Source organism: Aplidium turbinatum, chromosome 17 (genome assembly GCF_918807975.1).
Source record: "Aplidium turbinatum chromosome 17, kaAplTurb1.1, whole genome shotgun sequence".
Classification (NCBI taxonomy): domain Eukaryota; kingdom Metazoa; phylum Chordata; class Ascidiacea; order Aplousobranchia; family Polyclinidae; genus Aplidium; species Aplidium turbinatum.
This window is the reverse complement of record NC_137488.1, coordinates 2,794,378-2,916,273: the sequence shown is the minus strand read 5'-3', so window position 1 is coordinate 2,916,273 and position 121,896 is coordinate 2,794,378. Positions and strand designations below refer to the sequence as shown.

The window sequence follows — 121,896 nt, the reverse complement described above, 5'->3', positions numbered from 1 at the left end:
TCTGACTGCCGGGCGCGAGAATTTAGCCCGCAGGAAAGAAGCTCTGGTAGACCACGCTTGGTTGCCGGAAAAATAAAAGAGCTTAGAGGCCTGTAGTATGGAGGCAATACAATATGGTAACGAAGTGAAATGCTTGCTGCTCTCTGGAGAGTACTAAGATCATTCCTTGTAGGGCTCCTACATTCAAAATTTTGTAAAATTTCAAAAATTAAATTGAATTAGACAACTTTTGTTATTAACTTATTATTAAAAAGCAGATTTAATCTTAAACCCAAATTTTTAACAGTAACTTGTGCAGAAAGCTAGATTTTACATTATTGTCAAGTATAAGTAAGGTGTCTGAAACAAAAGTAGTACGGTACATTGGGTTGAAAAAGATAAAGGTAAGGCAATCCGACCATTCTCTTACTACGGTAGGCTACATGTACGGTAGTACCATAAGTTTATAATGTTTACTTCTTTTGACCTCAAAGTTGATATCTATCCCCATTCATAATTTTGAATCTTCAAAACTAAGGTGCCCTTTTTCTTTATGAACCATTAAAGTTGTTCATGGATAATCGCATATTTTAACATAAATATTTGGTTGTCGGTTCTGTATTTTTTACTCAAATTGACAAAGTGTTCCAGTCATTTTGGTCATGAATTATCTTCCAGGTTTGGCATGATAACTCGTAATTGCTTGCCATTGGGTGAAGCAGCTATTGCACATAAAAATAAGCTTAAAATATAATGCTTCTCAACATAGCCTATCGAAAAAGCATTAAAGTAGGCAACTAAGAAAGTAAGCAATGTTGCATATTTTTGTGGTTATGCACCCCAATACATCGTAAAACAATGAAAACCAATACGTCCTATATTTTCTGATAAAAAACATCTTTTCGAACTTCTTTACTTTAACCATTACAGGTAATCACAGCATTCTGAAAGATAATCACAGCATTCTGAGAGCACAAGTATGGCAATATTGCTCTTTCGACTATGGCATCAAATTAAAATCGTGAATCTTTTCTGACACTGCGTGTTTTGAAGTCACGCATCAATAATTCGATTTAGATTTTTTATCGACTTCTTTTGTTGATCAATTTGATGATGATCACGTGATTTTGTTACAGCCAAAGCTCAGTGCATGGTTGTTTGAAAATACAGCAAGTTTATTTGGTGGGAAATATTGTCCACTCAGTCGCGCACTAGAGGGATATTTTGGCAGTGAGTTTGTGGTTATGTGAGTTCGAAGTTTTGGATTGGTGAAGCTGCACTTTGGTTTGGTTTCTGATTCGCAATCATGTCGGGAAAGTATCAAAAACCCAATGATTATGATAGTAATTCTGAACCAAACGAAGGTCGTCTACGCATAGAGTTGCGCAAGCTGACAAATTCGGAAGGTTGGGTTTCCACTCCACGGGAGTCCAGGTAAGCCAATGTGTGCATGTGGCCAAGTCATTGTGTGCTCATTCATGCGTTTCAAATGTATCATGTTTTTTGACAGTTGACACTTGTAATGGTGGCGAACGTGCGATCATTGAAGTGTTCAGCTGTTGACATGATCGACTTCTTCAATAGACATGTTTTGATTTTGAGAGTTAAGTGCATTTGGTAGGAGTGGTTTTGGTGACTGGGTTGGTAGGCCTATACAACTTGGACACACAAAATTCAAGTGCACTAGGAAAAATTACATTGGTAGTGTAGCCGTAGCATATGGCAGTGGCCGAGTAGTTAGCGCATTGGGCTTGCAGTCGAGAGCTTGCATATGTTCGAATCCAGCCACCCGCACTTGCTGTTGTTTCTCTGGGCAAGAAACTTTACGATAATTGCCTCTACCCAGTGATCGATTTTGAGTAATGGGTAGTACCAAATTTAAGTCATAAGTAGAGTAGACAACCGGAAACAGACATTGCTGTCGGCTGCAGCGTGGGTCAGGTGTACGTCGGAAGGCGTACACCGATGCATAGCGCTCAAGTCCGCTTTCCTGCAATGCAGGATAAAGATATGAAAAACAAAAACAAGCATATGTATTAAGTTGTAGTTTGTACTGCAGTTCCACTTTGTATGGTTGTACCTTTCAAGGCTGTGGTAATAGTGTATTTTTGTAATTGTATGTATGCTTTTAAATTTGATGTCTGAAACAAGCTTAAGAAAAAATTAAAAAAAATGCAGAGGCTATATTTACCATATATTGTAAATATAGATTCTGAGGCTATATACACTTGTTCACTCGAGCATGATGTTTTACCTCATAATGCTCTCAGGCGTGCTGTTTATGTCAGCTTCCTATCTTTTTGCAAAACATCAAGCCGCACATGCATATTGCATAATAAATGTATGAAAGCGCCAGCAATAAATTAACAAAACAAATTGCAAAACTAGAATCCTCAAATTATAGCTAGAGATATAAAATAGAGCATGGAACGGCTATATTTACGCCCTACGGCACCGTAGACATAGCCACTTCCTAAAAAAATAGTTGCAACTGATTGTGCCAATTAATAGTTACAGCTGAACCGACAACTGTGGATAAACATTCTTTTGCTTGCAGGTATTACAATTTCTGTGTCTTAAGATACCAGGTTACATTGCTAAAAAAACTGCATCTTAGATTGTAATGGTTTTACAAAATCTACAAGACTTATTTTTTGCTATATAATTGGGCCATACATACACTAGACAGGCCATTTAAGTACATTTAATTTGTTGAGCCCTATAAGAGCTTAATAAAACAGTTAATAGCATACTCATTACTCAACTAATGATATCTGTATTTTTCTTTTGCAGTTGCAACAGCAGCAGAGCTTCTACTCCATTGTCTCATGATATCAGTGTTCCGCGGCGTGGGCGACCACCCAAAAAATTGGGCTCCACAAAAAAGAATGGGTCAAAAAACAGCAATATTTCTGAAAAATCAAAGCCTGTACAAAAGCCAAAGAAGTTTAAAATGGTTTTGGAAAAAGATGATGATTATGAAGTTGATTATTTAACTCCCGATGAGGTAGATTAAGCAAATCAAAATTAAAAGAAAATGATGTTTTATTGTAAATCTTATTACTAGTTACTACCTTTTATATATATTGTTTTTACTTGAGTGATTATGGCTACAGCAAAAAGGAACTCTTCCGGACTAAAGTCCAGAGGTGTCTGAGCAATGCAGTTTGCTGCACATGGGATGTTGGTATGATTTTGCTATTGAGTTTACATGTTTGCTTTTTTTCATTAACTAAAGGCAGGCAGTAGTGGATCTAGAAAATGGTTTGGTTGATGGTAGGGTGCACCAGAGTTTTGACCAAGCAAAAATTGTAAGAGACAGTGTAAAAGTTTACACCCATAAATGCAAATCAAGAAGCAGATGGTTTTGCCTGCAAACAATTTAGACAGATTGATCAATGATCAGTGATAACATTTTGCATATTTTGTGGATCATTGGTGGTCATTTGTTTAAGACACGCGTCACACAATGTGAATTTGACCAAATTCATTAAATTGAAGTTAAGTTTCAAATTATTTTTTCATGACAGCTGAAGGATTTCCATAACTTTTTGAAGTGAAAATTTGTATGTTTACAGTGTTGCAATGCATGTGTTTCACTGAAATGTTTTTGTATGACATATTATACTTTTATGGCAGTAAAGGCCAATGTGTTTGAATAAATATTAATTTGAAAGTTTTGGTTTGTAATTGAGCTCAAGAAAGTTTAGGCTTTGTCCTAATGTTACCAGCAGAATGAGGGTTTGATCATTACACAGTTTCGAATCTTATTTCACTTTATTAATTTTGCAGGCAGACAGCTCAACCTCGTCTGTGGAAAAAGGTGATCTTTCAGATAGGTCGATTTCAGATAACAGCTATTTCCTTGAAGATGATGTCTCCTCTGTGGATGGTGATTATACTATTGTTGTAGTTGTAGGCTAGTTGTACTGTTGTTGTAGTTGTAACACATTCTAAGGACTGCACTCCATTCATCGGCATGTAATGGATGGAATAATTCCCTGACAACATTTCAACAAACCGAAATCTTCACTCTGTCAATTGGTTACTGGCTCTGCGTCAAAAGCTTCTACAATGGGGTGGGTCGATTTTCACACAAAATAGTCGGATTGTCGCATAAATCGGTATTTAGGTGAGGCTTGCCATAGTAAATAAAGTGTCAAAATTTCAATGTGATGGTGTGCTCCTAACCACTTACTCCAGGTGGTATGGAAAATTACAATTTTCTACTTTACAGTAAATTGTACTCAATAGGCAGGCTACAGTGAAAACGAAACACAATTGAAATTTAATGAGTTAAAACCACACCTGGATGTTAAACTAAACAACACAGTCTTTTTTTGATTCAAATATAGGCCGCTGCTTCCTTGCATCGACAGTTTTGAGGCTGACCTCAGCAACTACATGAATCATTCTTTCAACGGCTTGAGTCTGTGGTGTTGGTGTGTATGATGACTTTACTGGGACTGACTTTATTGCATCCCAAAGTTCATCCTCACTCTTAGATGATAATAATGGTGGTTCAGTAACGTCAATCTGTGTCCAGTCGATCATACCAAAATAATCCATTGCATTAAGATTAAGTTGATCAGCAGGGCTATGGAATCTTCGTACCATTGTAGATGAAATAGCCCTGAGATGAAAGCTTTCGTGCTTTCAGAATTCTCTATTTCAGAACAGCTATCTCACGAATGACAGATCTATTGTCATGACACATGGCATATAGCAAGTTTTCGGGGTGAGCTTTATTTTGCTGGGTCAATTTGTCGATGGCAGACTGCACTTTCACTGGCTCAAGTCCATGACTGAGTTGTATCATATGGAAAAGTACTGCTGGAGCATCGCTGATATCTGTGGCCATCTTAGTGGCAAACAATACAGACCCATCCCATATACAGTTGCAATGAATCGTGTCAAAGTCTTAACTGCTTCTGGTGGATGGGTTTGACTAACATAATACAGACAAAATCGGTTAATCGAATCACCTATTTGCCAGACGTTTTGATACGATTATACGATTGATTCGTTTAACCAATTTACTAAAAAAAAAGGTTTATTGTGAATGGGCGTTACTGTTGGAAAGATGTCTGTGCTGACTAGGCTGCAACGCACATTACAACTGATGCTTCCTACAACTGTTTACAATTCTGGTTAAACTTTAAAGAGTTTACTAGTTCTGTGATTACATAACACTATGCTGTATCTTCCAGCCAGCAAAACTGGTCCTTTTTACATTGATTTATCATCTGCAGACGTTGAAACAATGTAAAAAAGACCAGCTTTGCTGACATGGCTGAGCAGGTATGATCAAAGCATTTTTCTACAAACTGCGGCAATCGGACTTCTTTTAATCTCACCGATCTCTGTGACGTCACAACGCGAACTTTGACGTTGACGTTTTTGATTCAAGCGTACTTTTTAGCTCGTACCAGCTGTGTAGTTTTGAGTATGGAACGTGGCCTACGAAAATAGTGGTATGATAGAAAAACACCGCTCACACACATTGTTTTGAAATCGCAAAGTTTTTTTTTCAAGTCTTTTGCGCTGTCTGGTAAAATAATTAATTTGCAATGTTTTTCAACTGAACGAAACTGCACAAATGAAATTATGCACTGCATTTCACAACAGTAGGCTACTTTTTTTCAGCAATTTAAAAAAAATTCTCCAAAGTTTTCTGGTAAAAACTTTTGGACATGCTTTCCAACACTTCCCTCTTAAGTCGAAATAATTTGTCCATGTCCATTCCTTGGAAGGCCAGTCGCCGACGGATGACATCAAAAGCATTTAAACTTCTTTAGTGTGATTATTCCTTTTGTGTGCTTTTCTGTTTTAATGAAGCCCACCTGTGCGAAAATTGGTTCTTTGTAGTGCGATGTCTAGCACATAAGATTATGGCCTGGGATTACAGACACTTGTCTTTGTTTTGAGCGCATGCCTCTGTCTCACCTTTGCTTCATTTCGCCTTTGAACATTGCAGACAATAATGCGAAGCAAAAAAGAGACATTCTCTTTTCGTTAACGGGTATAATTATACGATTAAATGAATGAAGCATGCAAACTAGAAGCAAATCCTGATGCTTTTATCCGACGTATTCTTTTAAGCGGTATGCGCTTAAAGTGCAACTGCACGATTGAATTAACATTGGCTAGAATCCATTGCCAACACATCCGGAACCTGTTGAAAAACCCACTTCCTTACAACCGGGGCCCACAACCGAGAAACCGACCCTTTTCCCACGCTCTCTAGCGCTTCTCTCTCACGCTACCTGGAAGTAGCAAACTCGTCAACGCCACCTAGCGATATGACGTCAGTTGGAGTCGAGCTTAGTGGAGACCAAACTAGCCGAGATAGGCTTGGCTGCTAGTCAATTCGCAAATTGATCAGGCATCCATAATGCAGACGCATCTTTCAGCCAGCATCATACAAATTTAGTTGTTCATGCCTGTGTGCCAGGAGTGGTTTGTGAAGCCCATCGCCGAAGGCTAGTTTCGCAGATTACAACAGCCAAACTTGGTTATATCGAAAACATTTTGTATTGTATTGTAGGACATAGTACAGCCGACTATCATGCGATAACGCTTTAGCATTCATTGGGACTGTCTTCGGCAGTGTTGACATCTAGGTTTTTTAAAAAATAATCTAGATGAAGCTAAAAAAAAAGACCAGAATAAACCAAATTGAAGCAGAAATAAACTAAAAGAAAAAACCAACATACCGGTACAATACTGATGACAAATCGCATTACGACACACAAATCGAAAACAAACCAAGCCAAAAAACACACCAAATCGAAAAAAATAAACCAAACGGTTGCAAATAAACCAGATTTGGTTTTAAAAAGACCAAGTGGTAACACTGGTTTTCGTAACCCAGCATAGTCTCCATCGTCGCTGGGGTAGCCTACTCTCTGCGGATGAAAGAGGCAATGCAGGATGGCAGCCTGACTCTGTTCGACTTGCCTAGAACTTCTCCATCCAACAGCCACTCCAGCACGTGCCTATAAGCGACCAGCCTGAATTGCCTGGGATATATAACAGCTTCGTTTAATAATGAATGGAACAATTACGCAACCAGCTCTTTAAAGGCTGTTGAACAGTAAACCAGCTCAAGTAAACTCATTTGACAACTTTCCATCGCGTCCTCTGGGCTTGCCATCTTTTTCCCAATTCTTCCTATCAACCCTGAAGAAGGTTTGTTGGACTGCTGGATTGACCATTGCATGGAAGTCGTCCAACACAGTGATGCAAAAGGTGCTCTCCGCCATGCCGTTAAGCACCCTTACACACTGCTCGATTTCATGGTTTGAATGTCACATAACATTGGTTAAGACGTAGGCTACCGTACTACCTTGGATGGGCCTATGACAGCTTTGGTCTGTCCCTTAACCAACAATTTCAATGGATAAGTCAACAGACATGGCTTATTTTTTTCAAAATTGAGATTGCAAAGAGCCTATACTACCTGCTTTCACATAAAAAAAGCACGTGTAACAACATTGAAGGAGCGAAAAAAAAAAACCTTCCTCTAGGACAGTGGTCGGCAACCTGCTGCTCCGGAGGCGCATGCGCTTCTTTAGCTCCTCTGAAGTGGCTCCCTCCAGATTTGACATTATTTGGTATAGCCAATGCGTTCGACTGTGATAATGAAAAAATAAAACGTCATCAAAACGTTGTTTACTAGTTGTGCAAGATGATGTAGCAATGAGCCAACTCTGATCGAATGATACTCTGTCAGAAAATAATATACTTTTTTTTTACAATTTTTGTTATTCAAGTTTTGACTTTATCAGGTCAGTTTACAGCTTTTGGCGTGAACACTGAACAGCATACCCTTTTTTATCAGTAGCCATGCACAAATAAAAAAGAAAAGTTTTAGGCGAAAACAGAGATGTTACTCAGCATAGACAATTGGACATAAACATAAACTTTGTACTCAATGTAAATGATGTTGGCATATCTGCATGCTTAATAGGCTATGTGGGAAAAAATCCCAAAATAAATGACTTCTAAAGGCACTGTCAGAACAGCCATAGAGCATTAATTTTGCTGCACGTTATCCCATTTTGGAGATTAGTTAAAGTAGGCAGTATTGGAACTTATGCAAAGATCGGAGCAGAGTAAGGAAGCTTTCAAAAAAAGAATTGTTCGGTAGCAAAGAAACTGTGGTCTGATCTACTTGAAACACATATATTACGTTTTGTGGCTCTCACTAGTCAGCTGGTCATATCTGCCAAAATATGTAACAGAATCGCTCTTTTGTTAAAAAAAGGTTGCCGACCACTGCTCTAGAACAAACGCAAATGAAGGACTTGCAAAAGCGATTGTCGCTTCAGTCTGACTCCAACTGACGTCATAATCCGCGTGTTGCGCAATGCAATCCGCCATTGTAGGAACGTGGCCAAAAATACAAGCTCGTGGAAAACCAGAGTTTTGATAATTTTTATTGAGATAAATATAGCCTTAAAAAGTAAGGGCGAGGTTGGTATTTACAGATTGAAACATGCTCTTTCAGATAAAGTGCGGTCAAAGTCATCGTGCAGTTGCACTTTAACCGATATTTTTACTTAACATCAGATTGGATTTGGTTTGGGATTTCAGGTTTTGATTCAAATAAACGATTGATACGTTTAAGCAGTATACTATCAACCAATTTTGTCTGTAGCGGCACATTCGATTTGCTCCTGTGAATGATTATATTTCCCAGGATCTCTGTAAGAGTGTTTCAGAGCATTCCCTTGAACTGATTGCGTGGCAGATTTCCAAAAGGTACATCTGGTCTGTGCTTAGACCCTTTGAATTGTCCAATTTTGGCAAATGGGGAGTTTCAATTTTATCAAACAATGCGATCTCCAAGGCTATAAGGTTTGACCACAGAATATCGCCAATTTCACCAAAGAATGTTTCTGGACCAGATGTCTTTCCAGATAATCCAAATAGATACCGCAATGGTAACTCACTGATGGGCAGCATAGGCCAACATATATTCCACTGTCATACTGGATAATGAATATGATCTTCCATTCTTTACGATTCCCAGTGTTCATTGCTGTCCCGTCACAATCTGTTATTCGAATTCCATCCATGTTCATATTCTCGTTAATCATACATTTTAAAATGTTAACTGAACTTGGTGTTGTGACATAAGAGATGTAGATGTCACCAGGTTGTGTCAGTAAAACGTAATGGTATTCTTTTATTTTTCTCCTGTGGTGGTAGTCATCAACGGAATGGCCCGTTTCGGTGAGTCCAATTCGGTGGGTCCGATCTCTTAACGGGAAATTTTTTCAATTTTTTTTTTAAATTATCGGGTACCGTAGCCTAATTATCATTGCCGTTTTAGGGTTAGGGGTTAGAGGTTAGGAACTCACCGAATCGGACTCACCGAATAGTAGCAGACCCGTCATCAAAGACATATGATTCATCCTTTCTCCCATCGAAATAGAGCGATATTAAATTATTGACCACATGTTGGGTTGGCATCAATCCAGTGCGCCTCTTGACTCGGTTATGTCTCCCTTTCCATGGGTCAGTAATGATGTCTGTAGAGAAGTCTTTTTCTAACACATCCTGCAAAGTAGCAGTGGCAATAGCAGCAAGTGTTTCGTCAAAAATCGTCTTTCGATCAGCTTCCTTTGCAACACAAGGGATTGGGATTCTATTGTAGGCACTACCTGTTGAGACACTCTTCGTAAAACTAGGATCATTATTGGATGAATAAGATAAAGAGTCAGTTTCACAAAGTTTTTTGTGGCGTGTTGAACTGCACAACTATAGAAGTTTGCTCACTGTGCAGGATTGCCGGATTGGGCGAAAAAATGAGGTAAAATGACAAAAAAATTTGCAACTTTTCGCCCAATCTGGCAACCCTGTTGTAAGAACAGAGGGTCATTGGGGTAATGGGTTGCTGTGCACAAAACGATTTTAAACTTTGAGGAAATGTTTAGAAGGTAAAGTCGCACCTAAGTTCAAATTTATATGATAAATGAAGAAATCGACCCACCCTATTCTACAAGTATGCATAGTGCATAGGCGTCGATTTTTTCTTAGAAGAGAGGAATTCTGGGTGGGTGATAGTTTTCATATAGATTTCATTGAATGTGTATGTTCACAAATTCGCAATGGTTAAAGTCTTTCTCACAAAGGCTGTGTTTAGCGTTGCTGCAGCAATTAAGCTTTAATAGCACTGCTTTCTTCATCAATGTCATCTCTACGTTCATTCGTGCTGGACGTGGCTTCTTCAGCGTTATCATCTCGACGCCTTTTGGAAGCTGGTTTTAAGAATGCGCGAATAGATGTTTGACTTTGCTTCATATTTAACTTTTCAATAATGAAATGACACATCGCGCGGTGCCCCAATTTATACCCAGCAACAAGTTTGTGAGGAAAGATTTGTAAAAAGCGGTTGTTTCAGTACGTCTTTAGTTTGTATCGGTTATTTTATTGTCATGTTCATTATGATGTCATATTCATATTCCCTTACGCTGACCCGGAACTGAAGTTTGATTGTGACGTAACGAAAGTGAGACCATTCGGAGACAAGATCAAACGTGGCTTTCTCATCAGGAATTGCCAGCGTGTGGCAGTTGCCATAGCAACAACAATTCAGTGAGTACCGAAAATGGTTTGCAGATGCTGATTTTTGTTTCTAACCACAACGATATTCAATATGTAAACAGAGGAAACGTACGACATGTCCTTTACCTTTTAGAAGAGAGGAGTGCGGTAAATGTGCGCATCCGATTTAGCATTTCAAGTACAGACACACTTGTCAGCGCAATTTCGATTACCACAAAAAGCTAGGACACGTGGATTCTAATTGTCTTGGCTTTTTGCTCTAGACAGGTTTTCAACTTGCGACGTCCCAAGAGAGACAGAGAGATGAGTTCGGCGGTTTTTCAGCATATTGGCTTGATATCAAATCGTGCCTAAACGCCTTTTTTCAATGCAGCGTTGTTGCGGAATTACTTTGTTCTGTCCGATACCTAGCGAGAGACATACCAAAGCGTAAAACAAGAAGTTGTGCTGCAGTTGGTTGGATAATTCAGCGTTTAACAAAAACGGAAATAATTGTAACGAACACTTCATAAGTGTCATGAAAACAGGGTGGGCGAAACATATTTTGCCCTCGTTTCATCGCTCGTTTCATTGCCTGGCGCCCACCCTATTTCCACGTTTATGCAAGTATGCGAAACTACCAGGAATAACCTATTAAGGCTTTGTCAGTCCGAGGATAAAGATTAAAGACCAACCAACAGTATCACTTCAATTTCACTTAGAAACAGCATTTGATAAAAAAAAGAAGTAGAGTTTACTTTCGCTGTACTGCGCTTCCTTTGGCAGACTGAATATGCAAGAAAACCTTTCTATGCACAGCATTCACCTACTGAACTACAAACGAATCAGCACAACTTGTAGCCTACAGACATTGACAGCACAAAGCCACTACAATGTAGGCTAAGGATGCTACAAAGAAGTTGTAATTCCCAAACATCATAATATGCTAAAAAATGGCCCTTAATGATATAACAAAACCAATCATGCATAAAAAATTTTATCAGCAACAATGATCCTATCTAACCATTTGAAGACAGATAAAATATGCATATGAGAAATAGCTCGTGGCACCCCAGAGTATTGTAAATTGCACCCCGGTTGGAAACCACTGGTTTAGATGGCTGGATTGTTCTATCTCTATTGCCAAAATTAAGAAAGAAATTGCGCTTTAGCATGGCACTAAACTTTGTTTCTGTATTAAAAACTTGTTATTCCCAGCTCTGTATGCGATGCAGAGCGATATTTTTCCATGTTGCGTAGGTTGAAAATGTATCTGCGATCTTCACAAACACAGTGCTGCGTTTAATGGCTGGAGATTAAAGTGCAGGTCTTGATGCTCCTGGCAGCTATGGACGTCAAGAAGTCGTTAAATGGCCTCAGAAACTACCGTGCCAGTAGGCCATGTTTGGTCACTGGCTTCCACAAGCCAACATTTGGTATTTTCAACTTCTTTTTCCACTCGCATTTGCAACCTTTTTTCACAAGCAAGACAAGAAAGAAGAAATATTGTTGAAAAATGCTGATGTCAATGTATATGTATAAAAACGTCAATGTATAAATTTAGAACACTACAGGTAGCTCTTGAAAAGCAGCGCATTTCAATACAACTGCAAATATATTTTATTGCCTTGTTTGCATTGTTCTTACCTGAGTGAACGCAAAAACATGATATTAAGCAGTTCTAATGCATATTGGTCTGTTCTGTTGGTATAAAAATAACGAAATCCAGTCTTATGGGTGCGAAGTGGCTGAATGGAGAGCAGTTCTTAAATGCGTAGCTCAAGCGCACTTCCCAAGGGCCGATCCAGCACTGCTTCATCTTGTGGCATGTGATTGAAATCGAGTACACAACCAATAACCATTGCCAATTGAGCTTACAGTTAGTATCCATTTAGCATTAACAAACTAGAACAGAGGTTGAGACATTAACGTCTACTTCATCACTAAACCCGTAGTTCCTTGAAAAATATGTTAATTATTTTACATAAAGCAAGTACATGTGCATTTTTACCTGTACCGTATTTCATTTTCTTAGTATTCCATAATTTATTGTAGATCCATCTTCACCATTATGGATGGATGACGACGAGGAAGAAGAGGAAGTTGTGACTTTATTAAATCTTCCTGCTTCTTCTGAAGATCTTCTCATTCCCAATAAACACATTTTAGAAGCTCTTGCAGTTTATGAGGTTGGTCTGCTTTTTTCAGATATATATCTATTCCCTGCATATTAACACAGAAATAAACTTTATAGTATACGAATTTGTTGCAGTGCAGTGCATAGGCGCCGACTTTTCAAAAAACCTTGGGGGGCGAGAAAAGTGATGACGTCATAACCATCACGCTATTCTCAATAAAAATAGTCTTTGATTAAGCTTACTGTCATGTTTATATTGACACCTAGGTCGCAAACAGTATTTATTAGAACCGCTGCTTGAAACGATTAGTTTTACGCACGCAGTAAGCCTAGTCGTAAAAATTTTGATATTGTTAGCTGATAATTGGAACAGTTGGAAAACAAGCTGGTTAATTTCCTTTTCGTGCGAGTGAATAACAACGATCAAGACAGTGAAGTTATCTAAATAAAACGCAAAAAATCATGATCTCAAGCAGAGTGAAAACCGGCTATCAGTTTTATTAACCTCGTTTCGCTCGTTTTGCTAATTAAGTTCCTTCAAAGCGTTAACAACGGCCAAGTGTTTTCTCTTCTGTCTTTTATCGAATACCGTATAAATACTCGAGTATAGGTGGAGATGTTCGCAAGTGATTTTCACCTCAAAAAGACAGGTTCAACTTGTACATGGGACAAACTGTTGTCTTCAGCTCGGCAGTTTTCAAAATGAACGCATTTTTGCTGCGGCAAAATCATTGCCGACGTAGATTACGGAGTGTGAAATGGCGTCGGCCGAAATAAAAGTTTCACATACGTTCATTTGCAGTAATTTAAACTTAATTTTCAAATTTAATGATTTCTTGTCAATTCTGAACTTTACACACTTCTTGAGCAATATTTAAAGCTCACGAGACAAAACAGCAGAAAGACCTGTTTTAAGAGATCATTTTTTTTATTTTTGCGTGTAGGATATAATCGTTCTAATTACCGCTACGTAACATTCCATGATCGTTGAAGTCGATGTCAAACCTTAGCGGCCGCATAAAACAATGATGTCAGGTTGACTAGATGATAATAGCGGTAAAAGACGTTGTTAATAAATGCAGGCAATATACCAAGACCATTAAACACCTTTTCTTGTATCGGTTTTTGATTTAATTCTCACACATTGCGAACAAAACAATGCGTTCTGTTCAATCATATTGATCTCACAGCGGGAAGACATCGTTGAAAATAGCGCGTCTAATTTAGCTGGTTTTCTTAATATTGCAGTGAATAGTTACGTGACTATTCCAACAGCGTAAGTTACTCTACCATGTATATACTTTGAAATTTTCATACGGTATGAGAAAGCCATGTGATCAACTGCTGTTTTGCGGGCAAGAGCAAAGTAGGCTATTTTTCGCTTTCGGCATTCTTTACGTCCGTTTATTTAAATGATCTAAATCTCTTTCGCGAAGTGTTTTATCTTTGAAACACCACTTGTAATAACCATTTTTGCTGCCTCTCAACCATAAATTTACGGGGGGCGCGGCCCCCCCGGAAGTCGGCGCGTATGGTGCAGTGTATCAACACTTCATTGACCTCCTCTCTGCATTTAAAACAATTGAGTAGGCTGGTATGCGGTCTCAATACGCATTAAGTCTCCCGATTTGTAATTTCAACAATACTTTTTATACGATGACAGGAATTGTTTAGAATTATAGATTAAGTTTTAAGCATGTTGTTTACACTTCATGAATTTCTTCCAAAATATACGTTGTATTTTTTTTACAATCGGTAGGTTCTTCGTCATTTTCGCAATACCCTTCGCTTATCACCATTTCTATTTGAAGACTTCTGTGCCGCATTGGCTGCGAATGAAACGTCAGTATTAATGAACGAGGTGTGTAATTGTATATTTTATTGTATCTTAAGTTTTGCAACAATTCCAGATTGCAATTTTGCATTTTTGTAATGTACTAAGGATAATATTTAAACTATCACTTCACTCAAAATTGAGATCTTAAAGCCTTTCTCAATTGCATTGCTCGGTTTTGATTATTATTAAATTATCCTGGTTTTCAAACTATTTAAAAGAAAAAGATCAGTATATGTTCTTTTTTTGTTCAATCTGCGTTGCCATCTTCCAACCAGTTCTACTGAAAAGCTGATCACTGAGCTGTGTTATTAACATGTTATGTTGCAAACTTTAGTGCCACATCACCTTGCTCAAGATGCTATTGAAGGAGGAGGACAGTGTTGGTGCCGTGTTTGCCCCTCTCGACCAAAAGGACGCTTGCAATGCTTCACTTTATTTCATAGACTATTTAACGTGGCCAGAAGTGCTGAGAGCCTATCTGGAAAGTTCACCTCAGTATAACTCCGTTGTGCCTATTTTAGAGGAAACAGATTATCCCAATGTTGAAGTGCCCAAAAAAATTAAAGTAAGTCCCAAAATTTACCTTTACAACACTTCGTGTGCATATTTTATTTTCACGTATTTTTTTCTTCTGAAAAGTATTTTCTTTGCTGGATGCGATTGTTGTTTGGCAGACATTCACAAAACGCCAATGACGTTTTTTGTGACGGTGTCGGGTGACATTCAATACTAAGTCCGTTTACGCTGTAAAGGTTGGTAGCCACTTTAACAAGTCGAAATTCTGCCACTGAAATTGATTAGAATGAAACCGCCAACCAATCACAAGCTACGGTTTAAAGTGCAACTGCACGATTGAATTAACATTGGCTAGAATCCATTGCCAAAACATCCGATACGGGTTGAAAAACTCACTTCCTCACAATTGAGGCCCACAGCCAAGAAACCGACCTTTTTCCCACGCTCTCTAGCGCTTCTCTCTCACGCTACCTGGAAGTGGCAAGCTCGTCTACGCCACCTGTGATACGACGTCACTTGTAGTCGAACTTAGTGGAGACTAAACTAGACGAGATAGGCTTGGTTGCTAGTGAATGCGCAAATGTATAAGGCATCTATAATGAAAACGCATCTTTCAGCCAGCATATTATACAAATTTAGTTATTGATGCCTGTGTGCCAGGGGTGGTCTACGATGCCCATCGCCGAGGGCTAGTTTCTTAGATTGGAACAGGCAAACTTGATTATATCGAAAAGATTTTGTATTGTACAATAATGAGCTGATAACGCTTCAACATTCATTAGGGCAGATAGGATTGTTTTGCTTCAGCTCTTGGAACTTTGCTATGTTCTATCTAAGATATTTACCTTTCGTAGTTATTGAATGTACTAGATAGGCTATCCGGTAGCCTATGTAAAAATGATTTTGTCTGGTGATTGAAACTTTTTGCATGTTACCATGTTCCGTATAATCAAACAAAAAGCGTTCATTTTGATCATAATATCAAGTAATGTTGTTCCTATATCTTTAGTTTATAATTTACCTTTCATTAAAATCACCTTTTATTGCCTCTTACTGTTTCCTGTGAGGTAGGCCAGGGGTATGCAACCTTTATTACAGGAGGGCCAGATATAAATAACTGGGTAAAACCGCGGCCGCACGTTTATTTAACATATGATTTCTAGTAGTTGCAGGCACAAAAAAGTAGTCTATTTGTTATTGATGTTATTCTTATGGCATTATTAAGGGACCTTATCTCTTTGCAGAAATAATAAGTTAAGACTTAAGACGCATAAATTTCTGAAGAAAACTGCTATTCAAATTTATTGTCACACCGTTTTTAAACGAGTTTAGTGAGAAGTTTGCAGCTGGCTTCTTTTCCCGACGGCCTTTTCCAAATTTACTTTAATGGAAGTGCTCGCAATTCGAAGTCTATTTTCCAGGTAGGCTATTTGTTTATCAGAACCGATCGATGGGAGATTTCATGACGCCCATTTTAGAAAAAAAAATTTGTTTGCACAAATACGTTGAGCCAAAAAGAGCCATTTTTGAAGCAATGGATTTTTTTCAAATGTGGAAAGTCATCTTGGTTGAGATGTTTTCGGTAAAAATCGCCAAGATTCATTTCTAAATACTTTGCTTTCAAATCCGTTTTCTCTTGAAGATCAATCAGTTCAAGTTGGATATCAACTGGTGCTTTGTCAATGTCTGTGTCGAATGGCGAAGAGAATATACCAAACAAATATTCATGAGATTTGAAGTCCTTGAAACGAGCCAAAAATTCATACAATTTTTTTAATTTAGTGTCTTCTCAGGATGCATTCCATAGTCTCTCAAAGTTGGAAAGTAGAAAAGATTTCCTATCTGTATGTGAGCTTTCCAAAGTCGTAATTTGTTAATAAAGCCTTTTATGTGACTATAAATTTTTACGTTCCAAATAAATAATTAAACACAATGGATTTGCGGTGGCCGGTGGGAGATTTCTAAAATGGTTAGGAGAAGGTGCGAAATCTATAATAATCCACTCCACGAATTGTTCACACGTACCAGACTAAACTAAATTATAAACACGTTTTGCGGGCCGCACACAATTTAAAATTGGCACATCCTTGCGGGCCGCACACCCCTGATGTAGGCCTATACCATCTTGATAAGCATTCAGACACATAACAGACGGATATAGCGATATTGCCAGGTATCATCTCAGAAAATCCTTAATATAACAAAAACGGTCAGACCAGTGCAAGTAAGAAGTTTATTATTGAAATCTACGTAAAACTTCAGTCTAGAAACACTTGTCAAACCTTACTGACTCAGGCAGTCAAATAAATCGACCTGGCTTCTGGTCTACAGGGCGAATACAACGAAAGAACTTGCAAAACCGATAGTCGCTGCGAGGTCTGACTACAAGTGACGTCATAATCCGCGTGTTGCGCAATGCAATCCGCCATGGCAGAAACGTGGCCAAAAATACAAGCGCGTGGAAAATCATAGTTTTGATAATTTTTATTGAGCTAAATATAGCCTTAAAATGTAAGGGCAAAGTTGGTATTTATAGATTGAAACATGCTCTTTCAGATAAAGTGCGGTCAAAGTTATCGTGCAGTTGCACTTTAAGTGACGTAAAAAATGGCGAAAAGAAGATGATAGAAAGCAAATTAAGTGATGGATTTTTTGTCAGCTGGTTGGTTTAGGGGTTAGGGTTAGGGCTAGAAAGTAGTCATTTCATTGACGCGGGTTCGATTCCCACTACTGCTATTGCTCTTTTTCTTCTGTAATTACCAAATAAACTTCAAAACAAGCATTAACTCTCTGGATGAGTGCGAGAAGGATCGCAATTGGACGGTAGCCTCTTATAACATGTTCTGATTGGTTAGCGGTTGCATTCTAATCAATTTCAGTGGCAGAATTTCGACTTGTTAAAGTGGCTACCGTAAAGGTTCATCAGATGTACGTGGTAATAGCGATTTGGCAAATCTATTTCATAGTACTAGTGTGAATGACATGCAATAAATAATGTTGAAATGCTGTCCTTGCGCTATGTTAAAACTGCAGTTATTCGTTCATTCATGAGGACCGGGGCCGTCATATATAATGCTATGAAGTTCAAAATCAAGGCATAAACATAAAAATTCCATTTTTAATTGTTCACCTTCATCAGTGACATCTCATGTCGATTTCTCGACTGTCGGGCGTAGCAAGAATTGACGTTGATATTTTTTTTCGTTTTTCAGGTTCTAAAAATGCTGACCGACTTATTCTTATCAACGTCGAAGATTCGTGACGAACTTATGATGGATGGAACGATACGTTATGACGACCATTGCCGTGCTTGTCATCGGTTGGGCGATCTTCTTTGCTGTGAAACTTGTCCGGCTGTGTACCATCTTGCCTGTTGCAATCCTCCATTAAAAGAGGTTGGTACTGAGCCTATCCATTTACTGATCAAAACGTATTTATGTTTTTGATCATTGAACCATCCAGAATCCGGTTTACATCAGTGACTTTAGAAGAATTTTTGTTCAGTTGCCGCTCCGACAAAGCAATGTGTATATGAAGGTGTATACGAAGGTGCATGTTCCCAGGATTTTACAATGTTTTTGCTGTGGGTTTGTATAATGTATTATATGTACTTGCTATTAATGGCAGGCAATAAATATTTAATGTCATGCTCACTGACTCTCAACCAAAATTCAGCATGGAATTGAACTCCAAAATATTTCAATTTGATCATAATAGTGATAGTGGTATGATGGAGTGATGATTCATAGCATGGTGACATATATAGATCTATTCTCTATAGTTTAGAGTTTGTGTAAATTAGCAGTGACATGGAACTTAGGAAGGATTATCAACCTCTTATGTCAGAAAATAGATGAAAGTTTTCTGCTGTACTTACACTAACAGCTTCAGCTAGCTATATTCATTTCTCCTTTAGCTATACGAAACTGCATCACGTTTCAGAAGCAATATTATGTATGTTTTAGGAATCTTGTGTTGAAACCAGTGAAGGGAGCAGTTATGCATTAAAAACGTTTATTTGGTTTATCAACTACAGGTGCCTGAGGACGAATGGCAGTGTGAGATATGTGTCGCTCACAAGTTAAACGGTGTAAGTGATTGTGAATCCGAATCAGAAATGGCTGGTCAGTATTTACGCCACGATCCGGTTGGTGTGGACAGGCATGGAAGGAAGTACTGGTTTCTTGTTCGCCGTTTGTTTGTGTAAGTACTCTGGTTGGTGTTCTATTTAAAGCATTGTTAATCAGAATTATAGAGCCGCGCATGAATCTTGGTGTATTGATATCTTTTCAAGCTTTTATTTATTGGAATCTTGATCCTCGGTCGGAGAAGGCTACTTTTGAAGTTAGTTCTGTGTACTAGGGTGAGGCTGATACCCTTATAACTCCCAATTTTTCTGGCCCTTTTAACAAATGTTCTATATCATATAAACAGTAAAAATCCAAACTTTCAGAAAAATTGGTTGACCCCTTGGGGTGCCAGTTTCATGTTCAAATTCCTGCAGTGGCATGCTATGCATTGCATACCCTCTAGCTTTGTATAGCAAAATCTAAAGAAATTGCCATTTTTAGCAATGTTAATCAATTTTGGATCTACTCAACAGGCCAAGAATATGATCGTGAGGTAATGGTCATACCGCTTGTAAATACATGAGAATTGGAGGCATTGCTTCGAGGGAGGCTACCTACCATCAGCATGGCAGAACAACAAGGCAGCAACATACGCTATATATCGCCGCTTTAATTCAAGACTGACTTAAGTCCACTTTTCATGATTTTGACTTTTTTGCATTTTTTTGCTAATTGGACATAAGCCCATGTTATGAGCAATTTGCTAAGCTGTACCTGCCTTAAAACCAGAGATACTGTAGGCTTATGTCCACACATTTTTCCAAGTTTTAATAATTTATAGACTTATGTCCATGCATGGACATAAGATAAATTTTTTTATAAAACATTTGGACTTAAGATATTTTTGTGGACTTATGTCCAAAAACTATCAGTGTAATTTTGGTTGTAAGTCCATTACCAATTACTGGCAACTAGTTAAGCTTGCATTGTATCAACATCATAATAACAATCACTTTTCCTTGCAACAAAACTACAGCAGTTGGCCTGCACTTCAACTGGCAGCATGGCAAGTACGGTTTAATTGAACAGTCGTATGCACATTGTATCTATGCGTTCGGGGATTTAAGTAACTTTCAGATTGTACACCTGTACGTAACATACGAACAGAAACCACACAGTCTTGCCATGATCTCTTAGGTAATAGATATTTTATACCAATACAGCATCAGAAAAGGTTGTTGGCTATACCTCCTAGCAGGGAAAACGTTCTTTCATGACAGTATGATACATGAATGAATCAGTCATTTGTTTGTAACATCTTTAACATTTTTTGACAATCATTTCTACTTATAACCTACCCCTACCTATGGTCATGGTATTTACAGCAGCCTATACCTGAATTATGTTGATGATTGCAAATATAATAATGTGTTGTTTTTAAATAGGTTGTAGTATTTTAGAGTATGGTAAGATAATAACTTAGGGCAGTGAAAATGGAAATAGCAGAAAGCTCAAAAGGTGCAGGTACGAGAAGTTGGATGTCAAGCACAGATAAAATAAAAGCGAATGATTGCATATTTGTTCAAGCTGATTTATTCAACAAAAGTGATGTAGGACCAAAGTATACAGATGGCTTAATGTACAAAGAAAAGTCTCTCCTCAAAGGAATTGTGTTGAGTGTATATAGTAACACACTGAGGGTAAAATTTCTGATAGATAATGATGTTACATCCATCAACAAAGAAAATGCTATAACAGAACAAAGACTTGGTGATCAACAACAAAAATTTATTCTTCCAAAAACAAGCGATATTGATGATGATTCAGATATGGATCCTGCTTTTGTGCCACCTTCAAAGCCCCATAATCATGCTGTTACTGATGTGGAAGTTACTGCCAATGTCAACACAGAAGAAGAGGAAGTGTTTCTTTGTGAAAGTGGACAACATTTATTTAAAGCTATGATAGATGAAAGAGATTGTGGTACAGTTCACGGCGTACAAGTTCAGTCTTTTGAAAGGCGATATTTTATTACAGAAGTGCTAAGTGATGCATATTTGTGGGAATGTTTTGATGAAGATGTACACTGCAAGGGAAGTGCAATACTTTGGAATGAAAGTGCTGTTTCAAAGGGTGATTTGAAGTATGGAGTTGAAGGAAGACCTCCGACTCCATTGGAGAAAAGAAAGCGCAAACGGAATGAAGCAGAGTCGGAGAAGAACGTTTTAAAAAAGAAGAGACAAGCAGGAGAGCAATACACTTATAAATCAAAATGTGGTCAAGATTTCGTGAAATCTGCTAGAGCAGTAAAGCAACCATGCTCTGGAATCTGTAAAAAGAAATGTGCAGAAAACATTACAGAAGAAGAAAGAAAGCTAATCCATGACGAATTTTGGGAATTATCTAATATAGGCATAAAACGCACATTTTTAAGTAAATTAATTAATGTGTCAAAAAAGAAGAGAGAAAGGAAGCGTAAGAACCCGAAAGGAAAGAGACGTAACCGACAGTTCACAAGAACCTACTCCTTGATTAAACCCAACAGCTCAGGCACAAGTACATCAGTACCAGTATGTCAAAGTTTCTTTCTTAATACACTTGATATTTCAGAAAAGATGGTGAGAACAGTTATCCAGAAAACATCAAAGAGTGGAGCTATTGAAGGAGACTTGCGTGGTCAAACATCAGATCACAACAAGATAGAAGAAAGCAGAATCAACACTATAAAGCAGCATATTCTGATGTTCAAAACTGTTGAATCCCATTACATCAGAAAAGAATCAAATTGTGAATACTTGCCAGAACACTTAAATATTGCAGAGATGCATAGAATGTATGTTGAATGGTGCAGTGAACGTAAGTTTCAACCAGAAAACTATTCCACGTATTACCAAGTATTAACCCAACAATTCAATCTGAAATTTCACAAACCGAAGAAGGATCAATGTGATAGCTGTGTTACTTTTGATAATACTCCAGAACATCTTGTTACCGATCAAATGAAGGCTGATCAACAAAAACACCTTGCTGAAAAGCAACTTGCAAGAGAGCATAAAGAAAAAATGAAGAAGGAAGCTTCTAACGATGCATCTGTTCTTACTGCAGGATTCGATTTCCAGAAAACATTGCTTTCACCTCATGGAAAAGCATCTTCATTTTATTACAGTTTAAGGTTGAAAAATTACAACTTTACTGTGACTAATTTGAACTCTATGCAAACTACTTGCTTTTTGTGGAACGAATGTCATGCAAGAAAAGGTTCTTGTGAAGTAGCATCATGTCTTCTAAGTTTTTTATCAAAAGCAAACACCAATGGTGCAAAGAAAATTCACTTGTTTTGTGATCGATGCTGTGGCCAGAACAGTAACCGTATGGTTTATATCATGCTGGCTATTGCTCTCGAGATTTATGGCTTTGATGAAATCACCTTGAACTTTTTGGTATCTGGGCATAGCCAAAACGAAAATGATACAGCCCATTCAATCATAGAACGTGCTGCAAGCAAAATGACCATTTACACTACTGCACAATGGGAAACTTTGATTATGACTGCCTTCAAAAAGCATCAACCAATTGTTGAATGTCTGCAACATAGTGATGTGATTGATTTCAAAAGCAAGGATTTCACTCAGTTTTCGAAAATGATGAAAGCCAATGTCAATGATGGCAATGGAGAAAGAATCTACTGGTCCAAAATTATGCAACTAAAAATCACCAAAGCAGAGCCAACAACATTTTTTATAAAATACAGCTACAGTGAAAGCACATTCAGAAAACTAGACTTAATTGTTCGAAAATCCAGAAAGACGAAGCTGAGCACTACCACTATGCCAAGGTTATATAAATCTTTTCCTGGCACTTCAATGGATAAGAAGAATGATTTGAAAAAACTCTGCCTCAGAGGCTTAATTCCAATTCAACATCACGACTTCTTTCGAAATCTTCCGGTCACTCCCAACAAAGCCAGTATTGAAGTATAATTTCATAAACTAGGCTCAGAAATAAGTGATAGCGCTTCTTTGCAGACACTTTTGATTTAAAGACTTTATGCATATTGATGATTAAAGAAGTTATGCATAAAGTTATGCATATTGATAACGCATCATTCTGTTATGTCCAGTGAACTTGTCAATGTCATTATGCAGTATGGTGGTATATATAAGTTGTGCCAGTTAATAAGTGAAGTGAATGAAAGCGCATTGAATTTAGCAAATATGAAAAAAATTGAGGAAATTTAATAAGGAGATTGTGCTGGTGAATTGTAATGAGTTGGCAATAGTGGTAATTAATGAAGTGCAGTGGATTTAATAAACAAATTAAGTGCAGTAGTTACTATGTGCAATAGTTGAGTTAACAGTGGTAGTTGTTTAAGTACGGTACATTAAATTCAATTACAGTGACTACAGGTTGAATTGCACTAACTGTAGTCTGTATGAAATGGCAACATGTTAATTGAACAGAGAAAGATAATTCAGCACAACTAGTCAACTACACAGCAGTTTTACTCTCTTTTGGGAAAATGTTGCAAATTCACAGTTAGTGTGAGAGTTTGCTAAGAAGAAGAAGAGTTTTTTGGAAGAGTTTGTGTCAGTGTGATTGAATAATTAAATTTGTGATAAAGAAATTTTGAACATGAAAGTTTGAGTAAAAATTATGTTATTTTGCTGTATGCTATGATACTTTACCTCTAAAAGTGATTCATCAAATGAAAATGAATGATGCTGCACTGGTATTAAACAATTCATTCGTGTTTTTCAGCATGTAGGTATCTTAACCTTAAGGATAAATAAGACTTATGTCCATTTACATAAAAATTAATCAAAAATATTTCGGAGCAAGAAAGACTTAAGTCCAACAACATACAAAAAAAAAATGATGGCACCACCTAGTGGCAAATTCTTCGGTGATTTTTGTGGACCAACATATTGCCTATCACTGGTAAATAGTAAGTCTCTGTGTGCACATCCATGTCAAAGAAATTTGTTCAGTTGTACAGGCAAATGCAGTTATTTGCAATTATCTCAAAACGCTAAAAATGGACTTAAGTCAGTTTTGAATTCAAGCGGCGATATAAGGCTAATGCTAATGTACTAATGTGGTCAACGATTTGCTGTAGGTTCTCAATTCATTTCAGTTCAGCCTACAGAAACATAGAACATGGATCTATGTACTATGACGATACTATGAACTATGTACTACATTGTACAGAGGTGCATGCAGTGCAGTGGTGTATTGCTTTCACTGATGAAATACAAGCATTGCATCCAGGTGGAACATGAAATAAAAGAGAAGCTGTCAAAAAAGTTGCTAATCAAATGGTGAGATCATATTCACTTGCAAACATAAACGCAATTACACAAAAGATGGATGGAAAAATTGTTAATTTATACGACAAAGATTTTAAAAAGTTGCAAAAGATAAAGCCACTGATCGTGATCACAATACAGCAATAATAAATTTTCAGAATGTTTTAAGCAAAACTTTGCCAATTTGGCTTAAAAACATATTCAAGTTGCTTAAGGAAGAAGAAGATGTCAAATTTTTAGAAATTATGATGACAAACAGGATTGCCACATTTGCAGGTCGAGACATGGTAACAATAGAAAAAAGAAAAGAAAAATGGAACCGAGCAGCACTCTGTAGAATTAGCTAAAAAGGAAGAAAACAGGAAAAAGATAGACAATTCATAGACACAACACTTGATGAAACAGCAGACTTTTCATCTGATAATGACTCAGGAACTGAAGCTATTTTGCCAACATCTTACAAAAGGTGTCATTGTCAAAGATGGCACAATGATTCGGGTGCCTTATGATATCCTCAAATACCCTTCGATAGTTGGGTGTTGTTTGAGGAACAAAATTAGCGCTGTGGCCGCTTCCATAATGATAAGGGAATTTATCACTGTGTGTGGTGGAGATGTGTCAAAGGTGAACCTTAATTATACACAGGCACTGAGGTATCGCACCAAAACAGCTAAAGAAACCGCCAGTGCCATTAAAGAAAAGTGGCTATCCCTACATTGGGATAGAAAGCTGATGTCCAGCCTCAATTTAAAGGTCATTGATGAAAGGCTGCTACATGTCCTTGTTTCTGGTCCGAGTGGCGTTAAACTACTAGGAACGCCTAAGTTGCCTGCTAGCTCATCAGAACCTATGGGAAAGTTGATCAGTACCGTACTGCAACAGAAAAGCTATATACTTGATGATTGGAACTGCAAAGCATCGGTGGGAGCTATGGTGTTGATACCACCAGCTCCAATATTGGCCACATTACAGCTGGCTGTATTGCCATCCAAAATCAGTTAAAGAAATCGTTATTTTGGCATGAATGCAGACATAACGCAGGTGAGCTAATTGTTGGCCGGGTGTTTAATAACCTGCAAATAGTGGAAAACGGTCAACTCGTGGAAAACGGTCAACGGATATCAATTTTCTTAATGCCATCAAAATCTCCTGATGTTATGATATTTTAAAGATTCAAAGAAAACTTCAACAGCCTGTCGTATAGTAGTTTAGACAAAATTTCATTTTCCTATATCGATGATGCTCACCCTGAACTTGAAATATACAAATAAGAGCTGATCATAGTAATGAAAGCTATCTTACATTCCAAGAAAACACCAAGAGATGATTACAAAGAGTTGATTGAGCTCACAGCCTTCTACCTACAAGCAGACATCTCCGATGTACCGGTACACAAAAAGTTCAGGTTCTTGAGCTGTGGGGCAATGCATGAAGCCAAATGGAATTCTTGCCCTTCCAAAGAGTCACACTATTTGTACCCCAAAACAAATGCAGAAAATTCAACGTTTTGTAAAATTTGTTGTGTTTTTTCATGTTCAGTGGTGGATAGAATTTGGTTCCTCTGCTGATGCTGCTTACAATAACATCAAGCTTCTGAAAAAATCCTCCTTTATAAAGAAATTGCAGAGTCAGCTTCATTTGCCTTCAAAAAACTTCTTTAGTATCTGACAGCAGAATCTTTCCTGTGAACTTGTTCAGTGACAAAGTAAATGAAAGTGACAAGCAAAGCTACAAAACTGCTGTCTTTTGAAAAAACATCAAAACCCTTAAAAAGATACAGCACTGGGTTTGGAAAACCACAGTTTCCTGATATTTGCACTTTCACCTATTCAATTACAATCAAGGATTGGTTCAAACGAGACTCTTGGTTTTTCTTTGAAGTGTTGAACATTAACACAGAGTTTTTGTATAAGCCTGTCTGCTCGTGGAAAACAGTCAACGGATATCAATTTTCTTAATGCCAAAGATGTTATCAAATCTCTGCTCAGTCTGCTGGTTACCAATGATTGTGCAGAAAGAGGTGTTACTCACAAGTGATTTTATCAGTGGATGTAGGCTGGAAGAAAACTTTCAAAATGTGCTGCAAGTTGTGGAACATGAGCGGAACCAAATCTCCTTCTCTAACCAAAGAAAACGACACAAATTGACTTCATAAATCATTCTTATTTTATCCTTGGGTCTTTTCAACAATATCAAACTGTAAAAAATGGTATGGACAATGAAGTTCCTTTTGGCAAAACAAATTTTTGATTGTATTAGAAACGCACTTTATGTGGGGTTTTAACAAAAACGACATTTTTTTCAACTTTTCAGATCAAAACTGGCACCCTTAAATGGTCATTTTTCACATCTTTTCTTTCAAATAGTGAGTAAAGAGAGGCTGTAGAACATCTATACACAGGGCCGAATGACTAGCTCAAGTTTTTAATTTTTAAGGGGCACCAGCCTCACCCTACTGTATACGTGTATAGACTTTTAATACTGACTAAAGCTTGACCGCCGAGGTTGACTGCGCGTCCAAACTTAATCTGTCGTCTTCGAAAACAAAAGCGTGCAGCTGACCTCCTGTGTTGTTCCTAATGCTGCGAGGAACGCGATTAACTACGGGAAGCCAGACTTACACTTGAGTTTGCCAGACTTTTTTGATCAATAAAGATTTCTCAGCAGACGTTTCCATTAAGGTTAAAAAGCAACAATTGAATTAGTGGCATCTTCATGCTTATTTTATTGTGCAAGAAAACAATTTTTATATTTTTGTTTGTGTAAAAATTGAATTGCTACCATGACAAATGCAATTACTACCGTATTCAAAAAACCAATTAATTTTAGTAAGAAATAACTAAGTCACGCATCATTCATGTAATGCGACATTCGGCCTTGCGGCCAAGGGATGGCGTCATTCGTGTTCGTGTCATTTGGACCTCGGCGTGTAGTCGTGTATCCCTCTTGGCAACTGTCCGTTGTGGGCTCATTTGCGTCATTAAAAACGTTTGACTCAGTTTATTACAAAGTGTGTTTGAAGAATGTAGAAGACCACACTTAAAAATGTGATCCTTCAGTTCTATTATTAAATTTATGGTTCATAATTCATGCATTCATTCAAGCCATAATTCATGCATATTTGCATATGAATCTTTTGCTTGACTGTGATACAAGGAAAGAGCCTGGGTCCACGAAGATGCAAACTCTTCAACATGCAGATATAATACTTTCTATTTGAACACAGGGAGGCACCGGATGACGTTCGGTATTATACAACTTATGAAGAGTTTAAACACGTCCTTTCTAAACTTGACCACGAAAGATATGAAATGGTCTTGTGTGAGGTAAGATGAGTTTGTTTAATTCACGAATGGCGATATTTCTTTTAGTGTCCCATATTTTGCATGTACACTAGTCTTTGTAGCAACCTATGTTATTGCAGTTTAAAACTTGTTATTCCGTAAAAGCTTGCATTGATGTGGATTGGGCAGGGCTCGTGTATCGTAATTTGGTCAATTGCATGCCAGCTGACCTGTAGTGTTATATTGAACAGCTTGGTTGTATTACTTTCTGTTGGTCTATAGATATTTTCAACAAGGTGATACGCCATGAAACAGTTAAGATGTTTATATTCATATGAAAAGCTTTGAGTTTGATGAGATGCCTGTTTTTAAAAAGATCAAAGTGTCATTCCATCTCTTGAGCAACAAAGTCATGAAAAATTCGATTAATTCATCAATTCACTGACGTTACAATTTATATTATGACGTAAGGGGTTTTGGCGCTGTGATGGTGGAATGACACTTTGATGCCGAGTTGCCACATTGGCGTTTTTATTCAACTAAAAAAGGTATGTGACAACTGCGTCCAACTAATTCTAATCTAGTTTAATTTCTACTCTAATTTGTGAAAACTTGGGTAGCTCTAATTCTAATCCTAGTCTAATTTGTAAAAGCCTAAATTACTCTAATTATAATTCTAATCTAATTTTGAAAGACTACAATAATTTTAGTTGTCCAAGTCTGCCCACTAGTGGTCTGCCCACCGATTCTTTGTTTCCTTGTAGCGATTGCCTTCACTTCTTTTCTCGATCTCGTTCTGTTCATTGTGTCATCTGAATTTGTCTGCTTCATTCTTCAACTGTTTTTTCCATCTTCTTTTTGGACGTCCCCGTTTTTTCTTCCCATCTACCTTCAAAGTCAATGCCTTTTGAAGAAAGCTTCCTTCCTCTCTCTTAGTCTTTAGTACATGTCTATACCAGGCTGCTGGGGACTAGGGGCCATTTTTTGTTTTTGCTCCGTCATACGAAATTTGGAGTGTAAGTTTTCCAGCTGGATGTCCTTTCTGAGTGACGCTAACCACGGCCTTGCCTTTACCTAAAAAGGTATTTCCTGCAAGGCAGCAAGATGTCTAACAAGTTTCAGACTGCCACTGGCAGTCTGCCAGTCGAGGTTTTTGCCCGTGAGGTGGTACGTGGATCCACTTGGAAAGTCTCTGTGTTGATCACACACCAAGCTAACGAGTTCCTGAGACCCATGGTTAAAAATCCATGACGACTGCCCAAGTGCCCAACGTACAACTACAAAGGTGCTACTTGTACCACATAAGATACATAAGATGGCATAACTTCTCGAAGTCACATTGTACATGTCCCTCATATATTATCTGATATCTAAACTCCAAGAACATGCTAGGGTTTAAAGCAATGAAAATACGTTGATAGTTGTTGAAAAACATCACTATTCTTGTATCTTGTTTCAACAACGACTCGTCACTAACTCACTAGCCTTCATTTAGGCTAACAACGGCCTTCATTTATGGATGAAAAGAAGTTAGAAAGATCGTTTTAGTGTGGAGATAACTCTGTTAGCTTATCACTTGATACATTGCAGGCTTTGAAAGATGTTCTGGAAGAATTTCCTCGCCAATCTAAGATCACGGAAGAGTTAACAAACGAATCACGTTGGAAAGACGAGGGAAAAACTCGCATAGAAATTATGAAAGGTATTTATCTGGTTAATTTCAAGAATATAGTATAATGGAACGATCTTTGCGTTGTGCATTATAAATCTATTTACATTTGACATGTAGTCAAAGTCTTTGAACTTCGTTCATATTGGCTCTGTGGTTGAAGTTTATTGCGTATTTCCAAGTATATACTATATTAGTTAAAGCTAGTGTTTTTGATGGATCTTTTTGCTTTATCATAATAACCATCCATCTCTTTATGTTTACAGAAAAGACCAAAGCTCTCATTGAAGAAGAAAAACGGATTGCTGAGGAAAAACAGATTGAAGAAGAAAAACGGATTACTGAGGAAAAACAGATTGAAGAAGAAAAACGGATCGCTGAGGAAAGGCAGATTGCAGAAGAAAAACGGATCGCTGAGGAAAAACAAATTGAAGAAGTTAAATGTATTGCTGAGGAAAAACAGGTTGAAGAAAGGAAATGGATTGCTGAGGAAAAACAGGTTGCTGAAGAAGACTGCAAAGACACAGTGATGGATGCTGTGCGGTCTGTGGTTGAATGCATCAGCGTTCCAGTTGAGAAACATGAAGCTGGCAAGATGGTGCATGACAATAAAGGTGATCTAGACACTAAAAGTAAATCTTCTCCAAGTAAAGAGGTTGAAATCATGGAAGTTGAGGAGAAGAGTATACTATCAAGTGAGGCCCGTGCGCAAGATAGTGCAACGAAAGATGATGTTATTCTGATGGATTTCAAAACCGAGCCGTCTGGTGAACATTTAATGGAAAGTGAACCTGGTACAAGTATCAAAGCTGAAATTACGAATGATGTTGAACCAATGAAGACGAATGAAAACCGTAAGTTTTAATTCACTCACATTTCTGTTTGTTCAACATTTGCGAGAGCTGCTTTGCATTTCACCATTTCCGTGCAGCAATACTGTTCTGTTTTTAGCGTAAGTGGGTGCGCTTTCGCTACTCGACTAGTTGATGAAAAGTGTCTCGCTAGTGCTACTCCGGCTAACATTAGCGAGCGCTTTCGCTACTTTTTGTCTTGAGGCTAATGGTAATTCTTTTGCACACTCGTCATTGCACAATGCGCATGACTTGGGAATTGTCTTCCGAAAGCTCGTGATAAACTGCTACTACCATAGCGCACGCGCAGCATCAGGTTAAAACAGGTCGTTTGTATAGCCTACATTGTGAAGTAAGCAACGATCATGCTGCTAAAAGCGAAACTCAATCTATTTTATGAAATAATTGAGTTTTGGTTCCATAGAATCATAAGCTATAAAGTCAATAACTACGCATTGGCGGTAAAAACATGTGAAGACAAATATACTTTCTTACGAAATTTGAATTTGGAAAAGTCATTTCATCTTTTGACTCTTGCTTTAGAATCGTCTTCAACTCTTTCATCCACGAAAGATCCAGAGAAGTCTCAAAATGTTGCAGACAGGACAACCGCTGTAGCAACTGAGACGATTGTTTCGATGAGCCAATCAGCGACAACCACGTCACAGACAACGGGCAGTGCTACCAGTGCGTCGACAAGTCAATCAAACGTTCCACTGTTACCCAAGAACACCTTGATTCCCCTAAGTTTGAAAGTTCCTTTAACAAGATGCGATGCTCTGTTGAACTCTAACAATCTCAGCAAGCCTCAGCCTTCCTCATCGGTAAGATTAGATGAAGTAGTTATGCTTATTGTTTAGAAAGAGGCGAAGAGTGCTTTGTTGCGTTCATTGTATCCTTGAATTTACGATTGATATTTTACTTTGCATTTAAAGTCACTTTCAACATTGCAAGCCCTCAAATATTTTCGATTAATAAACTCTTCGGCTTCAGATATTCAAAATCGGACAAAAAGTGCAGCTGAAATCTGGAGCTACAGCAGCCCCGCTCGCAAACATTAAACATTTGTACGTCCTATCAAAGGATGGTGTGCGCACGCCGCTAACCATCGACTCTGGTGGTAAACTGGTCGCTGGTTCCAATCAGAAACTGATCATGATCAACCCTGGTCAACAGGCAAACAAGGTAAAGATTGTGATTCAATTTATGGATAACACGTTTTCACATGTTGTGTTACGATAAAACTTGCAAAGGATATCAACTATACCATACTTCCTACACCGTTCAACTTAGAGCAAATCTCAGTAGAAATTCAAACTAATACGGCAAGCAAGGTGCCATTATGAACTTGCTGCTTGTTAGATGTCCATTCGCAGTGAAAGACAACCCGACAACTTATAGTAGACAAGCAAATCTCCTTTAAAAAAGTCTCATAAATATTTTCACTTAAAATTTATTTTCAATTCAGCAACCAATCAATTTTTTAGCAACTAAACTTGATTTTCCAGTGAAAACAATTGAAATAGAAAAAAGGAAATCGCTTGAAAACTAGGAATTACTGCAGTAGATTTTCTTGTAAATTAAACAATTCATACTTTTTGGAGAAAAAATTGAAATGAAAATTTAAAGCTGCAAATATTCGTGAATTTGGCTTTGTTTCAGTTTGTCAAATTTAAGAACAATAATGATCTAGTTATCCTGGTTTGGTTGTTGTTTCCCGTCAATTTTAAATACTGTAGTTGGCAGTTGCCATAGACAACGAAACCGCTTCCTACCTTAAGCACATGATGAAATTGCGTATTTCCTTATAAACAGAAGTTAATTTTTGATCAAGGTATCTGCTGTGTCTTCTCAACCGCAAAGTAAGTTGTCTCGTGAGCTGCGTCGACTACAGTTCACTGGGGCAGGACCTAAGATGCAGAAAATGGTTACTCTTCCTGGGATGAAGGTTCAACCTTCCATGGAGTCATCTCTCTCCCAGCCCACATCCACAGGTTTTTATTTATTGTCATTCGTGTCACTAATTGGTGTGTCTTCAGTCTTATGATATGCGGTTGCATTTTCATTTTAAGCTTTTTATACTACTTTTTAAATATTAACTAAACTATTTGTTTTTAATGATGGGGGAATGACATAGCTGGATAAAGCTCGTTTTGTAGGAATCATACGATCCTATTCCAACTCTGGCTTAAGCTGGTTGTTGAAACCACTGCCCAAACCACTTTTTATGTGAATTGTGAGCCTGTTTGAAGCCATTATTGCGTGTTCGATCTTAATATTAGCATGATTGTATTGTGAGGACATTTCCCCATGAAGCCACTTCCGTTTTATACTTGATTAATTTGACAGCGTCTGATGTAGTAGTGGTAGTAGTAAGCCAGTTTTAATCTGGTGATGTCCCTGTTACCGAGGATGACCGGATCCACTTTCACATGCCGCAATCGCCTTCACACTTTGCCTCCACATCGATCTGTCTAACCCATCCTCTCTTGTCAAGCCGACCTTGTTGTTTTCCTCGTTAACTTGCCTTTCTATGTTTTCTTGGGTGTTATTTCTTGCGACCCTCCCTTTGCAACTCCAGTGCTTTTGTCAAAACATCAACTTTGTCTTTATCTCAAAACATGCCCAATTGCCCATACCATCTCACTCCACTCACCTTCGCCAACTTATCAACATTCTCATTCAACCCAAGCAAGTTCATAATTTTCTCGGTATTACTTTTGTCCGTCAGCTTCACACCACATTGCAATTTTCTTTTTCTTGATTTGCATTTAGGTTAAACCAATATTGCGTTACTTACCTACTAACAGGTTAGTTGACGTTTTTCTAGTTTAACAAACATGAGCTAGCAGTGACAGGCAACTTACGAGGCTATTTACTGATATATCAAGGCTGTTATTTTGCAGCCATAATATTTTTATTATCTTCCAGCCTCGGATGCTCACCAACCGACCGGTGGTGCTGGGTCTGCTGCTACATCCCAGCCGGTCGTGGTTAAACCTCCGAAAGATCCTTTCAGGTAAATATCTTATGATTTGTTGAAAAATTAATGTGATTGCTTTTATAAGTATTATTAATTTATATTAATTTAATTTATATTCTTGTGACACTTCTACGTTCTGCTGACATGCATTGATTTCTATAATGATTGCGATGTTATCCAGATGGTTTGCAACATTTTGCTTGTTCTACGGTTGTTCCTTTGTTTTTCAACAATATAATTCCCATTTCTGAAATTCTTATTACAATTTCTTTGAATTAAGCTTTAAAAATATGAATTATTTTGCATCTAGATGTTATAAATATGTTAGCTGGTCCATTCTGAAAATTCAGTCAGGATGACACAGGTTCTACAAATGTGTCAAATCGACAAGAAAAGACATTCTTGGTAGTGTTCACTTCCTTTTTGTTTTTATGTACCAATTGAGGTTGACAACAGTGGATTTCTCTTAGGTACAGACAGATGACGATATATTAATAAAAGAAATTAACAATTTTTGGAAACGTGTCACCTAATATTTCGTATGAGATAAAAGCAACAATCGAATTTTCATTGTTTAAGTCTCTTTCATGGTTTGCTTCCCTACCAGCAAAAGATCTATGCAAAAACCAATATCCGGTTTTGGTAAAGCAAAGGATGGCACAGTCATTATTAATTGATTTCATTTCTCATCTTTGCTTAGGTTGGGTGAAGACGACGGTTACAAGCAATATAAGAATTACTTTGTTGAAAATACTCTTGCTCTCAACAAATACCAACACAAAGAAGATAAAGACAAGGACAGGCATGTTGGTTACAAGTTTTCAATGGGTGGACCAGTGGAATTCGAATGGCCAGGGTCTCTTTGTGGGACAAGAGTGAGTTGTCAAAATGCTTTTCATGTTATTATTCTATAGCAGCGCTCATCAACTAGGATTGTTGTGCCACATCAGCTACAAAAGTGCATGAGCGTGAAAGGTACATAGAGCTTATCAGAACAGTAGCAGGTGTGAATGTAAGGCTTGCAAGCATGCACCATTTCTACCGTTGACAGGGTTGTCGGTATTTTACCTGACCCAAAAAAACCCCACTTAAAAAAACCCATAAAAAACCCAGAGCATCATATTTGTCCAATTTTTATCAGAAAATTGAAAAAATGAACCAAAGTACTACAAGGTACTTAAAACAAACTTCAAATTAGGACTTAAGGATGTGATTGTGAAGGAAATTTCCAAGGATAAATTGAAAACACAGTGGATATTTCTGTGCAAAAATCAAGCAATGCCACTTTGTACTACACTAAAACTCATTTATGCAAGAAGGCCTCATACTTAAACTGCCCTAGTGTATTATTTTATTGAGTTATGCATGCCACCATGTACTGTAAGTGAGAGGCGCTTCATTGGTAAAAAGTAGTATTTGAGGTGAAATAAGCATGAATCTACCTTTTTTGCATCTTTTGTAAATAAAACCCCCAAAAAAAACATGCGGGTTGGGCTGGGTTTTTTTTTTTCGGTCATTTATCGGTCATTGACCGATTTTTTAGCAAAATGTCCGAAAAAAATATAGTCAATTCGGTCAAAATGTCCGAAAAAATATATAGTCAATTGACTATATATGACTAAAAATTAGGGATGTGCCGATTGCAAAATTTTTGCCGATGCCGATTCTTCAATATTTGCCGATGCCGATTCCGATTCTTTGGTTAAATGATGATTAAAGCTGCTTTTAGTTGGTGCTATACAAGTGGTTGCGATTTTGTTACAAGTTGCTGCCTTTGAAATGTCTAAAAGCGTTCACTTTGTCGCCTGCTCTAGACAGCGTGATTTTTTACGGTAGTTCTTCATTGCTTGCGCGCTACAAAGTGGTGATAGACACGCGTTTTATTTGTCGCGGAAATCAGTTAAAAGAGACAAATTGCCATCGCTTACAGAGTGCAAAATCAATGTAGCTTAATGCAGTGTGCAAAATATTATCTTGTACGGTTTGTAGTATTTTTCTCGCAGAATTTAAGAAGGTGCCAGAAACAAGAAGAAAAAAAGACTAGAGTGTAAAAGAAAATGAACGCAGCGGTATTGAATATACAAAAACCTTTAAAAAAGTAACACACCAGCCTTGCATTCAAAGTGCATCAATAGGCGAAAAAAGAAAAACATCTTGTGAAGAAATTAGTATTGTTTTCGAACACCGAGTTGCAGCCAATCTTTTTGCTTAGCAAACACGTGAAAAAAGATTACCGGGTAACTGGTTTAATTACGTTTGCGCAATCACACGATTGTTTGTTGAACGCATTAAGCGTAACAGGCCTATACTTAAAATTTACTTCTCTCTGCTTAGTATATTAACATTAAGCAACTTTCAGTGACTACGAATTTTACAACGATTAAACAATAATTACAAAGAACATTTCTGCTTTTTAATATTCAAAATTAAAGGCACGTAAATTAAAATGCAATGACATCAACTTTTCTCCAGTTGCTGGAGTAAGTCTGTTCCGTTGAGGCGTAAAAATATTGCCACCTGTGCTAAAAATTCGCTCGCTTTTGATCGAAGATGGTGGTGACGTCATAATTTAGACTACCGCTCTCTGAATGCTCGTTGACGCTGATGCGGTTGTTCAAAGAAGCCGTTCTTTGATCGGTATTTCCACGCGCTCGCGCTACTTTTGATTAGGAAACTTTGATAAAGAATCGGCAATTTCTTTCGATGCCGATTCCGATACCTACCGATGCCGATTAATTGGCACATCCTTACTAAAAATGACCGAAATAAATAAAAAATGACCGAATTTTTTCAAGTCATTTCGGACAAATGACCGAAAAGTCTCAGCGAAAAAAAAAACCCAGGGGTTGGGCTTTTTTAAAAAAACCCGGGTTTTTCTCAACCCTGATCGTTGAGTGCATGAATCGGAAGATTGTCTTACTAAGACAAGAGTGCTCAAAAAACCTGTCAGTTGTTGCATCAGTCATGATATAACAAGGCAAGGGTGCATATGATAGCAGCGTCTGTTTTGTCGGGCATATGAAAGTAAAGAATGTTGAAAAGCACTGCTGTATAGCAATAATAAGTTGCAAAATTAGTTATTATTCTCTTTTGTAGCATTCACTGATCTAATTTTATGGTTTTGCAATTGTCCAGAGATACCTCTCTTTTCTGTAGTAGTTTGTCATGGTTGTTTTTATTTTGTTTGTTATTGCCACTGAAATAGCATGAAAAGCATGCTGGTTGGCTACTTCTGTCCAGTTTAAAGTCCTGAATTCCTCAATCCTCATGTTTGAGAATTGTGCGGTTTGGTGTATTTGAGATGTTACAAATGAACACAAACAATAGTGAGATATTTAGCTAGCAGGCTGCAATGATGAGACGCATAATGGCTAAGAGACGTTCATGTCTATGACAAGCAAATATAATCTTCTCTCTGATGCGGCAGATAACGGTACTTCACTTCACTCGGGTAGTGGCACTTGCAGTAGTGCCTCTCTTTTAAAGATATGTAGTTTTGACGCGCAATCCCCACGTTGTGACGTATTTTCCAGGATGAAATTGTACACACTCTTCGCTCTGCTTTGTTTCTATTGGAGCAAGAGATGCCACTTTGCTTTATGCATTCAAAATGGGAACAATATCGTAAGATGTGGGGCCATATGCTCATAAAGAATGACTCGACGAAAGCTTTTTCCGTTGTTCTCGGTATACTGGAGATGGCGATACGAAACAATGCCAAACGAACGGTGTGGAGAGAAGGTTTCGGCCAAGTTAGGTTGGTGACAAATAAATTAAAAACTTGCGCAGCATTTTAACGACCAACACTTAGCATTTATGTTGCTAATATTTTAATCCAAGCTTCGTGTTTGACTTGTAATAATCACCGCCTTCCTGTTTGTTGTTTTTTTTACGTAGCTATTATTCCAACTAAAACAAACATGATTTGTGAACTAACTCACTTTTCTACTGCGATTATAGCAATATACCAGTGAGTAGTTTGAATATGGCTTTGAGAAGTTTGCTTGTTTCTAAGGGAAAATATTTTTGTGTTATATTTTTCTGCCTTTTGTTGGCCACAAGACTTACTTAATCACTCTTTATGGGGCAGAATGCGGCGACTGACGATGCCTGAAAAGGAGTCCTATGAAAAGAAGAGAAAGCACAGGATTAAAGTGGAAGAAGATGTCGCCAACCGCAACGCCGTATGGTGCAAGTACCCTCTTCCTGCCAAGAGCAACTTGGTAAGTTTTTATATCAATTGCACCATGTCTTTTGCGTTATTTATGTTTCACCTATTCTCCTAACAGTTTTGTCGACCCAAAGTAACACTGCCACGAAAATTGTTTTTAAATCTTGTATTAATTTCTGAAAGTTGTGGAGTTGTAAATACCACAATGCTTATTGAAATGATCTCGTGTTCATCTGCTCATCTATGTACCAAGTTAACCTTGCAAGATCATATTCCAACTCAAAACTTTACTCAGGTGCTAAAAATCCGGGGTGAAGAATATCGCGTCACTGGTTACGGGGGCTGGGTGTGGTACTCGAGCACCTTCCGGTCGAGGGAGCGGAGACCAGGGGTGAAGCCCGTCACATTCTTTAAGTCCACCGCGACAGAAGCAACGAAAACTAACGATCCTACCAAAGAAGACAAAACGGAAGCAAAAGACACTGAAAGTGTCTCCTCAGAACCCCCCTACGATGCTGATGCTTTGGCAAAAGAGACGCAGACGCTCGTGTCGGCTTGTGACGTCATAAACGTGTCGAGGCATCTGCTAGTTCGAAGTGTTGTCTACAACAAACGCTGGTCCTCGTCCAAGATCGACAAATTGCTGCGCTGGAGGTGAGTGGTGTTTTGCAGCGATAAAACAACTTTCTAGAAATTTATCTTTTTGAATCTGTGCCATAAAAATTATGAGAATTGAGAAAATTGTCGGTATTGTTGGACAGAGATACAGCCAAGAAGCTAGAAATGCTACATTAAAGCAACGCTGAACACGAAGTCATTAGAGGGGTGCTTGATGGTTCCAGAGCCAACGAATTTTATTACGACCCTCCAGTCCTGTTGCTGACTTTAATTGGTTTATTTATATTCATCCTTTACTTGCTCTGGAGAGGTGTTCTTGTAACTATGTTTGGCATGGGAACCTCGTGGTTGTTTGCTTTACAAAATCAGGGTCTGGCGCAACGCCACATGATAGAAACATGCTATGTTTTCTATCATGTGTTGTTTTTATCGAATTTGTTCTATTTCATTACTTCCTGTTGCTATGATGACAAGTTTGTAGCGCAATTATCAGATGACAAGCTGATAGATACTCTATCCCTCTGAGCGACAGGTTGCAATGACTTTTTAGAGCAGAGGTGACGAACCCGCGGGCCGCATGCGGCCCGTCAAAGAATTTTGTGCGGCCCGCAAAACAATTTGACAATCGCTCATGCATTAAAGACAAAAGACATCTCAAAGCTGTTTTATGCCTTTACTGGTATGCCTTTCCTTTGCTATTTTCTTGCCCTAAGCACTAACATTCAGGGTTAAAGTTAGAAAATAGGAAAGCTAGGTAAAGTTGTGACAACACTATTCACCAACTTCACCTTGTATTTTTGGTCGATTCCAATCTATGAATCTCCTTCAATGTTACTACTTCTGCACCCTATGAGCTCCTACTTGAACTCATAAAACTACAGAGTGACACGCTATAAGCGATGTATGTGAACAAACCGTTGCTTGAATTTTATCGTGTTAGGTGAGTCCCATACTTGATCCAAGCATCGGGGGATGAGAAGATATGGTTCTCATTAGGGTCGGCCGCTTTTCCTTCAGTAACTACGCCCACCCAATTTATTACACCCTGAGTAGAGGTAAACGGTGTTTTTCAACAACCAGCTTAAGCCGGGAGTCGAACCAGGATTGCATGATTGAAAAGCGAGTGCCTTATCTGCAGCGCCATCTCACCACCACTTTATCGTGTATGTTTTTCAAAAGAAGAGTTTTCAAACGTGAGAGCTCACGCTCTCAAATGGTCATCTGTTTTCAGCACGTACATATGCGAACAGTTCTTTTCTAAAATGCACTTTACAAAGAGTCGTTACAGGTCGAGGCTGACAGATGAAAATCTTAGTATGCAGTGGAGAGTTGCCACATCGTCTGTTCGACCTAATATTGAACGCTTAGCCAAGCAAAAAAACTTTCCAAAATCCCACCAAGCAAAAAAAATTCAATGATTCAATGTTATTTTTTAATACTTTATGCTTCAACGCTCCATTAGATAGCTTCAGCTGTATGATTCGCATGGGCTTTTGTTTGTTGTTTGAAAAAGAAATTTCATTAACTGATTTGTTGTTTAGGAGCATAATGGTAGAAACATTTAGCCAACTTGATCAAAAAAGATAGAGCCAGAAAAGGAAGAAATCATACTCATATGAAAGCAAACGCTTCAAAAATTAAACTGTCGTCATTATCAATGCAAGTAGGCCTACTGTTGCTCTATCCTTTTTGCTCAAGTTGGTTTATTTTTATTTTTTACTGTTGTATGTTTCGATTCTGCGTAAGATAATTTCAACTGTGTGGGTTTTATTACTTTCATCTGCCGTTTGTTACTTTTCATGAATAATATCTTGAGTCGCTTCTAAAAGATTTCATAGTAGGTTACGATTAAAAAGTTGTGTGGCTCGTTAACTCATGTGTAATTGACAAAGTGGCCCGCGACCGCAAAAAGGTTCGTCACCCCTGTTTTAGAGCAATGCTGTTGTCTTATCTTTACTTGTGCCTGGTGGTTAAAAATTATATTAAGTGGATGCAATGCAAGGAAACCAATCTTTATGGCCACCTTGAAGCACGCCGTAAAGTGTCTTGCTAAAAGCACAATAATTGTATCCTCTCGATTGATGTCAACCGAAGTCACAATTGTGTGTTCTCGATTGATGTCAACCGACGTCACAATTATGTGCTCTCGATTGATGTCAACCGACGTCACAATTGTGTGCTCTCGATTGATGTCAACCGACGTCACAATTGTGTGCTCTCGATTGATGTCAACCGACGTCACAATTGTGTGCTCTCGATTGATGTCAACCGACGTCCTATCGATCGTTCCTCGTTGTCCTTTAGTTTGTAAAATTAGGGTCTGGCACAACCCCACGCCAAGAAATCAAGACTTCAATTGTAGCAACTACTGAGTTTGATATCCGCTGATTCCATACCTCTATCCTTTTTAGTGTTGTGGTTAAGTTTTCTTCTTTGTATATTGGAATGCAATAATGTAGTTTAATACAAATAATTTGTTACAGTGAAAATTGTGATGTGATATTTGCTTGGGAAGTTGTATTTTTTGTAATCTAATACAATTTATTTTGTAGAATATTGCAAGAAAAGGAAAGACTGAAGAAAAATGTAGAAAAATCACAAAATGCAAAAGTTTTAGCCAGCGAAAGTGGCACTTCAAATACATCGAACAAAACTGATGTCGCTCCCACAGGAAAAACTGACACCGTTGCTTCTGCTAATAATACCCTAACTGTCTCAACACCAGAAAATAAAGTAACAAAGGAAAGTTCTGTATCGCAAAATGAAAAGGATGTCACAAGAGAAAGTTCTATATCGCAAAGTGAAACAGATGCCATAAATATTACCACAACAGCATCTTCTGATGGGGTAAGGAAGGTAGTCGCCGAACGTGAAGAGGCAACAACGCTGGAGGAGCCAAGGATTTCCGAAGAGAGAAATATATTGCCTGGGCAAATGGAAAAAGATGCCACAAGTTCAGATACTAAAGATGTCCCTCAAGATGGAAAGAAATTAAAAGAATCATCAACTCCAGAGGAAGAGATGAAAGCAGAAACAAACATACCTTCCTCCAGTGACAAACTTAGTGTGAGCACACATAAAGTCGTCGATACTACCACTCCACGATTTTCTGGTGGCGTTGATGAAGATGAGAAATGCGATGATGATGTCACTATTGATTCTGGTGATAAAGACGATGTTTCAATCAATAAATCAAACTATGTTGAGAAGGCATCAAGTAGTGGTGATGTTATAGCATCAATAACACCAGTATCAAGTCAAAAAGATCACATCGAAGTTGACAATAACACTCTTGATGCGATGTTTAATTCACCAAATGCCATGGACATTGATGTTAGTGTAGAAGCACCAAAGAAAGTTATCACATCACAGCCATCTGAAAACGTTATTTGCAATGGAGATGTATGCGTGAACACTGTTGTTGAGGAAATAATGTCGAGCATAACTACGACCATTACAGAAGAAGCAGCAACTTCAATTGCTTCACTTCCTGATCGCAAGTCAGAAATGACAACCACGACCACTACAACAATACAAACAACTACAACAACTGTTTCGTCAACTACATCGACATCGGTTGGTGCCGCTAACAGTTTTCAAGAATCCAAACAAAGTGAAGACATTGACATCACTGATAGCGTTCCTTTGACGTCACACCCCACCGACAGTGAGACACTCTCAGCCGATACAATATCAGACAAACTTGAAACTCATTCCTTCGACAGCGTCAGCAAGTCATCTGCAGTGGAGTTTGATCATTCCGCAGCCGTGGTCACCAGCACTTCTTCAACTTATAGAATATCTCGTCGCTTCTGTAGTAACCGGAAGAGTGGGGTTACTCGCAGCCATACGTCTTCAACTGAGATCCAGTCGTCTTTGGCGAAGACGTGGAAACTCGTCAAATCTCCAGCTGATTCAAATAAGAAGAGCACTGGCGAAGTGAAGGTGAAATTTAGTGGCTTTCATTTTTGAAACTTGTTGTCTATTTTGTGTTATACTTGCAGTTTTGATGGTTATGTTATGTTCACCGTTTTAAAGTGAACATGAGTAAGATAAAGATCTTGTACTCGGTTCCTGAGCCTCTGGCAATGAGGAGGTAAAAGGCATGGCACTAAATCTTTGCCACTAGTGAAAGTAGCCAGTTCTTTTGTCCGCCGTTTCAGCTACTCCTCTCATCCAATGTGTTGAACCCTGGGCAGAGGTGAGCGTTACTTTTCAACATCCAGGTAAGCCAGCAGTCGAACCAGTTTCGCATTATTGAAAAGCCGGTGTCTTATCCGCTGCGCCGCTCCACTGCTAAAATATGTGTAAAGGACTAACAACCGTACAATTGCCGGCACTTGCTATTCGCACTGGCTGTATGAATGTTATGAAATAAATGCTTGTCACGTTATACGCATTCAAGTGTATACTAGCTAGTAGCAAACAGATCTTTCTAATGAATTTCTTTCAATCCCTTTTTGACGCCTTGTTTGTCTGTATACGTAGATGCCTCTTCCTTGGAAGTTTTCTACAGGAAAGGAAAAACGAAAAAGCATATTCAGGTAACTTTGTATTTCGTTGACTGGAAAGGTAAATTTGTTATGAAGTGTTAAAAAAGCCCATGGGGTTGGACGTTGGTTGGTTTATGACGGCGCACACCGGCACGAAGAAGGTGATGTTACTGGAAAGTATCAACCTGTGTTTTCTTTAAACATTTCACCTGATTGTGACCGTTGTTAAAGATCTGCGTGTTAGCATTTGCTGCATTGTTACAAATGTCTTTTTAAGTTAGTTTTGTTGCATAATATTGGTCTGTTGCAATGATGACAAATTTGTAGCGCAATTATCAGATGATAAACTGATAGATACTCTATCCCTCTGAGCAACAGGTCACTTAGACACGATCATAACAAAGTATTTTTAACAGTTGTTACGGTTATTCGTAACACTCATTGCGTTTGTCAAAATATTTGTACCTAAACCAACGGTATACCCAGCACAGAGAAACAAAACTTGTTAATATTAGCACGTTACTAAGGTTGCTTGTAGTTGAACGACTTTTAAAGGAACTGTTCCACAGGCTTCCGCGTGCATGCGTCAGGTACATGGCCACTAGAGGGGGTTTGGCCTGGTATCCTCTTGGTTTTCGTCATATTCTGAAATCCCCGTCCTCCCTGGGTGAGTGGTGATATTAACAATAGCAAGTTTTTATTATGGTGTAGTAATATATGTTTTTTGTTGTTGGTATAACTTAATTAACATTGACAGATAAATGCCCAAATTATTCAATGTCATATGGCCATGGTGCGGTGTTGGTCATGTAGACTAGACAGTAAAGCAATTTTAGTAGAAAACCCTTTTCTAATTGTTTGTTAGTTTTGCCATGCTATGTTTTCTAGCGTTGATTTTATAGAATTGATTCTATTTCAATACTTCCTGTTGCTATGATGACAAATTTGTAGCGCAATTATCAGATGACAAGCTGATAGATACTCTATCCCTCTGAGCAACAGGTTGCAATGACTTTTTCATGTTGATTTGCAACGTGATTGCAAAGCGGATGTTGCAAAAATACTTCTTTTTTATTGGTTTCTTGTTCATTCTAGAGCTGTTCTGGCCTTACCGGTGTGTCCGACCCACCATAGGGACGTCATGGCGCTACAGACTACAAAACGCGACCACGTTGGCTAGTATAGCTCACCTGCTGAGAGTGCTTTGGCATTCAATTCGATGGGATGACATTGTCACTAGGCCCTCCACCGAGTAAGTTCATCATCATCATAATCCATCGTCGGTTTGTTCCCCACTAGTGGGGGTGGCCGATTGTTTCCGCGCAGCAATTGTTTTTATCCCTTTCTCCATTTCACCCTGTCCCTTGCATCTTCCTCCTTCAGTCCGACTCAAGTTCTCATTGTAATTCTTATTTCACAATAAACTATACATCGTGTTTACCACGAAAGTCAAACAAGGTTTATAACATCAAAACTTTTTTCAAGTTTGAAAAAGTGGGAATTATTTTATTGAAGGCAATATTTAGCATCATAGAAATGTGGTAAACATTTCTAAAAAAATTTGAAATAAATGTGACTGCATAAATCTGTTGCTATGATGACAAATTTGTAGCGCAATTATCAGATGATAAACTGATAGATACTCTATCCCTCTGAGCAACAGGTCACTATGCAACCATTATGTTTTAAAAGGAACAATGATGTGTGACTAAAATAGTGTGACCACTGACAACTCTCCCACTATCTTACACTACATGAATCTATCATCAGCGGGTTCTCCGCCAGCGCATTTTTTGTTGCCAACCTCCTCAGTAAGCCGACTCCTTGCATTGCAGTGACGTTATACACACTGTGCACAACGAGGACGACATTGTGAGCATCGAGCTTCTTAAGAGGCGGAATATCGGAGTGTCCGGCTTGCGGTCGGAGTATTTCGTCAGGAGGATCGTGATGCCAACATCGGACTATGATGAGGAAGTACCGAAAAGTGTGTATCTTGTTTTGCTGTAGCTGTTAAGGATGTTTTCCTGGTTGATACGAAAACTGTGGGGTGCATAATTAATTAATTATATTGTTTGGTTGGAATATGCTGATTGAGATATCCATCGACAATTAATTCACAACAATTACAACTTTACCAAAGTATGTTTTAGTGATTGAGGGTCAGATTGTAATGTAACTACCTTGGTTGAGATCACAAAATGTAGTAACATGATGGTGACGTCATACGGCAATGGTGTAGAGTTGGTTATGTGGACAGTATTTTCGTATTGTTGCAGCATTGTCAGTTTTACCATGCTATGTTTTCAAGTGTTGATTGTATAAAATTGATTCTATTTTATTACTTTCTGTTGCTATGATGACAAGTTTGTAGCGCAATTATCAGATGACAAGCTGATAGATACTCTATCCCTCTGAGCAACAGGTTGCAATGACTTTTTAAATCAATGTTATTGTCGTATCCTGACTTGGGTCTTGTGGTTAACAAATTATATTAAGTGGATGCAATTCAAGGAAACCAATCTTTATGACCACCTTGAAGCACGCCGTAAAGTGTCTTGCCAAAAGCACAATTGTGTGCTCTTGATCCAGCCACGTTAAAACGGTCTTTTACTTTGCACCAACCGTTGGTCATTTATTATTTTGTTGCAATCAGGCGAAACCTACACTCCGTCATCCCGTTCTGGTCTACGCGTTAGAGGGCGCCAGATGAACTTACGTGAACGGATGAAGAAGGAATCGACTGTGGTCGAACCGAAAGTAGAAACCTTGTGGCTTCCGGAAGACAAGATCCAGCTATGGCAGATCCGCCAGTTTGACACAATGTAAGTTGGTTGGCCGCCTACGGGCCGTGGTTGCGTGGAAAATCTTTCAACTAAAGTTTTTTAACGAGGAAAAATGAGGCTAGTTTTGAGTCATCAAGAAAGTTTGAGCGTTATACAATATTGTTGACTGTTGTGAAACAAAACCACATAGATTCGGAGTGTTCGAAGTCCGACAAACTTATTCCATTTAAACTGATTCTATTTCATTGCTTCCTGTTGCTATGATGACAAGTTTGTAGCGCAACTATCAGATGAATGATAGATACTCTATCCCTCTGAGCAACATGCCTGATGGAACCATTGAGCTGTAATGAAAGCTTTTGTTCAACTGTGCAAACAACTGTTTTGTTTCAAATGTTTGCTGTAAAATTAACATATAATGACTAAAATTGACTATAGAGGAGTAGTAAGTGCATTTGAAAAAAAAATGAATTAATCTTTTGATTGATGTTTGTCAAGTGCAATTACAAAGCAATTCCATGCTGCAAATTTCATTTACTTATGCAACAATATCTTCCATCCAGGATAAGAAACCAGCAGAAGGCGGCTGCAAAGAAAGAAGCAGAGGCTGCAAAAGCAAAGGCGGTCGGTCCAACTCCAGTGAAGAAGCAACTGTCGATTCGTGAGGCGCTGAACAATTTGAACGCTGAGAAGCCAACGCCCAGCCCAGTGGGAACGGCAAAACATGTAAGTGGACCTGCCGACTTGTTCCGTTTATGTAGGACCTACAATTATTGTAAGTAGAGCCAGGCCTTAAAACTCGTATTTTTTTCCGGCAGCCATCGTGGCCTACCAAGAGCTCCTTCTCGGCGGCCAAATCTGCTTGCTTGGAGGCCAAAATACAAATAACGATAGCACAAGTAAATAGAATTAAACTTGCAACAGTGTTGAAATGACCACTTAGCGTTGTTGAAGTCTGGGAGGCGTCTTGCAATAGAATCGTTGTACCACGCAATAACTGCATTATCGGGATTGTCACTGTCACATGCTATTGCGGGACCATCTAACGACACTAAATTGTTGCAACTTCTCGCAGCTCAGTAGATTGTTTCAACTGCATACCGCCTTTCATAAACCCTGACCATTTATTCCGTCATGATGCTGGGTTTTGTTTTTCGCTGAGACTTTTCGGTCATTTGTTCGAAATGACTTGAAAAAATTCGGTTATTTTTGATTTATTTCGGTCATTTTTTCTGATGAAAATATTTCCTTTCAAGTAGCTGATACAAACCAAAATTTGCACTTCCTGACTAGCTACAACATTAAATTTCGCTGAGAAACGTTGTCGTGTTTTATCAGAGAAAAGGTAGAACAGACAAACGTTTCTTCAACGTTCATCAGCGAAACTCAACCTTGCAACACCCGACCGCAGACATCTTTTATTGCACCGAATTGACTATATATTTTTTTTCCGACAATTTGCTAAAAAAATCGGTCAATGACCGATAAATGACCGAAAAAAATACCCAGTTATTATGTCACCATTGGAGGTGTGAAGTCACTAACTCACAGCTGGAACATTTCTCAACTATGAAGACACGTGTTTTCCCCTCCGATTTCAACTAACCTAGTTCTCCTTTTTAACAACGATTCAATGTCCGACAACGTTGAATCGATATAAAAACGACAATATTGCCAGCCGATGTAAATTAGCACTTCGGATTAACACTTTGTTAAAATAAACGTCGGGAATTGCAAACAAGACTTACAGCGCTGGTGATCGCAGCTGGATATATTCCATTTATATATATACAATAACAAATGTTCCCGCGCAATACAACAGTGGTGATTATGACGCGCTGACCTAATTCTGCGTCACTCTTTGATACTACATATTTTCGACATTTAATCCACGATCATTCTATTGCTAAATTAAATAATTGGCTAGAAGAAACCGGCGGCCAAACTTGGCCGACTGAGAAGGTAGCACCGGCGGTCATTCAAGCACTACTTAGCGGCCATGGCCGCGATGGCCGCCGGCTGCTTTAAGGCTTGTAGAGCTGAACGTGGAATGTTTTGTGTGTTGTTGTCTGCAAGAGGGGAGCATCTCTTCAACGTCATGGTCCTTCAGTAACTGTATCCAGCAAGTCTGTTTGGTGCGTCTGTAAAAAACTTAGAGGAATCATTAATTGTCCAACTTTGGTCAGTAGGATGTTTCATTTTTTCAAGATTTTTGAAATCAAAGCCCTGGGTGAAATCGGATTTTAGTCACATAACAGCCAATCCAAAATATTTTTTCGATCGGACGACTTTCAGCGAGTGCGCAGCCCCCCAAAGTTTAAAAAATTGAAGCGTGGAAAAATTTGTACGAATTATGCAATATCTCGGTAACAGAAGGAGATAGGAAGGCGTGTAAGGTGTCAACTTGTGTGGGGTAGCCACTAGCCAACTTCCTGTCTGCGCTTAACACAGTTTACTACCCCATCTGCAACGCAAAAAAAAGTTAATTGCAAAAGGCTGTTTTTTTCATATTTTTGAAGTTTTGTTCCCAGTTCTGCAGAAGCAAAACGCTTCCAGTAACTACTTTTCAATTTTTCAAACTTTTGGGCTGCGCACCCTCTAAAAGTCGTCCGATCGAAAAGATATTTTGGATCGGTTGTATGTGATCGAAATCCGATCTGATTAGACCCCAAGTACTTTTGATTTCGAAAAAAATAAAACATCCTGTTACAAGTTACACAGTCAATAATTAAAATTCCACCACTCTTTAGACGAAGCCAAAATGTTTTACTTCTGATTATTATCCATTGTTCACATGAAATTCTTGGAAAACTTTAAAACTTTCCAATCATATTGTAACTGGCTAACGATGTCGCGACCACTCCTCAGGTGACGATCAGCCCTGCGTTGCTTCAGCAAGCCGCAGCTCTCCACCGCTCACAGGGAACATACGGGGCTAATGTTGCCGTTTCCAAAATTATATCAGTCAATAGTGCCCAACAAAAAGTAAGTTTGTTTTCTAACTTTATTTGATCGCTTTATTCGGCAGCATGTCACCTGTCAATCCGATGCCATCTGCGGTGCTTACCATTTGGTCCAACAGTATTCTGAGTGAAAATTTTGTAAACCTTCCCTTAAAACTATGAATTTTAATGCTTCGACTTTACCACTTTTTCTAAAAGGAGTGCATTCATGCCCCAAGCGGTCGGTGAACTACTTGTATTTTATTTGCACCTGATGTAATTTCTTTAGACTTGTCAGTATTTGTAGTCTTTCGGCAATGCTTGTTATTTTTGTTTCATGTCCTTCAGGTCTATTTCACTTAACACTGGTCTCAAGTATTTCAAGTTATTTTCTCGCTTTGATTGACTGTGTACAATTTGATTATTATCTTCCTGTTGCGATGATGACAAGTTTGTAGCGCAATTATCAGATGATAAACTGATAGACACTCTATCCCTCTGAGCGACAGTCAAGATAGACCTTTTCTTAGTTCCTGCCATACAATGGATTTATCGTTTCCATACGTCATAGATGCAGTGGTTAAATATCTTTGTTCCATGCAGATACTAACCAGCGGCACTTTCCCGATAAAGCTTAGCGAAGGCGCCACGGTCAGCCCATCAGGTTCGTGTACCCGCCTCGCTGGTTGACTGTTGTTATTTCGTATTGTGTGTTTATTTGGTGTGATTTTAACTCTTATTCAACATTAAAAGCATGATGTTTTCATACTGCATGTACAAGTACAAAGCAATTCAGCATACCTCGTCATTGTGGCTGTGTCCTTGGCAATACACTTAAAGACATGCCGTCAATTGCGGAGTGGCACCTCTTCGGCTGTAGGTTATAGCCCTTGATATCTCTCGGAGAAATGCCTACGGCCCTTGAAGCTATGGCCTGATGAGCTGTATAATGTAAACGATTTGTTTGCATCGGCAGGCCAATTCCAAACTATCACTCTCAAGTCTCCCAACGTCGCATCTCCTCAGTTCGTTTCTTTGAAGCCCAGTACTCCTGGTACTACGCCCACCCCCTCCCCTGCCGCTACAGGCGCCATAGTACAGACATCGGGCGGGCAGACCTTCTACCGCACCGCCCCAGCAGCTAACCAGTTCGTTGTTCAAGGTAGCAGAGTGCTACCGAGGAAGATTTTGGTCAAATCAGGTTTCTTCAGATTTTCATAGTTTTTGTTTGATGAAATCATAAAAAATAAGTATTTACTTTATTCAATTGTTTGTTTTTAATACTTTCAAACTACTGCATTTAATTTAATTTTTAAAAATGCGAAAATAGTAACAACAATATTTTACACATCATTTTGAATTGTTTCAACTCCATTTTATTATTATTATTATTATGACTGCTCAATGCTCATCCACATCAATATTGGAACTGGCAAATTCAATCCACAACACTTTTCATTAGGCTGTCATTTATTACTACACGTGGCTTCTTTTTTTAGTTTTTTTGCTGTTTGTTTTTTGTGTTTTGTGGCCGTGCTAACTACAGACATATAGCCTACTACATGATTTACTATTCAGGCACGTTTTAAACCTTCCAAGGTATTGCCACCTTCTCCCGTTCATTGACGTGCTGGTAGTGGTAGGTCTATAATATCGACTATTGTAGTTACTTTTTTTTTTTTTTTCGTCCCGGATTCGTTAATGACGAAAAATAAAATGAGTGAATGGACGATGCTGTTTGCCATGCAGGTGTCATGACTCCAGCCGTCAGTGATCAAGCCGTGAAGAAACGCCATCCCACCATCAAGTGAGTCTGAGAACCTCAGCTAGGCAAACTGTCTGCATGAGACTGATGTGTGATTGATGTCAGTATGACATAGGTACACTGCCAATATAACAGCATCACTTTACCACCTTCCGTATTAATAAAAGAATGTAATTGGAGCTGTTTTTCTAGCAACGTGCCATCAAGTGAGACCAGTAGACGTCCTACTGGTAGTTGTTTGTGCCGGCTGCTGGTTTAGTGCTTTGTGGTTACTTACCAACAATTCTCAGTTGAACTGTAAAAGTTGCATTTCCCACTAATTGGTCACTTTTTGCATTGATTCTACGTCTTCAGGTTTGCAGGCACGACTCATTTGAGGAAAGTTTCAGCTGAAGAAATTGTTGATATGTTGAAAGTTTATGTAAAAAAACGACTGATGGGGTCGGCTAGATCTATACATTAGTAGGTTTGCACTCACGGAATGTAAGATTGTTTTTTTAAAGATGTTTGAACTTATCCAGGCTAGGCGCTCCCATTCCCCAGCCCAAGTTGATACAACAACCTGTGCAGACGGTTTTACTACCTCAGCCCGCTGCTGCTCAGTCTACACCAGCGGCGCCCACTCCACAAGTATGTTTGTTTAAACTAATAGCACGTTAAGATTCTCGTATTTCGTTACTGTCTTTGTACAACCTTTCAGACTGCTTAAAACACTACTATTTTGAGGGATCTTTCAACTGAAATAAATTGCTCATATATTTGAAGTTCCAAATAACATTAAAATGCGTCATGTCTTTAATTCTGAACAGCCCTCCAGCCAGCCGCTCCCTCCCAAGGCCGCCACAAGCATGCAGGTGAAGTTGTCCGCTTCGCAACTAGGAGAGCTTATGAAGGTTGGAATGGGATCAGTGGTCAAAGTGCATGTCACATTAGCAGACGGCAAACCAGGTATTACCAAACAATTTCAATTGTTACTCAATAAATATGTATTCTCGCTGATATTTATCTTTGTTGCCAGTCAAAGTGTACATTGTGCAATGTTGATAGGCACATTTGTGTTTGAATAGCCACTCACTGCTTAAATAGTAATTGAGTTATTTTACCGAATCTGTGACCAAACAATTGCCTTTGAGGCGATAAAAAATCACCGCCCCAAATTGTGTGCAGTTGGGTACACTTGAACTAGGCTATCCCGGTAGTGTGTGCTGTCTGCATTGCTCTGCTGGAACGTGCTGTATCTTATTATTTCAATGTGCAAATGATAAGAACAATGTTTTGTTAGAAATTTTGTCTTATTTTAATGGTCGCTTTTGAATTGAAATCGAACACTGGATGCATTCGTTTAGGAATGGGGCAACTCCAGATGATCCCCCCAGGGTCCCAAGTCACCCCGGCCCAGGGCCAACAGCTGATGCAATGCAAAGTTGGCAACGATGTGAGACGGTTCCTCCTCACTGCCCTCTCCGATGATGGAAAAAGTAGGTTGCCAACATTTCAACAATGTGCCGCTTGAAATTGTTGATTATAGATATTTTTCTTCTGCAAATGTTAAATATATCTAGTATTTCTTGGTTTCGGGGCATCATTGCTCCTGCTCTTTAGATGCTGGAAACTGGCAGTTTTATATCTCGTGTTTCAATACAATTGTACATTAGGGTGTTTCATTTTTTCACCATTTTTGAAATTCAAAATGCCTGGGGTCCCATCTGGTGGTATTTGGGGTAAAAAGTTTACACCCCAAATATTTTTCAATTATGACGTCATATTAAGGTGGTCCACGAGGTTTAAAATTTTTAGGCCTCAAACTCTCGAAATTTGGCCGTATCTCCGGAATCATAGATCGACTCATCATAGATCGACAAAATTAGTATCAAAATGCGCATAAGGGTCGATTTCCTATACCCGATGTAGAGAATATTAAGGTCTATGTGCTTCAGAAAAAAAGTTACTTCAAAAAATCTGATTTTCGGTCTATTTTCGCCTGATGAACAGAGATCAGGTGATCAAGATAAGAAGTTTTGCTGTATTTTTCTACTCTTGGAAGCTGTTATTGCGTAATAATGGTCCTTGTTCGTTTTGCAAGAGATGAAATGGTAATTTGAAGGTATTACTATTATAAGTTAATGTAACCGTTGAGGAAGAGGTATGCTGCTCACCTGCTTTAGATTAAGTGTCATTATTGCATTAAGGTCAGGTATTAGTAAGTCGATGCAAAACTTCAAGGAATTCGAGAGAAATGTGCTTCCCCTTAATTCAGATATAGTCAGTCACTATTTTTGCTTGAGAAAGAAAGTAGCCGAAGCTAATCCTAAGTTTTTGAAGAAAATACCCCATTTCAAAGATTTGAAAGATGAACTGCTGAAAGATGTAGTTGGCATGTGGAACAAAGCTGGTCTTCCAGTGCTTAGCAAACAGAGAAACCTAGCACTTCTGGCATACAATCTGCCAAAGCATCGGCACTACTATGTTTGAAACAGAGAAAGAGAAATGAAGTAGTTAGATGTCTACACAGTAGCGAAAGCGACTCTGATGATGATATGAATTGAGAAGATGACAAGGAATACGAGCCTCTGAAACCAGCTGTTAAGGAAAAGTGTACAAGAAAGTACATTCTTTTTCAATAAATGATAGAAGTTGTGTACTTGCTGGTCGTAGGAGAACTTCGGTACGCCAGCAGTCAGATCTTATGAGGTCGGTTCTTGGTAAAGATCAAGTGGCTGCAATGCTGCATCACCTTTGATGCTGCATCACCTAAGTATACCGCCAATGACAAAAAACGGAAGAAAAATCTCTGATGGAAAGTGAGAACCTTGTCAACTCAGCTTCTGCCATGCAGTTATGTTATGATGGGCGCATTGTCGATAAAATATATCGATACGTTTTCTTGGGCCAACTTGTTGATGATAATGACATGAAGCACGAAAGTGTGCTTGCTGTTAAATCTTTTCCCAAAAGTGTGTTGGTCACTGCAGAACTGATTTTTGGCACCATCATCCAGGAGGTCTGCAGAGTTCTGCAGAGGTCTGCATTGTCAATAAAATATATCGATACGTTTTCTTGGGCCAACTTGTTGATGATAATGACATGAAGCACGAAAGTGTGCTTGCTGTTAAATCTTTTCCCAAAAGTGTGTTGGTCACTGCAGAACTGATTTTTGGCACCATCATCCAGGAGGTCTGCAGAGTTCACCTATCCCAAGTACAGTATATTCAGTCATGGCTGATACGACTGCTCTCAACACAGGAAAAAAGTCCGGAGTCAATACTCGATTCGTCAATTATGTTAATGATAAAGTTGGTTATGGTATTCATACCCTTTAATGCATGTTCCACATAAACGAAATATATCTTTCCCATGTCATTTCTTTTGTGGACGGCGCCAAGAAGAGTCCCGGAGCAATGCAAGACGGGGCTTTGCTTAACCAGATAGCAAGACTAGACAAGCCCAGTACTGAAACCTTAACACCAACTATTCTTACGCAATAACAGCTTCCAAGAGTAGAAAAATACAGAAAAACTTTCATCTTGATCACCTGATCTCTGTTCATCAGGCGAAAATAGACCGAAAATCAGATTTTTTTAAATAACTTTTTTTATGGAGGCAGATAGACCTTAATATTCTCTACATCAGGTATAAGAAACCGACCCTTCTGCGCATTTTGATACTAATTTTGTCGATCTATGATAGCGGTTCTGGAGATACGACCAAATTTCGAGATTTTGAGGCCCAAAAATATCAAACCTCGTGGACCACCTCAATATGACGTCATAATTGAAAAAAAATTGGAGTGTAAACTTTTTTCCCCCAAATACCACCAGATGGGACCCCGGGCATTTTAAATTTCAAAATGGTAAAAAAATGAAACACCCTAATGTACAATACATGCACTCTTGAGCAACACCGAGGTGCGGAGCTTTGACTGGCAAACATTTGTTATCTAGTGCTTAGTTTCTTTCCACCAGTGCCTTGTGGACTACTAGTGTTGCTTAAGTGTGTCCATTGTAGTTCGTTTAAACTTATTCAAGCTATCAAAGGTCCTTTGATCATCACAGCATCAGCACATCCTTTTGCTGAACATCCTCCTGCTGATAATGAGGTAACTTTGAAGACACCTAGTCTGCGTCATCGCTTGGAGCAGCTGCAGCATCGGACGCAGGACTTTGTCAAGCAACCTGGTGGCAACAACATCCACAGACTGATGACTGATAAAGATCCTCTATGGGGCGGAAGGTTACTAATTACTTCTGTAGATCAACTATACTGGGTCCAAATGTAACGGGAGCTTGTTAAATCTGAGCCGTAGTTGATCTGTTGCGATGATGACAAGTTAGTAGCGCAATTATCAGATGATAAGCTGATAGACACTCTATCCCTCTGAGCGACAGGTCACTAAGGCAACGTAACTGAGTTCAAAAACCTTTGTTATTCCAAGAATGTGAAGCTTTTGTTTTCAGTCTTTGCAGAACCAACTCGGCATATTAACATTTACATATTTTTCTGTTGAACGACTTTGTTCTTGTGTTGGTTCGGTGCTGTGGATGGATCTTTTTTGCATCTTTGTTACATGCATGCATTTCGTTTGCCGCAGAACCAGCCAAACCAGTGAGAAGCCACATCTTGTTGAAAAGTCCACCAAGAAAGATCCGTCAGACAAACCAACCAAGAAGAGGGTTTACCACGGCAACGAATCAAGAGAGGAAAGGCAAAGGTGAGTTGAGCAACACGTTCTTTTGGTCATGTTTTGACTTTTGCTGGTCTGTTGTCTGACTCGCAATTTATTTGTGATCATGTTTGTTTGTTTTAGATTCAGTTTGTTCATTTATTCTCATCCGGCTGTTACCATATGCCGAATGAAAAATTTTCTGTTTGGAGTTCACCCGCTGAATTAAATAATCAACACTATATGTCCCTTTCAGGAGGACTGTTGTGCAGCAAATTCTTAAGTCGATGCTAGATCGTATTGAGAGAAAGGAGGAGCTGGAAGCTCGGAGGAAGAAGAAAGAAGAGAAAGAGGAAATGCAGAAGAAGAAGAAAGAAAGCATGGATGTGGTAGGAGATTATATTTGAAGTCCTGTTATGCGCCAACCATGACCGGTACACTGCACAGACTCCTCAGAGCTTCATATAGAGTTGTCGATCCCAACCGTTATGCTTGTCACACGGATCTATTTATGACTCATCATTTCTTTTAGTTGAGATCGCAGCAACGGTTGCATCACCGGCTCCTTCACGCCTTGATACGTCATGAGGAGCACGTTAAGCAGGAGATCAGGAAGAGGAAGACGATAACGGAAAAGTACTTGACGAAGATTGTAGAGGTGTGTACTTAGCTTTCTTAGTACAATAAGTCTATGGACTCCTCACTTTGCTTCTGTGTTTCGATAACTTTACTATAGAAACTAACAAAACAAGCCTCACTAATATTTTTTGAATCGCTTTAATTTTTTTATTTTTAAAGTACATTTCTAAACATCAGTCGACATCCTCATTGTGTAGTGGAAGTTACCCTTACGTTTTTTTTTTCAGAACGAACTCTATGAAGATCGTTTGAAGATGAGGAGGAGAAAAGTCATTCCATCTGTCGTTGATACTTCTCCCGTCAAGCAACCGAAGAAGAGCAACTTAATGACCACCAGTAGCGCGATCAGCAGCATCCTGACAGAGAGCAACAAAAAGTCGCCACAGAAGAAGAACCAGCAGCAACAAAGGTCCGCTAGAAAGAGGAGCCACTCTCAAGAGGATGAGGATATTCGTGAAAATCCAGCTAAAAAGAAGAAAAAGATGATAAACAGATCCACACAACTTTATTGCATTTGCAAAACCCCTTACGATGATACCAGGTAGTTAGACTGAGTTAAGTAGCCTGGCTTATGAGTGGTGCTAGGTTCCTCTTATTGTGCATGTACGAGATCATGGAGTGAAACAGTGAATGCAACGATTGTAATATCAACGAAACTTCCATGCTTCTTCGGGACGTTTGTTATCAATTTTGTATGGGATTTCATTTGCAATTGCCACATCCTCGTTTCAGCTTTTCATTGAGTAACCATCGTAACTTATCCACTGCCATGATGTAGAGATTGTAATACAGGTTTTTTTCTATTGTGCTGCTACCATGAGTAATTTTTTTATAACTAGAATCTCTCCGATTAATTTCACTATATCCATTAAGACATGCGCCATTGTGCATCTTTTACTCTAAGGTTCTACATCGGATGCGATCTGTGTATGAATTGGTTCCACGGAAATTGTGTTGGCATCTCAGAGAGGAAAGCAAAGTCCATGGAGACCTGGGTGTGCCGTGACTGCGACAAGGAGCAGTCAACTCCACAACAGGAACTCTACTGCCTCTGCAAGACACCGTATGATGACACGCAGTAAGTGTCCTATCAGTTGGCTTGCTTAAACTTCTAGATCGTCTGCGTGTACAGTTGGTGGTTTACCACTTGTGTTAATATACTCACAATGTGTTGAACTTTCTTTAAGTTCCACAAATGTAAGACCCGAATATATGCTTTTAATGACACTGATGCATTAAATGTCATTGCAAGTAACACTCTGTGCCAGACCTTCTTGTGGTCTGTTACAATTTTTCATCTTGCAACAGAAATTCTGCGCGAGCTTGTTTGCTTCCCTGTGAAATTAAGAGGAGTTGTGCTCGTGTTGGTATAGCAGGTACTACTATTATTTTTCTATTCAGCAACTCGCTAAGTTACTTTCTCCTGCAGGTTTTACATTGGTTGCGACGTGTGTCAGGACTGGTACCATGGCCACTGTGTGGGCATCAGCCAGGATGCAGCGTCCTCCATAGACACCTACACCTGCCCAAAGTGCAAGAACGAAGCCAGGGACGCGTCATTCGAGGAAAGCTTGTCCAGTAAAGAAATCAATGACTTGACCAAGATAATAAAGCAATTACAGGTCCGTGCTTGAGTTGACGGTTTTCAAAAGGGCTGTGGAGTCGGAGGGATCTTGGCTGGTCATGAGTCGGATTCGTTCAGTTATAAACCGGGGAGTTGGTCGAATATTTTTCGCCTGGCTTCACAGCCCAGGTTTTCAACGAAACATGATGCAATCTGTTGTGGCAAACGTATCCCAAGTGTGCTGTGTTGCTTGAGAACTGTTCGGTTGAGCAAGAAAGCTCTTCTAGTTATTATGATCAGCGGTTTATGCAATCATATGCACTTGTCATCAATAAACATTAAAGTTAATTTTGTGTCCGCAGATCCACAAGATGGCTTGGCCGTTCCTGGAGCCAGTTCGTGAAGCAGACGCCCCTGGTTATTATAAAGTCGTCAAGAGACCCATGGGTATGGTTTGAACTTATTGTGTTTTAGCCACTTCCATTGATGTTGGCCAAGTAGTTTTCATATTTCAATGTAGCATAAACCCTGAGGTGGGAAACTTGGTCCATTGGTCCAACCTACCCTGAAATAAGATTAGAGAAATTCTTTTAATGTATTTCTTGGATTGTGAGTTCAGATTACTACAGAGATACGTGACACATGATCAGCGTGTTCTGGCTCCCATTAGTTATTTACAACAGGGCTTCTTAAATTGGGTCGCGACCCCAAACAGTCGAATAAAAAATTATTCATAGCACAATAAAAAATATTAAAAAGCCCTAACTTACAGGATTGACTCGTTGGTTTGTGCTAATGAAACTAAAATGTCTTTATCTATACTGGTTCTGGTATTAACCACCTTATTGCTGATGCAGATCTTCAAACCGTGTTGAAACGTTTAAACTGCCGCTACTACATGAAGCTGTCAGAGCTGGTTGGTGATGTGTCTCTGATCTTTGACAATTGCCGCCAGTACAACGGAGCCGATTCCAAGATAGTGCGTTGTGCCGAGATCGTTGAGACAGTTTTCGTTGGAAAGATACGCGATATGCGCGGCAGATAAAACTCTGTTGGAACAAAGGTCGTTCAAAGCGGCGTGAAACGGAAATGTGGTCGTAACGTGGCCGAGATGACGTCATAGTGATGTCGAACGATCCTGGAAGGGCATATTGTTAATGTCTTGATGCTAGGTGATAAGCAAACCAGCATGTGTTGCCTGTAAACAGTTCCATTGATTGTGTTGATTCTTTCATTCGACTCGGATTTTAGTGGATTTCTGCCGTTTGCAAATTAAGTACTCACCTAACTGCTGCGCCACCTAGTTGTAGGTTGTGATAGTTATAGCGATCTCTTGGAGGCGCAGATATTGTTTTGTAAATTTTAATGATGTATTTTAGAATGTGGAAAGAAACGATTGTTTGTACAAATCTCCTTGACCTGATTCACGGTTTTATTACCTTGGGTAACGAAACCCGCCGTCGAAGGAACCGGAAAGATAAGTGCAGTATCACAGCTAGGAATTTGTTAGGGGAAGAGTTTTTTTTGCTTGTTTATATTTTAAACGAAACGTTTTTCGTTTGAGCTAGGAATTCTAGATCACGGAGGTGCGAAACTACATCCGCCGTACCAGAGAAGTTACGTTTATTTCTGGTTTCAGTCCATCCGCCGTACCACCTCAGGTTACAAAGACGCCAGAGAGCAAACCAGTCTTTGGTATCATCCATTGGGGGAGGCCGATTCTTTTCTTGCAGGCTAGCGTTTTTCTTGTCTATTCTTCAGTCCGACTTTGTCTGCTTCATTCTTCACCTGTTTTTTTCCCTGGGTTACACCTGTTCGGAAAGCTTTCAAGCATGCCTATTAGGCTAAGGTGTCCCACTTTAGGCGACCTTTCAGGAAAATTAGGTTCGGGTCAAATTCTGACTGGATTTTCGTCACTGACTTAAAAAATGACGTTATTTTTTCATTATGACAGCTGCATAGTCGAGTGGCGAGAGCCCTAGAACGGCAATCGAAAGGTCGCCGGTTCGACACCGCTCAAGAGCATGCGGCTGTGTCTTTGGCAGGACACTTTAAGCTTAAGGCATGCCTGAAGGTGGACACGAAGATTGGCTTCCTTCCCGTACACCTAATCTAAATCTTCAACCACCGGGTGTAAGCCTGGATACGACAAACAAACCCCCCCCTAAAAAAGACATGCCTGAAGGAGTGAAGGTGGACACAAAGATTGGCTTCCTTGCCTTCCCATCCACTTAATCTAAATCTTCAACCACTGGGTATAACCCTGCTTACCCTGGATACGACAAACAAAACAACGTCATCTTGATGTGCCAGCTAGCCGATTTTTGCTACTTTCACCTTATCACGAATATGGCTAGAGCAGGGGTGGGCAACGTGCGGGTCGCATGCGGCCCTTTATCTTCTTCCAGCTAATTTTCCCCATTAAGGCTATTTTCATCTCAATTTGCATAATGGATAAAAATAACTGCTTTTTCATGGATGAAAATAACTGCTCGCAACAACATGTGCTGCCCCCACATGCACAATATTTTCTGGACAAATTAACTAATTTATTAAATTCATTACATGAATGTTGGCCTAATTCTTTATAAAAACAAAGGAAGAGTGTGTTCTTTGTGGAAAGTTTTTAAACTTTCTCGACTTTGCAGTTTAATCAGTTCAGGTTAGAATTCGGGTGGCGCTTTATCACACTGAAATGAAAATTGGTCACTAAATAATTTTAATTAAATTTCAATCTTTTTGAAGTCAGAAAATCCAACTGTAAATTCTTCAAGAAAATCTTCACATAACTTAGAATACTTCTCATGCGGTAGCCTACTTTACAGAACGGTCTTGAGCTTTTTCAGATAGGGAACGTTCAACTATTACGTAACGCTTTTTTTCCGAATTTTTGACCCCCTCCTCCCCCATGTAACGCCAACGTAACGCTTTTTTCAATCCCTCCTCCCCCATGTAACGCTTTTTCACTACGAATTCAGCACAAAAAACTACCATTCCGTACGCGAAAGCGTTACGTAACGTTTTGCTTGAACCCCCTCCCCTCCGACGTGACGCTAACGTAACGCTTTGCATAAACCCCCCCTCCCCCTCGAAGGCGTTACGTAATATTTGAACGTTCCCTTAGACTACGAAAATATACAATTGCGCCAGCTTCAGTTGTGCTATGAAAAGTTTTAATTTCCTGGTACTGGTAGCTACTTATTCGCTCGAACATTGAAGTACACACAACTGACCTTTCCCTTGTAAGTGCAAATTGAACTCAGCTAGCATTTCTATGATGTCAACTAAGAAAGACAAATCATTCAACCATTCTTCATTTTCTATCAAGTTGACATTTTGTTTCTTTTTCTCCATGAACTGTTTTATTTCGGGTAGGCTACCGTCACAATAATTGAAATCTTTTTAAGGTGGCTGCTCTACTGAGCCATCGGACTTTAGAAAAGTACACAACGTTTTCGTATTTACTGCCAACTTCGTCCGAGTATGCTTTGAATTCTCGATGATTCAAAGCCCGCGGTCTGATTTAAAGTTCAACTTCCACTAGGCTACCCAAGTACCGGTAGTAAACGCGTGCTTCAATTTTTCGAGTCTTATAGTTAGGCCTATAGCTTATAATCCTGTTGCTCCCATACTATACTGAAGAACCCTGTGTTCTACGTAGCAAGCGATTTCACCTATTGAGATCTCTCGCCAAACCCGAACAGCTAAGATAAGACGATGTGGCTTTCTTAGGCAATTGGGTCGCTAATCTTCTCGTCTGCAGGTGCCAAACGAAATGCTCTCAAGTGATTTCTATTAAAATATCCAACGTCTCCACTCAAATAGACAATGTACTTCCAATAGACAAATTCGAGACAAGCAACGTTGGTCACAGCGGTAAACCATAATCTCTTCGTGGGAAAATTGTAACATAAGATTCCCGAATCCGTTCGTCTGTATGTATCGACCGAGAAAGAAACACTTCTTGAAACGTCTATTCTTAAAGTGTATTCCTGTAAAATTAGCCCGCGGCTATCGAAATGACTGGTGCAATGCCTTACACCTCTAAAAAACTGTCACTACGATACAGATTACTTGGATAAAAGACGGAGAATTTGTCCAGCTAGCAAGCACCAAATAAACCAGTTAAATGTGCGACCGACTTCCAACAAACAACTTCGAGAATGAATCAGAAAAATTTGTGATAACTCAAAGGCACGAGAGCAGTTCGTGACGCAATATTTCATGTCCAAACAGGTCTCAAACTGAAACAGGTTTAAACCGGTCTGACACGAGTCTTACCGACGATGGTGCAATTTTGGCTCATGTTTTAGGAATTTCCATGACGTAATATTCAGTAGACCCGAACGGTTTCTACATGACGTTTGACCAGGCGAACAACCGTCTGTAACATAGCGGCCCCTAGTTATGACAGTCTGACATGGCATAACTAAAAAAGAATTGACGACAATTGTGAGCCAATGAATAAAAACACATGATACACAAATTGTTTGAATCACTCACGTTTAAGTTAATACGCAAATACAAAGGGCCTGCAAAGAATGAACAGCAATAAGAATAAACACGACGATACATGAAATTGGTACCATAGGTAGTAGGTACACGCAAAAAATGACGCTATATACCATGGTTGCGATAATAACCGACTGTTCTGGGCTCAGACAAGTGTCGGCCACCGCAGACAAAACCAGGCTCAAACCCTAACACTTAGGTGTTCTTTACAGGGGCGAGGCACGAAATATCCCTCAACACACAGTCTACTTTCACTTTCCCCGTACTCTCATCATAGTTGCAGACGGCAACTTTAGCTCTACGAACCACAGGCTTCCCTTTCCTAATTTGTGGAACTACCTCATGCACCCTCCCAAGTTGATACTTCCCACGTTTACCAATGTCCTGGAGAGAACCTACCACTACAAGTTGACCAGGCTCCAAATTCTCGGCCATTTTTAGCCATTTTTTCCGGCCCTGAAGACCTGGCAAGTAAAAATTGATCCATTTACTCCAAAACTGCTGAGAAAGTGACAAATTGAACCGATAATCCCTTCTTAATTGGTCACGATCATGTGGTTGCCCAACAGCACAGTATGGGTCTAAGTATGGGGTCAAAAGTGAGGCAGGGGTGATGACAGTAAAATCCCTAGGGTCGTCACTCAAAGGTACCAAAGGGCGTTCGTTCACGATCCGAACGGCACTACTGGTGTACGTAAGCAGTTCAATAAAACTGGGCTTACGAATTGAAGAGTCCAAAATGTGAAAAAATGCGATTTTAAATTGTTTAACCATTGCCTCCCAGGCGCCACCTTGCGCCGGAGCATACGGAGGTATAAATTCCCAGTTTATCTCTCTCTGTCTCAGGGCATTGTGAAATTCAGCTGATTCTATCAACTCGGGTAACTTCTTAGATGCTGCCTGAAAGGTACTTCCATTGTCGGAATAGATAGCATTAACCTGCCCACGTAAATCTGTAAACCTTGTAAAGGCAAGTAAAAAATCACTCAGCGACAATGACGTAACCAGCTCAACATGAATAGCGCGAGATGCCATACATGTGAACAAGAGTCCCCAAGCTTTTTTGTGACTTCTACCTTCAACGAAAGTTAAAGGTCCAAGATAATCTAAGCCGCAATCAAAAAAGGGTTTCCTATGCGCAGTTGTGCGAGACAAAGGTAAATCAGACATGAGCTGCCTTATAGGTCGAGCTTTCTCAATCGCGCATACACCACAGTCATTAAGATACCTCTTCACGGAGGCATTACCATTAGCGATCCAAAACTTCTGTCGCGTAGACAACAAAGTGTGCTGTACTCCACAGTGCGCATTTCCATTATGATGCGACAGTACAACAAGCCTAGTGAAGGGGTGCTTCGAAGGCAAAACAATCGGATGCTTTGCTTCAAGAGAGATCTCGGGAGAATTGCTTAAGCGCCCTTCAATGCGGATTACACCAGCGTCATCTACACAACGTCTGTACTTTTTAAGTGAACGTAATTCTTTCAACTGTTCCTTCTCACGTTGCGAAGCGCCAACACTACCTCGCTTTATCACTTCCTCAAGGGCATCCGGCGATCGTTTGGTCATTAAATGTACCACATCGCCATACACGCTCTTCTCAACAAACTTCACAGCCAACTCTGAAGCACTGTTAAGATAAGATGCATCCAGTTTTGGCTTCACAAAGCTACGCTTTCTCGTTTTACAGCACAAAAATTCAACAAAAGCAACCAAATAAGCGATTCTTTTTTTCATAACATACAAAGAAGGTGCGGCCTCGATCAATCTGTGAAGACCACCCTGTCCAACGTCAAGCGACTCCTCTTCGTCACGAAGATATAGGCTATGGACAGGTACTGGAGTGGCATTTTCTACAGATGGAATTTCCTCACACTGGTAGAGAAGACTAGAACCATTTGACTAGAAGACTAGAACATTTCACGAATAATTGTTTTGTTTAGATGAATTAAGATATTTTCCTGAAGAGGGCAGAAAGTTTTGCCGAAAACGTTCGAAATTATGTATCTATTTCATTTCTGTATTAATTTTGAATTATGCAATTCAATGTTATTAAGTTGTTATCGATTGTCTGTCTATTTAACCACAACTCTCGAAATTCTTTCTTTGTAATAAGATTTGGCCTTGTGCCAACATCAGCTGGGTTCATATCGGTAGGGCAAAAACGCCAATCCTGGGCTCCAGACAACAATAAAATATGCTCAACTCGACGCGTAATAAACTTATTCAAACGTAAATCAGGATTTTTAACCCACTGCAACACAGTACGAGAATCACACCAAAAATACTTAAGGCAGTCTGGCATCTTCAATGCCTCGTAGGCCTGCTTCACGAGTCTGGCTGTATTCAAAGCGGCAATAAGCTCTTTCCTAGCTATCGGCCAAGAAAACTGATTTTTTACAACAATGGTAGATTTACCCAGAACGAAAGACACACTCGGAACTCCGTTAACCAGTCTACGTAAGTAAACAACAGAAGAGAAAGCTTGATTCGAAGCATCACTAAACCCATGCAATTGATATGAAACAATATCATCCGGACTGCACACACCAGAGTTTGCAAAATACCATCTCGGTAACGAAAAATCCTTAAGCAGGTCCAAAGAGCGAAGCCACGACTCCCACTCTTTAACAAAGCTATCAGGGACCTCGGTATCCCAATCAAACTTGTCTATCGCCAATTGCTGAAGTATAAGGCGTGCTTTTAGAAAAAATGGCGCTCCAAAGCCTAGCGGATCAAAATTTTGTCCAAGCTGACTGAGCATACTTCGGCGCGTGTGTTTAGCTAAGGGCTTTAAGGAACATGCGATACGCATCTCGTCAGACTCGGTTTGCCACACACAACCCAATGTCTTCGCTGATGGCAAAGTCATATTTTCAGTCTGAAAGTCAATGTCACGAATCAAAGGTGAAAGCATCTCATTATCCAAATTTGACAAGACAATCATAGCCTCCTTGTTAGCACTCCACTTACCAAGTTTAAACCCACGGCTATCAAACAAAGCAATTGATTCATGAGTGATTTGCTGAGCTTCCTCTAAGCTATCAGCCGAAAATATAAAATCATCCATGTACATATTATTTGCAATATTGCAGAGAGTCAATTCACCAGCACTGCTGGGATTCTGCTCGATCATTTTCTTTATAGCCAAGCAAGCGATATACGGGCTACTCTTTATTCCCCAAGGGTGTACACAAAAACGAAATGGTACCATCCTACCATTTTCAAGGTCATCATCTTCAAACCACAATATACGAAACAAATCCCTTTGCGACTCAGGTAACTTTATTTGAAAGAAGCATTTAATCACATCAGCCATGAGACCAAATCTACCAAGCCGAAATCTAGCCAAGACATCTACCAGAGGGTTTAACAAGTCAGGACCCGAAAACATTACATCATTAACACAAGTTCCTCGAAATTCAGACTTGCCATCGTAAACAATGCGCTTTTTTAATTGTGACGTAACAAAGTATGGTAAATACCATTCAAATCCCTTGACATTTCCTGCTTCACCAGTACGCTCAATATAGCCATTTGATTTAAGATCTTTCATGGTGTCAGTAAGGAAATCACGAAGTTCAGGTTGTTTTAAAGCTTTCTTTCTTAAAGCAGCAGCTCTATCTGACGCCAACACAAAATTGTTAGGTAGATCAATATCTTCCTTCAACGGAACAGGTATCTCAAATCAACCATCTTTCAACTCAATATTCGGTTCAACAAGTTCTCTAGCCAACTTATCATTGCGAGACAATTCACAGGTTTCATTTTGCAACGTCAAATCCTGAATGACTTTATTCAGGTCTGCTATTTCCATATCACGAGACTCAATTTTACGCTGAAAGCCAGAGATGACATCCGACTCTGAAGACGTCTGCACTCTGCACACTTTAGCAACGCTTTCATCTAAGGGTGACTTACCACCACAAGCCAACCAACCGAGAGGAGTGAGCAAAGCATGTGGTTCACTACGATTTTCACCAACACGCTCTTTTTTTGCACACATCAAATAAGCGTTGTCGTTGCCAATCAGTACATCTACAGTACTACAATCATTCAAATGAAACATATTCACGTCATGAAAATGACGGAAACCATTTAAATCTTGTTTATGCGGTAAAGTTTTAACATCGTCAGCCCAAGCTGGGTTAACCACCGAAGTTATATCACAAAACAGTTCATCTGTCTCTAACGACTGGATGTTGAGTTTGACAAGGTCAGCACAAGTAGCTTTCTGACCAGCCAGGGTATCCATTTTAAACGACGCTTTATCGTACGGTTTAAGATCAAGTTCACACACCAAATCACTCGAAACAAACGTCAACTGCGAACCAGGATCATGCTGACAATACACCAACTTCGATTTGCCAGTCATTGGATTCAAAACACTAGCAGCAGTAACGCGGTTAAAGGCTGCTTTAACATTTCCAATCTTAACATTACGCACAGGAACTCTGGCACGAGCATCATCTTTCCCAACAGAATCCAGAGAATCACGTGACGTCACATAAAAATCATGCAGAAGAAAATAGTGTTTCCTATCGTTGTTAGGCCCACACTTACGACAGTTATTTGCATGAACGCAATCCCTAACCATATGCTGGCGCAAACAATTCAAGCATTTGCCAGCTTTCACAATGACATCTCTCCGATCTTTAGGTGTCAAGCGCAAAAATTCTTTACAATTAGACAAAAAATGATATTCAACTTGACCACGTGACGAACAACAAATACATGCCGGTAGGTTTTTACGTCTGGCTTCACCACCGCGCGGTGCGCCAACAACAGTCGAGTACTGCGAACTCCCTGACATCACATCATCATGGGGTTTTACGGACGTCTGCCTAACCGGACATGAAGGCAATTTTCCTTTGCCAAACTTTTTAAATTGCTGCGACTCACCAGAATCGCCCATTAGCATAATGCTAAAATCAGTCGACTTACGCGTTTCCTCCCGTACTACAAATTCAAACAAACTCTGAAAGGTAGGCTCATCAGTGCCACCATACTGATCACCTAAAAAGTCAAGATAACGCTGCTTAGCGTCAAACGGGAGTCGCTTAGCCAAATCCAAAACAAAACGTCCTTCTAATTTATCACGCTGACCATAAGTTTGCGCATAAAGCAAACACTGCGATAATTCATCTTTAAACTCTTTCAGATCACTGGAAGAGGTCGAAGTCAATTTGCTACCATAGCGATACTTTCTAATTTCTGGTTCTGCGAAAAGACCTCCACGAACCCCAAAACGCTGGGACAAGCGAGCTAACGACATTTCTATCCTGTCTTCCTCTGACAAGCCAGGAGTGTCAGAAACCAAATTAGCAATCGTTTGCGCAGCTGTCCTAACACAAGCTGCTTGTAACAAAGTCAAACGAGTCCCCTTAAAGGGCGAAGCTGCCATTAAGGCCGTAACACGATTTTTAAAGAAGATAAATGGCATATTATTACCATCGTAACCAATCAAGGCCGCCTTATCGAAAAACGTCCTACTATTTTGGTATTCAAAAAAGCAATCCTGCTGTTGAGAACTCGATTTAGCGGGAGAAGACAAGCTATATCCCTTAAGGGGCTGAGTGGGCTCAGTCACATGCACAGCCCGATCACGATCCTCACACACGTTAAAATCAGGAGACGCGATACGCCTCTCACAACCACCCAAATTACGTGTAGCTGGGCGATCCACAACTAGCGGCGCAGAAAACTTTGAAGGGGGCAAAGCATTACTGCTAATGGCGGCCCCGTGACATGTACGCTCTGGGGGAGGAGTTCGGTTGTAATTCGCAGACCTTGGCTCTACAGCATTCGGAAGACCCTTAGCCGCGGCCCCGAGACCTCCTGAAACAGCTGGAAAACGTGTGGATTGCCCTGGTCCACTCACAGGTTGAACGGGCGTTTGGAAAAGGTTATGTAAATTAAACTGCGATTGATGTTCATTTCTGGAATGCCTAGAAGAGCTCTTCCTAGAGCTACGCCGAGAGCCCGCCTCTGATCGATATTCAGCTAAAACTACCTCTTTACGTTGTTCAGCCCTCAACTGAGCGTCTTTGAGTGCGAACTCAGCAGCTCTCGCTTCGGCTCTCGCGGCGGCCTCAGCTGCTCTCGCTTCGGCCTCAGCTCTCGCGGCAGCCTCAGCTCGAATGGCCTCAGCTCTCGCGATGGCCTCAGCAGCTCTTGCTTCGGCCTCAGCTTGGATCTGGAGCTCGTCTTAGCTGTAGGTTAATTTGTGCAACTATCCGAGACGAACTCTTAGACATCCTAGTGCTTACATTTGAGGCGCTATCCTCAGGATGTATGTCAGCATCCAACATATCTGAGAACTCACTTTCTTTTTGTTCAAAGTTATTTTTTAACGAGTTAAATTCGGGATCTACCCTATCACGAAGTTCTGCCAAGATTGCAGAGTTAAAGATTGTAGTCAAAAGAGCATGGAAATGCCGTAGTTCCTCTTCTAAAGTAGATAAGTTAGATCGAAAAATTAACAGTTCCTGCTTATCACTCAAAAAACCTAGGGCTACAGAAAGTTCCCCAATTTGAGTCAAAATATCCCGTCTAAGATGCCGGGCCTCTCGAACTGACTTAGCCTCATCGTTATTGGGTCCCTCCCCAGAATGGCCTGCCCGACCGCAAAGAACATCATCAGGCTTAAACTCAGTCGAGTCTACGGCGGTCGAGTCCTTGTCGCCACCGAGTGTAGACATATTAAATGTTGGGGCTAAATTAACAATTAAAAAAATTAAGTAACACAAACACACAAAATTATTAGGCTACAGTAGTTATAAAAAATTTAACTGCCAAGACCGTAAAAATACAAAAAAGAATTTAAATGCACGATACCGTAGCTGTACGGGTATGAAGTCCTAAAGTCCACAAAACTTGCTTGGATTCTTCCACTTGAATCTACAAGCACAGATGGATTGTCTTTTAATCTTCTTTCTTGCCAATGAATGTCAAAGTTATTTTTCTTCTGTACCAAACTGAGAAGAATTGTCTTTACTTTTCTTTGCTTCTGTAAGAGTGTAGACTACCAACCAACAAATCTTCTTTTATTATTTCTTGTACTTCTAAGTAGTTCTTCTGCACTAGCTGACAACAAACACGTCGTTTATTTTTATGCCTTCAAGTGCTTCTTGGCCTACCAGCTAACAAGTTCGTTTTTTATTTTTCTTGCTTTAATTTCTTCTTGACCTACCAACTGACAAGAACTCGTCTTTTATTTTTTATGGTCACAGCGGTAAACCATAATCTCTTCGTGGGAAAATTGTAACATAAGATTCCCAAATCCGTTCGTCTGTATGTATCGACCGAGAAAGAAACACTTCTTGAAACGTCTATCCTTAAAGTGTATTCCTGTAAAATTAGCCCGCGGCTATCGAAATGACTGGTGCAATGCCTTACACCTCTAAAAAACTGTCACTACGATACAGATTACTTGGATAAAAGACGGAGAATTTGTCCAGCTAGCAAGCACCAAATAAACCAGTTAAATGTGCGACCGACTTCCAACAAACAACTTCGAGAATGAATCAGAAAAATTTGTGATAACTCAAAGGCACGAGAGCAGTTCGTGACGCAATATTTCATGTCCAAACAGGTCTCAAACTGAAACAGGTTTAAACCGGTCTGACACGAGTCTTACCGACGATGGTGCAATTTTGGCTCATGTTTTAGGAATTTCCATGACGTAATATTCAGTAGACCCGAACGGTTTCTACATGACGTTTGACCAGGCGAACAACCGTCTGTAACAAACGTATCAAATTATGATTGAAAGATAATTAAAAAGAAATATAAAGAGATTTCGAATAGTTGTGGCAAACACCTACAACGAGCTTAAATCTGAAAGATAGTACAAAGCTATTACTGTTTAGATTCATGCCATAAATGAAACTGCACTAAAAGTACGAATACACGCTAGGCTCAGATCAAGCTACTAATCTGGTCAAAGTAAATTGGACGATGGATGGGCAGCGTTCGACTGGACAATTGTGCGCTTCGAAAGCAATGACCCATATCTGCACTAAATACATAGAATCTACGTTGAACAACAAAACACCTACATCATTATAGCGAGCGAGAAAGAAAGCCGCTGTCGAATGATTCCACGATGATTTGTATCGAGAGAGTTTGAAACGCCGCCACTCTGGCGACAAATGTCGAAGACCTACACATGACGTTGTCAAGACGAATATTTAAGCAATATCTATGTAACGTCAAAAATCAGAGAGAAACCATTGCAACCGGCTCGAAACGACGATGTGTTTGTAACAATACTTTTACTGCGCCCCTAAAAGCTGACTGGTACATTTTAATTAGGCTAAGATTCAAAATACTACTACGAGTGAAAATGACTAACTGGCCGCACAAAAATCTCAGGCAGGCCGCACTGTGGCCCGCAGGTTGGACATCGCTGGTCTAGCATAGGCCTATTGCATTTAAAATTGATTACCTCAGCATTGATTTTTACATGCATGTTGCAATTACTAACACAGTTCAATGGGATTATTTATCACACCATAACTGTGCAAAGCAGCACAAATGCGCAAGTCTGTTTGGGCCAAATCATCTTGGTCATCTCGAATCAAGCCGTTCACAACGCTTTTCAGTCTGCCAATGAAGCGCTCTGTTCCTCGATTGTTGTTGCCGATCACACGCCAAAACACTGATGGAGATGAAAAACATGCAATACAGTCGACAAGTACCGGTACCAGCCACCATGACCGGTACTGTCATCCCACCATCTTAAAGCTGAAGGCTGAAGGCATCACTTGTAGGTGCTGATAGTTAACGATAAAAAAGCTCAAAGAGTATCAGTCCACATTAGCAAATTACACTGCAATCAACTCTAATAATTAATTTAATTAGATTTAGTGGTAATAATATAACTTCAGTCTAGCATTAAGAAGTGAAATGTTTGCAGAAACTCCTATCAGCGACTTCGGCTTTGTTCTATTGTCTACAACTCCATACAATTATCTTTCCTCCAATTTAAATCACTAGATTTATGAAAGTTTGATATTGTGTCTGTTTGTTACCATATTTTTCATGAATTTGTGTGGATTGTAAATAGGGCTTTAAACACCAAGACTGTCGAGATGACTAGGTATGTAGTCAGAAAGGGAGGGAGCCCTAGCGCATTAGACCCCCTTCATAAATTGAAACAAAAATTACATATGTAAATTTTCGTTAATGAAGGGAGCCCTAGCGCATTAGAGTCATGTTTTGTTTTGAGCCATGTTTTTTTTCAATTAATCGTTATCAATCAATCATTTTATTTTTCGTCATTAACGCGTCCGGGACGAAAAAGATACTAACTACAAAAATCGATATAAACCTACCAGCACGTTAACGAACGGGAAAAGGTGGCAAAACCTTGAAAGGTTTAAAACGTGCCTGAATGAAAAATTATGTAGTAGCCTAGTAGGCTATATAAAAAACAAATAGCAAAAAATCAAACAAAAACAGAGAGAAGCACACATGTAGTAAATGAATGACAGCCTAATGAAAAGTGTTGTGGATTGAATTTGCCAGTTCCAATATTGATGTGGATGAGCAGTCATAATAATAATAATAGGATGGAGAAAGAAAACGGACATAAAAGAAACGGTGCTCTTGCACAAGACGCCCTGTTGGTCAACCAGAAAAAATGATGACGTCACACATATTGGAATAGACTATTATGAAAGAGGAAGAGCGGGGTGGAAATGCACTGAAACACACCGGAAAGAAATTGTCTCCCATTTATTGATTTGTTGTTCAATTTCAACAAATTTGCTATCGTAGGAAAGCACAAGCATAGATCTAACCAACTAAGTTAATATCAAGTCCCAAAATACTACTAGCTCCATCTAGTGGTCACCTAAACTTGACCATCAAAACTTCAACCAAAACTTCACCAAAACTTCATTTTAAATCATAAACAATCTAAATGAAATCCAATTAAAAGAACATGTTACTGTGTATTGAAGTACTAACTTTCATTTTTATATCTTATTTAATATGCGAGCAATCGTTGTTCGAAGACAGCCCCCCAACGAAGCTTTTGCCCAATGCATTTCAATGGCGAATCGATCGTCTTTCAGTTCACGCCCTGCGTGTTCACGATAATTAATTGTCTCCCATTTATTCATTTCTTGCTCAATTTCAACAGATTTGCTATCGTTGAAAAGCACAGGCATATATCTAACCAACTAAGTTAATATCAAGTCCCAAAATACTACTAGCTCCATCTAGTGGCCACCTAAACTTGACCAAATGCAAACCATCACCAAAACTTCATTTTAAATGATAAACAATCTAAATCAAATCCAATTAAAAGAACATGTCACTGTTTATTGAAAGGCTAACTTTCATTTTTATATCTTATTTAATTCTTATTTAATATGCGAGCAATCGTTGTTCGAAGACAGCCCCCCAACGAAGCTTTTTCCCAATGCATTTCAATGGCGAATCGATCGTCTTTCAGTTCACGCCCTGCGTGTTCACGATAATTAATTGTCTCCCATTTATTCATTTCTTGCTCAATTTCAACAGATTTGCTATCGTTGAAAAGCAGAAGCATATATCTAACCAACTAAGTTAATATCAAGTCCCAAAATACTACTAGCTCCATCTAGTGGCCACCTAAACTTGACCAAATTCAAACCATTATCAAAAGTTTATTTGCAATGATAAAAACATTTAACGACAACCAATTAAAAGAACATATTACTGTTTATTGAAGTGTTAACTTTCATTTTTATATCTTATTTAATATGCGAGCAATCGTTGTTCGAAGACAGCCCCCCAACGAAACTTTTGCCCAATGCATTTCAATGGCGAATCGATCGTCTTTCAGTTCACGCCCTGCGTGTTCACGATAATTAATTGTCTCCCATTTATTCATTTCTTGCTCAATTGCAACAGATTTGCTATCGTTGAAAAGCACAGGCATAGATCTAACCAACTAAGTTAATATCAAGTCCCAAAATACTACTAGCTCCATCTAGTGGCCACCTAAACTTGACCAAATGCAAACCATCACCAAAACTTCATTTTAAATGATAAACAATCTAAATCAAATCCAATTAAAAGAACATGTCACTGTTTATTGAAGGGCTAACCTTCATTTTTATATCTTATTTAATATAGGAGCAATAAAAACATTTAACGACAACCAATTAAAAGAACATATTACTGTTTATTGAAGGGCTAACTTTCATTTTTATATCTTATTTAATATGCGAGCAATCGTTGTTCGAAGACAGCCCCCCAACGAAGCTTTTGCCCAATGCATTTCAATGGCGAATCGATCGTCTTTCAGTTCACGCCCTGCGTTTTAAATTATTTTTTTAACTTAATAAAAGTTACGTTTGTAACATGATTTTTGTGTGTCAACGTTTAAGGTTTGGACCTATGAATCATTTTGTTTACACACACGGATGCCTTTGGAAAAATGACTTCATGTGGTTATGAAAGAACACGAGAATGCAAGCCCAAGTCATTTCATTACGGTTTCGTTACTTACCTTTGATCCATATTTAAGCCTAAGTTTATTCGGCTTAGCCTATGTGTTGTGAAAAAATTATTTGGCTAAGCATTGAACAAAACATAAGTATTCGCACCCACTGTATCGCTGGTTGTTGTTTCTTTTTATTATTTGCAGAAGTTTCTCCATCCAAATAGGAACAATTTTCTGGTTCCTGCACTTGGAGCTGACATCACTTGCTTCCTCAACCGAACTTTTCCAGTTGATGTCGACTGCGCGCCGAGTGACAAGAATTCTTCCACGACCTCACAAAGGATCAAAGTTCTACACCGCTCTAGAGCACACATCGCTTTCCTATTGATCAGTAGTTTGTTTGTTTGTTTGTTTTTCATATGTTTACCCTGCATTGCGGGAAAGCGGACTTGAGCGCTATGCATCGGTGTACGCCTTCCGACGTACACATGACCCACGCTGCAGCCGACGGCAATGGCTGTTTCCGATTGTCTACTCTACTTATGACTTAAATTTGGTACTACCCATTACTCGAAATCGATCACTGGGTAGAGGCAATTATCGTAAAGTTTCTTGCCCAGAGAAACAACAGCAAGTGCGGGTGGCTGGAGTCGAACATGCAGGCTCTCGACTGCGAGCCCAACGCGCTAACCACTCAGCAATTGCAGTAGTGTTTGTTACATTACTTGATTCGGACAAGCCATTACACCACCAATTAGGCTATTTGTGTGCCTGATCCTAATCCTTTCTATGACTTTAGCATTTTTTCAATATCAATGGGAGACAATTAATTATCGTGAACACGCAATGCGAATCAAAGACGATCGATTCGCCATTGAAATGCATTGGGCAAAAGCTTCGTTGGGGGGCTGTCTTCGAACAACGATTGCTCTTATATTAAATAAGCAATAAAAATGAAAGTTATCACTTCAATAAACAGTAACATGTTCTTTTAAGTGGATTTGATTTAAATTGTTTATCATTTAAAATGAAGTTTTGGTAATGGTTTGCATTTGGTCAAGTTTAGGTAGCCACTAGATGGAGCTAGTAGTATTTTGGGACTTGATATTAACTTAGTTGGTTAGATCTATGCTTGTGCTTTTCAACGGTAGCAAATCTGTTGAAATTGAGCAAGAAATGAATAAATGGGAGACAATTAATTATCGTGATCACGCAGGGCGTGAACTGAAAGACGATCGATTCGCCATTGAAATGCTTGTTTGTTTGTTTGTTTATCTTTATCCTGCATTGCGGGAAAGCGGACTTGAGCGCTATGCATCGGTGTACGCCTTCCGACATACACCTGACCCACGCTGCAGCCGACTGCAATGTCTGTTTCCGGTTGTCTACTATACTTATGACTTAAATTTGGTACTACCCATTACTCGAAATCGATCACTAGGTAGAGGCAATTATCGTTAAGTTTCTTGCCCAGAGAAACAACAGCAAGTGTGGGTGGCTGGAGTCGAACATGCAGGCTCTCGACTGCGAGCCCAACGCGCTAACCACTCGGCCACGGCTGCCGATGCATTGGGAAAAAGCTTCGTTGGGGGGCTGTCTTCGAACAACGATTGCTCGCATATTAAATAAGATATAAAAATGAAGGTTAGCCCTTCAATAAACAGTAATATGTTCTTTTAATTGGATTTGATTTAGATTGTTTATCATTGCAAATAAACTTTTGATAGTTGTTTGAATTTGGTCAAGTTTAGGTGGCCACTAGATGGAGCTAGTTGTTTTTTGGGACTTGATATTAACTTGGTTGGTTAGATATATGCTTCTGCTTTTCAACGATAGCAAATCTGTTGAAATTGAGCAAGAAATGAATAAATGGGAGACAATTAATTATCGTGAACACGCAGGGCGTGAACTGAAAGACGATCGATTCGCCATTGAAATGCATTGGGAAAAAGCTTCGTTGGGGGGCTGTCTTCGAACAACGATTGCTCCTATATTAAATAAGATATAAAAATGAAGGTTAGCCCTTCAATAAACAGTGACATGTTCTTTTAATTGGATTTGATTTAGATTGTTTATCATTTAAAATGAAGTTTTGGTGATGGTTTGCATTTGGTCAAGTTTAGGTGGCCACTAGATGGAGCTAGTAGTATTTTGGGACTTGATATTAACTTAGTTGGTTGGATCTATGCTTGTGCTTTTCAACGGTAGCAAATCTGTTGAAATTGAGCAAGAAATGAATAAATGGGAGACAATTAATTATCGTGATCACGCAGGGCGTGAACTGAAAGACGATCGATTCGCCATTGAAATGCATTGGGCAAAAGCTTCGTTGGGGGGCTGTCTTCGAACAACGATTGCTCGCATATTAAATAAGATATAAAAATGAAAGTTAACACTTCAATAAACAGTAATATGTTCTTTTAATTGGTTGTCGTTAAATGTTTTTGTCATTGCAAATAAACTTTTGATAATGGTTTGCATTTGGTCAAGTTTAGGTGGCCACTAGATGGAGCTAGTAGTATTTTGGGACTTGATATTAACTTAGTTGGTTAGATATATGCTTGTGCTTTTCAACGATAGCAAATCTGTTGAAATTGAGCAAGAAATGAATAAATGGAGACAATTAATTATCGTGAACACGCAGGGCGTGAACTGAAAGACGATCGATTCGCCATTGAAATGCATTGGGAAAAAGCTTCGTTGGGGGGCTGTCTTCGAACAACGATTGCTCGCATATTAAATAAGATATAAAAATGAAAGTTAGTACTTCAATACACAGTAACATGTTCTTTTAATTGGATTTGATTTAGATTGTTTATCATTTAAAATGAAGTTTTGGTGAAGTTTTGGTTGAAGTTTTGATGGTCAAGTTTAAGTGACCACTAGATGGAGCTAGTAGTATTTTGGGACTTGGTATTAACTTAGTTGGTTAGATCTATGCTTGTGCTTTCCTACGATAGCAAATTTGTTGAAATTGAACAACAAATCAATAAATGGGAGACAATTTCTTTCCGGTGTGTTTCAGTGCATTTCCACCCCGCTCTTCTTCTTTCATAATAGTCTATTCCAATATGTGTGACGTCATCATTTTTTCTGGTTGACCAACAGGGCGTCTTGTGCAAGAGCACCAAAGAAACCCATCCTCAGGCAAAAGACCGTTTCAATGTGGCCCAGGAGAGCAGGTGTTGAGCTCTTTCTATGGTTAGACTGCACATCACACAGTAGCCTAAGACGATTGAGGTTTGATATCCAGTTTAAGTTATTGTTTCTTGTCCTGGTGGGTGATGGAATGGATGAGCTGGTAGATGATGATGTCCTGATGGTGTTGATGAAGCTCTCATCCCCTTTTGCGACGTGTCGACGACGTTTTGAGTTGTTTTGTTGTGAATATTGTTGGTTACTCGCTACAAATCTCATTGACAAGTTTTGCTTACAAGTGAAGAGAGAGTAACTGTCAAATGTTATTCCAAGCCAACCATGGTTACCTAATAGTCAGGTTCGTTATGTAATTTCGTTCAAAATTTTTGGAGATTAGCAAACCTATACATTTTCGGAAAGCTTAGACCATGAGGAATCCGAAAAACGTTGATTACATTTGCAGAGATGTCCCCATGGCTGCCATTTTGAATTTTCAAAAAGGCCGCAGCAAAATATATATTTTGATATATCTAGGCTCCTAATAAACTTAGAAATTTTATCAAACATGCTAATTCTATGTTTTAAGTGTCAAGAAATCCACTAGAAGCATACTTAGATACCAAGCGTTAACGACTTTGCAATTATCCCCCATATTGGTTTTCAAAATGGCTGCCAAAATTATATTTTGTTACATTACTACTTATATACAGTGTTACGTCGTATTTGCCCGCCTACAAAAAAGTATTAAGCCATGTGTCAAGCCAAAACCAGCACTTGACAACAGAGCGCGGAGGTTTGAGGCCAACCCAACAGGTGTTGCTCAGTCATACGAACTGGCCCAGTTAGGGTAGGTCACAGTGCTCATCTACTTTGTCCAGAGCAAGAGAAAATGATGAACAGAGCAAGATCCCCGGATGGGCAGGATACAAGTCACTCATCTCATCTTGCCAACCACTCACGTTGGTGCACTGCCTCTGCTACCTGAAGTTGCTCACGAGTGGCCTACTATGCTGACTGTGATTTTACAAGTATCCCAGCTGAAGACGTTAGTCGTTGGTCAGGGGCTGGGTTTTTTTTTTTCGGTCATTTATCGGTCATTGACCGATTTTTTAGCAAAATGTCCGAAAAAAATATAGTCAATTCGGTCAAAATGTCCGAAAAATATATAGTCAAATCGGGTGTTGCAAGGTTGAGTTTTGCTGATGAACGTTGAAGAAAGTTTTCTCAGATACAATACGACAACGTTTCTCAGCGAAACATAATGTTGTAGCCATGGCTTGGTTGTAGCTCATAGGCGCCTAACTATTTTTTTGGCCGTGGGGGCGAAAGCGTGTTTCATCAGCAGCAACGTAAATTCAGCAAAATGTCACGCAGATGGATGACATAATTATGTCGTCACACTAGGATTGCTTTTATTGCCACACTCGGAGTTATCGCTACATTCGACCTATCGTTAATTATTATAAACAAAACTCGACCACTTCGGTTAAGCAAACACATGCCATACGTCTGCGTAGGCTGGCGGTTGATGGACTGCGACTCTTTAAGCTAAGCACAACATAAAGTTTAGCAACAAACTAGATTTATTACCATGAAACAAGAGACGAAAAGGTTTACTAAAAAATAAAAGGTAAACTGTGAATGGAATGACAATGTCTTGAAAATGGAATGCAAATCCTAACTTGATTATACGCTTGAAAATGTGCCTGTTGAAAGTAAAATCATACACGTTTACATCAATTCAACAGCACGTCACCTTGAATAAATTTAGAAGTTGCTGACATCCATAAACAGCCCTTGTGAAATAGTTACGGAGAGACGTTTGATTAAGTTTTCGTTTCGACTTGACAAAGCTCCCTTTTCACTACAATATCGCAACTTATGACTGACCTGCTTTCAACTTACGACTGACCTGTTTTCGTGTTGCAGATGAAACAAAAGATGCGCATATTCCCGCCTTTGATCAGGTTTCTATGGCAACGGTCGTGTGTGCGCCATGCGAGTCCGTTGTTGCGTTGATTATTCCGCATGTGCGCAATGCGGTTTGTACCAGCCTTTGTTGCGTTGGTTGGTGGTTACGTCGTGCCGAGACTTCAAGTTCATTTTCACAGCAAGCGGTTCACTGCCGCGACAATTCACTGCAGAGGTTTCCACTTTCGAAAGCGACAGCGAGGCTGTTTGCAAGCGCATAAAGCCAAACGCACGCTCCGTCTACGTAGCAAATTATGTTGTTTTTGGGTGCATTCAACATCTGATGACATTGAATCGACACAAACTGGTAGATTTTTGCTATGTCGCAGGCAGCAAAGTCAGTCATTTTTACATTGATTCAACGTCTGCAGGCGTTAAATCAATGTAAAAATGACAGATTTTGTCTGGTGTGGAATTGTAGCATCCTACTCGTTCTAGTGATTATTTATCGCAAAGCTGTTGCGATTTGCATTAAAAAAATGTTGTCCTGCTGCCGATTGCTAGTTCATCTATTGTTTTATGTATCAATATAGCATAAAAAGTTGGCGCCTATGTTGTAGCTAGTCAGTAAGAGCAAATTTTGGTTTGTATCAGCTACTTAAACGGAAATATTTTCAAAAAAAAAATTACCGAAATAAATAAAATATGACCGAATTTTTTCAAGTCATTTCGGACAAATGACCGAAAAGTGTCAGCGAAAAAAAAAACCCAGGTCAGGGGTACCCAACTGTGATAACCTTCGACATGGCCCTCTACGAAAAGGCAGTGCAGTTGCTAGACGCACGGGTCGACCTGAAAAGAGAACTTGTTTCCAGACTGGGTGAGCTGCATGCTGTGATGGCTGCACTAAGAGCTCTCGGAACTTCCATAGAGAACTCTGAGATTGATGATGCCTGGATCAAAGCCGATGTGTATGGATCTGCGACCACAAGACAAATTTTCAAGTGTGCGCACTACAAGAGAACTCGTCGTGCACACATCCACACTTACATAGCTTTGTATGAACTAGCCTTGGATCAGTTTTTCACAGAGAAGCCACATCTGAAGATTATCTGCTCAAGATCAGCAGATAAAGTTCAGGAGGCATGTACATCGTCATCTGATAACAGAAACATTAGTCCTGAATCCATCTCGACTGCTCATGACCATCTGGAACGAATCATCATAGATGAAGATGTGATGCAGCAATCGAAAACATGGGAAACAGAGAAGTCCTCTAATGCGATATTCAAGTCAATGATGAACTATGTTCACCGTGTGGAAACGATCTTATTCTTTGTCCAGGCATCCCGGAATGCAGATCTCAATCTCCATTTGCAAGCGGGTGAGGAACTGAACAAGCCCTAGATCGGATAAAGTACAAGCGCCTTTGGCCATGGTATATTGCAGATATGCATGACCTGAAGATCAACCACCCAGAGACTTGGTGTGAACTTCAAGAAGGCAATGTGTCTGTTACCAAGGGTGAGATCCCATTTGTGTCCATTGGTGCAGATCGTGCATGCAAGCAGTTCAACAAGATGATGAAAGTCCGCTCTAGACTAATTGGCATTTCTAACAACACGAATGCCCGGCAACGGCTTTTCCTGGCTGCACCAAAGATGTCGACCCTCTCAGAAAAGTTCAAAGAGCAGTTTGGAGACACTTCTTCCAAAACAAAGTCACCCTGAAGTACAACCAGCCATTGTCAGGACAGAGCATGAAGCTGTTGACAAGATAAAAGCTACCATACTGAGTCACGGAAATCCATTCGCGGAACTTGAAGGTGATGAGTTGTATAACTTGTATTCCACAAGAAAATGTCAAACAGATCCTGAGTGACCGTCGATGAGCAGGGACAACAGCTCCACAAAGAGTATGTTGCAGAACGCATTAATGGTGATGTCAGCTTATGGGCACCAGTTAAGAAGCAGAACAACACCATGTACATGTCAAGAAACAAGAAGCAAACAGTCAAGGTCCGTGACCAGTCGGTCGATCTGAAAGAAACAAAAGATCTCTACGGACGCTTCATGGTCCTATCCAGATCAAGCCGGACATTGACCGAAGAACGCTATCGGTAACTATGAGTTCACCCTCACACCGAGAGCACTATTCGCTCCAGATGGATCAGTTCTACCATGCACTAACAAATCAAAGCTCATCCATTGCCTGCAGCATCTGGTTGAAACTGATGGAACAGAGCATGATGCGCATGAACCAGCATCGGGTGGACAGAGAGTTGACGCTGCTAATATAGAACCGTTACCATCGGCATCGCACATGAGTCAGAAAATTGCCAATGTCAATAACATGGTGGTTGTCCAGAAGATGACAAAGAATATGGGGCCATCACGACAGTCAAAGATTTTAGCCAACACTTCAATAACAAGCTCATGACGTTGACAGCAGAGTTTGACGAGATTATTCTGGTGTTCGACACGTACAAGTCTGACTCTTTGATACAGAAAACTAGAGCAAGACGACGAAAAGTCCCGTCTAATACCAAATCATGAATGAGACCAGAATCAAGCACATTCCACCGAGTAGGTTCCTGTTCCATGACCAAACGAAAGCAGATTTGACACAGTATCTTGCTGAAGAAGTAATCGGATACAACAAGCATTTTCAAAGCTGGTGATAACTTCAGCGTCAGGCCACACCAGAAGCAATCGGAACATCACGTTTGAAGTGAACAATTACAAAGAAGCTGACACCTTGATGATCTGCCTCGCAGCATCACAGCGGAGTCCTAGTGCGCAGTTAGGGAACGTTCAAATATTACGTAATGCCTTTTTTCCGAATTTTCGACCCCCCTCCCCCATGTAACGCCAACGTAACGCTTTTTTCAATCCCCCCCTCCCCCATGTAACGCTTTTTCAGTACAAATTCAACACAAAAAACTACCATTTCGTACTCGAAAGCGTTACGTAACGTTTTGCTTAAACCCCCTCCCCCCAATGTGACGCTAACGTAACGCTTTGCATAAACCCCCCCTCCCCCTCGAAGGCGTTACGTAATATTTGAACGTTCCCTTAGTCTTCTTCAGTGTGGACACCGACATTCTTGTCCTTGCTGTTGCAAACTACGACTAACTCTGCAAACACTCGTCCATTTCCATGCTATCAGGTACACTGATGATCGCACCAATATGGAGAGCTCTAGGACGAGAGAAGGCGAAAGCATTACCCGTATTCCATACTTTCAGTAGAGTTGATAATGTTGGCAGATTCTCAGGATTGGATAAAACCAAGTGGTTCCAACAGTACTTGAAGGCAGGAAAGGAAACAATCAGTGCACTAATACAGTTACCTGAGGACAGCACACTATCTCAGAATGTGAAAGAAATGCTGGCCTACTTTGTCTGCACGATGTACTGCCCGAAGGGTGTCCACATAAACATCATTCCAGAACTGAGATGACACCTGTTTTGCAAGAACTTGGCGGAGAATCAAAACTTGCCTCCAACAATTGGTGCATTTAGAGGAGCACGTTGATCACGTGCGAGTTCAGAGTCGTGTCTGGTGCCAAGCCACTGTCATGTGGCAACAGCTCCTTGATCCACTTCGGCATGGCTACCATCAGCATTCAGCATGAAAGTGGGATTTCACCTATCACCACAAAGATTCTACCTGCACCACAAGCCATTATTCAGCTAGACCGATGCCAATGCGAAACCAACAACTCAACCCAGAGATGTTCGTGTCGAAGGAATAACTTGGCCTGCACCGACTTGTGCCTGTGTGGGACAGACTGCGAAAATGACGTTGACTGTAATGCTGGAAATAAGAAATAATGCTGGAAATAAGACAGTTGTTGGAAAATGGAATTGTTTTTTGTTTGTTTAAAATATGACAGTGGCGTGCAGGCTTGCTTCTAATGAATTCCTTAGTCAACATAACTTAGCACTAGCATGTTGAATGAAGTTTATATTTCAACTACCGGTAGTAAGTAGTAATGTAACGAAATATAATTTTGGCGTCCTTCTTGAAAACCAATATGGCGGATAATTGCAAAGTTGTTAACACTAGGTATCTAAGTATGCTTCTAATGAATTTCTTGACCCTTAAAACATAGAATTAGCATGTTTGCTAAAGTTTCTAAGTTTATTAGGAGCCGAGATATGTATATCAAAATATATACAGGGTCATCAGTATTTATCGTTACAACTTAAATTGGTTATATAATATAAAATTTAGAATTTTGGCAAATGTATTATTGTGGAAAAAGCAATAGAGAATTAATACACAAAATATTATTCAATATGTCCTCCATCTGCGTCAATAACTAGTTGAAGACGTTTAGGAAAAGCCTTGCATGTGTCACGAATTACTTTCTAAGGGACTTTGGCCCACTCCTTCTGCAGTTTCACCTTCAGAGCTTCCAAACTTTGATGGTGAGTGGCCGAGACCTTGCTCTCAAGGTATGACCAGATCCCAAAATCAAGGGGATTCAGATCGGGAGAAGATAGGGGCCATTCCTCTTTGAGAATGAAGTGCGGGACATTCTCGGAAAGCCACTCCTGAGTATTTTTAGCCCCATGTGATGGTATAGAGTCCTGCTGAAAAGACCAGGGACGTTTTTTGAAGTGCTTGTGGGCCCAGGGCAACAATGCGCTAACGAGGATGTCATCTCGATAGTTTTGCTGGTTCAATTTCACCCCCTGGTCAACGAAAAAGAGGGGTCTTTTCCCGGACTCTGTCACGGCTGCCCAGACCATCACTGAGGTGGCACATTGTTTCCTTGTTACCACTCGAGATGCTTCATCCCATCCCTCGACCGAACCCGATCGTTTTGGGTGTTAAAGTGATGTTCAACATCAAATTTCTTCTCATCACTGAAAACGAGATTTGGTAGCATGCCATCCTGAATGCAGGAAAGACGAATCTGGGATCTTTGAAGTTGTTTATCAACAACTTGAGCAGAAAGTTGTTGTTTCTTGACATGCTTGAATGGAGACATCTTCAGGTCCTTTCGGAGTAAAGTTGACATGGTCCCATACGACACTCTCGACTCTTTAGCCAGAACCTCGATGGATGAAATAGATTGTAACGCTAAATATTGATGACCCTGTATTTTGCGGCGGCCATTTTGAAAATTCAAAATGGCGGCCATGCGGACATCTCTGCAAATGTAATCAACGTTTTTCGGATTCCTCATGATCTAAGCTTTCCGAAAATGTATAGGTTTGCTAATCTCCAAAAATTTTGAACAAAACTTTTTTTTTTGACACAGTGAACCTGACTATAAAGATACGGCCTGATTTGTCACATTTTGCTAACTTTTGGCGAATGTTGAAATAAATTTTTGGAGCTGGTATACAAGTCCGAAGTCAAGTCCCAAGTGACAAAGAATAATTGACCAAAACATGTGGATTGAAGTGTGTGAACAGTAAAGCAAAGATAAAGTAGTTTCACCATATATGTTTGGTTGAGTCCTGTCTTTGTTATGAGTTACCGGGGGGGGGGGGGACTTGTATACCAGCTCCAAATTTTTCTAAAAATTATATTTTATTAAACTTCTTACGCTTTCTTTACTGTTTTCCCTCGATAACACAATAGGTTTTAACATCCTCAGATGTTTAAAAACTAAGAAAATTTTATTTTGAAGATTTTAGTCAGACTTAATTTTTCAATAGCTATGGACATGGTCATTCCCCTAAGCACGATTTTTTTTTCTGACTTGCAAACTATTTTTCATCACCCACTCTTTAATTCTGAAGATATATTTTTTTGGTGGTAATCCACTTCTAGCTACTCCATCAACTTCGGAAATACGGAAGAAGATCGTGAATTGGGAGCAGGATTTTCGTGGAAGGGGAAAAATCCCTAATGCGTAAATGTACAATTGGGAAAATTTGTGGATACAACAAATGTTTCAATTGCACGTTTATTTTTGAATAAATTTGCTTCCATTTGACATGGTTAGCTCCTGCAGGATGCAACCTAGTTCGTACCCTGAGCAGTTTGTACCCTGAAAAGATCAAGAAAAAAAATTAAAAAAAGCCAAAGTTGCTGATCGCAGTTTCCGCAATCATTTTAAAATTTTTCCTCTGAAAAAATTGAGAGAAAAAATAGCACAAAGCCGAAGTCGCTGATCACAGTTTCCGCAAACAAACAAAAACTCTCAGGATCATTACCGGAAATTTTAAAATGTTTGCGGAAACTGCGGAAAAACGGAAACTGCTATACAGCGACTTAAACTTTGTTCTATTTTTTCTCTCGATCTTTTTAGTTTGTTTGTTTGCGGAAACTCCGATCAGCGATTTCAGCTTTTTTGAATTTTTTCTCTTGATCTTTTTCTAACCCTAAACCCTAGCTCTTTTAAAATGTTTGCGGAAACTGCGATCAGCGACTTCGGCTTTTTTTTAATTTTTTCTATTGATTTTTTCCTAACCCTAACCCTTTGAAAATGTTTGCATAAACTGCGATTAGCGACTTCGGCAAACTCTTAGGATCATTAGGACTACCGGAAATTTTAAAATGCTTGCGGAAAAACGGAAACTGCGATCAGCGACTTTGGCTTTGTTCTATTTTTTTCTATCGATCTTTTCAGTTTGTTTTTTTGCGGAAACTCCAAACAGCGACTTCTGCTGTTTTGAATTTTTTCTCTGGATCTTTTCAGGGTACGAACTGTTCAGGGTACAAACTAGGTTGCACTCGCTCCTGCATACCTACTGATTATTTTCACATAGTTTCATCTGAAAAAAAAAAACAAACCTTGGCATAATGGATCCCGAAAACAGGTGCAACCTAATTCGTACCATGAACAATTTGTACCGTCAGTTCGTACCTTGAAATGATCAAGAGAAAAAATTAAAAAAAGCCGTAGTCGCTGATCGCAGTTTCCGCAAACATAGGAAATGAATCGGCTTGTTTTCCAACTGTTCCAATTATGAGCTAACAATACCAAAATTTTTACGACTAGGCCTAGACGTACTGCATGCGTAAAACTAATCGTTTCAAGCAGCGGTTCTAATAAATTCGGTTTGCGACCTAGTCCTAGGTGTCAATATAAACAAGACAGTAAGCTTAACCAAAGACTATTTTAATTAAGTAAAATAACATTATGGTTATGACGTCATCAGCGTTCTCGCCCCCTAAGGTTTTTTGAAAAGTCGGCGCCTATGAGTATCGGTATCCGCAAACAAACAAACTGAAAAGATCGAGAGAAAAAAAATAGAACATTGCTGATCGAGGTTTCCGTATTTCCGCAGTTTCCGCAAACATTTTAAAATTTCCGGTAATGCAAACATTTTAAAATTTCCGGTAATGATCCTAAGAGTTTGCCGAAGTCGCTGATCGCAGTTTATGCAAACATTTTAAAAGGTTTAGGGTCAGGGTTGATCGGATTTTCTGCAAACATTTGAAAGGGTTAAGGTTTAGGGCTAGGGTGTTTCCGCAAACAAACAAACTGAAAAGATCAAGAGAAAAAATAGAACAAGGCCGAAATCGCTGATCGCAGTTTCCGCAAACATTTTAAAATTTCCAGTAGATCCTAAAAGTTTGTCAAAGTCGCTGATTGCAGTTTCCGCAAACATTTTAAAAGGGTTAGGGTTGATCGGAGTTTCCGCAAACATTTTAAAAGGGTTAGGGTTGAACCGAGTTTCCGCAAACATTTTAAAATTTCTTAAATGATCCTAAGAGTTTTTGTTTGTTTGCGAAAAATTTTAAAATGTTTGCGGAATCAGCGACTTCAGTTTTTTAATTTTTTCTCTTGATCTTTTCAAGGTACGAACTGACGGTACGAATTGTTCATGGTACGAATTAGGTTGCATCCCATAGTGGTGCATGTTTGCGGAAACTGCAATCAGCAACTTCGGCTTTTTTAATTTTTTCTCTCGATCTTTTCAAGGTACGAACTGACGGTACAAATTGTTCATGGTACGAATTAGATTGCATCCCCCGAAAACGATGTTGGTCTGTAGGAAAATATGTATAAATTACCGCGGATCCGCGATTTTCCTAATTCGTGTTTATTTAGTGAAAAAATATCAAACCAAACATTTTAAAGACTTGAGAACACAATAGCAGTGATGACATTACTCATCAACTGATTGATTGAATCTTTATCCTCGGACTGGGAAAGCTTCTTGCAGAGCTTAATCCTGGCAGTTTCGAATACTTGTAGAAGCTTTGAATCACTGACGCAGGCCCGGTCACCGAGAGTGACAGAGTGAAATTTCCGATTGTTGAAGTTTTGTTGCCAGGGAATTATTCCATCCATTACATGCCACTGAATGGAGAGCAGTCCTTAAAGTGCCCCTGACAGGTGGGATCCAAGTATAGTAACTTTTTAAAGCATTTCCTAGCGCAGAATTACACTTAGCGAACTTTTTAATCTTAACCTCGTAGCTCGACTGGTTAGGGCGTAATTTAATCAAACGACTGCTCCGCAGCGCCACCACAGGCGAAACTCCATATTCCACTGCTCTGGGACGACTTTGGTGGTATTACGTCATCCTAAGCGGACGTCGTTAGCAACGGATGAAACAAACGCTTCCTAGATGTAATTGGTGGATCACAGTTTGGTTGGAGTTGGTACAAGCGGTTGCTTTTTTCGAAGATTTATTGTTTTTGCAGTTTAATAAAACTGTACTGGATACGTTCCTACAAAACCTAAAATATACTTTAAGTGAAAAATGAAGAAATCGTACGAATCATCATTCATATTTAATTCATCATCACTATTCAAAAATAAATAAAAGTTCTCTCTCTCTCTCATAATGTGCCTTCAGTTGGCCATTGAAATCCTGTGCAACGGCCATCTGGATCTGGAAAATTGTTTCGGATTCGTCAAACAATGCATGACGGCATCACAATCCGATTGTTGCTTCCGAGAGCATCACCTTGTAGTATACACTCCAACACATGCCTGTAGGCATTTTTACTTTAGTGGTATTAACAAAATCATCTTCGGTGAAGTGAACATATACGACTAGTTTTGTATGGCCCATCCCACTTTCGAACACTTGAAGAAAACTTTGATCATTTTCTTCTCAGTACCTTGTTTTGTGGGAAAGTGTGAAAAGAAAGCACACGGTCTTTGTCACTGACAATGTCACATGAACAGCAATTTGTAGGCATTGCCTCAACCATAAATTAAAGGTACTGTTTGTGAGATACTGTTGTTACAGTGCAAATGGCTATAGCCAGATTAGGACAAATAAAAAAGTATGAAAATTGTAGCCCTATGAAACTGCAATTTCAATTGAATTGAGATGCTGTTTGATAAACGTAAACTCAACCTATTTGATCGAAACCTGATAGTAATAATAAGTTCACTTTTTCATTTCAGTAATTCTTAATTTGCACATGCTTTAGACCAACAGAGCCCCACACATTCACGTTTTGCAGTAGCCGTACCATACTTTACCAAGTCATCACAGAGAAAGAATGTATCCTTCCCGCTTACTGTGACGTCACAGCGTTGTTGCCGTTTTTATTTTCGCAATTGAATGATTGCCAGATTAGCCGATGTCAACCAAAGTTTGCAAGCGTGTAACTTAGTAGCTTGTTGATATTTTTTACGATTTGCTGGTCAGGGAAGCTTGTTAGTGTCATCTTTTTGGTATCTTAGGTAAATTTAGCGAATTTATTTACCTGTCAGAGGCACTTTAATGTGCGTTGGTAAAGCGCACACACCAAGAGTCGAACCAGCGCCGCTTGATCTTGAAACTTCTTCGATCCAGAAGTCACGCGCTAACCAACTGAGCTATTGGGGCGGACGCCATTACACAACGCAACAGTGAAAAAAAGAAATTTATTAAAGAAATTAAAATGAACAACACAGCATAAGAAACACGAAAACAACATGGAGGAATTAAAATGATTTTACAAAGTCTTCAAATATTTTGACTCGCTCTGTATGACGAGTGCGCGCGAGACGTATTATCGCATCATAGTTAGTGTCACATCATCATTGTGTCACAAACCATTGGTTGATTGACATTTGTAAATTTGCCTCCGGCTCTGAACACCCCCACACTAGCCTGTATAATATACATGTTTAAATAAGTTTCTACATTCTCTAATGCATATATCTGAATTATATCTGCATTCTAGGCAAAGGCTAACTCTTCTTTACACTTTCTTATCTTTTCCATGACCAAATCAAAACGGATATAATAAAAGCATGACCGCTCTTGCGCAATGGTAAAATTGCTCAAATGCGCGGTATTTACTATCGCCATCTAGCGGTTGCTTCTTTGAACTTTTATTTTCCACATGGCGCTAGAGTATTATTTTCCGATTTTATTGATGTTTCAATGGCAATTCTAGGTTCACCGGAAGAGATTTAACAGCAAAGTTAGTGCAGACGGTTAGAAAGTTTTCAATTTTATTAGGGACAGGGTTTTGGGTCTAGGTGAAATATTTGCTGATTGCTGTTTTTCAGCGAAGTCACACAGCGAAGTCACACTGCTTTCATCAAACCAATGACCTGCTCTTGAAGAGTCAAAGTGCCCTATAGCCTAGCTGCCTAATGCGCCACATAATTGATTAACTTCCACCAAACGAGGTCATGTGGCTTCATGCGTCACAATGCTCTGGGCAAGAGTCGGAAAACTTCTGCACTAACGATACTGTTTTCTGCTGTGCAACGTTTCACTAGGCTTTTTTTAGGTTTGTTTTTGCATGTCATGCGAAAGTTATGAAGAGCAAGTAGGTTCATCGTATTCATTTTCACTTATAGAAATTTGTTTAGTTTAGCAGCGCTCATAAGATCGCAAGAAAGCAAACATCAAACCTATCAAAGCTTAATTGCTGCAGCGACGCTAAACGCAGTCTTGTAAGAAAGACTAACCATTGCGAATTTGCGAACATACACAATACACATTCAATGAAATCTGTTTGAAAAACTCTCGCCAGAATTCCTCTCTTCTAAGAAAAAAGTGAAAAAATCTATGTTAGGGTGCACCATTTGCCCCAAAAATTTTAAAACTTTTGTCATTTCATCCTAACTTTTTTTTGCTTGTGAGGTTACCTTAGTAAAAGACTACTTTAAAATTTTGTGTTGTTTGGATAATGTTTGACCCCCCCAGCCGGCCATTATTTAAGGCCATCTACAACACTTTTTGATGATTTTTGCCACTAGAGCGCGCTGTGGATAATAATCAACTAACAGTTTAGTTTCAGCAGATGCCTCTCTTCTTACTCATTCATTAAAAAAAAATTTAGTCAAAATAGGATGAGAGGGTGCAGAAATATAGGGAATTTTATAAAATTTTATGCTTAAGAGCGCCTCTAGTGGTGATACTACATTATCAAATACCTAGCTTGTTTGTTATCCAAATCAAATGAAACTGGTGTCTAACCCCCCATTTTCGAGGGTGGAGATTTCATTTTTGATGCTTGGTTTTAACAAATTTGGTACTGAATGACAAAAACATCATATTTTTTATTTTACACTACTGTATGCAAAAGATGAAATTGTGTGATTACGGAGAGTTGCGGTTTTTTATATCAGCTTACACAAAATGAGATGTTTAATGGAGAACTAAAGCATTGGCTTATTGCAGAGGTTTTTAAACTGAGGTCCGTGGACCCCAAAGGGGTACGCGGACTAGTTTTAAGGGGTCCATGAAGGCAAATAGAAATCTTAATGTATAATTTCAAAAATGAATTGTTGTTTTGTTGTCTTTGCCACATTGTTGTTTTTACCGCTATTTGAACATTGCAAAATTTTATCAGTTGCAGCTTAGCTAGATGTCAGCTAGGCTCGGTTAAGATTGTGAAAAGTTTTTGGTAAAGAGAGCCATGGCTGCTATAATCCCTTTTGCGGCTGCATGTTTATGTGAGTCTGGATTTTCATCCTTGGTAACTATCAAAACAAAGAGTCGAAACCGATTGGATGCAAAGGATGACATGCGTGTTGCCTTATCAAAGACGAAGGCACAATTTCATGTTTTTGCTGAAGACGAACAGCTGCATCCTTCACATTAAAGAAATTAAATCAAAGATATTGAAAAACAATCTGCATTCGCCATTTCTTAAATTTAATGAAACATAAATTTGTTACCTCAAATCAAAGATAGTTACTAAAGTACTCTCTTCACCCTAAAAGGAGGATCATCAGAAGGTCCTAATTCAAATAGAAATAAAATTTGTTACCAATTCATTTCAATTTTATTGCGTAATGTCCAATTTATGCTGATCAAAAAAGTTTCTCGGACTAGGCCATAAAGGGGGTCCACGCAAACCAATTTTGTTTTAAGGGGTCCGCGTTAAAAAACGTTTAAGAACCTCTGGTTATTGCAATAAACTAGCCTAATAAATATACAAAAGAATTTGCCTATATCATTGTCACTTCAATTGAGGCAAATTACACTGGGGAACAATTTTGAAACAAATTTTTTGTTGACTTTAATTTCACACTTGATTTAGGCTAATTCTGGTGTGCTGATTTCAAAAATGTGGCCAGTTTTTTTTCTATCACGCCAAGTTTTTGCACGACAGCATACATCCAAAATATGCAACGTTTCACGACTTTAGCCATATATATAGCTTTACTATACGTAATAGGAATGCACAAGCTAATCATATAATAAGTTATATACAAGAAGGGTCAACTGAATTATTAAGCAACAAAGGCACAGGCATTGATTTAGGTCGATGCTTTTTCCCACATTTTTGGTTGGAGGATGCAATCATCCAACGAAACTAGATTAGAATGGTAAAATTGAAGTTAGTTGCTTTTCACTTTCAACCATGTATTTAGGCCGTTTGTTTGTTAGAATACTATCATGTCTGCGTCTGCTGTTTCTCGTCGTGAGTGTCTAAATAACCTGGTTTTCTTTTGCTATATATATTTGCCGGAATGGCCCGTTTTGGTGAGTCCGATTCGGTGAGTCCGATTCGGTTAGTCCGATTCGGTGAGTCCGATCCCTTAACGGGGATTTTTTCAATTTTTTTTTTAAATTATCGGGTACCATAGCCTAATTATCATTGCCGTTTTAGGGTTAGGGGTTAAGGGTTTGGGTTAGGGGTTAGAAGTTAGTAACTCACCGAATCAGACTCACCGAATCGGACTCACCGAATAGTAGCAGACCCTATATTTGCGGCAGTTTTACTATTCCTAGCCAAAGAAAAGACATCAGGGCATCTGTCAAATAAGCCTACTTTGCATATTTAAAAATAAAACTTGGTGATTAAGATAAGTCTTGAGCACCCCACAAGGTATCCAAGCAGTGTATCGAAAGTTTGCAAATGTGGACCAAGAGAACACGTGACAAATTGGTATTCGAAACACCTACGCTCGAAGATTTGGATCATGATGAATGTCTTATTGATGGCAGGCCTAATGATGAAGATCTTGAAATTGAAGATGATTCAGAACTTGGAGTATTCCATCAGCATGAGTTGAATGATTTGAGACTAGGAAAAAAGCTTGGGAACTTAGCGCCCAGACTAAATGAGAAAAATTTACTTGGAAAAGGAGCGAAGGTATCGTACTTTCGATCGAAAGAAAGTGTGTTTTTACTGTACTTTCGAAGTGACAGTGGCTTTGTGTATTGCCATGATGTAAAAGGTTTACTTAGAAGTTGGGAATTCCGATCTACAACTCAACTGAATGGCGAATGTTCATTGACAGCTCAAAGAGGAGCTTAGTACATCCTTCTCCATAATGTCAATTTATACGATGCAGTACCAATTGCACATTCAGTTAGTCTTCGTGAAGAATACGGAAACATAAAAAGAGTTATGGAATCGTTGCAATATCACAAGCACAATTGGATCATATGTGTTGACTTTAAAATGGTATGTTTTCTTCTTGGTCAGCAACACAGATACACAAAGTACCCCCGCTATTTGTGTATGTGGAACAGCAGAGCCCAGATCAGATCTGGATGGAGAGGAATTGGCCTCCGAGATCTGACCAGGTGGCCTCCGAGATCTGACCAGTAAACCTGGTGATCCCAATATTCTACACAAGCCCCTTGTTGACAAAGAGAAAATTATTTTCCCACCTCTGCATATAAAGCTTGGCCTAATGAAGCAATTCGTTAAAGCATTGTCAACTGAAAGCAACTGTTTCAATCACCTCATTTTGGCTTTTCCTGGCCTGTCAATACAAAAAAATTAAGGCTGGTGTATTTGATGGTCCACAAATTCGGCAACTCATCAAAGATGAACGATTCTGTGGTTCAATGTCAGAATTGAAAGAAAATGTGTGGTTATCATTTAAAAACCTTGTCAAGGGATTTCTTGGGAATGCACGGGCAGAAAATTATATTGAAATTGTTCAGAGGCTATTGGAAAACTACAAAGAACTCGGCTGCAACATGAGCATCAAGATGCATTTTTTGCATTGCCATCTTGCTAATTTCCTGGAAAACATTGGTGTGGTCAGCAATGAGTAAGGAGAAAGATTCCACCAAGATCTGAAAGTGATGGAGGATATAGTGATATATGAGTGAATAAGGATATAATGCCCTATAGTGACTAATTTGTAAAATAAGCATCAAAAATAAATTCTCTACCCTCAAAAATGGGGGGTTAGACACCAGTTTCATTTGATTTGGATAAGAAAGAAGCAAGATATTTGATAATGTATTATCACCACTAGAGGTGCTCTTAAGCATAAGAATGTATAAAGTTGCCTATATTTCTGGATCCTCTAATCCAATTTTAACCAACTTTTTTTTAAATGACTTAGTAAGAAGAGAGGCATCTGTTGAAACTAAATTGTTAGTTGTGTATTTTACACATCACCCTCTAGTGGTAAAAATCGCCAAAAAGTGTTGTAGGTGGCCTTAAATAATGGCCGGCTGGGGGGTCAAACCTTGTCCGATCAACTCAAAATTTTGGAATAGTTATTTTCTAAGCTAACCTCACAAGTAAAAAAAAGTTAGGCTTTCTTGTAAAAAGTTGGGGAAAATGGTGCACCCTAGCCTATGTATGACTTCACAAACAAAACTATTTATGGATATAATGTTTAAGTTCTTTTTGTGTGCTTTACTACAAATACATTAGGCAACGTACTCTACCAGTTAACTGACAATAATCAAACTACTAGGACGAAATAAAAGTTTTATTTTTTCTCTTTCTTTTTTGTGCATTTTTAAGATAGTGGTTTCCAAACAGTGCTTTATAGATGCATATTTTAAACCTTTCGGTTTTGTCGGCTTTCTTTTTGTTGGTGCCAAATTTGTGTGTTTTCTTAATCATTCTGTACATCAGAGGTGACCAATCTGCGGCCCGTCAAAGAATTTTGTGCGGCCCGCTTAGTCAAGCAAAAAACTTTCCAAAAATCCCACTAAGCAAAAAACATCAATGCTTCGATGTTATTTTTTAATATTTTATGCTTCATTGCTGCATTAGGTAGCTTCAGCTGTATGATTCGCAAGGGCAAGGGCTTTTGTTTGTTGTTTGAAAAAGAAATTTCATTAACTGATTTGATGTTTTTGAGCATGATGGTCAAAATATTTAGTCAACTTGAGCAAAAAGAATAGAGCCGAAAAAAGAAGAAATCATACTCATATGAAAGCAAACGCTTCGAAAATTAAAGTGTTTTCATTATCCGGAATAGCCCGTTTCAGCGAGTCCGATTTGGCGAGTCCAATTCGTCTAGTCCGATTTGGCGAGTGCCCTATTTGGCGAGATCCCTTTTCGGCGAGTTCCCTATTCGGCGATTTTTTGAATTTTTTTTAAAAATTATTGGGTACCGTAGCCTAATTATCATTGCCGTTTTAGGGTTAGAGGTTGGGGTTAGGGTCTTATTTCAACGTTTAGCGACGTTAAATCGATGTAAAAGCGGCAATGATAATTAGGCTACAGTACCCGATAATTTTTAAAAAAAATTTCTAAAAATCGCCGAATAGGGAACTCGCCGAAAAGGGCTCTCGCCGAATAGGACCCTCACCGAATAGTAGCAGACCCTCATTATCAGTGCAAGTACTGTTGCTCTATCCATTTTGCTCAAGTTGATTTGTTTTTATTTTTTACTGTTGCAGGCCTCAAAATTCACGGCGGACACCGCAGACATGTCCGCCGGAAGTACCATCTAGATCGGTCATATTTGTCCGCCGAGAAATAACACAAGAACTAGCGATACAAATCGTCATTGCATAGCACAAACAATAATTGTTCAGAGAATATAATTTTCCGCGCATCTAGAAAATGTGAATACTGTATTTCTTAGCTTCCATTCAAGGAGGAAAATTTTCGATCTTTACGTTGCTTCAACGATTGATGAGATTGAATCAGCGTAACAAAGGTGAATTCTTTGCTAAGAATCGATGGGTGCAAGGGCACTTCTACACGAATCAGCGCAACTTAGTTCAAGTTTTACGTCACAATGTCTGACTTTGCTCTCCGAGTAATATTGTTAAGGCAAGGTTGGTTACAAAATTAGATTATACGAGTAATCTATTACAGCAAGATGCAGCAAATTTGTTAAGTTTTGGTATTACAGTAAGAAAGAAAAGGCCCAGGAAAAATTCACTTTCGCTCACATGACATGCAAAAATAAACTTGAAGAAAAGAGCCTGTGAAACTGTGTACAGCAGAAAATAGTATCGTTAGTGTAGAAGCTTTCCGACTCGTTCCCAGAGCATTGTGACGCAAGAAGCCACACGACCTCGTTCGGTAGAAGTTAATCAGTTATGCGACGTATTGAGCAGCTACACGGCGCTTTGACTCTTCAAGCGCACGCAGTTGGTCTGATGAAAGCCTTTCAGAGTAACTTTGCTGAAATTTTTAAAAGCCTTCCAAACCGTACCTATGTTCTCAATGGCGAAGAATTATCAAGATAAAGTAATTAAGCATGACAATCGACGCTAAAACTGGTGTGTCCACCGTGAGACCTAATTTGTCCGCCGAGATAGCTGCTTGTATGTTTCGATTCTGCGTAGCATAATTTCAACTGTGTGGGTTTTCCTACTTTCATCTGTCGTTTGTTACTTTTCATGAATAATATCTTGAGTCGTTTCTAAAAGATTTCATAGTAGGTTACGATTAAAAAGTTACGTGGCCCAATTACTCATGTGTAATTGACAAAAGTGGCCGCAACCGCAAAAGGTTTGTCACCCCTACTCTACATGTTTGCACCAGCAATGAACATAATCGAAATCAACAAATTAAAATTGAAGTTCATTGCGGTATGTTTACATCACTTGCAACCGCTCGATATTGGTTTCATTTCTGTCAAAACTACCAACATGAAGTCTAGACTGCCACGGAGCTCGCTTTGGTCAGCGCACGCGTATAAACAGATTACGTGTTTGCCAAACAAACCCAATTATGGAAATCTTTCATTTCGAGCTCAATGAGACGTCATGTAAACGTAGCCTTAGGTCAGGGGTGTCCAAAGTCTGGCTTGTGTTCTAAATCTGGCCTACGATACATTCTTGGCCCATGCCTGTCTGTTCCACAATGTGTTATATTTGGCCTGCCGATGCACAGAAATCATACAAATTCAAATTACATTTTTAAAAAAATTAATGGAGACAGTGTTTGCTCACAGACGAAGCCAGGCAATAAAGTTAGAATCATTGTTGCGTCTTAATTGCAAAATCAACTAATATTGTTACCATCAAGCATTCATTATTCATTTTCTTTCCAGCAAATTCAACGACAATTCAATCTCAAACCTTTCAGTAATGATTTTGTTAGACATTCATTCATAGATGACCTTACAGGTCTTTTGTTGCCATCCTGTTGTGCTGATAGACACTCAATTTGTATGTACTTTTTGTTTGTTTATTGCCAGCAAAACAATAAACTGAACTTGCAGATTGTGTGTTTTATTTGAAGTTTTTATTACATTTTAAAATCAAAATCTAGATGGTCAATCTGCAATGGAAGCCATGCAAAACGAAGGAGTTGAAAGTGCATTGTCAAACATAGAAAACTGCCCGTCGGTAATATATCTTTTGCATATCTTGTAATACAAACTAATGTGAAACGAGATTGTTAGAAAAAATGAAAGTCTCATTTATTTCAGGAAGTTGCTTTACCACCAAGTGGCAGTTCGAATGCAACCAGACCCCAGATTCATGTGAACGAATGCCATAAATCTGTTTTAAATGCTGAAACAGTAATCCAGAGTCCTATGTGTGTTATTCTTCAAGGTAGTTGATTGTTTTTAAAAATTCAACCTTTAACCTCATGGCATATTGGATCATACTTAGTTGTAATTTTTTTTGTTCAGAACTGTGCGAATTAATAGGGACAGTTACATTGATATAAGCGGTTTCAGTTCATTTGTAATATAACACAAACATAAAAATAAAAAAAAATATGCCATAAACTGTTGTGCACCACATGACAAGGAGACTGCAAAAAGCGGTTCATTGAGTCAGCAGCCACCTCAAAAAAAGCTCAAAATTTTGCAGAAAGGTCACAATGACAGTAGCCACCTATATATACATGTTCTGATTGGTTGAGTTGACGGGTCTGCTACTATTCGGCGAGTCCGATTTGGCTAATCCAATTTGGCGAGTTCCCTATTCGGCGAGAGCCTTTTTTGGCGAGTGCCCTATTCGGCGAGTTTTTGAAATTTTATTTTTGAAAAGGAATTATCGGGTACCGTAGCCTAATTATAATTGCCATTTTTACATCGTTAAATGTTGAAATCGTGCAGAAAGGAATAAAAATAAATGTTTGAACTATTAAATTAAAATTCGTTGTGTCAGTTCAGTTGAGTTGTTTTTATTTCTGACCATCATATGAAAAACAACATAGCAAAGGTAGAAGCGACAAAACGCAAACGTTAAAACGTGCTTGAATTCTTCATGTGAGTTCAGTTGTTTTTATGTTTGATCATGATATCAAAAACAACACACGTCAACATAGCAAAGGTGCAGAAAAAGATAGAAGCGACAAAACGCGAACGTTAAAACGTGCTTGTGACCGAAGTAAGTTATTGAGTTGAAAGAAATTTGGCACCGTCGCAACACCTTCAGAAAAATTTAAGAAATGAAGGGAAAATAAAAAAAAAAAATGTTACAAAAAAAAGTCATGTTTAATGTCTATTAGTTAGTACTTTTGAATAGTTAAAATGGTTAGTTTGGATCAACAAATGCGTGGCCTACAGCTTGGATTGAAAGGAAATTATCAGGTACCGTAGCCTAGTTATCCCAACCAGCAGAAATTGCCGTTTTTAATTCGTTTTAACGTCGCTAAACGTTGAAATCGTGTAGAAAAGAGAACTTTGCTGACTAGGATACATTGAAACTGGGAAACAATCACAGAAGCCCTTGGATATGTTCCAAGAACCCATTTAGCCTTACAGTTCATTTGTACATTGATTCCACGTCTGAATACATAATCTAAAAATGCATAATCTTAAAAATGCAACGTATCGAAGGGCTTCTGTGAATGTTTCTCAGTTTCAACGCAGGCCTTAAAACTCGTGATTTTTTCCGGCAGCCATCGTGGCCTACCGAGAGCTCCTTCTCAGCGGCCAAATCTGCGTGCTTGGAGGCCAAAATACAATAACGATAGCACAAGTAAATAGCACTAAACTTGCAACAATGTTAAAATGATCACTTAGCGTTGTTGAAGTCTGGGCGACGTTCTGCAATAGAATCGTTGTACCACGCATTAAATGCTTTATCGGGATTGTAATCCGGTATTGCGGGACCATCTAACAACCCTAAATTGTTTTAACTGCTCGCAGCTCAGTAAATTGTTTCAGCTGCATACCGCTTTTCATAAAACCTGACCATTTATTCCGTTATGATGTCACCATTGAGGGTGTGAAGTCACTAACCCACAGTGTTCTCAACTATGAAGCCACGTGTTTTACCCACGGATGTCAACTAACCTAGTTCTCCTTTTTAACAACGATTCAATGTCCGACAACATTAAATCAATATAAAAACGACAATATTGCCAGCTGATGTAAATTAGCACTTCGGATTAACACTTCGTTAAAATAAACATCGGGAATTGCAAACAAGACTTACAGCGCTGGTGATCGCTGCTGGATATGATCAATACAACGGTAGTGACAATGATGCGCTGACCTAATTCTGCGTCACTCTTTGATACTACATATTTTCGACATTTTATCCACGATCATTCTATTGTGAAATTAAATAATTGGCTATAAGAAACCGGCGGCCAAACTTGGCCGACTGAGGAGGTAGCACAGGCGGTCATTCAAGCACTACTTAGCGGCCATGGCCGCCGGCTGCTTTAAGGCTTGCAACGTATCCTAGTCATCACAGTTCTCTTTTGTACACAATTTCAACGTTTAGCGACGTTAAAACGATAGGCCACACATTTGGTTAGCCTTTTCATTCTGTTAGTACAATTTAAAAATGAACTGTTAGGCTAACTGGGTTCTTGGAACAAATTTTTGCTGGTAGGGATAACTAAGCCACGGTACCTGATAATTTCCTTTCAATCCAAGCTGTAGGCCGGCCCACACATTTGTTGATCCAAACTAATCATTTTAACTATTCAAAAGTACTAACTTATAGATATAAACTTGATTTTTCTTTGTAACATTTTCTTTTTTTATTTTCCCTTCACATCTTAAATTTTTCTGAAGGTGTTGCAACCGTGCCAAATTTCTTTCAACTCAATAACTTACTTCGGTCACAAGCACGTTTTAACGTTCGCTTTTTGTCGCTTCTACCTTAAAAACAACTGAACGGACATGACGAATTCAAGCACGTTTTAGCGTTCGCGTTCTGTCGCTTCTACCTTTGCTATGTTGACGTGTATTGTTTTTGATATGATGGTCAGAAATAAAAACAACTCAACTGAACTGACATGACAAATTTTAATTTAATAGTTCAAACGTTTTATTTTTATTCCTTTCTGAACGTTCAGCGACGTTAAAACGATGTGAAAACAGTTAGGCTACGGTACCCGATAATTCCCTTTCAAAAATAAAATTTCAAAAACTCGCCGAATAGGGCACTTGCCGAAAAAGGCTCTCGCCGAATAGGGAACTTGCCGAATCGGACTAGCCGAATCGGATTAGCCGAATCGGACTCGCCGAAACGGGCCATTCCGTGAGTTGACGGTGTCATTGGGATCTTACTGGGAATTGACCTCTTTAAGTGTCTGGTTTTGTAAACGTTTTTTAATATTCCTAGACATTGATTCACCATATATATATATCACATATTAGATACGGTACGGTACCGTAACTATCATAGGACAAAGGCAACATTTTAGTGGAAGTTTTCACTTACTATCAGTGATCTGATGCATTTTTTAAGATAAACCTTAAAAGTTGCTTGTCCCAATTAACTCGAACATTGGTGGATGTTATTCACCATTTCTGATGTCAGTGATGTCTTCAAACTTGGCCAAACATACTAAAATAGTTAAATGTTTATTTCGGGTATGGCAAAAAATGATAATAAGTGTTGATTACTACAGTTCGCTAGTCACCTAAATATTATTTATCTTTCTACTTACCGTGAGCCTTAAGTTGATTACTGAATACTGTTTCATACAAATGACTTAGAAGCAAATGATGTATTGGGAGCAATATAGTTGATGTTAGAAGTTTTATCCTCATTTTTGTGTTAATTTTATGATATAGTTATAGATTTTATGATACATTGCTAGTTATATTTGCAGATCTTTCAGAACTGACGTCCAAACGGCCAAAATTAGAATTGAACGAAAATTTTCAACAAGTGTTTGGTAAGATTTAAGTGTTTTCATTTTAAGTTAAATTTTGGTCAATTTTTTTTTAAGTAATAGATTAAGTTTCACTTTTAGCAGCATATTGTTGTTTATATAATTATTGTTAATATAATAAAAGATTAACTCATTGAAAAACATACTTTTATTGAAAAACATAGATTAGACTAAAATTTGTTTTTTCAGGCAGTATGATGAACATGGCGATTGAAAAGTTGAGAAGGGTGACTAAAAAACATTATCTGCCGAAAGATGATGTGGACATGTCGAAGTTCGATAATCTTCCTGGAGTATTGCAGGAAATTCATCCCACAATTTATTTAACTGATTTTTATGAAGGAAGATTAGTCCCAAAGGATGATGAATACAATCCCACATGTCGTGACAGCGAGCTAGTATCACCTGATAAAAAAGTATTGTTCAAAGAGCTTGTTTCTTCTTGTAAAAAGCACAGATTCACTTCAATTATTGGCTACCCAGGTGCAGGCAAAACTACTTTGTCCAAACGACTTGCAAGAGCGCTTTCTCAAACAAGTGACTTTCTAGTGTTAAGGTTATTATTTATGGAAATGCCCAGTTTTGATGACAAGTTTACTTTGAAAGCTTTTCTATTAGGAGATGACAATTATAATTTAAATGAAGAAGAACAATCATCAGCTTTTGACTGGATTCGAAGTAATTCTGATAAATGTTTCATTATTATCGATGGTTTTGACCAAGTAAGTTGGACTATAAAAGAAAACACGACAAGATTCACATTCAAAAGTGAGCTTAGTTGCCAAGAAATTGTATCTTTACTCTGCCAAGGAAAGCTCTTGCCTTTAAGTCATCTAATATTTACTTCTAGACCACATAAAATGATTGGTATCCCAAAGCGATGTAGGCCACAGCGAACTTACTTTATTCATGACTTAACCTTGAAGAACATGAAGCAGTTGTTTAACTATTTGGTAAACAACAAAAATAAAGCAAATGAAATGTGGGAAGCCTTAGTAACCAAAGCACCACATCTGAAATCAATGTGTTGCAATCCATTGATACTGCAACTCTACGTACGGGCTTCTTTTGATTTATCTCAAGAAACTAGATATATCACAACTATGACTGGGATATTTCATGCAATCTTGGAAAACCTTCAGGCATCAAACCATGTTATGTCTTTAAGCGATACCATCGTGAAAAGTTTGTTTAGAATCGCTTATCAAGCCACAGACAAAGGAACTGTGCTAGTCACAGTCCATGATCTTAATAAAGAAAATCTCACTATTGATGAAGTTCAAGATCTAGTTGTAACATTATCACGATCAAACAAACAGTGTGGGCTTTTTGAAGGCAACCGATGTTTATATTTTACGCACCAAACATTCCAAGAGTATTTTTCAACTTTATATATCACTAGTGAAATGACTTTAAAAGAGTTTGAATCGTTTGTCCGAAACAACATCCTGATTGGACATTGGACTGTGGTTATTCAGTTTTTGTCTGGAATTCTGTTTGATCAAGATAGAAATGGTACGTATATACAGTACTAAAACAATGAAAACTATTAATACTACAAAAAGTGCTCAATGCCAAGCAAAATAGCAAAGCAGAGCGAATTTCTATTTGATTTTTTATTATTTTAATTTATTGAATTTATTGAATTTCTATTATTATTTTAATTTCTATTTGAATAAGACCTTCTGATGATCCGTTAGGTGAAACAATTTGTAAAGGCTTCAGATAGTAATAACTACATTTGATTTTATATACAGTACTATATATAAGTTACTTGCTAAATACTGCAAAAAGTGAATTTGAATCAATGTACCATTCCATTGAGGGATTTTGTTGTCTGGGAAGAGATAAGTCTTGATTACAACAACAATATTTTTTTTTCAGATGAACTTAGTAAAAAGAAACAATTCTTTCTTCAAGAGCTGATTGAGCAAACAAAAAGAATTGCAAAGAGAACAACATGTTGGTTTGGAAAATATTTGAATTATATCAATTTGTTTTGGTGTTCTAGATGAAAATGTAGAAGATCTTGTCAACGTTAAACCTTTGATAAAATGTTAATTTGAAAATGTTTCTGTAGGCCACGTGTGGTTCACTAACCAAAAGATCCAATCACACATAGCCTTGTTTGGTTGGCTCTGGCTGAGTTGTCGGAGGTGACACCTTTGCGCACTGCCACCATTACGTCTACGCTTTAGGAAAATAGTGTGCAAGAGACTTTTAAATTACTATCCTTAAGCGATTTCACTGATGTTAAAATAATTATAATGTATTGTATGATATGTTATATTTCATTGCTTTGTAAAGCAGAGTTGGATCAATTACAATTGTAGTTGTAATTGCAAGTAATTATTAATTATGCATTTTCACGTAATTATAATTGTAAGTGAGACTTTTTGTTACCATACTCGAGTTTCACCCGTGTTTGGGATCATCAGTGGTGCATAGTGCATATCCATTTGTCTTAGCGTGAATCAAACTTCCAACTTGATGGAAAGTATGGACATTTGCAACTTGGTTAAAAACGCCATTAGTATAATCTCGATGGAAGTTCGATTCCCAATCAAGTCGGAAACGTCCACAATTCCCATTAAGTTGGAAGTTCGGTTTTCGCTCGACACATGGGTATGCACTATGCACCACTGATGATCCCAAACAAGGGTGAAACTCGAGTATAGCGTTTTCCATTTTTCTTTGATCGGGACATTAATGATTTTATCTCATTTGAAAGTAATTGAAATTGTACAGTAATTTGAAAATTTCAGAACAATGTGGTTGAACTAAAAACCGTGTATTGATCCAACTCTGTTGTGCAATGTTATTATTTTGCTTTGTTTTCAGTAACAAATGTGTGGGATTCAATATCAATTTGCAAAATATCGCGTGAATGCAACAACAAGGAAATGATCAACAAAGTAGCGAGTTGTTTTGGGGGAGGTTACATGGACATAAGCTACATTCCCCTGGCTTGGAGCGACGTTTATGCGATTACCACCGTCATTAAAGCAATACCTGATCATTTGAAGAGTCTTGCCATGAACAGTTGCAGTATGGATTCTGAAATGTTTGATTTGCTTAGCGAAGCTATTCGAAAAATGCCCGGTTCGGTAAGTTGCATTTAACTTTTAGACAATTTGAAGGCTTAAAGTGCCTCTGACAGGTAAATAAATTCGCTAAATTTACTTAAGATAACAAAAAGATGACACTAACAAACTTCCCTGACCAGCAAATCGTAAAAAATATCAACAGGCTACCAAGTTACACGCTTGCAAACTTTCGTTAATTTCGTCGAATCTGGCACTCAATCAATTGCGAAAATAAAAGCGGCAACGCCGCTGTGACGTCACCATGGGTGAGAAGGATGCATTCTTTCTCTGTGGTGACTTGGTAAGGTATGTTATGACTACTGCAAAACGTGAATGTGTGGGGCTCTGCTGGTCTTAAGCATGTGAAAAATGAAAATTACCGAAATGAAAAAGTCAACTTATTATTACTATCAAGTTTAGATCAAATATAAAAATTCAAAGAAAATGAAGGGGTGTACCAACAAACATCTATAGGATTGGCCCATGATACTAGAGAAGGATCCACAGAGGATACAAACTGATATGAATGAATCAACAAGTGAATAAAAAAATAACAGTTAACCTCTCAAGTACATGTAGCTCCACACAGAGTGAAATTTACATGCCACACAACTTTTTAATCGTAACCTACTATGAAATCTTTTAGAAGCGACTCAAGATATTATTCATGAAAAGTAACAAACAGCAGATGAAAGTAATAAAACCCACACAGTTGAAATTATCTTATGCAGAATCGAAACATACAACAGTAAAAAGTCGACCAAAAATACAAGGTGAAGTTGGTGAATAGTGTTTTCACAACTTGACCTTATAGCTTTCCTATTTTCTAACTTTAAACCCTAAAATTTAGTGTTTAGGGCAAGAAAATAGCAAAGGAAAGGTGTACCACTGTACCAGTGAAGGCATAAAACAGCTTTTAGATGTATTTTGTCTTTAATGTGTGAGCGATTGTCAAATTGTTTTGCGGGCCGCACAAAATTCTTTGACGGACCCCATGCGGGACGCAGGTTTGTCACCTCTGGTCTAAAAAGACATTATTGACCCAAAAAGAATGTCTAAAAAGACATTATGAAAAGTAATTACGGACAAAGGCCAGTGTTTCGATCTTCCGATCTCTTCAGCGTAGTAAAGTGAAAGTGGAAAGTTGTCTTGAAGCGTTGGTTGAGATAAAATTACGTAAAATAGGCGGTAAAATTACGTTTCGCTGAAGTCCGAAATTAAATATTAAATCCAGTCTCATTGTCTCACAACAATCACTCAAGTTTCAAATCATCATCTCAACCAACCCTTCAAGACAACTTTCCACTTTCACTTTACTACGCTGATGAGATCGGAAGGTCGAAACACTGGCCTTTGTCCGTAGTTACTTTTCATAATGTCTTTTTAGACATTCCTTTTGGGTCAATAATGTCTTTTTAGACATTACTTTTAAAGAAATAAAAAAGAGTCAAAAGGCATGTAAATTTCACTCTGTGTGGAGCTACATGTACTTGAGAGGTTAACTGTTATTTTTTTATTCACTTGTTAGATCAAATAGGTTGAGTTTATTTTATCAAACAGCGTCTCACTTTCGTTGAAATTGCAGTTTTTTTAAACTCCTGTAGGGCTACAATTTTGATAACTTTTTAATTGTCCTAATTTGGCTATAGCCGTTTGCACTGTAACAACAGTATCTCACAAACAGTACGCTACCCTTAATTTATGGTTGAGTTTATGCTTGCAAATTGCTGTTTATGTGACAGTGTTAGTGACAACAAAGACCGTGTGCTATCTTTTCTTTGAGAGGAGAGAGAGGTGTGCTATCTTCACGCTTTCCCACAAAACAAGGTGCTGAGAAGAAAATGGTCAAAGTTTTCTTCAAGTGTTCGAAAGAGGGATGGGCCATACAAAACTAGTCGTATGTTCTCTTCACTTCACTGGAGATGATTTTGTTAACACTACTCAAGTAAAAATGAGCTTGAGTAAACTTTACATTTTGAAGAAATCTGCCATACCAATAGCATCTATAAAAGCACAGATGCAACCAGTTGCTGATGATAATTCCAGCACTTCTAAACAACAACGTATGCAAAAACGTACCCTCTTGCACAGGTAAAGTAGGCTTTTACATGTATAGACTCTGCTATGTACGGAAACTTTATAACTAAGATTTTGTTAACACCGGCACTGACAGCTTGCATTGCGCAAAGCTCAATGCTTGCAGTTTCAGCACTTTGGCAAGGTTTTCGAAAGTAGCCTACCATTTCTGTGGCTCTTTACGTTAATGGAAAATCGCCTCACGGAGGTAGGCTATATACCTTCATGGTCACTTTTTCAACAATTTTCCAAGTCCAGATGGCCGTTACACTGGATTTCAATGTCTAACTGAAGGCACATTATGAGAGAGAGAGAAGTTTTATTTATTTATGAATAGTGAATATGAATGATGATTCGTACGATTTCTTCATTTTTCACTTCAAGTATATTTTAGATTTTGTAGGAACGTATCCAGTACAGTTTTATTAAACTGAAAAAACAATAAATCTTTGAAAAAATAAATTGCTCGTACCAACTCCGACCAAACTTTGATCCACAAATTGCATCTCGGAAGCATTTGTGTCATTCGTAACTAACTACGCCCACCCAGGATGACGTAATGCCACCAAAGTCGTCCCAGAGCAGTGAAATATGCACTTTCGCCTGTGGTGGCGCTGCGGAACAGGCGTTTGATATAAATTTTGCCCTAACCAGTCGAGCTTCGAGGTTAAGATTAAAAAGTTCACTAAGTATAATTCTGCGCTAGGAAATGCTTAAAAAAGTTACTATACTTGGATCCAACCTGTCAGGGGCACTTCAATGCCATTGTCCGGGGCAACTGGTGGCCTACATCCGGGGGAGCAAGTCTTTTAGGTGCAGACAGTTAGGCGCCGGTCAAATAGGCGCGCACACTGTGGCGTCTGGATATTTAGGTGCGGAGTACTGTGGCGCCCGTTCATTTAGATGCTATTCCAAGTAAAGTCTGCAGATTGTATCAGCTTGGCAGGTAGGGCAATGCTTTTCACACGAAATATTATATTGAACAAAAAAATATGTTATGGCTTTTGTGAGTGAAGCTGCTTAAACCGGCAATGCCTTTCCCACAAAATGTTATACTAAACAGAAAAATATATTGTATTTTAATGCGCATTGCGCATGTTCAGTATTTATTTGTTGTTAGTCCAGGTTTGCGTCGGCGAAAGTTTAATCAATAAATTATTTAAGTTTCCAAACATGACTGAGTTCACTTTTAGTTAAGTTAAATAATAACTACGCTAAACACATAGCTGTACGAGCCAGGGGGGCAGCTGCTCCCCCTGTTGTTTCAAAACGTCGCAAATTTGGGCAAAATCTTGCAATTATTAGGGCAAAAAATGCTATATGATAAGCTACAAAAGTGCATGAATTAAGAAAAACTATAAATTAATATATTTTACCTATCAAACTAAGTACAGCCTCTTATTTGCACAAGAAATGTGCCGCAAAATTTTCATTTAGCACACCCGTATTGATGTATTGTAAGCTTATTGCATGGTGATCAATTTGTAGTATGAAATGCATTTAACCAACTGCATCATGCCAATTTGGGCAGCCACCAAAATATCTCTCTAATACTTCTGTGAAACTGCCCAAATCAAAACGCAAAAGTTGCTATGTAGTTAATTTTATTAATTTTCTGAAGTCGAAAGTGCAAGTCGATTATTCTGTGATTCTTTCCACTTTCATCTTTGTTAGGCATTGGGAAGTAAAAAGTAGCCCAAAAAGTCGCAAATGTCAAAAAATTGCAAACCTTCAAATTCAAGTCGCGAAGCGAATTAAAAGTAGCCCAATTCGCGAGAAGTAGCCCAATCTGGCAACTCCGCATTGTAACTCATGCATGTTTAATTGTTTATCTACCTCTCTAACATAAATTTTTTCATGCATATTGCAGTAAACATATTATAAACATAACAAATGAATAGAATTTAGAAAGACTGTGATCTTTGATCTTTTTGACTGTCAACTTTGACCTCACCACAACATCAGTGTTGCCAAAAATTTATTTTAAATTTATGTTTTTGTATTTAAAATTGTAAAAATGTCATGCAAATTTTAGATTCAATGTCTATTAAAAAAAAGACAAGATCCTGATCGGATCCGGTGAAAAACGGTAAAATCCGGATCCTGTTCCTTTACACCTTTAATAGGTATCAATCATACTGGTGTACTTCTGTGCCATATGCATGCTTTCACCACATGGCTAAACTTCCTTTATACAATTTATGAGTGTTTTCGGTAAAACGTTGTGCAATGTGCAGTACTTGGAAATCGTACAAAAACACCAATTCAGTACAACATTTAATGCTGGTGATAAATCTATTTTTGTTAGATTGGTTTGCTGAACATCAGAACGAACTCTTTGTCAAATATAGACAGCATCATAGCAATATTGCACAAAGTTAAAGAATGCATATTTGTGGAAGATTGCTTCAATGATGGCAATGAAAAGCACCGATGTGCAAACAGTGATGAGTGTAGCTTGTTACAAGAAGCTCTTGATAGAACAGAAAACACGGTAAGGCGTTATTTCTATCTACATTGATAAAGTGTGAACTGTGAAGGTTGTGCAGATATCATTTGATACAGTACTTTGGTTTTTGAGAACAATAATAAGAAATTTAACAAAACATAAATAAAGGTTAATGTTTTTCTACTGTGTGCTATAAAGTCATGCAAAGCAAAGTGAGTGAAAAAGTCATTTTGTTTAAGACGCCTCTTAACATTGTCGAACCATTTTACTTTGGTCAGATTGTGATGTCAGAGATCGCTGAATCAAAACCGCTTTTTCTCAAGTTTATTTTGAATGTACGTTTCAACTTGGACTATCTATATAGGCTATATGAGTTGTTTAAGACCTTCAACCAAACTAGGGACACTTATTAATCAGTGTTTAGCTTTTTATTTAACTCGATTGAATTATTTTGTTGTAGGTTACTGACAACCATTCCCATTTTAAATTCACTTAACAATGATGATATGAACTTTTTTTGAACCATGTCTTGCATCACTATGTTACAGTTCTGGGCAGACAACATTATTGTTTGGTAGAAACCATTTATTCGATTTACAGAAGCACGTTATAAATTTGTTGAAATCAGTTTAAAAATTCACGTTTTTGTAGGCGGTTTAAATGTAGCTTTGAATGTTGGTTGTTTTACTTACAGGAATTGAAAATCGACATTGGCGGCTCAACGGGTTATGTCAACATTTCTAGGATTCTTAAACACAAAAATCGACTTAGGTAATGTACGTTTCGGTAAAACGCATATATACTGTCAGCGGTATTGCATTGGTATTGTTTGCTCAGATGCACTTGTGTCTTCACTCCCAAACTTTTCAGATATATTCCATGACTGACAACCAAGCCGTTGAACTTTTGCTGTCTTAGGTCTACGACAATACGATGCTGCTGATTCAGTTTAGCCGATTTGGAGATAACCCGTTTTAGAGATTGTAGTTTCTGTGCATTTTGCATTGTGACCACAGATTGGTAGTCTCCACAGATTGGTTGTCTCCACAGATTGGTTGTCTCCACAGATTGGTTGTCTCTTGCCAGCCTGCATTTTGTTAAAGTTCGCTTTGAACTTGTATCCTATGGCATTTCGTCTCGATTTGATTATGTCCAAGAATCAAGCTCAAGTGTCTCTTTAATAAGAAGTTGTGTCTTCTATTTGTTTGTTTTTTAACATTATGTTGCTGCTGGCTCTACTTTGCTCAACTAAGAAAGTCTCAAACAAAATTTTCAGTAAAAATGAACTGTGGCCTGAAAAAAGGTTAGGAAGCATTAATCTACAGTGTGAAGCCGATATTTACAAAATGACATACTGTTCAATGATTACCTAACTAATGTATAATCAAGCTGCTAAAATTACTCGCAAGACAACTGCTAATGTACATTCGCTATGCGTACCAAAATTATCCCTGCAATTTTCAAAATGAATAGAAGTAGCATCAAAACCAAGTTTTTGAAAACGCTGATACTAAATTGGTCAATGGTCAATTGGTCATCTCCAAAACTGTGCACCGATGCTTTTATTTTGAAAACCAGATCATTACAAATTGCATAATGAGGTGTTATTCCGGCTTGATACTAAGTTTAATTTTTCTGAAAGGGAAGAGGTATATTTAATCAAAAAATAAGGAACCTAAAATGTAGATACCGGTACTAAAATCATGTTCAGCAAACGTTTCGAAAACTATACTTTCTTCATCTTCAGTGCTATAACTGTCACGTTTATGGCACTGAAGATAAAGACAGTATAATTTTCGAAACGCTTGCTGAACATGAGTTTTGTGTTTACTTTTTGGGCTCTTTTAGTTTTGAATAGGTTAACCAGGCGTTCCAACCATATTGCTCGGAAAACGGTATATCTGACTGCAATGCAATTTATATATTTTGCAGTTCATGTACAGCTTGAAAGCGATTCCTTACTGCCAGGTCAAAATAACTGATCCGACCACTGAATACTGCTGCGACAGATCAAAACAGAGATAATAATCCAATGAAACCACAAGAAAAGAGTGAAGTTTTAATAACGAGAAGTACATGTATGGTTCTGTCACAAGGCTTAATTTGCTAAGCAATGGCTGTTTCCTGAGATGAAGAAACAGTTGATAGCCCAACAGACATATTTTACGTTCATGGGCGATGTGCATTGAATATTGTGCTGTCACAAGTTCTCATCTTAGCATAGGCTTTTATTGTTACGTGTGTTATTGATATTTCAACTCAACATTAAGATTCAGTGGTTACTAAATGGCGGTATTTAGATTAGTGTTCCTTCTATTGTGTTCTGTTCCTCGCCATTGTGAGATTCTGCTTTTGGGTCATTCCGTGTCAACTGATCCAAAAAAATAGCAAAGTTAACTCAACAACCCCAGATTTTGTTGAAATTTTATTTGGTTATTGAACTTTTCGTTCTGATTCAGAAAAACTAAGTTTTACGAAAATTGGTTAAGGTTTGACAAAGTTACATCTTGTAGAAATGAGGTACGTTTGTGTTCGGCGAAGTGGAACAGTTAGCATGGCAACGGTTGTTAAAGTTCAAAGGCCTGAAAATCAGTTTACCAAGCATTTTCAAAAATTTTCTTGAGTAATACATTATACTATAGTCTGACTTTTCAGTGTGAGAAAAAAAATTTTATACTGCCGGACCTTTCCCCTATTTTTAGGGGTATTCCTAAAAGGGTTCATGGAATCACTCATGCATAACACGGATTTGAAATGTTGATATCTCGACAAGCACACATGATGTGACCATGTGTGATATACTGATATATCTCTTGTAAGCTCTTGAAGAGAATAACATAGTAAAACATCGTGAATGTCTTTTTTGTTTATCTACTATAAACCAGCTTTCAATTTCAAAACAAATTGAAGTGTGATTTAGGGATTTCCTTAGCACATGACCAACGTACGGATCACACTCTACTTAAAGAACTTCTTTATTCAACATCTCACTATTGTCATGAGTATTATTAATCTTTACAGCAAACATAGAAAGCATTTAGCTGGCAGAACATCTAAAAAACAGCTATATTGATGCTACATATCAATATCTGGGGCCACAGAGAACCAGAGCGGGCCTTGAGAATCAAAGTAAATTTTTGGGCCCATTTTCTCCACAATTCCTCAGCTTTTGCAAAAAATACCTTTTTTTAGTTATCACCCTTTTTCTCACTCCTCCACGCCTTTGGGGATGGGGGCCGGGGGTTATGACCACTCCTAACCTTGACCCTGTTCATATCAGTTGAGAAGATAATGCTAACGCAATGTCTGCAGCTGAGCTTTGCCATAAACACACAACAGAGGGGTTTTACTAGGAACTAAGGTGCAAACAGCTACTATCGTGCTTCCGGATTATCAAGTTAACATAGGCTTATTTAGTCTTGTAACAATGAAAGTTACAAGCTGCAACACTATGAACAACAAGGTGCCTGATAAAAAGCAGCAAATTGTAACATTATTTACATATATATAACTTTAATTTACTGCTTTTTTTACCATGAACCCTGTCAGTATGACAGTGCACAACATATAATACAACACGAGTAGATCAAATGAAAAGAAACGCTTCACTAATCAAGCAAAATGTTCACAGGTTTTTACGTGCTACAGTCAGGGTTGGCACAAAAATGTAATCTTGCCATTTTGTATGTAGTAACTAGCAACCAGAGGTAACAAATACACAGTAACAAAGCATTGCACTCTTAGAAACGAGAGGTTGTAAGAACAAAATAGAATCTGCAACTAGAGCTTACACAACCTAACAATAAGACCAAGGCAACAGAGCATGTTATTATTACTTTCTTCTGGCAACAATAGTTGTTTTAGAATTAAGTTAAAACAGGAATGAGAAAAGATGTTTGGCTCTTTTTCTGCACTCTTCGAACTGTATGGGTTACTTTGCCAGTATCTTTTCCATTCAAGTCTTGCATGATTCTGAAACATTCTGTACAAAACACTATGTTTACAAAATCCATAGGCTGATCAATGCTGCAGACATCTTTTATTGCACACTTTTATACACATTTTTATTGCACACTTTTATTCCACGCTTTTATAGCACACTTTCAAGAATAACGCAAAACAAAAATACAGTACAACGGAAAGGAATAAAAACAAGTTAGAATGACCAAATAAAAAAAAAATGTTACGCTCTAATGGTTCGCAATTACAAAGTTATTCAACTCCTCAACAATTTCACCGCTCACGTTGTAGCATGCTCGCTTCGCGTTACTGTGCCAGTGCACGTATGCCGCGTCATAATTGAATGTTTTGTATGATGCAGCATTTAACCTCAAACACATAAGTTTATCTGCAGTTGAACAATGCAAGCGATTTCTTGTTGGAGTTCGCAACCGAGAAAGCAAACTGAATCCACATTCTGTGGTTGCGTTCTCTGCATTAAAAGTTAGCAAAGCATTAGCAATAGCTGCCAAGCTATGCCACGCTTCGCAGATATTATTAAAACTTTCCGCCAATTGTCACATGGATCGCAATTACACATTACTTCAAATTTAAAATTTTTCCATGCTTCCCCAGTGCTGTCTACATCCCGTGGATGAGGACCATGCCTAAAAGAAAATTTTTTTTGAAAATTGGACAAGTATCGATGAAGTTATGACCTTCCAAAGTTGGCTATTTTGGTGATCACTCAAGCAGAACAAAATTAAGTCAAATTGAGGGGGTTATTTCCATGCAGCATAACTCTTGTGTTAAACCCTTTTTTCAAATGAATTTTGCTCGTAACATTGGACAAACAAAGTCGATTTTACCCAAAAACAATGAAACAACCCATATAACCCCGGGAGTTGACCTTTGACCCCAGCATTTTGGCAAGATGAGGTCAAAAAATCATTCACGTGTGACCGAATTTTATCGCTTATAACTTGTGTTCATGTAATATTGTTACATGTGATACATCATTTGAAAGGTCTGGATGAGCAGATTTAGAATCCAAACTAATATTTGTAGTTTATTGAATACTTTGAACCTTAAAGATGGAAATAGTGAAATGTCTCAAAAAATCAAGTTTTTTTAATTTTAACATGTTGGTATTGTTACTTAGAACCTTTACTCTGTCATAATTATATTATTATTGATAAATAAAATAAATCAATTGAGGATTTACAAAGCAACAAACTTAAAATAAGAACGTAGAGTTGGGGGTGACTGGGAAATGAGCTTGCACTCTTCGAGTCTCCAGCCACCCATTGACATAGGAAAAGTTTTTTAGTTGTGAATAACCAAAGTTGATTATAAAAGTGAAAATATTAAACTTTATTATTACCGATAGCAATAAAGCTGAGAGGCATATTTTCACACGCTGAATGTAGCAGCATTGCTGCATCTTACTAATTTTATGCAATGAATTTGTCCCATGCAGTGTCTATCTTTTTTTTTGCTTGCACCAAATAATTGATATAAACTACGGCCTGTAGTTAAATGGTGAACATCAATTACACACAGAATATGCTGCAAAGGAACGCAACATTTGTCTTGTTGTTTTGGCCAGTATATAATAGGAACGTGATGGCCCATTAGGATGCATAAAGTTAGCTAAAATATCACTACTGTCAGCATCAAATTGTTCACTCATGCCGATGCCGATGTACCACTTCTTTTCATATACAATGCACATGAAATGGTTTTGTTGGAAATTCTGAGTGGGTATATCTAGGGGTGTAGAAGATTTATCGATTTAAACTTCTAACGAAAATTCACTGTCAATGCTTACTCTCGTCATTCCAAGTCTTGTTGATGATAAGGGCTTGAAGAAGTGGAATGATCGAGTTCCTTTGATTGTAGTTGACTGGTCAAACCTTGGTTGTAGTTTTGCTTGCACATCTTTTAATTCTTCCTTTTTTAGATGGACAAATTTGATTTTTGTCATATGTGTTTCGCAGTATGACAGCATTGCTTCAACATCTAAAATTTGGTTATGTAAAGGGCGTCGTAAGCTTTCCATTGCAGTTGCTCGTTTGACTGTTCCGCTAATTTCATCGCATGGAGATTTTCCAAGACTAGTTCTGAAAAAAGACCATTCAGCTTGAACACTGAAGTCTAATTGATGTTTACAAAGATTATAAAATGATTTTTGTTTATGTATTGTGCTGCACAGCCATCACTAAAATATTCAACATTATTCAAATGAAGCAGAGTAGATTGAAAAATTTGGATAGTTTTTGCTTGAATCAAATATACCATTACTGTGTCATGCTGTAGCTTCTCTGACATGAATTCATCATTTAATTTGAAATAACACACCACAGGATAAACTGTGCATGTTTGGTGGGTCCAATGGTAACCTTGTGCTTTATCTTATATGTGGAATGAATAGTTTTCTGCAAAATCCATCAATACCAAAGCTGTTTGATTATCCATATTTTCTTTTCGAATTTTCAAATATGATGATTGGGAGTGAGAAATAAAATGATGGGAGCCAAATCAATTAATTTCTTGAGCAACAATTGAATGTATTCTGACACTGGTAAAATTCTTGTAACCATTTCAGTTCGGTCTACTGAAACCCACTGCTTGAAAGAGATATCTTCATCTTTATCTTCAAATTTTTCACTGAGAAAATTTAGTATTCGTTCATATCCAGTGCACTCAGAATATCGTTGCAGCATACAACCAATATTTTTTACATCACAAACAGCCATTTCAAGTAATTGCTTGTAGTCTTCTTTAATTTCTGCTGCATTTAGAAGAAGTATGACATTCTGGAGAATGACGCACACACAGACAGCATGAGTACCAGCAGATCCAGCACTTACACACCATTTTGGTCTCAGAGTACAGAATTTTGAGAAGCCTATTTTAGCATTGGTATATTGCTCTTTAAACATAGCATATAATTCCTTCAATGTGCATGACAGCAAACGCTTTTGCTCGTACACATTTTTGCTCACACAAACACGGTCTTTCATTCCAGGCATAATCCTGCTATTGACATTATCTTGGTAGAAGTCAATAACCAGCTTGATGGTTTCATCTGACAAACGCTTTCCTTGACGTGGTGGTGGCAATGAAAAAGCACCTAAAGGTTTCTTTTTCTTTAAAGCAGCTTAAGGTGCAAAGTTGCTTCTTTCAAGTTGTCTTGCTTCCCGAACCATTCTGCCGCATACATGAAACACTTCAGTTATCTTTTTCTGTGACCAATGTTCTGGAACTATTGTCAAAATTTGCAATTTTTCTGCCTTGTAGAATCTTCATTATCTATTTTACCTTTAATTTTGGAAATCATGCTTTCAAGTGCTTTTTCATTCAGGTGGTCAGATGTTTGATCTTCTGGTTTTTCTGTTGTGTCATTGATTTTTAGGATTTTGAACAAGTTATCTCCACATTTTTTATTGAATTGCTGCAATTTTCTTTTCTTGTATACTTCTTTTCTATTTGATGACATTGAATGCAATTTTACAGGCGATTCTTCCATTATTTGCAAGCTTTCATTGAAAGAAGATAGAGAAGTATCAGCTTTTAAAGTTGAATGTATTTCTTCCAATTCACTCCCACTAGAAGATGTGCTTAATTTACATGATAAATTTTCCAATTTCACTCTACAGTTGCAGCATAGTTTTCTTCCTGGCACAAGTCCAATTGCATCTGGGTGGTTTTTAAATTTTTGATAAGTTTCCAAACATATAATGTGAAGTGTTGTGTTATGTAGTGACTTCTTGTGGGTTTTAAAAATATTGCTGCAGTACCTGAAAGATCTAGACTATGTATCAATAAATTTGTGTTTGTGAAATGTACAGACATTTTTCAATTCAAAATCACCATCAAACTCGGCCTTTAATCGAATTTCCAAAACTTCTTTTTTCTTCTGTGGAAAAATTTCCAATGGGAATCAAACTTTGTTTTTGGGATGGATAACGCTTGTGATCACAAGTTGTTTCCAGTTCCAGTCCAAAGTTTTGTAGAGATTTTATTACAGCCTACCATGGCCACCTAGTAGAATATGGCCAGCTATGTCACATATAAAGGCCTTTTTACAACGGGCCGATAGAAAAATACTTGAAATTTTGACTAACAAAGAAACTGCTCTTACTGGCATGGGGTACAACAAAGCAGATGTTTTTCAGACTTGTTAGGCGTTTATAATGCATTTAACAGGTGCCTGACCTTACATTTAGACATATTGCATTACCAAACTACATAATGAATGGTGCAAATTAATAATTTGTAAGTGAACAAACATCTCAAAATAAACAATAACAAACAGCACAGACTATTTTTTTACAACAGAAATAGTGTAAGGACACGCGAAAATAATGATATATGTTTTATTTAAAGAAGTGGGGGGAACTAGAAAGACGATAGTGATCATGGTGACGGAAAAAAGACATCCCACAACTACAATAGAATCTTAAACTACTTTTGCCTTTGCTTGAATGCTACAATGTTATCCTTTCTTTTTGACTCATTTATAATCTTTTGGTAATTATTATAATAAATATTAACAACAATTTTCGATGAAAAGTGGTTGCCCCAGACCACATGTGTGTCACATGTAAACTTTACACCGGAGAAAAGATATTTTTTGAAAACATAGGCTAGGCTACTGCATAGCTTTTCGACGAGGCAATCCACATTTGCGTACCTTTTCTTCAACAACATCTAAAGCAGCAAAAGCACTATGAACAAAATCAGAAAGTGGCTGAGAAGGCACATTGAAGCCCCCCTTGACAAAAGCTGAAAGTACAAAGGAGCTGTAGCTGCAGAATCAGCTGTAAGTAAACTTTTGCACATTGCACATTTGTAGCGTTTAACAAGTCTTTTGCAATATAACCGGCTATTGTAAAGCCAACTTCTGCACTATTAGAAGATAATGTTGCGTCAAACATTTCCTTTGCAACTTCATCCACATCTTCCTAAAACTTTTCAAAGTTTGAAATGCATGGATCACTTGCAGCTAAATCTTTTTGCACATGCAAATTTCGATCTACTAACAGCTTCAGCAACCTTGGGAAAGCCAGACAACTTGTCAGAAACAATGTTGTAAAAAATTAAAAAGTTTTATTCCCGACAGTACTGGAAACCATCTGGGCAGTGTGCCTCAGTTATGTCACTGAAAATAAGATATTCTGTTTTACTGCGAGAAGTCTACCAGTTCATCAAGTTGTTTTATACGAATTTTGGGTGCTTTTCGTAGAGGTGCTGGAGTTGGTAAAGCTGATGGAGTGATGACGTTTTAATGCTTGAATTGAGTGAATTGTCGGAACTGGATTTAGATGCCACTTGAGGTTATTTCTTCTACCATAACTTATAAATTTCTCTTCAAAATGTTTTATACACAAAACAGACTTTTTTGTAGGCTCCCAGTTAGATCGGTTAACAAATTTTATCCATTGAGGCAGCAACACTACACTATATCCAGAGGAAAAGCAAACTTAGAAATATTGGTAACAGAAGTAAAAGTAGCCTGATTTGCAACCAAACGCAACGCATTTGTTAGGCATTTTGTCACTTAATTCCTATAAAATGCAATGAAACAACAAGTCCATCATCTACTTGAACATGTGAACTACAGATCATGACCTATTCGTGGTCATGTATAATTGTATAGGCTATCCTACATGCCAAGACATGCATTAGGGTTCATACATTGGTCAAAGAGTTACAATATTTTGCTGACAAAATACGATTGGTTTATCTAGTTTAGTTTTGCAAACATGAAGTTAACCTGCTTTCCTTTCGTCAACTGACTACAAAGAAGTAGGCTACAGTAGCAATTAAAAAGTATGCTGAAGTGAAGATACAACTAGGTCTGTAGCCATTGTATATCAGAAGCTTGATTCGCTCAGTAATCAGCTGCACAATTTCGGTACCGTGCATTACTTTTCTGTGCTATGTTGCTTGAGAATATCACATGCAAACTAACTGCACAAGTGCACATATTGTTTTCCTTTTCACTCTAGCTGCTAGACTTGCCTTTGCTGCAACTAACTGCGTATGAGTTTATTTCATGGTTCACTCCCATCAAGCAAAATGTCCAGCTGCGCAATGTTTCAGCTCTCAATTTACAAACTTTCTTTACATTGAGTCAACGTCCACAAACCTGCGATTCATGTCTACATACTCTTAAAGCAAAAGTAATGTGTTTTGTCTGCCGAACTGCTACGAAACAGTCGGCCCGGTATTTTAAGGCTTCAAAATGTGACATAGCCGGTCATCTCTACTAGTATGGTCATGAGCCTACATAGTCTGTTAAAGGCCCATCGAGGATTCAAGAACATTTTTTTTTTAAATTATTTCTAATTAAGCTTTACTCGTTTTTTTTTTGGTGTTACTCTCACGTTTTTACTACGGTATGCCTACGTCAAAAGATATTGAGAAAACAAAATTCGTCTGAGACTTTGTTTACCCTTTAAAAATTGTAAAAAATGTCTAGGCCTAGTGCTCACTAAACTGACTAGTTACTGATGACTAACTAGCCCTTGTAGCCTATTAGCGGTATCTGAAACAATGGCCATATTGTAGTTTGGTCACTGTGGCTAAGCATTTGGTGTGGAAGGCTACTTCAGTAGGCTAAGCCAATAGACCTAGGCTTACCAGTAGTTGCTATCTGTAGGCAGGTAGGCCTAGGTTCAATACAAGTACGGTACGCCTATATTCTACTACAGACGGCTGTTGGTGTTCCAAAAATGCAAAAAATATAAAGAACGAGCTTAGCTCTGACACATGGCTCTTCCCATGCCAATAATTGCTCAAACTTACGCCTAAGCCTATGAAGAACTAAATGATAAAACACCTACATGTTTGAATTTTTTGAAAGGAAAATGCTGTCCAGTGACTGATATAAGAGAGAGGAAAGATAAATATATCTGGAACAAGAGGATTTCAAAAAGCGAAATTAAAACTGATGGTTATTTTTTATTATTTTTTACCATTTTTGGAATTTTTTGGGCTACTTGGAAAAATGAGTCCTCGATGGGCCTTTAACCCTTTATGTAGCACTCTTATAACTAGTCAATGAAAAAATATGTTTTTGCGAATTCGACATTAGTTGAAGATGTGGATAGCTTTTTTACATTTTTTTTTAGAATTTGTTTGTTTCTTTTTCATATTACAAGTTGTTGCCATATGGCTTCATTGTGAGATTTTGTCATAATGTATACCCACATTTGAAAAAACAAAAGTAATTACTACTTGCTAGAAACTTGTCTCACTTCTTTCAGAAATTGCCAACACAAATAATATTATTTTTTTTGTTTATTTGCAAACTCATTTGTGGGGGGCATTCGATAGCATTGTTCAAAACAATATGAGTATCCACTAGGGTAGATCAAAAAAAACGAATTTTTAGGTTCAGCTTAGTGCATCTGCCAAAAGATGCAGTTTGGGCTATCTTTTACATTGGTACTTGAAAAAACATTTTTTGACCCCGTTTGACCCCTATCCAAGAGCTCTCTAGTGACCGCCGAGGCAAAATTCCTTAAACTGACTATAATTTTTTTTCTAGTGGGTGCAGGCTAGTGGTTTTGGTGTCTATCCCCACTAAATCAAGTCTTGGGAAGTCATTTCTGCAGTCTAAAATCATCTATGGGCTAGTAAAATGACATCAGAGCCTTTATTCAGCAAAAATGCTTGAAAAAGTTGGAAATTTATTGTTTTTTTTTAAAAAAGGGCAAAGAAAACCAAATTCATAATGCTTCTAAAGGTATTGCTGTTAATACACTGAAGCAAACATATAAAAGCAAACAATTACCGTATGAAGTTAATTGCAAAAATGTGGCCTTTAATTTGTGCATCCAATTATCCATAGCAATACAGTAATGGACACAAAATGCATGACAACGGGTTCAGGCTAAGGGGTTCGGGTTCATAGCTAAGTTAGAGTTAGTGTTTTGTTGAGGAGCTTATATCAAATCCTGCAGACATATCATTCTTAAAAGGAATGATGACAGACAGGACAGCCACAATAGCTGGATTTGACTCTATTTTATTCGCACGAGTCAGAAGGAAAGAAAGTAGGATTCTTAGTGCAGAAAAACGACAAAAACACTCTAAAAAAAGAAACGCAAAAACTGCTTCTACTGTAGCTCTTAAGATAAGGAACTTCTCTGGTCAGGTTGTTTACATCACTTTGGTGAAATCGTTGTGTCATGTATCTTTGAAGATTTGAAGCTAGAGGTTTTAAAATAACCAGAAATGAGCATCTTCATAAGACTCCGCAATAACTGGGGTTCTATTCCACAGTGGCTAACTGCTAAGTACACTGGATATCAACAGCTTTCCAGTAACAACACACGATCTCATTCAGAACCTCAAAGATGACGCTGTTCAACTTGCACAAAGCAAATACAAGTTCATTTGAGGCGACTATAAATAACTTATGAACTTGTGCAATGTGCATTGCTTATATCAGTCCTGGTCTACAAAATGTGAAATTTTACTGTTCTGGGGCCACACACAAGGCCAGATGAATGGCCAAATTGATTCATTCCTATTAATTGGTGCTACTGGAAAATCAAATAGCTAAGTTACCTAAGGGAACTATCACATCAGGTTCACAAGTGGCTAAACTGAAAGATCTCATGAATTTTATTTCCCTTGTCTACTGTATATATTGGTTTCGGTGTAGTGTTGCTGTTGATGCTCCTTGGAACCGTTTGACTATGTACAAGAACATTCTCAGATATGGAGCAGTGCATAAGTTGATATCAGATGCTGCTGAACGTAGCTTCAAACGTCAATTTTGGTATCTCTCTGCTGAGATGGTACCACTGGACTGGCACTGTTCACGTTCAGCTCTGAAGTTCAGGAAGACGTAAATATCAGATGGCTGATGAACTTATACATGTAAAACCTACAGATTCTGTTTTTACACCAGCAGATCGGTTTGGCACTGGCCAGCTACGGACCACGTTTTCCATCAGAAATCAATCTGGAATCAAAACTGACAGATTTTATCACAAAGGACTCTCGATTCTTTTTCTCTGTTTTAGAGATAAATGATGATTTTCTTCCTTTATCAGTAGAGAAATGGTCTGAATCAGAGTCGTACCAGAAAGCTGTTTACAATGTGGCTGAACATGGAGTTAAACTGAGCACCGATTACCTACATTGTGCCAGAAACGAGGAACACTATCAAAACACTTTACAAATAGTGGAAGCTAACAGAAAAGACACACCTAATTTGAGAAAGGAAAAAAACTAATATCCTCTTGCACAGATTAGACTAGTCGATCACATTGCCTTCTGTGACAAAATGTGTTAGTAAAAGTTTACAGTTACTGTATACATACAGATTCAATACCAGGCTTTCATGTAGCAAACTTACTAGCCTATATTGGTAACTTTCTAAGGTATTTGATCTATTTCCAGTGTGAAATTAGAATTTTAGACCACTTCCGCTCACTGGAGTTGTATTTTTAGCTATTCCAACGCGTAAAAAATGTGAATTCACAGACAACTCGTATAGACAAGCATATTCTTTTAATTCCCTGTACGATAGATAGTCGAACAGGCAAAAGTTTTATGCATATTATTTTGTTGAAACATACAAATTCTGTTGAGAAGCGTGAAAATATCGGTAATTCAATATTTACTTAATGGCAAACCTAAAAATTTGAATGGGATGGTGGCCCACATAAATGTGCCCCAATTCTACTGATTTTTGGACCAGCAAAGATTCTTGGCTAGATCTCACAAATCTACAAGTCAATAGTACAAAAAAAAGTAAAAAACAAGGGGGTTGAGTGCCCACTACCCAGGATGTGTTCAATGGGATGCTTATTCAGAAGCCAAATGCAAGTTTTGCCTCTATTAAACATTATATAAACTCAATTAAGTTAAGTGTGATCGGATACTTACAAACATTGAAATAAACAATATCTAAAGCTGTAATAAATGCAATAGTTAAGTTTACACTATCAAATATATATGCGGCATGCAGCTGCACTATCGTATGCTTCTGTAGTCTATTGGACCTCATATCACCTCAACCACCTCATTGGACTAGAGGCCAGTTTGCACACAAATGGTCACATCCTCGTGTGTTTTACCTAGGTTACACTTTTTTTAGTATTTCATCCATAAAACTGCCCAAAATATCTAAAAATGCCATTTCTTTCCCATAAAATGCCTTTTTTAGAGCAAAAATGTCATTATGCAATTTTGGCTGCCCAGTGCCCATGCATCATTTTAGACTGCAGAAGTGACTTCCTAAGACTTGATTTAGTGGGGTTAGACACCAAAATCATTAGCCTACACCCACTAGAAAAAGTATTATGGCTAATTTAAGGAATTTTGCCTTGGCGGCCACTAGAGCGCTCTTTGATAGGGGTCAAACGGGGTCAAAAAATGTTTTTTCAAGTACCAATGTAAAAGATAGCCCAAACTGCATCTTTTGGCAGATGCACTAAGCTGAACTCAAAAATTCGTTTTTTTTGATCCACCCTAGTATCCACTATCCTCCAAATAAAATAAAAAAATTTCATGCAATTCGAATTGATTTTTTTTATATACAGTAAACAGAGAAGACTATATTTTTAGGTGAAGCAAATGTTGTTTTCAAAAAAGCACTCGAAAGGTATTGGTTTGAACACATGTAATGCGTCATAAGTTAAACTAGCCATGGTCCATCCCTGAAAAAACCTGATGCAAGGTCACACAATTTCATGAGTGTTCTTTGACTGAGTGAAAGTCCAGAAAGCAATTCCTATGATTTGTCCAACACAGCACCACCTCGCATTTGCTGCACTTCATTCTTGACCATCCGCTAGTGCAGTTTCGGCATCTTCCTTTGTCGGTGTGAATCGGCCAGTGGGCTA

At 38.5% G+C, this 121,896-nt stretch overlaps 2 protein-coding genes across 3 annotated transcripts; both read left to right on the top strand.

Annotated features, from left to right (window-relative positions):
- The first annotated feature begins 1,220 nt into the window (after positions 1–1,220).
- LOC145786100 (nucleosome-remodeling factor subunit BPTF-like) lies at positions 1,221–58,234 on the top strand. The gene is made up of 42 exons (XM_082597747.1): positions 1,221–1,413; positions 2,773–2,986; positions 3,772–3,871; positions 12,589–12,722; positions 14,430–14,531; positions 14,842–15,072; positions 18,236–18,418; positions 19,060–19,226; positions 27,626–27,725; positions 29,274–29,385; positions 29,619–30,206; positions 30,747–31,027; positions 31,197–31,388; positions 32,038–32,197; positions 33,135–33,222; positions 33,887–34,061; positions 36,720–36,943; positions 37,277–37,409; positions 37,653–38,011; positions 40,528–41,920; positions 42,464–42,519; positions 43,038–43,135; positions 43,564–43,720; positions 44,304–44,455; positions 45,125–45,293; positions 45,818–45,980; positions 48,123–48,239; positions 48,800–48,860; positions 49,173–49,397; positions 49,946–50,003; positions 50,483–50,591; positions 50,771–50,909; positions 51,308–51,439; positions 54,014–54,191; positions 54,550–54,669; positions 54,878–55,010; positions 55,154–55,279; positions 55,488–55,801; positions 56,165–56,338; positions 56,690–56,882; positions 57,187–57,271; positions 57,682–58,234. The coding sequence occupies exons 1-42, from the start codon at positions 1,286–1,288 to the stop codon at positions 57,867–57,869; spliced, it is 8,211 nt and encodes a 2,736-aa protein (XP_082453873.1). The 5' UTR covers positions 1,221–1,285; the 3' UTR covers positions 57,870–58,234.
- Positions 58,235–95,574: 37,340 nt separating this feature from the next.
- On the top strand, positions 95,575–109,809 carry LOC145786703 (uncharacterized). Of its 2 annotated transcripts, XM_082598421.1 has the most exons (9): positions 95,575–95,724; positions 95,808–95,934; positions 99,410–99,475; positions 99,662–100,987; positions 101,357–101,434; positions 102,314–102,579; positions 106,943–107,128; positions 107,778–107,854; positions 109,016–109,809. In XM_082598421.1, exons 1-9 carry the CDS (start codon positions 95,662–95,664, stop codon positions 109,029–109,031), a joined length of 2,205 nt encoding a protein of 734 aa, XP_082454547.1. In that variant the 5' UTR covers positions 95,575–95,661; the 3' UTR covers positions 109,032–109,809. The 2 variants fall into 2 exon arrangements, with proteins under 2 accessions (XP_082454547.1, XP_082454549.1); XM_082598423.1 differs by lacking the exon at positions 95,808–95,934 and having other exon boundaries at positions 95,627–95,724.
- The last annotated feature ends 12,087 nt before the right edge of the window (positions 109,810–121,896 follow it).

What these genes read in the sequence shown, in the direction of transcription:
- LOC145786703 (XM_082598421.1), top strand. Translation starts at nt 95,662, where the DNA reads ATGGAAGCCATGCAAAACGAAGGAGTTGAAAGTGCATTGTCAAACATA. An exon ending in TATGTGTGTTATTCTTCAAG is followed by an intron (nt 95,935 to 99,409) that starts GTAGTTGATTGT and finishes TTATATTTGCAG; the next exon opens with ATCTTTCAGAACTGACGTCC. An exon ending in TTGATAGAACAGAAAACACG is followed by an intron (nt 107,129 to 107,777) that starts GTAAGGCGTTAT and finishes TTTTACTTACAG; the next exon opens with GAATTGAAAATCGACATTGG.
- LOC145786100 (XM_082597747.1), top strand. Translation starts at nt 1,286, where the DNA reads ATGTCGGGAAAGTATCAAAAACCCAATGATTATGATAGTAATTCTGAA. An exon ending in TGATGAGGAAGTACCGAAAA is followed by an intron (nt 44,456 to 45,124) that starts GTGTGTATCTTG and finishes TGTTGCAATCAG; the next exon opens with GCGAAACCTACACTCCGTCA. An exon ending in AGATAATAAAGCAATTACAG is followed by an intron (nt 56,883 to 57,186) that starts GTCCGTGCTTGA and finishes TTGTGTCCGCAG; the next exon opens with ATCCACAAGATGGCTTGGCC.